The following is a 122,845-nucleotide window of genomic DNA, read 5'->3' as shown; positions in this document are numbered from 1 at the left end:
GGGGTAATTTGTTATGCAGCCACAACTAATATAGTAGCAAAGAAAATGTTGCTTTGTAGCATTTGTCTAAATAAGTTCAAATATGAGGGATTTAGTGAGCATACCAATTCCTGATAATCATGGCAAATTATTGCCAGTTAAGCCGCATGGAACGAGTTGGTGAGAGACATGGGGAGAACAAAGAGGAAGAGAAAGGAGAGGGGAAAGAAGAGAGGAAAGAAGAAAGAAGGAATAAAAGAGAAAAAGTTAGTAAGAGAGGGACATGGGGAAGGTGACTGTTGTCCTAGTTTACCAGGATAGTCCAGTTTGTGGTGCTATCCTGGTGTAATTATGCAGGAACCCTCTTTAACTTTCAAAAGTGTCCTGGTTTGGATGATAAATTATATGACCCTAGATAGAGGCCAGTACCTCAGCCCTCCCTCCGCCCAGTTTTCTGTCTAATATTCCATCTATCCCCCATGCCTAGTTGACCACAACCTCTCTCCAATCTGCTCAGAAGCCTTCATCTCTCACCAAACCATAGCCTGTCACTAATACCTCTTCTAGGAATTAGAATTCACCTCTGTCCACTTCCCAGTGTTCTTGTATCACGGTAATGAATTCATCACAGCAGTTAAGAGATTGACTCAGGAATTAGGCAAACGTGGGTCTGACTCCTGGTTTGATACTTAATGGCTATTTGATGTTAAGGGAATTACTTAACTTCTTTAAGCCTCAGCTATAAACTGGGAAATATATTAGTATCTACTACCTCATAGGATTGTTGAGGATATTAATGAGACTATGTATAAGAAATGCTTAGCCTCGTGTCCAGCATATAAAGAGAAGCTATATGTATAGAGCATATGTATATACTGTACTAAGCATTTTATATGCATAATATACATGAGGAATATATGTTAACTACTGTCAGCATTTACTATCACAGAAGGAAAATTCATTTTATTGAGGCTGAAGCACTTTAGTTGTTGGGATGTGTGTTTTACTAGGAAACTCTCAAGTATGTGAGTGATTGTATTTATTAATTTTAATATTGGAAGGCAGAGACACAGTTTAGGAAATACGTTAAGGAGTAAAGGAATAGTCAGACAAAGACTATATTTACTTTTCAGGTTTGATATGCCTTACTTTGTTTATTTATTCATTCATTCATAGATTCACCCACTTATTCTTTCAACAGACTTGTATTGACCAGATCCCAGGTACTATGCTAAGCATAGGATTGAGCAAGGCTTTTCAACAAGAATAAAGCTTTATTCCCACTTCTTAAAGGAAAATATTACATTAAAAAAATTAAAAAGAAGTTTGTGTGGGAATATGAGTGACAAGGGATCTGCAGCCAAATTTAAATACATACATACATATATACATATACATATACATATACATATACATATACATACATACATATACATGTGTGTGTGTATATATATATATATTTTTTTTTTTCGGGTTGACCGGATTTTATTCTAAATTAGCTTTGAGCAATGGAAGCTATTTTCTGCTATAAAAAGCAATGTATTTTAGTTATGACTTCTCATTGTTGTTTTTTTGAAAACTAAGAGTCGGAAAATCCAAATTATGTGAATATATAATTTGGAGTGCTGAAATATCAGCAGAAGGAGCTGACAGAGGGAGAGAATTTTTTGTTTTAGCTGTAAGCATTCCTCTTTTCTGTTTTTAGAAACAAGAAAAACTAGTAGACAGAAGTAGTCCTAGGTACATGGACTATATATTTCACATGCACAGCATAAAATATTCATTAAAGTTAAGTAGGTGCCCAGAAACCAAGAGGATTTAAGAGATGAAGATGGTGGCAACAACTAAAGTAGGAACCATGTACAGGATAGGGTTAAAGTGCTTAGCCATATTTACCAAAAGAGATTTTAAAAAGATATTTTCTTTTCACTATTTTTCGTCCACTTTAATAATAAGTACTTTATATTTTTCAATAGTCCATGAATTTTTACCTTTGTGTTAATCTTCAAGGTCAAGTTTATGAACATGATTACAAATAAGCAACTTCTAAATGAATAGGAATATTATTTTAGGAATAATAAAATTGATTGTGTGTTTGCTAAAGTCAGTACTCTACAGGCAGTTTCCCCTTTAATTCTCACAACCACCCTAAGACTCAGCTGCTCTGTTACCTCATTTTACACACGAAGAAACTGAGGTGTGGAAAGTGTAGTAAGAACCTGGCTTAACTACAAAGGTAGGGAGTGACAGAGCCAGGATCTGAACTCGGGAAGGCTGACTCAAGAGCCCTTGCTTAACCATGCTGTGCTGAATGGATGGGCTAAATGCATTTCACCTGTTTATGCATATTTTCCGATATATCCTTTTTGATATAGTTATGTCATCTTGAATTCTGCTTTTAGTGTTTGCTTATCTTCTCAATTCTATGCAAAGACCATTTAACTTTATAATTATGCAAGTCCACATCTGTCTGAATGATACACTGACTCATTCATTTTTTTGAAAGGGTGAAACCAAATCGTTTTTTAAAAATACCATAGGAACCTCATTGAAAAATTTCATGAATCACCTTAATGAGAAAATGGTACCAGGATATCAAGTACAGAGAACCTGAGACAATTGCTTTTTGAAAAGTGCTAATCAACCACATATTCATCTTGAATGAAAATGCCTCTCTAGCAAGACACTGTGTGACAACAGTAATTACTGAAGTACCTGTTGTGAGAACCATTGCTGTCTTTTAAAGAATTGTTCCTTACCCTTTTCTTCTGTGTTTGAAGATGATGATTTGTCTACTTATTATTAAGGTGACCAGTATTCTTTCCAGCATTGGGTACATTAAAGCAGCAGCAGGTGACTGTTATTCGCTAGTTCTTACTTTTTTTTCCCCAGCTGCCATTCATTTCCTTCCTTTAATTTGCCCCAAGGTTAGGTTATCTTTTGGTTAGGTTATCTATTACAGTCATTTGCCCATAGCCCACAGCGCAAACCCACAGTTAGGGTATGTTCTGTGTGTCCTTCAAACCCCTGTTTTTATCAAAATACCTTCTGCCTCATGTGAAATTTAAACATGTTATACTATCTTGCTATGATTTATTCTTTATAAATTTACATTCTGCTGGAGTTATAGCTTAACTTTGTACATTTTTTAAATAAGTGAACCTACTTGGAATTTTGTTAAGTAGAGTCCCTAAGTCATATTGTTGATACTCAGGGGGTCAGTTCAGACAGTTCATCGTAAACTGCTCTCTAGACACCAAGTTCTCCTAGGCCTTAATGCTATGCTGTTGCCATATACCTCCCATATCATAAGCAGCACACTTACCATCTTAGCCTTCTTTCCTCTTCTGTTTTTTCTAACACAAAAACCATTTTCTCCATTATAGTTTTGAGAAAATCAATATCCACTTTCAAGTAGCATAAAATGTTACTCTTTTCTTCCTGTGTGTCTTACCATCCCATATCTCACCAAACCCACAGACACCCCTGCACACTGGCCCAAATGTTCACATTCCAGGGAGGGACCAGCTACATAATTTTTGAAGCCTCGTGCAAAATGAAAAGGCAGGGCTCTTTGTTCAACAAAGCAGGAAAAAGTGCTAAGGTATTACAATAGAAAACTTTTTCTTTCTTCCATAGTCTCTCTCTCTCAACATGTCATGATGTTTTTAATTTGCTAATTAATGTCATTTTAAGTAACTAAAACTTAAAAATTTTGTTATTAGCATGACTTTTACCATTCATCTTTATATTGTACAATGTCTGTTTAAAGTGCAAATATCAGAGCATTTACCTTCTATGTGAAATCACCAAAATTACATAATTCGTATTTAATGGCACAGCTTCTGAGAATGCTTCTGAAGCATCTTGAGTCAGACTCAGGAAGGCTGGGAGGAGGAGGAGGAAGAGAAGGTCCATCCAGCATGAAGCAAGCCAAGGGCATGCTCCTTCTGGTACGGGGATGCTTCCAAGGTGAGTGTGGACCCTCACAGGTGTCCTGGGTCCCCATCCTGTGACTCAGGATGCACATACACTTGCTCACACCAGCTGCTGGACTGATGCACTGTGCTTCAGCTGGGGGAGCACCCTGGGGAAGTTCAGGCAGACATTTCTTCTTCCTAAAGGCGTGATACCCCAACCCACAGTGAATAAGCAACCCCCAGGGTATCAAAACCTCGGAGTTAGAAAGCTCTAAGTACTCGGATTAGGAATGGGAGAAAGGCTCATCTCCACCAACCTGTGGCCTTTGGCTGGCTGCCAGCTGATGCACCGTGGCTGCACTGCCAGTCCAGAGCAGGATGGTCTCCACCATACTCTGCCCCAAGACTCTGACGGTGTGGGTGCCCTTCCCCATTCCTGCACCTAGACCCCTGCCAAGGGGCTGGAGTATGGAGGCAGTTACTGGGCAGGGGTGGGGAGGGTGAAGCTGGACAAAGCAGAGGGTAGCCAAGAACCCATCCCTGGGAGTGGGAAGGAGGCCTGGGTGTGAGCAGAGGCTCCAAGCCCCTGCACAAGCTCCATCGGCCCACTGACTTCAGTTACAAAACAAAAATTCAAAGATAACATTATTAAGAATTTCAAGATGGCAACTGCAAATTATACAAATTTACTTTATGTGAATTATCTCATCTCATCTCATCCCTGTAACATGGGGCAGATACAGTTTTTAGCCCCAATTTAGAGATAAGGAACCTGATACAGGGAAGGCAACTTGTCTAAAACCAGGAAATAAAAAGAATGGTCTACTATGATCAGAGTTTATTACGATAACATGGGATAATTTAATACTAGGAAGCCTGTAAAGCAGATATATTGCATGTGGAGATCAAATTGGAAAAATGTATAATCACGTCAGTCAAAGCTGAAAAGGCATTTGAGATGATTCAACACTCGTTCCTTTTTCCAGACTCTTTCAAATTCAGGAAATAAAGGATACTTTCTTAACAAGATAAAGTATTTGTCTCAACTCAACAGGAAAATATTATGCTTAATTTGAAACATTAGATATAATCCTATTGAAACAGGAAATCAAAAGATTCCTATCGCTATTAGTATTTTACACTGTTCTAAAAGCTATAATCAACACAAAAATACAGGAAATAGAAATAAGAGCAATAATATAGGAATGGCAAAGACAGTTACCGTCATCTGCATATAGTATGACTGGCCAACAGAAAACTTAAGAGACTCAAAAGAAAATAATGTCAGAACTACTAGGGGTTCAGTTTAGTTGCTGCATAAATCAAACTGCTTTTCTATATACCAACAGTAATCAGATAGAGAATCTAATGGGAAAAAATCCTACTCTTAAAAGCAATAGTAAGTATGTAGGATCTAGAAAAGACCTTATGAGAAGTATGACCTAGATAGTGAAAGCCATAGATCTTGAGAATAAATAATTGGAATAACTGTTCCTGGATGGGATGAAAATATTATAAAGATGTTGTAATGGTTAATTTTTTTTTTGGTGTCATCTTGCCTGGGTCATGGAGTACCCAGATATTTGGTCAAACATTATTCTGGGTGTTTCTGTGAGGGTGTTTTTGGATGAGATTAACACTGAAATCAAGACTGAATAAAACAGATTAGCTCTCTAAGGTGGTGGGCCTCATCCAATCAGTTGAAGACCTGAATAAAACAAAAGGGCTAACTCTCCCCCAAGTAAGAATTCCTGCTGCCTGACTACCTTTGAACCGAAACACTGGCTCTTGAGCCTGCCAGCCTTCAGACTGGAACTAAACCAACGGCTCTCTTGGTTCTCAGGACTTCAGATGCAGGTTGGAACTATACCATTGGCTCTCTTGGATTTCCAGCTTGCTGACTCACCCTGCAGATCTTGGGACTTGTCAGGCTCCATAATCTTGTGAGCCAATTCCTTATAATAATAAATCTGTTTCTCTGTATATCTACATCCTATTGGTTCTGTTTCTGTGGAGAACCCTAATACAGGTGTCAGTTCTTTCCAAATTTATCATTTCAAAGTGATCCCAATAAAAACACTATTTGGAGGAGATATGATTCTAAACATATCTATATATGTTTATATATGTTCTAAAGTTAATCTGAAAGGATAAACAAGTAAGAATAGTTAAGAAATTTTTTGAAGAGAAGAGAAATCTGTGTGTGGCTATTGAGTGGGGGAGATAGACTAGTTTTAGGAACTATGAAAACACTGTAAATAATTAAAACAATGTGGTTACAAGGATAGCCAGGCTTTTAACACAGATTCAGGTATGTAAAAATACTTTAAAATAATTTGCATTATATTAGATGGCAAAAAGGAAGAATTATTCTGTAAATAGTGCTGGATAAATTGGCAGGGAAATCTAGAGTTAGGGCCTCACTTTTTTAAAACCATGTAACAAAATTAATGCCAAATGGATTTTTTTTTTAGTTAAATACAAAGAAAATATAAGCCATAAAAATATATGACAGAATATTTATCAAATTGGGAGCTTAGGGCTTCCCTGGTGGCGCAGTGGTTGAGAGTCCGCCTGCCGATGCAGGGGACATGGGTTCGTGCCCCGGTCTGGGAAGATCCCACATGCCACGGAGCGGCTGGGCCCGTGAGCCATGGCTGCTGGGCCTGCACGTCTGGAGTCTGTGCTCCGCAACGGGAGAGGCCACAACAATGAGAGGCCCACGTACCACCAAAAAAAAAAAAAAATTGGGAGCTTAACATTTCTAAGCTTAAAAGCAATGGAGGAAAGGGCAAATAAGATCATATTCAAATACCTAAAAATTTATATATGTATATATTATATACTAGTCAATTCTCCATTATTCTAATAATTCTTTATATTACACTTCACTGTTTAAATCATGTGTTACTTTGTCTTCTGACTGGATTCCAACTAATACAACTGGTAATTCTCGTTGCCTTGACATGTGTTCTGTCTGATATTAATATAACCACTGCAGTTTCTTATTGTTAGTGTTTGCATTGTATTATCTATCACTTTACATGTAGCCTATCCATGTCTTTATATCTAAAGTATCTAGGTAGCAAATGATCTTCATAAAATAATTGAGCTATTAATTGGAATATTTAATGAACTTACATTTAATGTAATTATTAATTGGTTGAATTTATACAATTATTTTGCTATTTTTAAATTTATCATCCTAGTTTTGTTTCCCCCTTTCCTGCCTTACTTTGGGTTAGTCAGTATCTTTTTATTACTGCATTTTAATTCATCTATGTTTCCATGGGTTAAAATATGCATTGATTGAATGAATATTATGTCATTGCACTATACTGTAAGACTCTTAGAACAGGATACTTCCATTTACCCCTTTCTGTCCTTTATGATATTATTGAACATTTTAATGATAAACTCCACACTACATTGCTCTTTTTGCTTTAACCAGTTGATTACTTTTTTATATGTTTAAGATAAAAAATTTTATATTTGCTAGAAATTTACCGTTTATGGCAAACTTCATTATTTTGAATAGATCAAAATTTCTGGCTGGTTTCATTTCCCAAGAGCCTGAAGAATTTCTTTTATCTTTTCTCATAGTATGGGTCTGCTGGTTTCAGGCTGTCTGATATTTATCTAAAGTTGTCTTTATTTTGCTGTTATTTTTAAAGGGATATTTTGCTGAATATTGTATTCTAGGTTGTATTTCCTTGTTTTCTTTCCATACTTTAAAGATGTTACACCACTATCTTTTGCTCTCCATTGTTACTGATGAGAAGCCAGCAGTTATTCTTATCACTAACCCTGTGTGTAATGTATCTTTTGTCTCTGGATCCTTTCAAGATTAAAAAAAATTTTTTTGGCTTTTCAGCAATTTGGCTAGGATATGACCAGGTGTAGGTTTCTTTATTAGGGTTTGCTGAACTTACTGAAACTATAGTTTATGTATTTCTTCAAATTTGGAAAAATTTTGGCCATTATCTCTTTGAATATTTTTGTGCTCCCCACCCCACCCTTCTCCTTCTCCTTTAGGATCTGTAATTACACTTATGGTTGACTGCTTTGTGTGGTCACTGATGCACTGTTTTTTGTTTTGTCTTTCCCCCCCTCAGTAACTTTCCCTCTTTGTGCATCAGTTTGGATAGTCTGTATTTCTCTGCCTTCAAGTTTACTGATCCTTTCTTACTGTCTCCAATCTTCTATTAAGTCCACACAATGAATTTTTATTTTAAATATTATATTTTCCAATCCTGGAATTTCCATTTGGTTATTTTTTATAATTTTAATTTTTCTGTATATAATTTCCATTTCTTCTCTCATTATGTCCATCTTTTCCTTTAAACTTCTCAACATATTTATAAGAGCTTTTAAAGTTGGTATCTACTAAGTCAAACATTTGTTTCCATGGGTTGCTTTTTCCCCTGGTTAAGGGTCACATTTTCTTGCTTAGCATATATAAAACATGTCTGCTTTATAGTGGTTGTTGTGGATATTACGTTTCAGAAATAGGATTTTTGTTGTTTTCCTTTAAAGAGTACTGAATTTTGTTTTGGCAGGTAGTCACTATACTGGTAGATCCGCTTGTTCCAACTGAGGATTAATTTTAGGTTTTATTAGGGTCTAGAGTCACCCTTACTCCAGAGTAGTCTTATTCCTAAGGCATGTCTTTAATTCTTGGGTTGTTCAGTGAGGCCTTTACGCTCTGGCTGATTTGAACTCCGATGTCTCCCAGCCCCGTGTGACCTTAAGTGGCTGTTTTCTCATCTCATTTCTTCCATCTTCTGTTTTCTGTTTGGGCTTCACTTCCCTCTGCTGAAAGTGCTTCCAGGCAGCAAGCCAGAGTGAATGTAGAGGTCACCACATGAGTGTCCTTTCAAGGACAAAAGCCTTGAAGTGTCTGTTGTGCAATGTTGTAGTTAATGATGGAACAATACCAGTTAGTCACGACTGAACTCAAAACTCTTGATTGAGGTTTTGATTTCAGCAATTAAATTTTCTTAGAAATTCTGCCTCATAAGTGTATCTGTGTAACTCCTATTGTTTAAAAAAACCTCGCAATTTCATAGTTTGTTTCATACATAGCTCTTATGCATTCTGTCTTCGGTTCCAACAACTGCATTCTTTGGGGTCTAAATTTATTAGTTGATTCTCACTAATAGTGGCAGGCCTTATCTGGATTTGGTAGTCTTTGTTTAAGAAGTCAAGCTTGATTGCAATCAGGCATCTCTCTTTTTGTACATATGTGTCTCAGGACGCTTCAGGACCTCCTTCAGGATTTTAGCTTAGAGGAAGGGGTCTCAGATTCAGGTTCTCCACCTCGTTGCTGTTTCAAGGCTGAATATACTCAGATATGGTCAGTACAGAATTCTGACCTCAGGGAAATCCTATCCCTGCACAAAGCCTGCAGGCTCCCTGTCATTCTAGTTTCAAGCTCCTGTGAACTTTGTTGCTCTGGCCTGAGGTCCTCACCTATGTTCCTGATTATTTCCAGCAAGTCCAATTCAGGCTCCAAGCTACCTTAGTCTACCTGGTTTTTTGGGGCTCGGCTCTTGGATTTTAAAAATTGCATTTTTACTTTTTTTTTTGAAGGGAGAAATCCCTGGAAACCTGAAATGCTTCAGTGTATGTGTGATTGTGCAGGGGCGGGGGGTGTCTAGCTATTGTGGAGGAGAAGTTAACCTCTAAGTTTCTAAAACCTCAAGTATCAGGGAGCAAAAACACATGTATTAACATTATAATCAGAAAAATAACGAAAAAGGACAACAGGTATCTGTATCTGAATTACTAATGTACAATTCATGTGGTAATTAATCACTATGAGAAATTGAGTTATTAGTATAATCTATTCATCATTTTTGTGTTGCTTAATTTATTTCTCAAGTTCAAATACTAGCTAAAGGATACTTTCCATAGACTGAATCTTTGTAAACTTTAGAAAAATATATTTAAGTTGACAAATGAAGGCTGACATTTGGCCATGCTTTAATAGGCTGAACACCAAGCAAATCCTATTCCTTTATTTGTTCATTTTGCAGTAAGTCTTGACATCACCTTCTCCTCTTTCTTAAATTTGCTTACTTAGCAGGGCACAATGCAGTTTTGATGTGCAATCTGATTTCAAAAGAATCTCTGAGACAGCTAATCTTCTGTACACTCACTGTAATTAAATGTTACAGCACAAATGGTACATAAGATACTCACCTTCTTGAGAACCTCTGAGCACCAAAGAGCAATGAAATAAAAAAGTATAGATTTTCAGAGTGGTTTTTGTAGATTTTTCAGCTTGAACTTTTAACTCTTATAGCACCTAGAGCTTACAAGGAATAAAGCATTATATACCATAGATTACAAATATCTTTATTAGTTGTCTTTCTTTCTGTCCTAAACTCTCATTTTATCACAGTTTAAAATCTGCTAGAAGACAAATCTGCTTACCTTCAAGCTACTTGCTTCATCCTTGAAAATACGCAATAGAAAATGCCATACTTAATTAGGCTAATAATCAAGTCCAGTTCTTGGTCTCTTTGGTAAATGTCACCAAAATATGTCTTGTAGGAGAGTATGTCTGCTATCTTTAACTTTAAAATCCAATAACTGATATTCACTGACGTTCCTTTATCAATTAATCTCTTCCTCATCTCTACCACCCAAGCTTAAACATGTGGTAGTTCCGTAAGTTCACAATCACCATTATACATTTATTTTTCTTAAAACTATCTCTATCTGCCTCAAGAAGAAGTAAGCTAACTCTGGATTTGGTGAATAATCCATCCAGCACATGACCTTCATGATTTACTCCCACTTTTCCCAGACTGAGGTCCTAAGTTTTAAAAATGTGCTTTTCTTGAAAAAGTAAACAAAGACATGGTAAAAATACTCAAACAGCTCAATAACAGCTCATTAAATATATGAACTTATGGCCCCCTTTATTAAATATACCCATGGCTCCATCTTCAAAGGGCCTCTGAACAAAACAGCAGCTAGGCTGCGGACTACCAGGCAGGAGAAATCTGACCAAAGAGAAAAAGACCTAGCAATACTGATAGTCAAAGCCCCTCATATGAAATTGCCCAGCCAGAAGGGCAATGAGTGGAAGCCATTGGCCAAAAGCTCACTCCATGCACACAGAGCTTCTAGTTTGTTTTAAAATATGAACATATAACAAAAGATTACCAGATATTTGAGAAAAACCTCTAATATGAGACACCTAAAACACAAACAGAAAAATGGGATGAGGCAATGAAGGGAGAAGAAAACTTCAAAGAAACTGAAATTAAATAATCAGAGACAGAATTAAAAGCTGCTGAATATACAAAACAAGAACAGGAGACAATAAAAAGGTAAATTCAGAGAAAAAAAATTTTCTTCCTATATATACATACCTATGATACAGGTTAATTTACAAATTAGGTACAGTAACTAATAATAAAATAGAGCACTTGTAACAACATACTGTAATAATAGTTATGTGAATGTGGTCTCTCTCTCTCAAAATATCTTCTTGTATAAATCAAATGCCTTTTCCATCTTAACGGAGCATTTACTACACTCTGTGGCTGTAACTTTTGCAGTTTGAGGTGTGACAGTATAACTAGCATGAATTTCTTTTTCTTTCTTCACAATTTCAGAAATAGAAGATTCGTTCTTACCGTAGGTATTAGCAACCTCAGCATACTGTTTTCTTTTCCTTATTAAGTTGAAAACCTTTATCTTCTCACTTAAAGGAAGCACTTTACAGCTTCTCTTTAATACATCCAAATTACCAGCATCACTACTATTGCACTTTGGGTCCATTATTAAGTAAAATAAGGGTCACTTGAATGTAAACACTGTGATACCATGACAGTCCATCTGATAACCAAGGCGGCTACTAAGTGACTACCGGATGGGATACACTGGGCAAAGGGATGATTCACAACCCAGGAAGGGCACAGTGGGATTTCATCATGTTACTCAGAATGGTGAGCAATTTAAAACTTATGGATTTTTTATTTCTGGAATTTTCCATTTAATATTTTTGGACCCAGGTTGACCACGAGTAACTGAAACCACGGAAAGTGAAGCCATGGATAAAGGGGGACTACTGAAATGTATTTTGAAAATTGGTAAATTTCTAGGAGTTTTCTTAGTAAGATGAGACCTACAAAATACCAACATTAGTGAAACGGGCTGCTGTAGTGTTGGTTTAATTATTTTAAACCATTTAAACAGTTAGTCTGTAAAGGAAAATTGATATTCCATTCACATGTAAACTTTCTGAAAGTTTTCCAGTACCAATGATAATATTTTATCAATATAATGTATGAATTCCTATTATACACTTTGAGAGGCTTTATGGCTCTATGATGTATTTACTTACAGAAGTGTTGATGAGATTAATTTCTTGGCATGTATTGCTATAGCAGAGGGCATAAAATCAATGGAGGTTTGGTAATCAACAAAGATTTTCAAAGTTTAAACGTGACATTTTTCAGAAAGACGTTAGTCCACAGATATACAGAAAAGCAAAGTACTAAATTTCTTGATTCAAGAGCAAGTATATTTATTTTATGATAACATAAGAATGTAAGACAGGTCACTTTACAGTTATATTTTATAATAAGAACAATAAACTGGAACTTAAATGAAATTCATAATAAGAAATGATTCTGAGAATTACCATAAACCTTTCATCATAAAGTTTTCTGTAAAGAGTATGATACTAAAATTTCATGTATAGCTTCATCTTTCCAAGGAGTAGTTTGTAGAAGGAAATACTGAGAATAGCATACATGTATTTAGTACATTACTATTTTCAAAGCACTTAAAAACTTTAAAATTGATGTAAACAACAGTCCACTGAGATATTTTTACCTCCCATTTTATAGATGATAAAGTTCAAGAGTGATAATATGTGGAGAATCACCATAATTTACTACTCTTTTCATTTTAATTGATCAGAATATTTTATTTATTTGCATTTTAATATTATGCTGCAGTCTTATAAGCAGATGAGCATCCATTCACTTTGATAAGCAATAAAGAATAAAGGTTGCATATGTAGTATTCCTTGGGAGAATGGCAGAATTATAAAGAATCTTAATGAGCTAATTCAGTTTTTAATATCTATTTATAGGACTGTTCTAAATAGCAATTTTTCCATATATGCAAGATAATTTAGTTTATAATCAAAGATAAAAGTAAGTTACATTTTTTCCATTATTTTAGATAGCAAATAATATTGAGAACATTCAGTGTAAGGTAAAATAGAGCTGGGGCACGTTAAATGAGAAGGTAGATATTTTCATTTAGTTAATCAACTGAATCAACCTGCAAAGCAGGTGAAATTATACTATACGAAATCCTAAAACTGATGAATCACATATTTCTATATCAATGTAATAAATAATATCAGATAAAGAATGTAAAAAGTCTAAAAATGCATTGTCAATGCTAACAACATATTCTTGGAAATAACATTACTTTTATAAATAGGCTGATACAGAACTATCAATTTCACATTTAATAACTTAACCAAAACAAAGTCAGTATTTCCTATTTTCATATGTAAAAGCAAGATAACAGTTGGAGTGTGTGCAATTTATATTTAGTACATCTTAGAAGATAAATGAACCTATCTTCCACATACAGTATAATTTAAATTCATTGTTCTATTTTTGCATAGTAACTTTTTATAAACTACATTTTTTTAATTGAACAGATTTCCATTAAATCCTATCAAGTTATTTTCTCGAGGAGAAAATCTAATTTTGCTGTTTTTCAATATAAAGTTTATCTTTTCTCTTTTAAGACATTTTGAAATAATGAATTATATTTAAAGTATTCATGATTACTGGCTGTTTGGCATTACTTTTACATGTGGTCCTTTCGCAAGAAACAAATATTAACTTCTACCTAATATATACTTCAGTCTGCTAAACCATTTTATATTAATCTTTTATAATACTCATTTTGACATTACAGACACATAATAACAATATGTGATAAGTTACAGAGCCTCAAGATATTATTTTTACTACTGTTATTAACATGTACCATCTGCTATCAGGAGCTGCACCATGTTTAAAACAATAATGACAATAACAGTGACTACTGCTACAAAAACTACCATTGTTTCTACCATTAATGTATGACTTTTTTTGAGAAAAAAAATCTACATTATAAATTACTGTGCACATAAAATAATATCAGACATTCTGTTGACTTTGGTAAATTAACAAAAACTTTAAAAAAAACTTTATATGATTCAAACAATATATGTTAATTAAACAATTTTAAAAGTTAAAAGTACAGTGTAAACCATCATATTGTATAGTAGCTTAATTTCTATTTGTGTTTCAAAATTGTTTCAATGTAATTAAAAGCCTGGAGATCTATCAACAATTCTAAGGGCCCTAAGATAAATCTCAAGGAATATTCATTTTTTGATAATAAGTTCAGTCTAAAACCAAAAATATGTTGCTGTTCGTTTTTAAGTGATCTAGATTCCAGGAGTCATACATTATTTTGAAATGAGACAAATTTCTAATAAAATTTTTTAAAAATTAAAATACATTCTTACATAGTCACTGGAAGAATCCGAAGGGAATGAAAAAGTGCAGAGAGTTCAGTAAATCAAGGCAAAAGCTCAACATGATAACACGTAACATTAGTAATTAGTAAGAAGATGCATGATAACACGTAACATTAGTAATTAGTAAGAAGATGCATCTTATATTCAAAAATTCAGTTAAAGAAAAAATTATAATTAGCATTTCACCTTTTCCTTCATTTACACAAGTTCTGATCTCAGACCTGCTTCCTCCCTCTGAAGTTTTTGCTTCTTGCACTTTCAAGTAGATAATAATCCTTTAAACTTTGCTTTAGAAGTACCTAATTAAAAAAATATATGTAATACATAAAAGTAACATTTTTTAGGATGAAATTCGGAGGTAACAGCATTAATTATTATAATAATGACAGGAAACAGTAAGGCACATGATAAAAACACGCAACAGAAAGTATAAGAATCAAAGACTTAATCATTAACTGTTTCCTTTAATTTAAAAGTTCAGTGTTTTGTTTAGTAACTTGTCTAATCCTCAGTCTTACAAAGTTCTAGAATCTAAGTAGTCATTTTTATCTATGGTTCTATATACTACTACACAGAATCAATAATGTCAATGTGACACTATTACAGGCTGGTTGGAAACACTATCTATAGGAACATATAAATGGTATAGTCCTACTATTTTTTTAAATGTTTAGTTTAACTTCTTATAATAAAGGCAATATAAAGTTCCTCAAAATAGAGATTAGGAAGACCTGACTTTTTCTGTTAGCTCAATCACAACAGTTACCACCTTAGATAAGTAAATAAGCCTACTTACCACTAAACATTTTAGACCAGCAATTCCCTAAATGGGTTCCATAAAATATTAGGCTTCAAAGCTACTTTGCAAAATACCAAATACTGCTGTTTTCTTTTAGAGAGACAAATCAATAGTGGCATATTAAGATCTGTAAGTCCTAAGGAACCTATTTAACCATATCTATTATGATATTTCTCATACTTATTTCTAAACAGCTTTTGGTCTTTTAACTAATATACATTGACATCCTATGCATATGTACCACTTTGGTAATGCCACTATAGACAAATATAAATGTTTTAATCTTGAGAAAAATATCAAAAAAATAGGTATTTGCAAGCATGTAAATGAATGAAAGCTTCACTGCAGAGACCTAATCAGAACCCACAACCAACCAAAATTTTATAGCTATAGTTGACTTTTAAAAGAAAGAAGAAAAACAAAAGAAGAAAAAAGGAAAAACAAATCTCTCATTTTGGAGGTCAGCAACAAGTCTGAGATACTTCTTTGGGTTGATACAAACTGAACAAATCTCCCGTATCTTCCTCAACTATTTCATTCCATGGTGATGGTGCAGTAAATAATAACTAAGATGGTTTTGTCATCACACAGAATGAGGCTCAAATTGCTCAAATCCTGGTTTGCAACTTACTAGCAAGTTATCTTGGGTAAATGACTCACCAAGTCTCTATTTTCTCTGCTGTTAAATGGCATATCTATCTGTAAGGATTAAATGAGATACTACGTGTAGAAGAACACCTAGTATAGTGCCAGGCACCCAAAATAACTCTAAAAAAATTTAGTTGCTATTATTGTAGCAGATGTTTGGAATCATGATCCTAAAAAATAGTTACAAATATCCCTTAGATGCTAGTGATCCTAGATTATAAAAATGCAATCTGGATTCATTATATTGTATCTGCTCAGATACAAAACTACAGGTTAACCAGAAAATTTTTCAATCACAACATTCATGAGAATTTCAGTCAGATGAGTATTTATTCCAGTTCATTTTTAGATCACAACTTAATAGTGGCAAACTAATGCTTTGTTATAATAACTATTCTTAAACTGAATTATATGGTCTAAAATGAAATCATTAAAAGACTAATTCTTAACTTGAATTAGTGACCTAAACATTAAAAATAAATTATAATTCTATTTCTTTCAGCTATTACCTAAATGTTGTAAGAGAAAAATAAATTATGACCCTTCTTTTACTGTTACTGAACAAATTTAGACAAACCAAGGTGCTAACGTACTTATCTGCTATGAAGTTCCTTCTTCAGACAGGATTTGAAAGTGGGATACTTCTGAACTGTCTTATAACCCTGTGGAACAGAGGATTAAAAGTGTGCAAATGTAAATAAAATGTTATGGGGTCATAGATATTCAATAAATAAGGCAAAAATAAAAATACATAAAATCTAAGAGAGAAATACAGTGTCAGGGGTTTATAGCATAGTTTTATATTGGGGTGGCCAAAAAGTTTGTTTGTATTTTTCGTAACATCTTACAAGAAAAACATGAACGAACTTTTAGGCCAACCCAATATTTTAGTTTGATCTTGCTATTCTAAAATATTTGAGGAAAAAAATGATTTTCAGCGCATGCCCTTTTAGGCATTTGTGCCATCACCGCAAATGTTAATAACTAACCACTAGGTGGCAGTTAAGTACATGGTATCTTTACCAAGACAGTTGGGATTTTAAGAATCCATTAAAAATCTTTAAAAACATTGTCTCAGATGAATCTTGATTTTTTTGTACATATATATATTTTTTCTTTTTAAATGTATAATGCTCAGGGGTACTGTTACCAAAGAGGGAAGATTGAATATTCTAGCTGTTAATCATAATTTTTTTTTCTTTTTCCATTTGTGGCACATCCAAATACATTAAATGTGTAAACATTTATTGATTTATGCTACATTTCATTTTTTAGAACATATTTCTGAGAAAAATCACTGAATTTCTTGTAATTATTTTACAGTATAAGATGTTAAAAAGAAAGAACAGTTCAACAGACAAAAAAACATTTTTTACCTCATTTTCCATATAAAAAGTACTGAATATGCAGTGACTTAAGAACCTCACGTTGCCTAGTGGAAATCTGCATCATATAAAATGAGAAATAGTGATATTTCTTTGTATACTAGCAAGTCTTAAACAGCCAGTGTGCAGACTGAATCAAAATATTTGGCAACATTTCCCCCCCACAAACTGGGATGAAGACATTAAACTAATTGCATATGAAAATAAGTTATTAAAATTCACACTGATTTTATATTTTAAAAAGCATCACCTTTTATCCCTTCAAATTGTTTTTGAAAATAAGTAGGGCCTTATGTTTTTTCTTTTCAAATATAACATTTCCTGTTTATATCCTTAAAAACTTATATAAATTATTTCTGAAACTTAGATGGATTTTTTTCTTTCAGTTTTTAAAAAGGATAGCAATAGGCTTGAAATTTATAGGTTTACCCGGAATCCTCTATGGAGTCTGTCTTTCATAATTCCAATGAATTCTTTATAGCTTAACTGATCATCTTTGTCAACATCAAAAATCTTAAAGACTGTGTTCACTAAATGTGGTGAAAATCTGAGGCCAGTGGCTACATAGACGGCACGTTTAAATTCATCTAGATAAATGACACAGAAAAGGAGTAAACCATTAACATTATTTTTATAATATGTGTTAATTACTAGCAAGGTTATAAAAGAAGATTTTTTTTTCTAAACATGGGTCATGGTCTTATGTAACATATCACTTCTCATTAATCATGCCATCTTTTAGGGAACATAAAATTTTTTGCGGTTTTAATTAAAAGGGCCTACTATCAACCACAGATACTTTAGAGGTTATTAAGGCGAATAAGTTCTCAAGAAACTTACAGTTCAGATGGGAGATGACACACCTGCCCAAATAATCATTACACAGGACCACACAAAAAGCAGCAACAAAGTGCTATGAGAATTTGGAAATGAGTGGTTACTTGTGGGGTAGCGTGGAGTAGGGAAAGGAGAGAGAAGACAGCGATTAGGGAAGGCTGCTGCTTTGTATCTAAGTTCAGCCCTGAAGGATAAAGGATTTCACCTTGTAGAGATGAGAGGAAATGGCAGATGATGACATGAAAGAACAAGGGTGGGGCGGGGCACAGGAGCACAAGGCATGTTCAGAAAATGAGCAGCCTGGACACCCAGGAGCTGGGGAAGCTCTGCACGGGGACTTTGAGGTGAGGAACCTGTACGATCTTCAACAGGCAATTGGGGAACTGAAGAGTTTTCCATAGCAGGTGTGTCAGGGTTAATCTGTTTTAGGAAGATTATTCTGTGAGTTGTCCAGGAAACATCAGAGAGGAGAGTGGATAATGGCAGGAATACCACTGCGGTGGCTACAGCAATAGCTCTTTTTAAGAGGTGATAACCTGAATTAAGGTACTAGAAGTGGCAACAGAAAAATAAAAAAAGAGACAGATCTATTCCTAGCACCTGCAAGAGTGATTTTTTTCATTTCGTTTCATTCAGTTCCACAAAGTAAGAGCAACTTTCCATTCTGAACCAGCTTTTCTTTTTAAGGTTGATTAGTAGGTTTACCATGGCAATAAAACATTGGCCTGCTAAGACATTGGCCTGCTAAGGCAGGACTCCCAAAGGTTTTGGTTTTAAAACACTAAAATGTGTTAAGAAGATGCCTTATTTGAATATCTAGACCAGTCAAAGGGTGAAATATGAAAAATTTTCAGTTTTTAGGTTTCTTTTCCTCAACGAGTAAGTGAATGAAGCTATGCGAGGGATTCACTATCTGTGTTTTGGGGAAAGAGAATTATTAGCACTTAGAGGCTCCGGTTTGCCTTATCCCTAGAATTTGGTAATAAAATAACAAGACTGTCCTCTGAGATTGAACTGGGGGATTAGCACTTATTAGATTATGGCAGACACGGGTAAAATCACCATAAAGAGATAACCAGAAAGTCCTCATATGGCAAGAATATTTAAAAACAATATGGCCACGAGGTAAGAGAAGGTGGGCATAGCCACAGAGTCCTGGGAAAAGGACTTGACTTGTTAGTCTACCTACAGGGAAAGAATGAGCTGGTCCTGAGGACAACAGCATTCAGAATTCTATGGCAGTTGTATTTTTTGGTAAATCAAGCAAAATTGACTGTCATTTTCATATATCATTCTTAAAACTTGGCTAATGTAAGTCCATAGCTAAGAGGTGGCTCTGTTGACAAAATTCAGGTTTCTGAGCCAGCAGAGAGTGTGGGTAAAATCAGTAATACAAACAAGTAATATGAATATCACCCTGTGATGATGTTTGCGGCATGGCCAGCTAGCTCTTCTATAGGGAGACACATATCCCTCAAGGTTACCAAGCAGCCATGAGGTTTCTTCCTCTTTAAACCTTTACAAACGTCATTAGCTTTTCCCATAATATGCAGTGAAGGGCAATCATAAATTTAATACAAAAATGTAGCATGTTTTCCTAAACTTAGCTTAGGGAAAACAAATTTCCTGTTGAAGTACACACCAAACTTTCAGGCAAATTGATGACTAATACGATATATCTAGTTAATTTGTTGTCAAAGTCACTAGAAACAATGTAGGAATATGGTTTGCTTTTAGTTTTTGAAAGTTTGTTACTTACCTTGCCCTATAGAGCGACTTGCAAAATTATACATATTCAAGGCTATTGCAAAGTCTTCTAGGTTGTTCAAAAACTGGAAAAATGACCTGAATTCATCAAATGTAATGCCCTATATTGGGAAAGTATAGGTAAATATATTTAGCATTGTCAAATTGATTTAAATAAATATCTATACTTACTAGAAATAAGTAGATTGAGCATCAGCAATATATCTTGTAAGTATATATTTCCAGGGTACCTTCTGAAACCTTCTTTCTCCAAATGAAATGTAAAATTCACTCAAATTTTTTCCACTGGGTAATGTTGCTATTATTAGCAATGACAGGTGAAAATATTTTTAAAACACTGTCATATCAGCACGAAGTTAAAGAAAAATGCTACAATAAACATAAATCTAAAAGTTTCCATTTTGAAAATTCTTACTTCAGGCCTGAATTTTTTAAACTTTAAAAGTAAGTATGATCATTAAGAAAAAAGAAGAAAAAAAAAACCCTCTAAAAACAGTTTCTCCTGTACATGTATTTCTCCTTAAATATATTTCAGCATTAGGTCATTCATGTCTTTATAATGACAATGCAAAATAAATATGTCTAATAAGCCAACAGTCATGTATTTTTACTTGTTCCTGCCACGGTAAGGCTGCCAGAACAACAGGAGGAAGTACAATGACTGTAGCCGAGCTCTGGGAGGCCCAACACAGGGCTTGGGGTAGGATCCTGGAAAGGACTCTGGAATTTCATTTACGTAATTTGAAATTATTGCCACTGCTATAACTTCAATTAAACAGGAAAGTTACTTGAAATAAGCACAATGTATCTCTGATAATACGAATTTGGATACAAAGGGCTGCATTTACTTGACGTGTTCTCCTCAGCAAGATGAACAAAATTGAGAGACAAAGTAAACAGAGAACAAGCAGAGGGCTGAGAGCTTAGGCTTCACAAATTCTGACCTTACTACTGGGGGTAGCAGGGGAAGGGAAGCTAACGAGGTGGCACTGGAAAGCTGGGCAAAGAACCAGAGAGTATTTTCAGTTAAGCCAACTACTGATTAAGTGATTTATTATCAAAATAATATTATCAATTTGTTATTGAAATAATAATACCAAATTTCAATACACATTAGTTCTACTTCAATTATAACCCCTCTTTACTTTCAAGGAGAATCATCACTGTCATTTCTCTTCACTTTTTCTTTTTCTCTTTCCTTACATTCATTTATGGCCATTCCAACTCTGGATTCTGCTTTGTGATCTGATCCCCCCTGCCATGTTTTCCTGACAGGACTGTTTGACTCAATTAGGGAGACTGAGCCAGCAGGGGTTTGTCTTGATGTGAAGAGCTTGTTGCCAGGGAAACTGGCCACTGCTCTGGTTCTGTATCAGTTTGTGCTGGATCAGCTGTCCCAGCAACAATCTCTGTGTCAGGGTGACAGGTTAATGCTGGTAAAAGTGAAAAACAAGAGGATGGGATATTTTAAAACAAAGTGTAAATAAAAATGTCAATACTTTTAGGGAGCTTAAAATTAAAAGCAAATCAAAGAATGACAGAATACAGTGTTCTCCATCTGAACCTTTGGATTTTTCAAAATGGGGATCTCATGTTTGGAAAGACAGGGCAAATTCAAAACCATACAGTAATTGTTTTGTACAGATTAAACTCTTTGTGTTTGTAAATACAGAATTGTAAATTGAAAAACAGGGCATTCATTTTGATAGCAATTATTTAAAGCAATCCATTCTTAACAGAAGTGAGGGACAGACAGTCTGGGGAAGTGGCAGAGAGACAGGGGTATGGCCATTTCTTCTCCCTCCCCATTCTTATTCCCAGAATCACTTCTGTAATGAACCACTGGGACTTGAATGGAGTGTGTCCTAATCGTTAGAAGTGGAGTAAAAAGAAGTAGCTTACATTTTAACAAAAATAAAGTGATGATAATATCTGAAGCCTTTAAAGTATCAAAACTACATATATACTGAGAGTCCAGAAATAACCCCAAATATCTGTGGTCAACTGATTTTCAGTAAGGGTGCCTTGTTCTCAAATTGTCATGATATGTGATTTGACCTGTCTGGTGATTCCCTGAAGGACCAGCACAGAGGCTGACTTTTGTTTCACCCTTTTCCCCTTGCACTAGAATGGCTTTACTGGTGACAGTGACATCTATTAAAACATTTAAAGACATACACACTCTATGCCAGCCTGGAGCAAGGGACGACAGAGGAGACTGGCAGACAGAATCCAAAAGCCTGGGAAGGAGAAGGCTGAAGAGAATGGTTACTGGGAGAATAGGGGCTCACAGGGCTGTTGCATATACTTGGGAAATTGGATATGCCCAGGAACTGACACATGCTTTAACAGACCTGAGAGGACCCTAGGTTACCACCTCTGGCAGATATGTGAGCTCTGTGAAAGCAGGAGGTGAAGGTAAATAAAGGGGCTTAGGTAGCCTGGCTTAGTGTTGAAGGAGTGCTCCAGCTCACAGCTTAACTGCAAAGACTGGGACAGTACTATATTTTTTTCTTCTTGGCTTCAGGCATTTAAGGAAATCTCTGTCAGTTCTCTGGCTAACCCCTAAGATAAAGGAACAGAGTCTTAAGTGACTGCACACGACAAGGAATACAGTCTTTTCTGTTTGTTTAGTGACTTATCCAAGCTATTTTGCAAATGGACAACTGTAGGGGAGAATGTGATTTCCAGAGTTACCATATAATATTCAAAATGACTAGTTTCTAGCAAAAAATTACAGTGCATACAAAGAATCAGGAAAATATGGCCCATTCACAGGAAGAAAAAAGAAAAAGAAACAACAGAAGCCATCCCTAAAGAAGCCAAGACATTGGACCAAAGAAAAAATGATTTTAAATTAATTGTTGTAAATATGCTTAAAGAGCTAAAGGAAACCATGGACAAAGAACTAAAGGGAATCGGGAAAACCATGTATGAACAAAATGAGAATATCAATAAAGAGACAGAAAGTGTAAAAGGAACCAAATAAAAACTCTGGAGCTTAAAAGTACAATAGCTGAAATGAAAGCTGACTAGAGAAGTTCAACAATAGATTTGGGCAGACAGAGGAAAGAATCTACAAAATTAAAGAGAGGACAATTGAAATTATTCAGTCTGAGGCACAGAAAGAAACAAGAATGAAGAAAAGTGAACAGAGCCTAAGGGACCTGGGGACACTATCAAGTTCATATATACATTATGGGACTTCCAGAAGGAAAAGAGAGAAAGGAGTTGAAAGAATATTTAAAGAAATAATGGTTGAAAACACCAAATTTGAGGAAAGATGGGAGTCTACACATCTGAAAAGCTCAATGAAGTCCAAGTACAACAAACTCAAAAACGCCCACACCAAGACACATATTCAAAGTGTCAAAAGCCAAAGCCAAAGATACTTGAAAGCAGCAGAGGAGAAACAGCTCTTCACATAGAAGGGATCCCCAATAAGATTAGCAGCTGATTTCTCATCAGAACTCACAGAGGCAAGAAGTAAGTGGGATACTTCAAGTGCTGAAAGAAAAAACCTGTCAACCAAGAATTCTGTATGTGGCAAAAGTATCCTTCAAAAATGAAGAAATTAAGACATTCTCAGATAAAGAAAAGCTAAGGGAATTCATTACTAGCAGACCTGTCCTACAAGAAATGCTAAAGGGAGCCCCTCAGGCTGAAAAGACAAGAAACTAGATAGCAACTCAAAGCTATATAAAGAAATAAAGAATTCTGGTTAAGGTAAAGGTAAAGGTGATTACATAGATAACACTTCATACTCACTAGGATGGCTATAATTTATATATATAGCAATTCCACTCTAGGTATATACCCAAAAGAACTGAAAACTGGTATTCAAACAAAAAAATACATGTACACACATATTCATAGCAGCATTATTCACAATACCCAAAGGGTGGGAAAAGCTCACATGGCTATGGGCAGATGACTGGATAAACAAATAGTGGTATATACTTACAATGGAACATTATTCAGCCATAACAAGGAATGAAGTACTGACAGATGCTACAATGTGGATGAACCTCAAAAACATTATGAAAGAAGGCAAACATGAAAAGTCACATATTGCCTGATTCTTTTTATATGAAATAGCCAGAATGGTTAAATCCACTGAGAGAAAAAGCAGACTGATGGTTACCAGAGGCTGGGGGGAAACACTTAATAGGTACAGGGTTTACTTCTGGTATAATGAAAATGTTTTGGAAATAGACAGAGATAGTGGTTGTACAACATGTGTATATACTAAATGACACTGAATTGTTCAGCTTAAAATGGTTAATTTTATGTTACATGATTTTTACCTCAATAAAATTTGAAAAAATCAAAAGACTAGAATGAGGAAAAGATAAACTTGAAAAAGCCAAAAAAATCATCAAGACAAATTATCATCCAAATTAAAACAACCATTTAGAAAACATGCGCTTAAGAGGACCTCAGGAATATAAACTATGTTTATTCTCAACACAAAATTCATACTCATATCATAAATTAATTGTGCTATTTAGATCAGTAACTGATCTAAATAGCAAATACATAATAACTTTTAGAAATATATAAACAACTTTGAAAGATTGAGGGAAGTGTACCATTGTTAAAAAAGCAGAAAATTCAAACTCTGAAATTTACTGGCTGAATGACCTAATAAGGTAAGTCTCTTAAATCTTTCTGAACATCAGTGTTCTCAAAGCTTAATAACGATAATTTTATTACTTTCTTGTTAATATTTACATTACGTGGTTATGATGAGAAGCCCTCTTCCCTTCCCTTCTACAGTCTCTATCTACATTCTCTCCTAGATAAGTTCACCTGGTCCCATGGTATTTAACATTTTTTAAGTCATTTATCTTATATGGCAATATATTCACCTGTTCAAAATTCAAAAGGCACAAAAGAATATACAACACAAAATCTCCCTTTCTCCCACCCTTGTCACCTAGCCATGTAGTTCCTTTCCTTGGAGGAACCAATGTTTTTAGTTCTGTGGGTCCTTCTAGAATTAGCATAGGCTATCTTTTTAAACAAATGGTAGTATACTATATACAATGTTCTAAGTTGTGTTCTTTTTCATTTACTGCATCTTGGAGATCATTCTATATTAGTACATAAAGAACTTTCTTAGTCTTTTTCCATCTGCACCTTTTCCCATTCTATAGTTACATCATAATTTATTTAACCAGTAACTTACTGCAAGAGGTAGTTTCTGGTACTTAACCAGTATGTTACTGAAAGAGGCAGGTAGTTTCCAATCTTTTGCTACAATGCTATATATCTACCATTTCATATGAGTGAATATATATGTAGATAAAAGTCACAAAAACAGAAAAGCTTTAAGTTCCACATCTTTAAATATTATCTATCAATTCATTTGACAGGGGTTCTAGGTGCTGTGGATATATGAGTGAATAAAAAAGATAAAGACACCAGCCTTCCTGGAGTTTATGTTCTAGTTAGGGGAAACAGACAACAAATAATAAAAATAAGTAAATATCAATACGATTATTTATCCAGATAAACAATGAAAAATAAAAAGTAAATTATATGGTATGTTAGAAGACGATAAAGCTATGGAAATAAAAACAGATTAAGGGAAGAAGGAATAGGGAATGCCAAGGGAAAGGGTTATAATTTATCCACTAGATTATTACTTACATAGTAAGTTACATATTATTTATATAATAGGTGAGTCTTTATATATTAGGTTGGAAGGGTAGGCCTCACTGAGAAATAACATAGTGAGCGACATACACAGCATATCTAAGAGAAGAGCATTCTGGGCAGAGAAAAGAACACACACAAAACCCCTGAGACAGCAGACTGCCTGGTATTTGAGAAACAGTAAAGTAGCCAGTGTGGCTGGAGCAGAGCGAGGGAGAACGGCAGGAAGTGAGGTCCGAGGTAATGAGGGAGCAGCCTGTGCAGGCCTTGGAGGCCACTGTAAGGAGAAAAATGGGGAGTTACTATGATGAGATCTGAATCATGGTATAAAGCACTTCCTTAAATGCTGAACGGGGAGCAGATGGCAGGGAGGCAAAGCTGGAGGCAGAGAGGTGACTTAGGAGGCAACTGACCTGGGTGGTAGCACTGCAGGTGGCAAGGAGTGATCAAATGCTGACAGAAGCAGTGTCAGGAGGATCTGTGATGGATTGTACGTACAATGAGAGGGAGAAGTCCAAAAATTTTGGCTAGAACGACTAGGAAGAATGGAGTTTCCATTAATTCAAGCAGGGAAGATGGCGCGTGGAGCAAGATTTTGGGGGGATGCTCAGGAGTTTAGTTTTGCAACTATTAAGCCTGAGATGTCTATTGGATACTATTGGAGATGCTGAGTAGGCAGTATGAAGTAAAAGACTGAAATTCAGGGGAGAAGTTTAAACTGGAGACACAATTTGGAAGTCTATATACCAAAAGTAGTCCTGATTGCACCCCTGAATGCTAGAGTCACACATCCAACTGCCTGCAGAATTTCTTCAAGTGGATACCTCATAGGAATCTCAAATTTAACTTGTCCAAAATAAAACCATTAATTCTTTCCTAATCCCAAGCTTATAGTCCTGCTTAGCTCAGTAAACGGCAGCACTGTTTCACCATGTGGTTCAGGCCAAAACCTAGGAGTTCTTCATGATTCTTGTTCCATCATATTGCAGTCTAATCCAGCAACATGTTCTATCAGCTCTACTTTTCAAATGATCCAATATCTGACCACTCTTCCCTAGTTTCACCCTGGTCCAAACCATGCTCATCTCTTACCTATACTCCTATTATAATAATATCCTAACTTGCCTTCTTCTTTCAAACCTGGGCCAACTGAAGTCTATTCTGTACACACCAGCCACGATGATCTTTTGAGACGTGAATCAGGTCATATCTGGCTCATGAGTTAGATCAGATTTGAGTGTCACAGTAGACAGCAAATACTCACTGAATAAATACTTGTTGAATGAACAAACAAGACACCTATGTTCTAAAACAAGATTGGCAAACTTTTTCTATAAAGGGTCAGAGAATAAATATTTTTATTTTTGCAGGTTATATGGTGCGTGTTGTAACTACTCAACTCTACTGTTATAGCACAAAAGGAGCCAGAGACAATCCATTACAAGAATGAGCGTGGCTATGTTCCAATAAAACTTTATTTACAAAAATAGGAAGTAGGTAGTTTACTTACCACTACTTTAAAGTTTAAATACTACAGTAGCTTACCATCACTCTTAGAATCACTATTAGAATAAAATCTAAACTCCTTATTTTGGCCTACACGGTGCTCTGAGACCTGTCCCCTATCTATCTCTCCTCCATCTCCTACTATTTCCCCTTCACTGACTTTACCCTTTTGGCAATTTCTCAGATAAAGGAAGCTTTTTCTGTCCCCAGGCCCTTAGTATTTGCTGTTTCCTCTGCCTGGAATGTTTTTCATCCAGATCTTGGCACAGGTCATTCCTCACAGCCTTTCCTCAAAAGCCACCTTGATTGTCTATCTTCTTTTCTAGTCCTCTTCATAATATTTATCATTATCTGAAAAGATATCATTTACTATTTTTCCTTTACTTGTTTATTGTATCTCTCCACTAAGATGTGTTTCCATGAGAGAAGGATTTTGCTTATCTTGTCACTTTATCCACGGTGGCTACAATAAGGCCTAGTAAACAGCAGATGTTTAGTATCTGTTAGATAAATGAATGGAAATGAAAGTATTTTAGAAATGTAAAGTGCTATTCAAGTACTACTACTTGTTATTCTTTTGAGAGAAGAGGATGGCAGATGAAAAGATGGTAAATACAGAAGTAGGGTGTGTTAGGCATATCACTGGCTTAGAGTCTTGGGTTTGAATCCTTGGGCAACTATCTTAAGTAACTGAGAGCCTTAGCTTCCTCTTTTCTAAAAGAAATTTATCAGTATCTGGAAGGTTGTTCTAATGATTGATGAGATAATGCAAAAAAAAAAATCAGTGAGAATCAATGCTGGTTCACTTGCCATATTTTCCTTACTGTAATGATTTGTTACATTTAAGATACCTCTATCAATTAGAAGTTTCAGAAGCTGAATTTAACTTAAAAGAAATTTTTTTATTTTTTGGCTGTGCCACACGGCTTGCATGACCTTAGTTCCCTGACCAGGGATCGAACTCGGGCCACGGCTTTCATGATCTTAGTTCCCTGACCAGGGATCGAACTCGGGCCGTGGCAGTGAAAGCACATAGTCCTAACCACTGGCCTGGCAGGGAATTCCCCTCCCCCAAACTTTTTATTTTGAAATAATTTTAAATGTAAAAAATCGGTGCAAAAACAGTACAAAGAGTTCCCTAAACACTTCACCCTGGAATTGATTTTTTTGAATTTCAGATTTTTATAAGTTTCCAGTGGATAAAAGAAAAAAAAAGCATATTCTTCAAGGCCCTAAATAATACACTCGTAGCTTGACAAAATAGTACAATTTCTGATATTTATTTTTAGGGAAGTGTCTATGAATTGGAAAAAATTTACTTCAACATGTAAAACAGATAAAAGACCCCTAAGTGATTACATAAACTAAGTCAAATGCATCAAGTCCTTTTCTCCTCATTCCGTAGGGGACCTGCAGAATTGTTAGCACCGTCACAGTGTATCCACTTTAAACGAAGTCAAACTGTTTGCAAGTTTTTCTTGGATAGATTAACTTGATCCTTCTACAAACACAAATAGAAGGCAATATATCCAAAACATCCCATGCTTGAAGGGGTACTTGTAACACCGGTTCTATTTGGTTGCAGTGATGCACTCAAATACCACTAGATAATGCAACTGCTCAGAATTGCTGACAAAACATTTGCTACTAAACAAATAGACAATCAGTTGTCCCAGGTTCTTAACCATTCATGCCATCCAAACTCTTTGAAAAACCTCACTTCAACTACCGATAAGATCACTCACTTGTCAATAGCCGTCTTCTAATGACCTTTTATTAAGGGTATTATAGAAATGAATAAAATGTGACTGAAATGATGTCACTATAAACTGTTTTATATGAGGTGATGTTTACATAGTAGTCAAAGCTTATAGCTCAGCAGAATTCTCTTGAAAAGTGATATCCATAATGTGAATAAAACAACTGCTAATAACCTTAAAGGTTTTCAGCATGTCTAAGAAAAATATGGCTATCTAGCCAGAATTTTATTATTTTTTTATTTTAAAAAAAATTATTATTTATTTATTTTTGGCTGTGTTGGGTCTTTGTTGCTGTGCATGGGCTTTCTCTAATTGTGGAGAGTGGGGGCTACTCTTCATTGCGGTGCGCGGGGTCTTCTCACCGCGGTGGTTTCTCTTGTTGCGGAGCACGGGCTCTAGGCACGCAGGCTTCAGTAGTTGTGGCTCATGGGCTCTAGAGCACAGGCTCAGTAGTTGTGGCGCATGGGCTCAGTTGCTACGCAGCATGTGGAATCTTCCCAGACCAGGGCTTGAACCCGTGTCCCCTGCATTGGCAGGCGGATTCTTAACCACTGTGCCACCAGGGAAGTCCCAACCCAGAATTTTAAATTAATCCATTTTAAAGTTTAGCCAGAGTGCTTAAGACACAGAAGAAAGAAGGATGGAATATATCCAAAGAATCTATTAATCCACAGAGGAGCAAAAGAACTAACAGAAGCACAATATATTTTACAGACCTATATAATTACAAGATAATAATATATGTAACAAAATAAAAATGGGGGTTAGATACCTTTTCTTCAGGTATACTATAACGCACATTTTCCAAAAATACTGATGTATTTTCCACATTTGTGTATCGTAAAAGAATATGAGCAAAATCTTCTTCACTGATAGTATTCATCCCATTAGAGTAGGAAAGGAATTCTATTTCTAGAACTTCTGTTTGGAGGTTATCCATGAATCTATGACAAAAATACATAAACAATAAGATAAATGAAGAGTGATGGTAACAGATGGTACTTAGCCTCTCAGGACTTTGGCTTCTTCATCTGTAAAATGGGCATAACAAGAATATCTTGCAGGGTAGTGATGAGACTTAAAGGAGTTAATGTGCCCTGCCTTGTGTTTACTGCAGCAAACACTATATACATGCTTATTATTATTATTACTGCAGCTTACTGAGACTGAGGAATTGGTAATATTCCTTCTTCTGAATATAGGAAATAATCAATCCAGATAGCTGGATATTTTTCATCATTCAGTGACTTCCTGTTACATTTATCAATAGAACTACCGGAACACAAGCACTGACGGGAGTGGATATTTGTTACAGAGTATCTTTAGTTAAGATGAAAGCAGCAAAGAGGTGAGTGTCACTGCACTAAATGATTCCTAAAGACCTTCCTGACTTTAGCATGTTAACATTTTTCAATACAAATATAAAAATTAAGCTCACCTATAAAAATCTTCAAAGTTGAGCTCAGCTTTTCCTTTCTTTCCAAAAAAGTGTACAAGAAGGGTAGTATCTGTTACTAAGTTTGTAATGTCATCAGCACGCTTTAAAAAAAATCACAATTTAAAGGTTAGCTGCAATAAAACAAAACAGAATAGAGATATCCAATATCCCCCAAATAACACAAATACATTAACATTAGAATGAAAAGCAGAAGGATGTATTAATACATGCCATTATAGTTAAAAAGAAGTTCAAAATTTGAAAATAGAAATACATATGAAATTGATGTTTATCTTCAAAAAACTTAAAGTTATGATTATATTAAGAAGTCTTCAACCTCAAATTGTGCATATAGGGTATCTATAGTTTAAATGGTCTAAAATAGTTAAAATCCTTTAGTGATCATCAAATATTTTATTTTTATTTACTTTGGATTTTCCTAATCAACTTGAAAAATTCATGCATTTAGGATGTCCAAAAGAGGTAAATTCCTCAGATTATTGAACATATAGGGCTGACAAAAGAATGGCTTCAAGCTTCACAAGATAGTTTCCTTGAACCATGATTCTTCCCTATTGTATTCTTATCCATGATACTTTAAATAGAAGATACTGTATTTTGAAATAGAAACTACAGTAATATTACCTTGGAATTTATATCATCTATAATTTTTTCCAAAGAAAAGTCTTACATTATTCTTTGAATGGATAAGAAATTAATTCCAGAGGATTTTCCCTTCCCCATTCAACTTGATAAACAAGTTCCAACAAATGTATTCTTAAAATAGCTTAATTATAGTCCTTATAAAATTTAATGGCCTGAGAAAATCTTCCCTCTTTAATGTAGCTTTATAGGTTTCCTTTTGCTTCCCTCCTTCCCATCCCATTCCCTTTCCTTCCTTCTTTCTCTTTCCTTCCTTCTTCACTTGGCCATTAACTCATACCTATCTTATAAACTCAGTTACAAAAACAATAAAATTCAAGTGATTATAACCTCTCCCCATGTATTATCCTGGGAAATGTAAGAAAAAGCAAGAGGTTAAATAATAAGTATCATTTTCTATATTTAAAAAATAGCTGCAAATGTCCATCTAAAGGTACATATTTGAAACTATTACTTCTTGACCAGAATCATGATTCCACTCCATAGAAAACATAATAGAAAATATATACTTCTCTTCAAAGCATCAGTCGTCTTCCATGTTCCCTGATATAGTCTCATCTTACCCATGTTCCAAACACTAAATCTGGTAATCTTTTGATTCCTGATAGCCCCCTTCCCAATCTTTCATGAAGATAGCCATTTTTATCCTCCATAACATTTGTTGGGCCTTTATTTCCCTTCTCCCTAGACCAAATATTATTCTTCTCTTGTAACGACTAGAATGGAGTTATAGAAGACTACATCTTCTGATAGGCTTTTTCCCCTCCAACATGCCCTATTTTAATCCATGAAACTATTTTTCTAAAGTGATCTTTCTGCTACATGGATTACTCATGTCTCTGTTAAAGACTCTTTAAATCATGTAGGGTATCTTCTACTTTAAATTATCTAAAATTGTTGAGATTCTTTAGTAATCACCTATGTAGTCTATATTTGTAATTTAGTTTGGATTTTTCTAAATAATCTCTAGAATGTAACCTCCTAATAATTGATTTGGACGATCTGTACTACTTCTTATTTGAGTTTGCTGACAAGTTCCAAGTATTCTCAGGAGCTGGAATAACCGAGAAGTTCCCTGTAATATAACCAACACCTTTGACCTGATAGTGGTTTGATCTGATCACTTGGGGAAAAACGACACAGCCAGGAAGCCAGGTGTCACATACTGTCTTTTAAATATACCTTCTTGAACAAGCTTATTATGAGTGTTGAGGAATATTAGTGGTGCCAGTCTTTCAAGGCCCCCTATGTGACAAATTAGTGTAATTTTTGAGTAGTGCTCAAAAGGCACTACTATTATACTTTCACCAGTAGCTTTAAATTGAGAAGGTAGACTGATGTAATGGAAGGAGGACAGGATTTAAAATCAGAAGACCTGAGTTCACTGACTTCTTTGATCGTCAGCTCCCTTATCTGTAAAATGGGAAAAACCCTATCTACAATAACCATTTTCAGGATAAGGTTAGAATATGAATGTAAATGAAAATATATACATGTTCTTATTGGTAGTCATAAGATGCTTTGGACAAAAGCATTAAGACCTTTGTGGGGGGAGAAGGTAGCTTGTTAATTATAGACATTCTTTTGTGATCGTGTATAATCAAACCTAATCAGTTTATTATCCAAGGAACAGCTTAATTTAGTAGGGGGAGGAAATATTTGAGAAGGCATGCCTAAATGGACCATGATAGTGGAGGCTCGAGCCAATCAGAGGTCAGCATGAAGAACTGGGGTGTCCATCTGGAAGCTACAGCGATGGAATGTGGAAGAGGGGCAAAGGGACTAAGAAGAGGAGCAGGGATAAGGTTTGAGAACAAGTTGCTACTTCACAAATGAGCAGTAGCGAGGTGAGCAAATAGGATGATGAACTCAAGAGTGAGATTTCTGGTTTGAATTGTGACTTTTTTCCTCATTAGTTAGGTGACCTTGGGGAAGTTAATCTCACTGAGGATACAGTTATCCTCAGGAACAACCACAGCACTTACCCTAAAGGGCTGTCGTGAGGATTAGATAACTCATGTTAGTCAGCACTATGACTGGCATGTTGTAAATGTTCAATAAGTGTTAGCTATTATTATCTATTTCTGACAAATCAGTATATTCCAAGGAGTTGAAAAGGGACAAGACAGAAAATAATGTTGGAGCTTAATGCAAAAAAGTATTTTTACATGGTATACTCTTACTTCTTTTGTGTTATTGAAACTATACATATATGTTATATAGATCTAAAAAAAAAGCCTTAAAATGAGAGGATACAGGAACACCAAAAGTTAGAGAACCTTGATAACATAACTATGGAGTGTTTTCCTCCAGTGTTGTCATGTTCCTTACCTCGACACATAATACACTGAAATGAGGTGGCTTTGTTTTACTCAGGTTTTAAATAATGACCTCATTCGGCCAGTTTTTCTCATGCCCATTGAGCAGAGCAAATCTTCATTTACAGTCTTTCATCATCGAAATCTTATTAGACTTAGGTTGCTTTTATCCAGATAATCCAGACACACAGAGGCATAAATAACAGTTTGACATTAGAGAGAAAAATTAGAAAATGGAAAAATGGTGAAAACCTTTTCCCCCCATTCAGTGAAACAGAGTACTGCTGGGAGTCATTGAAAACTATACCAGTGTCCTTGGTACCCTAACAGTGTTATATAACTTAAATCGCAGGAGAGTTGAGACAAAAATAGAGACTTTATCCCTTTGATTCTTGTGCTCATTGTTAAAATAAAATGAATTCAGGTGTTTTCATTAACAAAGCGAGAAAAAGCCACAGAAGAACCCCATGAGAGGCCATTGTCTAACTTTGTTTTGATTAAAAATTATTTTAAATGATTTAATAAAAAATGGAATAAACAATTTAAAAAACGTGCATAAAATAAAAATATATCAAGCTATTAAAGAGTTTTAAGAAATTCTTTCAATATATTTTTATTGATTACTATATGATAATAATCTTATCAAGCTCTACTCATGGGCTGGAGGAAATCGTCAAACTCTTGATTTGTTAGGACGGTTTTAAATAACCTACTGAAACTTATTAAGGGTTAGTAAAGTTTAAAGCAGATAAGAAAAAAATTTAAATTGCATCTGTAAAGCTCAAAACAGTTTTTGTAATTCTGGTACTCACAGACTGTATTCAATAGCTGCATGATAGACATATTGTACTATGAATTTATTATCTATTATTTTGGTTAGAAAGTGGTATCAGCTGTGGTATTCAAATGTTCATTATAACATGGTTTTACTACCACTGAAAAAAAATTTATGGTTAGAAATAGCTCTGGAATAAGAATATGAGAGGCTAATGTCAAATTTACCTACATTATGTAAAGAGAACTGCTTTATCTCGATATTTACATTTTAAATATAAGAGAAACAAAGAAATACAAATAGATTTCTAAGCTTTCTTTCTGAACTAATTCGAATCCTGAAGTACTGACAGTATAAACAATTCAATGTTTCACTGGCATCAGTAGTAACCTATAAGGAATTATAATGAGTTGTAATTTAACTACAGCTAATTCTCAATTATCTTCTCCAATGTGGGAGGGCAGTAACAGAGATGATCCCCCAATAATTATTTTACTTGGAAACACAATATAAGTTTTGTTTTCTTTTCTTCTTTTTCTTCGTACTTCTCTCCATCAAATTTATTTTCACGATGTTTGAGTCAATTCATTAATTGATTTAGCAGTTTATGATTATAGTGTGGATTGATTACAGGTAATGGTGTGCTAGTGAACTGGCTCTCTGGGAAAATAAAAAAGCCTGATTTGTAGGATTTGCCAATGTCTACGGTAGTAACACGCCTATCATGGTCAGTCTGAAGGTACCAACGGAATGGCATGGAATGCTGAGTTGGGAAGAGATGTGCAGAACTAGCTCGGGGAAGCTGTAAAAGCCAGCTCCAGCACACATCAGACGGAGCAATAAACATCTTCAGAAGAACTTACGCAAATCTTATATAAGATCTTTGAGTATATGTAAGAGCTGACTGGTCTTCTGATATTACCAAGATTTAAATTAAATTTCACGTATAATAAGCAGGTTGTGCCTAACTGTGAGAACTTCTAGCAGAGTTCAATGGGACTGAAGATCAGGTGGAGGCTGAGAGGTGGACAGCCTATGGTGGGAAGAGACAGCCGGACACGACTGCTCATTTGAAGCCGGACACAGCAGGCTTGCAGGGACTCCAAGGACTAGTGGCCCCCATTGCGCTTACTTTTAGGCACTGACTACTATATGCCTACATAAATGACCACAGGATTAAGCACTTCTAAAATATGTGTAAATGGACTATCTACTAGCACTTTATGCCTAAAAATAGCTAAAATTTAAAAGGTAATTTTTAAAGATTAATAATTGCTGGTCATAATTACATCATATTTATATATCACAGACAGACTATATATAGGGCAGAATGCTTTGTTTATTTGTTTTAGGACTTTAAAGTTGTGCACAAGTGACAAAATTAACGTTTACAAGTGTTTGCCCTGCTCTGGAGGTGTCCACTGAATAACACTGTATATGTGGGTAACAGAATTCATTCCAGTTTACTTCTCTAGATATTTTTAAGTATAACTTTTAAAAGTCAAACTTTAGAAAAAGAAACGAGAAGCCAACTTTCAAGAGAAAAAGATAATGAAAAAATACATCTCTTGGTATTTACTGAAAAGTCCTTTGTGGTAAGCCAGACAGCCATCTCTAATAAAGTTCTTAAAAATTCTTAATAGGAAACATAGAAAAGTATTTAATCTACAAGACACAGCCCATCTTTTAAAATGACAAATCCCTATTAACAGTGCCATAATGAGAGTGGGGTGCTGGGAACAGTCCACCTGAGTGCAGCAAAAAGGTATGTGTCTCTATGGAATTCGAAAACAATAATGAATGATATAATGATCAGTCTACTTTTAATTTTCCACACACTGGCAATCCTAACCAACGTCAAGGTAAAATGTCCTCCCTTCCCTGACTGACTGCTGTTAGCACACCTCCCCCATGCCCACCCTTGGTAAGCCACTCGCTATTAATGTTAGGAAATTTGATTGTAAATCTACCATAACTCTAAAGCATTAGCTATCTTTTAACAAGTTAGAAGTTTCAGCATTTCATGTAACATTGCAAATTATAAGGTTAAAAGATTCAGTGAAACTATAAAATAGTATTTTCAAATTTCCTGAAAGTGACCTTTAAGTGAAAAAGAACAGTTATTTCCTTTTAATTAAGTTGGAAAGTCATGTTTTCTACAAGAAGTGAGTGGATTTACCATGGACTATTACAGGTGACCTTGCCGCCCCTGCCAGCACAGTTGACATATTCAAATATACCAATTTATATATAGGAATTATTGCTTTATTGGAGAAAAAGAGAAAATATAAAATATATTTTTGGTTTCATCGCTGTGACTCGAAAATGAAATGAGGACTAGATTAACAAAATGGCAAATAGTACAAGGACCTGGTTGAGGTTTAATTATACCTCTGCGAGGTCTGAAAAGAGTGCTTGGCTTGTATTACGTCTCAGTGTATCCCAATAGCTTCTGGAGACAAGTTCCTCAGCATCTGTTTTAAGTACCTGTAGAAGTTTTAAGAAGCACAACTGAAATCTAAAGAATAGGCAGAAACAATGATAATTTATACAGTTTAAATCTCTTCTAGCCAACCTTGAAAAGAAAACACATTAGCTTACCTTTTTTGTTTCCTGCTGCACACAGCAGTATCATATTACATCACTGGTAAACCCAGGGCATTTTCAAAGGTGTAATGGTATATAACCACTATTTCTAAGTACAATGTGGCTTTGTCAATAAGAATCACATTCTTCACCCCTGCCCCATGCCCTTCTAATGAAACATACATAACTTCTAAGAAAGTGTGAGATAAAAATTTTATTCACACCTTGTGTGAAGTAAATTCATTTGGAGAAGATTTTGGTAATTTTATAGCAACCTATAAAAATTAAGCTTAATTTAAAAATGAATCATTGTTGGTTAGCATATATTATGTTAGTGCATCAAAGAATCAAAATGACCATATCCATACTTTAGAGAAACTAAATTTAAATTAATCGAAAACTTGTCAAAAAAAATATGCAAGTTTAAGGCAAACCACTCAAAGCTGATCAGGGATTTGGTGTCTATTGTAAATAGATCAGGAACTTTCTGATCTATTCCAAGGATAGAGCACTAGCTTCTATCTCGGTACAGGCCAGGCTAAAGCAGGCGATATCAGAATTAAGAAGTGTCGTCTAATCTTTACATGAAATGTAGAACTACAAGCTTAACTTGGGTCTCTACAAACAAAAATAATTAAATGTGGTTTCTCTCAGGATTTACCAGGGAAGATTTCACAGATTCTCAGGCTTGGTCTTCTTTGGGTTATTGTGAGAAGAAAACGCTGCATGATGAATTTAGGAGTGAGTGGCTGGTGATGAGAGAATTCTTATTTGTGTGTGTGTGTTAGTTTTCAAAAGTCCAGTGCCACTAATAAAATGATAAGCATCTGGGAATTATTTCAAAGATCTGTGTTTTAATTCATTATTATGAACTAGAAAACACTGCCTACTGCCCATATTTTAATAAACTCTTAATAAAATGTTAATAATAAAGTAGTATTAAGCAGGAATCACTTATATAACATAGATGTATTTATTACCATAAGTGTAAATGTGGCAATGTGGCAGAGAATCTACTCGTCACCCCCTTTCGTAACTAAATAAGCTGTAACCAAGTAAAATTAACTGAGTGTAGCACTAACACAGTTCATTTTCTTTTACACAGATATAGCGGAACCTCAATAAATGGTAACTAGATTAAATACTCTGCGAAGTTATCTAAATATTTTGAATGTGGATATATTTTTAAACTGTAATGTAGAAAGGCAGTATATAGTTAAGAAAAGGACTGTTAAACCAATCTAACTAGAAAATAAGGCTCACTACACTATTTTTAGGAGGGTAAGAGGAATGACTCGCTTGGTGAAGCCAGGCCTCTCCCCTACTTCCAACCCCCGGTCACCCTCACCCCTACCCCGCCCACACAGACTCTTATGACATTATTCATACTTACAACATATGAAGGGATAAAACTGGTTTGACAAACTATATTGACACAGATCTCTATAGGAAAAAATGTATGTTCTGAGCATAGAAAAGGGAGGGAGGGAGGGAGGAAGGAAAAGAGCAAGGGAGGGAGGAAGGAAAATAGCAAGAGAGGGAGGAAGGAGGGAGCCATAGTGTGAAAAGTTCAAGTACTGGAATCCTAACCCCCGAGGTGATGGTATTAGGAGGTGGGGCCTTTGGGAGGTGATTAGGTCATGAGGGCAGAGCCTTCAGGGATGGGATTAGTGCTCTTAGAAAAGGAGTCTGAGAGAGCTCCCTTGCCCCCTTCCACCATGTGAGGACACAGTGGGAAGGTGCCACCTATGAACCAGGAAGCAGGCCCTCATCAGCTGCCACAGTGAATCTGCTGGTTTGGTGATCTTGGACTTCCCAGCTCTCAGAACTATGAAAAATGATTATTCGTTATAAGCCACCCATTTTAAGGTATTTTTGTTATAGCAGCTCAAACAAAGACAGAAGGAAAGAAGGAAGGAAGTAAAATAAGGGAGAAAGGGAAGATAGAAGGAAGGAAGAAAAAGGAAGTTAGGGGAAAAAAGACCGATTTAGAGATGGGGCTCTATCACTGTGGTAAGCAGAACAGAGGCTCCCTGAAGTGGTCCATGTCCAGACAGGTAAGTACCCTATATAAAGTAAGGGTCTGAGAAAGGTTACACTCAGAGGTTAGGCAAACTAGGAAAAAAATCCCAAAATAGTAGCCCATAGAATCAGGCGGTAAACTGTCTTTGCTGTTAGTGATATTTAAAAACACAGAAAAATATAAACAAAAGAAAACTATATCTTTATAATCTGTCCCACTATGACAAGTGTGGACTGAGAAACCATAACCCGAAAATTGTAATTTAAAGTTACATGGGACTGCAGGTACCTGCAATGTATCACAGAAACAAACACACATACACAAGTCTTCCCAGGAAAAACACACCCTTAACCCAGCCCTTACAGAATCCACACAGATGCATTCTAACAAATACATGCTCATAATAGGAAATTACTAAATGCAAAAGAACGTAAGCCACCATAAGTAGGAACCAGCAGAAACAACAAACAATAGAACCAGAGCTGCAGCCTCCAGATATTGAAATTATTAGATATGGAATACAAAATAAGTTTAATAAGTTTAATATATGAAGTTGTATTTGACAGTACTTTTTAGGAAAAAGGGACTAGCAAAAATTATTAGGCTGATTAGAAAAAAGAACCAAATAAAACTTCTAGAAATGAAAAATGAACTTCTGAAATTTAATATATTATATATAGTTAGAGAGAAAATCAGTGAACTTGAAGATAATATGAATAAACTATACAGAATGCAGTGTGAAAAGATTAAAAATATGGCAAATTAAAGAGGAGTTAAGAGACATTACAACATGAATATCTATCAAAGCTCTAGAAAGTAATATTAGAGAAAATGGGAAAGAGGCAATATTCAGAGACATATTGGCAGTGGGTATTCAAGAAATAATGAAAGCAAACAATCCTCATATTTAAGAAGCCCAATAAATTTCATGATAGATAAAAGCAAAAAGAGAGATAGACTGTAATAAAACTGTAGAATACCAAAGGCAAACAGAATCTTAAAAGCACCCAGAAAGAAAACAGATTGCCTACAAAAGAATAATAATTAGACCCAGAGTTCACTTTTCATTTTCAGCAATAGAAGCCGGAAGACTGGGATAATACCACAATTTGCTGAGAATAAGTGTCAACCCATAATAATATATATAGTAAAATTCTTTCAAAATAACAGCATGTATACATATATCGAATCATTATATTATACACCTAAAACTAATATAATGTTATATGCCAATTCTATCTCAATTAAAACAAACAAATGAATCCACAGAAACAGAAGAGGCTGGTAGTTGCCAGAGGCAGGTGGGAATGGTGGTGGTAGGGAAAGGGGTGAAGGCGGTAAAAAGGTGCGAACTACCAGTTATAAGATAGGTAAGTCTTGGAGATGTAATGTAAAGCATGGTGACTACAGTTAATAATACTGTGCTGTATGCTAGGAGTTGCTAAGAAAATAGGTCTTAAAGTTTTCATCACAAGAAAAAAAAATTGTAACTATGTGAGGGGATGGGTATCAACTCAACTTATTGTGGTATTTTGTGGTAAGTACATATATCAAATTATGTTGTACACCATAAGCTGATACCATGTTATATGTCAATTATATCTCAATAAACTGGAAAAAAATAAAGGGAAAAAAAGAGATTTCCAGAGAGAGGGTTTTTAAAAAAATTTATTAGAAGATCATCACTTGAGGATATACTTTGTGAGTATAAGATTATGAGATTTAGGAAGGGGTGAGATTAAAGAGGGAAATACTGAGTAAAGAATAGCAAATATGTAAGTAATTCAAAACAAACATGAATGATACATATTTTAGAAGTCTAACTTGTGGGATTAAACAAAGACAAGGGCAAACATTGTTCAATTTTAAGTACCCATGCCAGGAGAGGAAAGAACGGTATTAAAGAACTTATAAACTCAATTTTTGAGAAAAAGAAAAAAGATATGGCCTAATCTAAGACTTTATTATTTTAAGTATTCTTATTAAAATTTCAAAAATAACTACACAAAGAAAAGAAATATAGTGAACGTCTTCTAAACTCAAAATAAACCCAGGTAATGCCAGGGTTACCTCTTTTATCAGTAACCCAGGTAAAAGAAAGAAAAGAGGAAAAAAAACAGTATATAGAATGGCTAAAATAAATCCAAATAAGTTAGTAATCACAGTAATGTAAATTGACTGAATTTTCCAATTAAAAAGCATATATTATCAATCCAGATAAAAAGGAACCGATAAAATACACAAAATATACTTTTAAAAAAGACACATCCAAACTATAAGGAAAATGAGAGGTTGTAAATGATAAACCAGGCTTCTAGTAATGACAGACTAGAAAAAACACTGCCAATCTTCTCATTGAGAATAACTGAAAAATACTGGACAAAATATAATATAGATGTATCTTAAAGCATATTAAAGACATTATTTGCCTTTTGTACTGTGTTGACTGGTACCAAAGCAATGGTGGGTAAAATTGCTGAAGCCTTAGTACAATGACAACACCAAAGACCAAAGTCATTACATTCTTCAGAAGTTGTCACATTCTTCAGTCATATACTCATATTTAAAAAAAAAGTTTCACTTAAGAACGTACTTGCTGAAGAATAAAACTCCTAATTGTTTTAATTTAATCTTTGAGCACACATCTTTTTAACATTCGGTGTGAAGGGAATCATGCATAAAGCACTTCTGTCTAATGAAGTACTGTGGTTGCCTTGAGAAAAAACATCTCTGCGGTGGTTTGTGCTGCAAGGTAGACTAGCCACTTTTTTCATGAACCATCATTTTTACTTGAAAGAACAACGGATACACAAACTATGGTTATTTAGACTTTGGTATGTGGCAGGCATCTTTTTGGAAGATGAACCAAGTGAGCCTGTTGCTTCAAGGGAAACAATTGATAGTATTTGTTGCCAAAACAATATACTGCAACAGATTGAAGACAGAAGCATCTGTGAGAAACCAGCGGTCTTCTACGAAGTCAGACATGAAAGAGATTTGCAAAGAATGTAAAATACCACTTTCCTCACAATATTTTTGACATTATTTTTCATAAAAAATGTTTATGGTAACGAGAGTTTTAAAAATTATTTTCAAATGTATTAATATTTGTAAGTTTCTCAGTTTTAGTTTTTATATGGCAAAAATAGATGAATATAACAACATAAACAAAAGCTCTTTTGGATTCTCAATGATCTTCAACAATGTAAAGGGGTCCTGAGACCAAAACATTTGAGCATCGCTGCTTATAGCAATAAAAGTGAATGAACTAGGACCAGATACAATAACGCAGATGAAGCTGCCAATCATGATGTTGAGTCAAAGAAGCAACACATAGAAAAACTCATTTAATATGATCCCATTTATATGAAGATCAAAAACGAGCAAAACTAAACTATATTGTTTAGGATACATAAGTAGGTCATAAAACCTCAAAGCAAAGCAAAGAAATAATTGACATAAAAAGTCTTGATTGTGGTTATCTTTTGAAGGAGAAGAAGGGATTATGACTGGAGACATATGAAGGGGCTTCTTGGGGTACGGCAAAGGCAATGTTTTATTTCTTGATCTATATTATATAGTAAACTTTTATTGTTTTTGTTTTGTTTTATATTTACGTTCTATCAGCAGTATATTTCTGAACTAAAATACATATTTAAAAAATCAGCAAGGGGCTTCCCTGGTGGCGCAGTGGTTGGGAGTCCACCTGCCAGTGCAGGGGACACAGGTTCGAGCCCTGGTCCGGGAGGATCCCACATGCTGCGGAGCAACTAAGCCTGTGTGCCACAACTACTGAGCCTGTGCTCTGGAGCCCATGAGCCACAGCTGCTGAACCCACGTGCCACAACTACTGAAGGCTGCGCACCAAGGGCCTGTGCTCTGCAACAGGAGAAGCCACCGCAATGGGAAGCCCATGTACTGCAATGAGGAGCGGTCCCCACTCGCTGCAACTAGAGAAAGCCCGGGCACAGCAACGAAGACCCAACGCAGACAAAAACAAAAACAAAACAAAACAAAACAAATCAGGGAAAGCTTCATTATCACTAGAGGTAAAAATAGACAATAAAAAATACAAAGTGGAAAATAACATGTTAATAAAAATAAACGTAGTATATTTATTTTGACAATAAAATAGATTTTTAACACAAACACATTTCTAGAGATCTAGGGATAGTATATAATCAAAGATTTAACTTGCTAAAATGATTTAAGTAATCTATATTCTTATACAGGCAATAAGAAGGCTCTGAAATATATAAAATAAACAAAACCAGAATTATAAGTAGAAATTAACAAGTCTATCATTGTAATGTGTAATTTAACACACTATTTGACAGAACAGCAGAAGAAAACATTAGTAATGATAGAGATTTAAAACACATAATTAATATGTTTGGTTATATATATATTACAACCCTGTACCCGAAATCGAAGAATACACATTCTTTTCAAACACAGATCATTTATGAACATTGACATTGTTTTAGTCCATAAAACAAGTTCAACCCATGTCAAAAAATTATATAAAAATTGCCACATTTTTTGATTATAAAGAAATTTGGTTAATAAAGATAATATTTAAAAAATTTGTAAAATATAAGGTATGTCAAAGTCAAATATACTTGACTTTTGCATTATTTATTCTTTTGAATGTTTTATATTTCTTTTCATTACTGTAGCAAGATAATCAAGAGCTGACTATATGAGAAATATGAAAAGAATCAGGGTTGTTTGGAAGAGAAAAGGCTGTAAGGTAACTATCTTCCAGGATACAAAAAAGTATGTTCAATCTTACACTGTAGCAAGGAATAATTTGACAGAATACAGGCAGAACCTATGGTAAGGATGATTAACTTTTGGAACAGGTTACTACAGAGGCCACAGAATCTCTGTCTCTATAGTAAAATCCAGAGGCCCTGCCTTTCCTGAAGGAACTTCTTCCTAAAGATAGAATCTTAGGTTATATTCAGCTCCACGAACTACACTCAGATTAGATCCTTTATCGCTCCAGTTGATCTACAATTCTGGAAACTAGCAGAAAATTGCCAGTTAATTCATAACGTTATACTAATATATTTGTGAAAACATACATCAACGATATTTCATATAAATGTTCAGGCTGTCTGAATTTTTTTTAATTTTAAATAAATCTTCCTTGTTTGCTTGCATTTTTTTGAAAATAATCATTCCTTTCTGAGCAAAAATTTTCCTATTATATGAAAAAAAGTCAGTTTATATAGCCAACTAAACTAAGGGAGTTGAAACATCATGTAATACATTTAAGACTGGGGATAAAAAAATGACATCGAGTTATATCACTTTAAAATATGTATTTTATATTCTTAGATGAAAAACAAAGATGCCTTCAGTAAAATAAAAATATATATATATATTATCACAACAAAACGTAAATTACCTTCCTATTACATAAGCAAGCATAATATAAATGAAATATGTAATTTAAATCTGGTTCTCAGTATTATTCTCTTAATGTCTAAGTGACTACAATTTGCATATGTAGCTTAAACTAGAACTATATTAGTACCTATTTCCTTTTAACAATATTACTCTGAAATGTATTTTTTTAAAAACCATTTGTCACCTGTATGAAATTTATGAGTTTAAAAGAAAAATATAAATTGCCACAGTTGGAAAAATGGTTCATGCAATGACATATTAGATTAGAAAAATAAATTAAAAAGTCACAATTATTATTAACATTTATTAAGTTTCACAAGGCATATGGCATTAGAATCTATGAGATTTTCATCTTACACAGTCTTATATATTTTTGAAATAATTAACAGAGGAAACTTTAAAAATTTTTAAGAAAATGGTAGACTTTATTTCATGGAAAACAGTAGTGAATTTTGCAGAAAAAATTTAAAGTATCTCGTAAGGGATCAAAACAATTAGTCAGTCATAAGGTTCCCATGGACTTGGCTTGTTTTCCAACCCATTCTAGGTCCATTTCTTATGACTTAGACAAGATATCTTAGGTTTACCTTATGCTGAATCAGCCTTCGGTGTATACTTAAATCTACAACAGATTAGTTTTTATAGTTTGGAGTTTTTATTAAATATACAATACAGGAGGCAACACACCTAGAGTTTACACTATAACTGGAACACTTTCAGCAGGACAATTCTGAGTCAGTCACCCTGAATTCAAGAGCTTCTCTCAGGTGGAATTTGTATAATTTGAGGGATCCTTCTAAGTGACTTAAGGATCCTTGGGGAAATCAAATGGACTGTGCATGTTTACATTCAAAAGGGGCTATGGCCTACTCTTAGTTGTGTAGTAGCTGGGCTAACCAACAAGCTCTGACTTTCCAGGAGAAAGGAAAGAAGGAAAGCGTAGTGTAAGAAGAGTACAGTTGGAAGATCACTTGCAGGAACTCCCAACTTTTTCAGGAAAAGATGAGTCTGAAGATCATAATTCTTTTTGAGATGTAACATGTGATAGAGTGATATATCAAACATATCAAGTGTCGTCTTATACCAGACTTTTGTATAGACCATAGGCAGAAGGCAGGCGTCAAAGGTTTTAGAAAAAAATTTGGGAGAAATACGGAAAACTAAGAAAAGTTTATCCATTAATATCTTCTGTATTAGAATTAAGAAAAGACTGTATATCAGATGGACAGATCCAGTTCTTAAAATACCTGTGTCCTGCAAGAGCATAGCCTGAGAATCTGCTCCATAAATTGTATTTAACTCTTCAAATACCACTGAAAAATATAAAATTTCAATTATTCTACCAGAGTTTTTGGTTGTTTCACTCACCTTTCCCTTATTTTAATCTAAAGCTAAAGATATATAATTGCTCTGTTTTAGTCTTCTCATAAATCTAGGAAGGAAATAAAAATTTTTGGCCTGGTTGCACATTATTACATTCGATAAATTCCTAAACATGCTCAATAATAGATCTGGCTTTATACAGAAAAATAGCATTGTCAAGTAAAACAGGTGAGGACTATTTACATAAAGAACATTTAAAGTATTGTACATACACTATTAGTAGGAGAATGGTATCCATAAAGTTGAAGACGCTGACATAGAGCACAAAGGGCCAAATGAAGTGTCACATTTCAGAATGAACCCAAGTACAGCAAAAGAAAAAAAGAAAAAGATGACAAAATAATCAATTAGGAAGGGCAAATCATTATGCTACATTCTATATAGAGCATAAACACAGTACAAGTGGGATAAATGTTAAAGATGAGTAGCAAAGTTTTTTAAATCTCATATAATTAAACATTAAATGAACTTGTGCTCATTTCAACCACTTTCATTTTAACTTTTTGATAGAACTACTGCTTTGAGTAAAACATGTTCCTCCAAAGTATGCAGTTTTATTGAGACATGCTTCAGTGATTCCATGTGGGATAAGGGGGAAATCTAGATGCAGCAGCATGGTGGTGGGAATGGTATGAGACCTACAGTGGCATCTTGTTCTCCTCCTGTTTAGTGCCATGACCTCAGGCAAGTTAACAAACCTCTCTAAGATGTTTTTCTCATCTGTAAAAAGGTATGATACTTACCTCAGAGAAGTATAATGAGGACTAAATGAGAGTAACGTTTATAATGGATGCAGTACAGAGCTTAGCACGTGATAAGTGTCCCAAGAAATTTTATGCTCATTTCCCTCTTTCTTTCTGAAGCATAGTTAATTTTGGTTTGTAAATATTTTACAATTTAGTCTTGCTCAAGTTTTGATTTGGGTATGTAATATTCAGTTTAAAGTAGTTGTATCATTCTACTTATTAAAAGAGAATTTCGTGTTTCACAATTAGATAATCTTTTTGAGTATTTATTATATTTCATACGCTGTTAAGTGGCTACATGTTTTAGCTCATTTAACCCCCATAACAATCACATGTGCTTATTACTCCTATTCTCGTACAAATGAAGAAACTGTGGCACAGAGAAATTTAAGGACCTGGTTCAAGGTCCCCCAGGTAATGAATGGCAGAGCTAACAGTCAAACCCTGAAAACCAGGCTCCTGAGCCTGTGCCACACTGTCTCCCTAATGTAATCTATGTATTTTCACTATAAGCTACATTTCAATTGCTTCAAAACTCAAAAATCTCATCAGTTCAGTTATGCATTATTTAAAATGTGACAACTATTAACAATAAGTTACCACTAATGATTGTTATTGTTAAACACAGTAACAAATATTTGGAGAGAGCTATATTGTCCTAGAGTGTCGTTTAGTTCAGAGGTTGTACTAAAGATTATTTCTGAATTGTTTTAAGAAATAGTTCTGAGAGAAAAATTCTGTAAATGAGATTTCAGGAGCCACTAATTGTAAGTTATGTAAGATAAACACCTCTGAGGTACCCATGTAGATCAGTGCCTTTAGCAAGCATTCCTTTACACATAAATAAGTTATATACTACTTATGTTATTTTTATCTGTTCTTTAAATGAAGTCACCTTCCCCATATATTTGCTACAGAATGCTTCATTGATCTACGTATATTCATGTAAACTAATACAATTTAGGGTATGCTGATATAAGTTAGATTTCATAATTCAGATAGACTTTCCCTAAGTAATCCAACTTAATGAAGTTTTACTATATCACTATTATTTGCATTAAATCATCAGCATTAAATTTACTTTACCTGGGCTGCAATGACGCTTTTGTGCTGACACTGTAGCTTTTCCCAATGTGGGTTGTCTGCTATTATTATTCCCTTTCCTCTCTCCCTTTGTTACTCGACTTAGGTATTTTAGTAAATGTTAATGATTAGAATAGGATTGTAACTTTACTGGAAGATCCATTAAGTCCTTTCTGGAATTAGTATAAATAAACAGTTAAATTTGTATCCATTGAAGTACTATCTACTTTATCACTGAGGTTTACCAAAAGATTCATTAACATAATTCAACCTCCTTAATGATATTTTATTAACAACTTGCCTATCCAGTCAATTGGGGGTAATCCATCAAAATTAAAATAACTGTTTACTCTTTTAGTATATTCTCTATAGACAGTGTCTTCTATTGATATAAGTGTCTTCCATAATTAAGTCTACTGGGGGTGATTCAACAAATACTGATAAATATATCATAGTCAAATATTCTAAGAAATAATATGTATTCATAATCCTGATCATCTGCTTTTATTAGTATAAATACATACTTCATAAATCTACTGGGACTGAATGTGACACCCATCTGCTACAGATAACCCATGTTTTAAAAAAACCTAATACATATCCTTATAACAATGAGAATAATAAAAAATGTTGCAGTTCTTTGAACTTAATTATTTGAATTCCAGATAGCCCAATTAAACTATTTCACAGGGCCATGAATTTGCAAATTAAGCAATTATCATTTACATGCCAACAAAATTCACCATGTTTCTGCTATCTAAGTGCCAGAGGAAGAAATACGCTACGGTGGGTAAAAAGGCAGGTTTTGGAGCTGGCCAGCCATGGGTTCAAATCTTGGTTTTGCCATTTAATAGCTATGGAATTTTGGACAAGATACTTAACCTTTCCAACTGTCAGTTTTCTCATCTATAATTACAGATAATAAGGGAACTGCTGGGTAGAGTAAATGAGAAAACGCATGCAAAGCACCTAGTATAGTGTCTGATACTAAGGTCTCAGTATCTGCGTGTTATTTTTGTTATGTGAACCTGGGTTGTTGTCAGGCTGAAATACTTGGGACAAGCAAAAAAGAAAACTAGTAGGAAAATGGAGGGAAATGTTGCTTAACTATACCTTCAGAATAAGATGAAAATATTACTCTTACCAGAAGAAGAATCTATAATATATATTTCTATGAATGCAAAAACACATATTATTTCCTTGTTTTTGCTTCAACATTCATATTGTTATAGCACCACTAAATTTACTCACAGGTATAATTAAATCTTTGCAATTCACCTTTAAATTTTTACATGCATAATGATCTGTATTAATCTATTATATGAGATACCCTTCAAATCTCATGGATAACAACAAACAGATGAAAATGATTTAATGAATGTGATTATGGATACAGATGTTTAATATCAATACTTGATATAAATATTGATATCAAAGCATATAAATACTGAAGCAATTTTTCTACATAAGAACTTTAGAAAGTTTTCAAGAAAGGGACAGGTCCAAAGTTACAGGCTTTAATTATTGTTTCTCAACATGAATAAAATAATTCTTGCCTAGAAAACCCCCCTGAAACTACTATAAATTATTCTTACCAGCATTGCACGCTTTTCTTCATCTCCTTTAGTTTCTCTCTTTTCATTTTTTTTCCTGAATATTTCTTGAAGCTGAAAAAAAGACAATCAAAAATCAAATATCCAACAAGAGTTTCTGGGTACCTACCTAACATCCTCTGCTAGGTATATTCTAAAAAGAAAGAAAATAGTTAGCTTCATATACCAAGATCATTAAAACTAGTATAAATATATTTTCTGATATCAATGTTTTTCCTGAGAAAATGGCAACCCAGTACCAAGGGATCTATTAAATAGTTTTACTTTATCTCTAAGACAAAGATGTGGAGCCTGTGGCATATACATAAAAAGAGATGAAGCCTACTGAGGGATAAAGGACATTGAACCAGAACTCAGGGGTCTGGGCTTGAGGCCATCTTCTGTCATACACTAATTTTATAATGGGGGACAGGTCATTCAACTCTCGCTGGGCTCCAATTTGCTCATATATGAAATGCAGATGGGCTAGACGACCTCTAAGGTCTCTTTCAGGTAACTGAGCATTGTGGTAGGAACATGGGCTCTCCATGTATAAGCCCTTGAGCAAGTTAGTCTAATTATTTAAGGCTTGTTTTCCATATCAGGAACATGAAGATAATCTCTTACAGAATCTCCTAGGGCAGCATTTTTTCCCAGCTTTACTGAGGTATAATCGATAGGTCTTATAAAACTAATGTTGTACAGAGTAAATATTATAAGTAATTACTTAGCACATTGCCTGTCACACAGTAACTTCTCAATAAATGTTAGCTACCATTATACAAGGCATTATTTCCTCTTTAAAATCCTATTTTACAAATGGAAGCCTAATCCTATCTCTATGTCAGTTTTCTGACAAGGTCATTCATTGCTCTTGTCTGTGTAATTTGAACAGCTGTCTCAACTCTTTACTTCATTTTGTATGGCTATGGTTAAAGTCAAAATGTGTTACCTCCCAAGATATGAAATAACAATTAAAATATACAGTACAAAATGTAAATGATTTTATTAACACATAAATTTATTTCCACACTTTTTCTTAGTGAAAAGAGTTTTTTATTTTTTGCAAGGTATTAATAATCACTTCATAAACAGGCAGGAGGACTGCAGATTTTAGACCTCTACATAGAACTCTGCCCAACTCCACCTCTACTTCCAAACTCTTTGCTGTTTACAAACAAACAACAAACAAAAAACTATTAGCACACAGCCACTGCAGAGTAGACCACCACTTTAAAGCAAGGGCGACTTTTGTCAGAGTGTACAGTGGAAATAAATAGAAACTCTGCATGAATGTTTTTACCTCCCATCTCCACAAACAGACAAGATTCCGAAAGACAGGCAACTTCCAATGAACCGAGTTCCAAAAGTTAATCTTTAAGACAGTGGGGTGGAACCTGGCACTGCTGTCATAGAAAGTTTGTTGAAAATTATTTAGATTACTAGGCCCATTGTGAAAGTCCTAAAATACAGTTGTACACGATCATGACAGAACTATCGTAAACTAAGCCTGTCCGTTTTAGGGTGTTACGTGCATCTCCCGATCTACTGCAATGAAACTGAAACCTCTCGCCTCCCCAGTATCCTGAAAAGCCCTGCAGTGAGGGACCCTTTGTGGTTCCAGCTCCAGTGACTTGCTCAGGCACTGTACTCAGGCAAGGGCCACATGGGTATTAGATTAAGCCTTTTGATAGATCGCAATAATTAGTTAGCTTGCTTCCTTTTTAATGGCTAATTAGCTTTTGATGAGGATTTCTCTCTCTTCTCTTTCCTACCATGGAAAAGAATGACTGCATAGTTTCTCTTCTATGTGCCAGCCTCTGAAGAAAATACTAAGCTATTTAAGAGGTTTTCCAAGGGATTTTTATTGGCTCGTTACAGAGGAAAAATAGAAAATTAAATGGCTATTTATGTTATTTTTCCCTTCTCTTTTCACCAGGAGAGTAGAGGTAAATATTGAGTTAAACACAAATGCTAAGGGTAGAGGTTGTTACTGGAAGGAGTAAACTAATGTTAATCTCTGTTTTGGAGAAAAACAGAACAGGCATTTGGTCACAGAAGCAGATAAAGGGCACAGGGGTAAAGAGCAATGGAAAAATTCTGGAAGGAGGGGGTGGTAAGATGAGAGAGCAGCTGATGATGCTGCCAGACCAGCACCAACACGGGACCAGTCGGCTGAGAAAGGCTGAAGGACAAATACCAAGAACACTCTTACCCTCCACTGGAGATCAGCCCCTGGTCAAAGACAGGAGAAGGGAGTAGGAAATTGGGCTAAGACTGGAATACAAGGCAGCAATGAGTGGAAGAGAAAAGGAAAAAGAAAAATCATAAATCCTTTAATGAGAAGGAAGGGAAGTTCCTGTGGCAAAGAGCTGTCTGTGATTGGGTGGCTGATATGATAGAGACTGAGCATGCATAACACCTCAGGATTGCTTGTCACCCACCCAGTGGAAAACATTTGACACATTTCAAACTTCCAGAAGATGTGTAAACAACTATAAGCATCTTTATACACTGAATATAATTTATCTTTTTATAGTGTAAAAATCATTCAAAATAGGGACTTCCCTGGTGGTCCAGTGGTAAAGAATCCTCCTTGCAAGGCAGGCGATGTGGGTTCGATCCCTGGTGGAGGAACTAAGATCCCACATGCCGCAGGGCAACTAAGCCCACGCACCACAACTACTGAGCTCGGAGGCCTCAACTAGAGAGCCCGCGTGCCACAAACTACAGAGCCCACACGCTCTGGAGCCCGTGACACAATTAGCGAAGAGAAAACCCACACGCTACAACTAGAGAGAAGCCCGTGCGCCACAACGAAATATGCTGCGTGAAGTAACAAAGACCCAATACAGCCAAAAAAAAAAAATCATTCAAAATAAAGTACATGAGTATATACTTTATTAAATTAAAGTGAAAGCATAAAATTTTCACTCTTTTTTCTACAACAGTATTCTAAATAATGCAAAACATAAAAATATAAGTAAGCAATATTTAATTATTGATAAAATGTAGCTTGTAATATACATACCACCAAAAACTCCTTTTTATCCACCATCTCATTGCCATCAGTGTCAAACATGTTGAAAGCTATTCTAAAACCTGCATGTGGCTCTGCCAGAAAAGAACAGGAAAAGTATTTGTGAAATGAAAAAATGTTTTTAAAGTAAAAAAATCCACATTAGTTGTAAACAATTATTCACATTCTATACAGAAACACTTTCTTTAACCAAGAAATTAAAAGCAACATGTTATTATTTAGTTAAATATAATAAAAGCTACATGTAAGTATATGTATTTCTGCTTCATAAATTAGCACACTTAGTAACACAATTGATAATACACTTTAAGTCTACTTGTGTGATACCTGTTGCATAGCACTGACAGTAAAATTTGGCTACCTTCCTTCCAAAGATAAATATCTCTTTCTTACCCAAAGTCTGTCAGTATATCAGCTCATCACATTTGAAGTATTTTTAATATGTCAGCTACTTAGAGCAGAAGGAAAAATAAGAATATGACACAATGGATCAGTTTAAAATCTTGGGAAAATTATAATGGAAATAACCTGTGAAAAAATGTCAAGCATGAGAGATTACATATTTGGGTTTGAACTTCTAGAGGCTTCAAATACAGAAATATAAAATAAAGAGAGCTTGAATAATTAATTCTCCCCAAAATACAAGGAACAACTCCTCTTCTGAGAAAATCAGACTTTCACACATTACGAACTGCCTTAATTGTGTGAACCCTATAATGAGATTCAATCCTTCTTCTCTTTTCACTTCTAAAGCATAAAGAAGAAAACTTGGACAGAAGAAAACTTGAACGTATCCTTCAAAGAGGAGCTCAGTGTACATGCCTTTTTCAAAACATTTGACCTCTTTTAAGATGAATGGCAAAAAGTTTAAAAAGGACCTCTCACAGATACACTTGCCACCACCTGTTGTGAAACCGTGAACCCGGCAAAAGCAAAGCACACAGTCCTACTTTCTTAACCGGTAATAGCTGTCTCTGAAAATAATGGAAATGAAAGCCAGTCTTTTATGGAAGTTCACTTTTTTGCATGTATTTTAGGAATCTAGACTTATTTTCATTATCATTCCTTTGAGAAAGAAATAAAAAGTTACACCACCTCTGATAACCAAGATTTAAGCTTTAAAAATATCTGAAGACACATAGAAAGAAGTCCTCACCAGCATTACTTGGAAGGGAATATTAAGTTAAAGTAATAAAAAGTAAAGGGGAGAAAACTATGGACAGGTAACACAGATTATCTAGCCCACTTCCTGCCAGCCCTCTTTTCACATTTTTCTTGGTTCTAATCTAAACGACACCCATAACTTTTCAATTCAAACTCTTAGTAGTTTCTAAGATGGGTCCTGAACTCCAAATGAAGATTCACAGCGTCCAAAGATCCTACCCTTTCTGTAGTAAGCAAAAACCACTATCTGTATTTTTTTCCAACATGCTTAAACCAACCCTGTTCCAGCTCAACAAGTGGCTTTCCTCACCAGTTTTGTTTTACTCGGACCCATCACTCTGCTGGTCCAGGTACTTATAACTTCTAATTTTGCATCTAAAGTTGTTCTGCTAACAAGATAACTTTAAAACAAGTCTCTGAGACACTCCTTGGCACCCACTCCTCTAATTTCCACAGTGGCATTCATCACTGACTGGACTGGAATCATCAGAATGGCTTTCCACTCTGGGACAACCTCAGGCTGTCCTATAACTAACTGCACAATACTTGCTTTTCTTCAGCACCAACATTTTAAATGACTTTGAGCCAGGAGGAAAAAAGCAAGAAAAAAATACACAATTTTTGAAATACATATGTGTGCGAGCACACACACACACACACACACACACACACCAAATTTCCTGCAACAGAACTCCAACATAACAGCATCCATTACTAAATTCAGAAATAACACAGTGGCTGTGAGTTTTCTAATTACAGAAGTATAGGAATTTTAAGATTGGTTTCTAATGACACAATTTTATTGATGTTCTTGTTTCCACACATCTCCATAAATCCCCACAATTGGAAATTCCACTAGCCACATTCTTTTATTCACTCCTTTTTTCATTCATTTGCCAATTACTTTCTGAGAGGCTACCATGTGAAAAGATAAAATCTTTGCCATCTTGGACCTTGCATTCAACTGTGGGGAGAGACAAAAACATGTAAACCAGTAAACAAACACTTTCAAATAGTTTAAGTACTATGAAGAAAATAAAACAATGTAAAGGGGTAAAAGGGGAGAGATGGAAGAGGGAGCTATTTTAGGGAGGATGGTCAAGTAAGGCTTCTCTAAGTCTTCATATTTCAAAGGAAACCTGAATGATTTTTACTATCCTGAGGATCTTTAGTAAAAGCACTGATGGTAGAGGGAGCAGAAAGTACGAATTCCTGAGGTGAGAATTCAGGGAATAAAAAGGTCAGGTGGCTGGAGCACTGTGAACTATAGCATATAAGTTCCTCCATTAAATGCAACGAAATTTAACTGAACACCTTAGTAAACCCTTCATATACTTCATAAGAATTGCTGTGTATGAGAGGAAGATAATAATAAAGCTGTTGTAAGATGTATGATGGGTCTTCTTATAGACTTACTAGTTAAAGGACCCATTCTTTCACACTAGTCTTGCAGAAAATGTGATTTGAATGAATGAGTGTAGCAGGAAATTTACAAATCACTACACATCCTGACCTTTAGGCTCCCATGTAGATCCAACCACAGGGATTGATATAGGATATTAAATGTATAATTTATGAGCATTTTATTACTACACCGTAAGCCATAATAATATTTATGGTTTTGACACTTGATAGTGCTATACTTAGCATTTTCCACTGGCATTTAGACATGAATTTTGCAAAACAGCATGGATAGACCTAAACTGATTTTCAATAGTAAGAGAATATAAGAAGGATTTATTGGGACTTCCCTGGTGGTGCAGTGGTTAAGAATCTGCCTGCCAATGCAGGGGTCACAGGTTCGAGCCCTGGTCCGCGATGATCCCACATGCCACGGAGCAACTAAGACTGTGCACCACAACTACTGAGCCTGCGCTCTAGAGCTCGTGAGCCACAACTACTGAAGCCCATGTGCCTAGAGCCCGTGCTCCACAACGAGAGAAGCCACCGCAATAAGCCCGCACACCGCAACAAAGAGTAGCCCCTGCTCGCCACAACTAGAGAAAGCCCACGTGCAGCAACGAAGACCCAATGCAGCAAAAAATAAATTAATTAATTTTAAAAAAAGATTTATTTCCCAAGATTATGCTTGAGAAAGAAAACTGTACCCAGAAACAGATTTAATGAGTATACTTACTTGTTAAAATACATAAAAGAAAAAGATATTCTGTGTAAGAAATCACACCTGGAAGAAAAATAGTATTAGTTATGCTATATATAAAATATTACTTTCTCTTCATATTTATCAAGTAAAATATTATTCTTATAATAGCAGTAATATTTATAAAGAACTTAGAGTTTTAAAGAAGATGCTAAATATTGTTTTAAACGAGACTAAACTATTACTACAAAATCAGGGTGAAAGAAACAATAAATAAATTTTACATTGTTTCATATGCCTCTGTAGAAACCCATACAAAAATCACATTAATGCTTCCAGATATACTGGCATAAAAGCAAAATTATCAATAATGTTTACATATAGCTATAAATTTTAAATGTGTCGCTAGCTTTCAAGGTATGAATCTAACATAAAATAAAAACGTTGGAAATGGTTAACACTGTAAAGTGCTTAATAATTTCTTAGTAACCCTTGAATAAAACATTTATTCTTGCTTAGAGATTTGACTTCTTATTGCATTCAAAAAACACAACTCTATAGTTATTACTTTCTGCTTTCAAGTTATCACTCATTATTCTTGATAAGCTTCACGCTTCTATTAAATGTAATCTAAGAAGTTTCCATGTTTACAGAAAGCTTACACTTTCTGTATATTGCATCCTGAGTTCTCTGTAATCTCATAAACTTTAAAAGGAGTTTGTTTGGACTACATAAAAACATACATTCTGTTACTCGAATTCTTGCTTTTGGATTATAACACCCAAAACTAGAATTAATGGCTTAATTGTTTTTCCAAGTGTATCCTGAGAAAATGAAAATCAGAAATAAGACAATAACACTTATCCAGATACCAGACAATCCTCACACTTGGTAAAAGGGTATAAAAATCCTTAAGATAATCAGATCGTGAACTTTAAAACTCCACTTTACCTGATGTTCTTTGAGGCTACCCCCTTTGTTACAGAACAAAGGAAGAGGAGTCACTGTCAGGCAGTTTGTCAGAAGATGTGAAGGGACCGAGCTAGGAGGCCCTGAAAGCATTCCCGTCTTTTGTTTATACTAGAATATTGTGACCTATAGACATAGTTCTGGTTGATTGCCATGAATGTTATGGGAGAAAGATTCTGGAATGGTCAACGTATATAAAGATACAATACCTAGATTCCATAGGGATCCCTCAAAAAAAAAAAAAAAAAGATCTGGAAATGGGCTCTGTATCTCCATAACCCCGTCTCACTGACTGTTGTTCTGACTTGGTGGAATGCACAAGAGGTGCTGGTTAGTATAAAGAAGTTTAATATCTGCTCTACATCTTTTACCTGATAATCAACTCAAGATTCCCCTCACTGAAGGATTACAAAACAGTGAGAGTCCTGATGATGATTATCACGGTAGGCACTTGTCTGAAGTACTAAGTGGTTTTTGAGGTGGTATAATCCACAGGGAAGAAAAACAAAGTGAGAAACTCATGATATAATTTAATAAAAATGGTCATGGACATATACACACGACCAAATGTAAAATAGATAGCTAGTGGGAAGCAGCCGCATAGCACAGGGAGATCAGCTCGGTGCTGTGACCACCTAGAGGGGTGGGGTAGGGAGGCTGGGAGGGAGGAAGACACAAGAGGGAGGGGATATGGGGATATATGTATATGTATAGCTGATTCACTTTGTTATACAGCAGAAACTAACACACCATTGTAAAGCAATTATACTCCAGTAAAGATGTAAAAAAAAAAAAAAAAGGTCAGGGAGAAGGGAAAATATTACTAAACATGAACTGTAGATTCATAATGTTTTTAATTACAAAAATGGAAAACCATTAGATTAACCTTTCAATTTATTTTAAGGCCACCCAGGGTCAAAAATAAAATAATAATAAATGCTAAGCATATAGTAATGTTTCGATCCTTAGAAAAAGAGGCTAAGAAAGATGACAACTAGGTTTCTCTTGAAAATTCAATTTTAAAAAATTCTAAGGGAAGTTCCTTAAAAGCATTACACTGTTTAGTTCCTATATCATGATACATTACAGTTAGCTATTATAACTAAGTCTATGTAATTCATGTTTTCATAAATGCTGTATACCAATTAAATTTTTGTAAAACTGCCTAACATTTTCTTGCTGGGTTATATTTTAAGCAGACAAAATTCATTTGTAAATTAGTTTTCAATAGTTCTAAAAACTTCGCTTTACAGTTCCTCTTCCACCTAATCTCTTTATAAAAAAGCAAGATTCTCTGTAACTCTCTACTTTACCTAACCCTATGGTTCTAAAACTTCTTGGGTACACGGATTACCTTGATAATCCCATCACTATGACATAGATCTGCACTGTTCTACAGTGTAGCCATTGGCCACATGGGGCTATTTAAATTTAAAATAATTAAAAGTAGATGAAATTAAAAATTCAGTTCCTCAGATACAGTGGCCCCATTTCAGGTAATTAATAGCCACATTTGGCTTGTGGATACCATATGGACATCCCCATCACTGCAGATAGTTCTACTGGGTAGCACTGAATAGATCATCTCCCCCCGAAAAAAATATGCAAATATGCATACAATTTATGTAGGATTAGGACCTGCCTAAACCTATGGCTTCCAAATTTAACCCTCCTCCTAACTAAAAAGAATTTCCTTCTTCCATGCATTTATCTTTCTTGGATTATATTTGATCCAACTGCATTTTCCCATGAGAGGTATTAAAGAAATATTTTTTACATTCACCAACTTCCCTCATTATTCCGAGCTTTGAATTTTCGAATTTTCCTGATCCTATCATTCCACCCTAAGATTTGAATGGCAATCTTTAAGACAACTTCCAGAAAAACATTTCTAAGAACTTTAAAGACACCATGGCCCAGATTTCACAAAGATTTAAAAACCCTAGTTATGAAAAGCCTACAGTTAAAGACAAGGTGTCTCCCCCTTCCAGAGTGCATGAGAACCAGGTGGAAGCAATCTGAATTTCTAATTCTACTTAGGCAAAAATATATGGATTATAGCTAATCTTTTAAAGTATTTATCTTCACATGAAAGTAAATATATTATTTTCAAACCAATATTGGTTGAAATTGATGAAAAAAGGTAAGTTTAGATATTGCTTTATATTGTTATTTTGTATACTCGTATTTGAATATGAAAAAATATATTTCTAAGAAACATTCCTTTTTAAGATTAAAGAGAGTTTATTAATTAGTTTCTGCTATAAACATTTATAAAAAGTACAATGTAAAAGAAAATTGCAATAAAAGCTATATAATTTGATTGCAAGGATATGTATGAATTAACGAGTTAACGTATATATAGATATGGGTAATATGGTAAGTTGAAATAGGTGGATTTTGCAGTGAGTGTCGTTTTTATTTTTTTATTTATTTTTTTTTTTTTGCGGTATGCGGGCCTCTCACTGTTGTGGCCTCTCCCGTTGCGGAGCACAGGCTCCGGATGCGCAGGCCCAGCGGCCATGGCTCACGGGCCCAGCCGCTCCGCGGCATATGGGATCCTCCCAGACCGGGGCACGAACCCGTATCCCCTGCATCGGCAGGCGGACTCTCAACCACTGCGCCACCAGGGAGGCCCAGTGAGTGTCGTTTTTAAAAGAAACATGTTCAAATCGTGCAACCAAAAGATATATCCAATACGCTTTTCATATTGATTAAATTTAAGAAAATCTGCAATTCCCTGGAAGTAAAAGGAAAGAAGAAAAATAGACATTTGGAAATCAGTATTTTTGAAAAATGCTTTCTGTGGGTAAATATAACATATACTTCTCAATATGGTTAAAAAGGTTTTTTTTTTTAACTATAAAAGTTCACTTTGTTGTGAAAAGTATGGAAGATATGAATAGTGTATACAAAAAGTAACAAAAAAACCACCCTTAACCCCACTGCCAAGAAACAACCATTATTAATATTTTGGTGTTTTTCTTTTCCGTTTTTTTTCCATGTATATAGACACATATGTAATTATAAAGTTATTTAAGCATGAGGAAAATATGTATAAAGAGTATAAACAATATAGTATCAATAGTAAAGTACATAAATACTATAGTTAACTTACCTCTTTCTTTAAGATTTCGAAATAGCTTTGATGATCCTTTCCAAACTGGTGGTGTTTCTGATAGCATTTGATTTAATTCCTATGACATAAGGTATCATAATGCTGATTAACTGGTAAACCACTTACTTATAAAACAGACCAAAATATTTAAATGCCTACGCAAAAAAATTCTCTGCTTAGAAGACGTGAGACACGACTGTATTTATACTATTTTATCTGTGGTTCATTCAACCATAAAACCCAATATTTGCCCACAGTCCAAATGTAAAAATAAGTGATAAAGATGCTACATTAAATTCAATTAGAGCTACCAAAAATTTGCAATAAACTTAATAACTGGAGAAATACATATATATATGATAATCAATTTTAAGATAAAACAGTGAATTTAAGTTCTGGAGCCAGTTAGAAAAGGATGGTTCCGTGGAAGCCACAGGAAAAGGTGGACTTCCTAATACAGGTCACATATGATCACTGGGCTTCACATACTGTTTTCTGTAGCCCTCTTGGATTTAGGGGATTTTGTGGTAGATGAAGTAACTGGGCAACAGATTATGCTGGGAAAGAATGAAGAGTATTTTAATAGTGACTCAAAGAACGATGACATCAGATGAAGTGGGGTGACAGGGTGTTGAGTTATTGTGTCCACTGCTGCAATTTTTTTTTCTAATTTTAACTTAAATATTCAGTAAAGAATACACACTTCAATTGCTGGTTAGCCAGCTTTTTTTTTTTTTTTTAATCAAGCTGAGGGGGGACTATTTTGGAAAATTTAAACATTTGATTCATTGCTCAGATACTAGAACAATTTTGTATTTATTACACACACTGTGTTAAAAATAAGTGAAAATTATAATTAGGTTAACTGTGAAAAAATTATTAAAGGATTTGGTGAGATAACTTGAAATAATTTGAAATTAAAAAATTAGTCTGCTAAGTAACATACTGAAAAAACAATGGAAATGACTTCTTTTCCAGATCTGACTCTTGCTGCTCAAAATCTGGTTCCCCAATGGCCCAGGTATCATCACCGGGGAGCTTGTGAGAAATGCAGAATCTCAGACCCCATCCCCGGCCTCCTGAACCAGAATCAGTTTTTAACAGGATCTCCAGGTGATTTTTATGCACATTCAAGTTTGAGAAGCACTTTAGACAAATCCTTCCTGATGCAGTTGTACCTAAAAAAGTTCTGTGACATTTATAAACCATCTTTTTCATTACAGAGCTGGGTTAGCAGGCAAATAAGGAATCTCTGGGATGCCAAAGGCAGGAGAGGTATTTTTAGGGGATTTATAGACACCCTGAAGCCTATCTGTGAATCCTTGCTCTCATTTCCTTCATAGTGTTATTTCTGCACTGCAGGTAATAGATGCCACCTGGTGCTCAGTAGTGTCTGACTAGGGTAGCAATTCACATATGACTAATAATGAGAAGCTAGGATATTTAATGTTTAAACAACAGTAAACTCATAAACATTTTTGTTAGAGCAGGAGATTAAAAAATATTAATATTTTGAGTACATTTTATATACTTTCATTTATACTGTCTCTAGTTTAACTGTTCCCATGTATTCAACTCATTTCTTCTACTTAAACTCAGCTAAAATTTAAGACCAAAAAAATCATAGCTACCTTTTACTGAGTGTCCCCTACATGCTTGGCAATGGGCTAATACATATCTCATTTAATTCTAAAAAAATAATCCTCATTATGCATATTTTGCTGTGTCTTAAAGAAGGTAAGTAACTCACCCGGGATTACACAACTAGTAAATGACTGTCCAGATCCTTACTGACTCTAAGCAGTTTATTTTTGTAATAATTTAGTTCCTTGTCTGGTCTAGATCATCCAGTTGACACACTAATCTTGTTTTGTGTCAACTTCAGGGACTTTTTTTCCTTAATTTAATTTTTATTTTATATTGACATATAGTTGATTTACAATATTATGTTAGTTGCAGGTGTACAGCAAAGTGAGTCAGTTATACATATACATATATCCATTCTTTTTCAGATTCTTTTCCCATATAGGTTATAACAGAGTATTGAGTAGAGTTCACTGCAGTGGAGGCTAGGGACTTTTAAGTTTTATTAAAAACTGTATTTCCACTCAGGCGGGAATCTCACTCCACTCTCCCAGTGCCTACCTTAGTCTCTTATAGGTAGTAGTGTTGTATGATAAAGAATTTGATTGGCCTTTGTCCCTGGTTCCTGGGAGGAAGACTATATCCTTGCATCACACCAAAGTTTATGCTGAGGAGATGACTCAGGATGGGGGGCTGACCTTCCAAAACAACCCCGTGATTCAAGGGCTGGGGCTTTGAGCTAGCTCGACCTCTGGGGAGGGGAGAGGAAAGGGACTGGAGATTGAATTCAACCATGTGGCCAATGATTCGATCAATCACACCTATGCAATGAAACCCCCAATAAAAACTCTGGACACCAAACTCAGTGGAGTTTTCAGGTTGGTGAACACATGGGTGTGCCAGGAGGGTGACATACCCTGCTCCCTCAGGGAGAGGGCACAGAAGCTGTGTTTGGAACCCTCCTATACCTTACTGTATGTGTCTCTCCATTTGGCTGGCCTTGATTTGTTCCCTTATAATGATAAACTATAATTCTACGTGTAGAACGTTCCTGAGTTCTATGAGTCAGTCTAACAAATTATCAAACTTGAGGGGAGTTGTGGGAACTCTCTGAATTTGTAGCCAGTTGGTCAGCAGTGTGGGTGGTCCGGGACCCCTTGAGTTTCAGCTGGCATCTGAAATGAGGGCCATCTTTTTGGGAAATGGGTCCTTAAATCTGTGGTCTGATGCTAACTCTGGGTGATGAGTGTCAGAACTGTACTGCAGTATTGCAAGTAGGGACTGAATAAATATTTGCTGGATTGAATTCATTTACCTAGAATTATAGATGCCTTTTAAAGGCTTTATACAATTTTTCTGAGGACAATTTTTATAATTATATACGTAATATATACGTTATAGGAAAATTAGTAAGTGCAGAAAATAAAACCGGATTGTAATCCAGGGACGAACCACAATTAAAAATTTTATTTAATCTCCTTTTAATCTAATTCTCTATCTAGGCATATTTATACAGTATTTTTGTCATTCTTGTTGCAAATATTAAATCATTTTCTGCATACTGTTTTGTAAATTACTCTTTGCATTAATGTCATGAGCATATTTTCCTGCCAAATATTCTTCATTTTCATTTTAGTGGCTACACAGCAGTTGTCTATATCAGCAGTTCTGAAATGTAACTCTTTATACTCTTAAAAATTGTTTACCCGAAAGAGATATTGCTTATGTAGGTTATATCTATCAATATGTAATGCATGTGGAAATCGAAATGATACATTTTTAGAACACAAAAACACACAAGCACATATTCTATTAGTTCTCGGAGTGATGATGTCATCACTCATCATGCAGCCTCTGGAAAACTCCATTGTATATTTGTGAGAGAATGAGAGTAACAGAACAAGTATCTTCTCGGTATTATTATAAAAATAGTCTTGACTTCATGGACCCTCAAAAAGGTCTTTGCACGTTAAGAAAGACCAGTTTATATTATTTTGCAATTTGCTGTTTTACTCAAACTCATGTTTTTTAGGTCTATTCATGTTGATACACATATCTCTTGTGTACTTATTCATCTTAGCTCTATATTACTGTATTGTCCTTCATATGCCTATTTCATTCCTTTATTAATTCCTCTACTGATTGACATTTATATTGTTTCTAATTTTTTTAGGACTCCTGGTATAAGCATACGAGTGTTTCTCTTGTAAATATATCTAGAAGTAGAATTTTTGATATGCATTAGATAGTGCCAAATTTCTCTCAAAAGAGACTATACCAATTTACATTCTCACCTGATTCCTCCTCCTTCTTGTCCTTGCTAATTACTGGTATTGTTAGATTTCTAGAACCTGACAATCTGATGGGTGTGAACTAGCATCAGATCATTGGTTTAATTTGCATATCCCTGATTACTAGTGAGGTTGAGCTCCTTTACATATATTTATTGGCCCTTCTGGCTATGTCCACCCATTATTTTCTTATTATCTTTTTTATATTGATTTACAGGAGTTCTATATGACTACAAGACACTTAGCCTTTTCTGTTAATAATGGGTTGGCCAAAAAGTTCGTTCTGGTTTTTCATATCTTAAGAAAACCTGAACGAACTTTTTAGCCAACCCAATATGTTGCAAGCATGTTCTCCCATCTGTCATACATCTTTTAACATTGTTGACACTGTCTTTTGGTGCGCCACAATTTTTAATATTTAATTTAGAAAAATTTGCCAATAATCTCCTTTGAGTTCAGCTTTATATAGCTTATATATATGTACATATCACATTTATATATGTATACATCACATAAATATATATATATATAAAATAGTGTGCGGGACTTCCCTGGTGGTCCAGTGGCTAAGGCTCCATGCTCCCAATGCAGGGGCCCCGGGTTTGATCCCTGGTCAGGGAACTTGATCCCACATGCCACAACTAAGACCCGGTGCAGCCAAATAAATAAATAAATATTTTAAAAATAAATAAATAAAATAAAATAGTGTGCATGCATACATATACCAAGAGCTTTAACCTACCTGCTTGGAAAGTGACTTCCATGTTTTAGCAACTATAATAAACATAAAAAATTAGATAATACTTCATGTAATGTATATCAAAATTCAGTAACCATCTACAATCATAACTCATAACACTGACTTTTATATCTAAAAGGCAAAGTTTTTTTAATCTCAAGATTTAGACCTATGTATGTCATGCATTATGTATTTGTTTCATGTACTATAAACTACTTAAATAATATCAGTGGAATAGAAAACACATTTTCCATAATCATTATCTTACTTTGGGGATTTCTGGATTTATAAAGTAAGTTAACTTACTCCATGTTAAACATCCTATGGGCTTAAAACACAAACAATGATATTCATTAAACACTGATGTTAGAATATAAAATATTAACAGAGAAATTATAATTTTAAGGTGTCACCCATGATCTCTGCTGTATTAGTATCTCTGATTTACTTCAAAGGTCAGGTCTCTCTAGAGTGAAGGGTAAGGATGGGGCAAAGAGAAAAAAAGATCAAGGAGAGAACAGGTAATGTGATAGAGAGACTCTTGGCCTGTTTTCCATTCTTCTCCCCTAAGAATATCATAGTTGAATAAAATACCTGAGATCACTTTCTTTTTCTGATTTCTCCTCACATCCCTGAAGATCTCAAACACTATAAATCTCATAATATTAAAATAAATACATAGTCAACATTGCTGTTTCCTTGCTCAGATTTGAGCACTGTGAATATTTAATGCTTGTCCAAGAATTATCTCCAGGTTTGTATGTGATTAAGTCCTATAATACAGCTGCATTAGGAACTAGTAAATATCAACTATTTCAGCTACATTACAATAATGACAACCAATAATTTTTCTACATGGCAATGTGGCCATTTCTATATAGTTAACCATAGCTAACGTAAACAATGTATCAAACTCAAGATTATAAGATAGGCATGTTTTACTTAACTTTCTCTTCTTTAAGCAATGTAATAAGTCATTTTAAGATCAAAAGGGAAGAACTATGTTCTAAAATTTGGCAAACTGATTTTTATGAAGAGAGTTTTCTTCTCTATGTAGCAACAACATCCTTTCTTTACCCAAGACAGTTTATATGCAAACACGTAATCAAGATTAAAATCACAGGTCTATATGGTAGAATTCAGCATTTAACCTTAATTACAATACTTTACACATTCATTTCATAGACATCCTCCTTTACACAATGAATACAACAATGTAAATAATATTTAGTATTCTGTTGCTTTTGAAATATAGCAGTAAGAAAAGAAGAAAAATAAATGGTACAAAAGTAAATGCACATGCTCTTATGCAATGTTCAGAAGCTATTTATCAAAAGAGGAAGTTAGACACTCTTGAGTTTTGTAGGGTTTATGAGATTTCCAGGGTAAATTATTCACAAAAGACATATTCATTCTGCCGGATATGTCACCATGTTCAGTATTATTGGCTTTTTTTTTTAATAAACTAAAGAGCCATTAAGATTTTTCTTCAAAGGATTTTCTGATTTTCTAAATTCCTTATTTCACATGAAGTTAATGCATGTATAAATATAAGGTGAAGAGGGACTTCATTCTTTTGGATATATTTTATTTCTTAAGCTATAGGTTGATGTTTTCATTATATTTTTAATATTTTTATGTATGTCTGAAATTTTTTAACTTAAAATTAAATTAAAATTAAATAATACTTGAAGCTATATGAAAATAATTACTTATTTTAGTTCTAGATGAATAGTTTACCTCTTAGGTTCTGTTTAAGTGGGTAAAACAATAAATTTTCTTGATTTCAAACACAAAGTTACAATCAATAATCAGATATATATCTCAATTGACATTTATTTGAACTATAATTATTAAGCAAATGTTTACATAGCATACCATTTTCCTGTTGATGTTGCCATAAAATTATATTAAAGATTTTAAAAAATAATGGTTATGAATTCAAGTGATAATGATTATGATGACAATGACAGCTAGCAATGTTTATTAAGCGCTTATTGCATGTCAGGTATTACACTAAACATAACTGATATCATTCAATATCCTTAAAAAACCTCATAAGGCTGCTATTTTTACTTTTATAAATGAAGAAACAAAAGATTAAATAACTTACTCAGGTTCTCAAAGCTCATAAATGAATGCCAAGGTCTAAACACAAGTCAAATTTCAATATGCTATTTTGATATGTATATGATTTAATATTCAGTCTATGAAGCATATTTTCTTTTTTGAGGTAAATATTTCTTTTTAAAACCCTACAGTTTTAAAAAAGTTTTTACAAATATCTTGATCTTTAGTTGCCATTCTTAATTATGTCTTAAAAGTGTTGGTTAGAAATTAACTGATACTAATTTGTGGTTGTTAAATATCCTGTGTTTATACTGGAAACCAGTTTTTTCCCTGCAAGTGATAGTTTTGGAATATCTATCAAAAGAATCACAGCTAAAATTATTTCCAAAAAGCAAAAATCCAACAGTAGGCTTCCACTGAATACATTATGAAGATAAAAATAAAGAAAATAATGAATTAAAAAATTTCAAACTATGAAATTTTAAATCAGTAAGCATTACTTAAAGGATAACTTCTCAAATATGTTTGACAACAGTTACAGAATTTGATGCAAAAGTACCATTTGATATTGTAAAAGATATATTAATAGTTTTATCAAATCTATACTAAAAATAAATATAAAAATCCACACTGTACAAAAACAATTAAACAAAATGTATGGAACACGTATATACCTATTTATGTATAAGGGTCTTTTCTATGTACAAAGTCCCTACACTCAGGAAACGTACAATATTATAGGAGGACAAAAAGTACAGAAACAACCAATTCCAAGGCAGAATATGGTTATCTGGCACACGGTAAGTACTCAATAAATATGTCTTGAAGGAAGGGGGAGGGAGGGGGGGAGGGAACGGGAACCAAAAAAGCATAGAGAGATACAATTCTTACCACAGACTTCAAATTCTCCAAAAAAAGAGCCCTACTTAAACTCTAGCCTTTTGAATCGCTACTGTCACCTTTATTCTCATACTATGCCAGCTCCCTAGGCAATCTCATCCATACACATTGCATTAATTACCAATCATGTACAGATGAATCCCAAACACATACCTCTTCCCAGTCCTCCCCCAGATCTCCAATGGAAATAATCCAAGGCATCAAAAATTAATTCATTAAAAGCTAATGTGTGAAGTAGCCAATTTGTCAAATTACCGAAGACTGAATTTTTTGAACTTTTATACATTTTTCTTTCACCTCACAGTTACCTTTTTTGTTGTTGAGAATGCTTAAGATCTGTTCTCTTAGCAAGTTTCAATTATACAATGCTGTACAATATTATCAACTACAGTCACCATGCTATCCATTAGACCTTGAGGATTTATTTTAAGTTTGGTTTTGCCATAACGCTATCTCTGAAGAAGAGATGGCTATAATTGTTCTAACCTAACTTAAGGCATTCATTTGACAGTGTCAAGCAGATTATCAAACAACTAATTATTTGGTACGTTGATTTTCAGTGAGTTGAAATCAATGATCCTGAGCTAAATCCTACTGCCTCCTTGATATCTCCTCTTTTACAAATCTGAGGCATTTAACTACATCATGTCCAAAACTGAAGTTGTGATTTTTCCCTTTAACGCCAGTCCCTACTGCCATCCATCCAGTTAAGCCAACCAGAAATCCTTAGTACTCACTACCCCATCATTACCACTGCCACCACTGTTAGAAGCTTCTGATGCTTGGACAAGAGCCTCCTCTCTGATCTGCTCATGGCCACTCTGGACCTCTGTAATCTGTCTCCACCCTGAGATCTTTCAAAACACAATATAATCATGGCAGGCATCTGCTGAAAACAAGACAACAGGCCCAAAATGGAGTTGCCTATGCTAAGCCCCATGTCACCCAACTGAGACTTAATTACAGTGTCAGTTCTCTCCCACATGGAATCTTAAACCAGTCATCAGGAATCACCTGATCATCAGCAGCAGTTAGGTCATCTGTCTGACAGACCCCTACCATCTCCTGAAGGCAAGTGACCTCACAATAACCAACCTGCTTTTTTTTTTTGCCTAATATAACTTACTTGTTCCTGCTTCCTTCTGCCTATAAAAGGCCTTTCATTTTGTACAGCTCCTCAGAGCTCCTTTCTATCTGCTAGATTGGATGCTGCTCAATTCATGAATCATTGAATAAAGCCAATAAGATCTTTAAAATTTACTTAGTTGAATTTGGTTTTTTAATACACCAAATTCTCCTGCAGCTTAAACCACTACCACAGTTTTCCATTACTTTTAGGATAAAAACAAAAATGTTTAATATCAGCTTACAGACTCTGAATGATTTGGCCCTACCCATATTCCACATACCATATTCCTCCTTGCTCTTTGCACTTACAGCCACCCAGATCTTTTTTCCACTCCTCAAATGTATCATACTCCTTCTTGTCATGGCACCTCAGCACACTCTGTTTCTTCTGCTGAAATTCTCCACTCCTGATTTCCCATTTACCTAGCTAGCTCTTATGATTTCATATTTCATGGTGATATTTATTTCCCCAAGGAAGATTTCTCTGAGCTACCTGACTAGGTCACTTCTCGAAAATACACTCTCATAGAATCAAGAAACTTTCTTTCATGGCACTGAGTTATAATTTGTTGTTTATATGTAAATTTTGTTGATCAGTGTTGGCTTCCTCCACCAGACTGCAAGCACCATGAGGGTGGAGAACATTTACCTTTCGTTCCCCGCACACTGTATCTCCAGTGCCTAGTGCAGTGCCTGGCGTTTGATAGTTGTCCTTGACTACATGTCATTTAATATGCTGTGAGATGAAATGGAAGGGTGCATAAAAGCACTTCTGCTGCCTTCCAAAGTACTATGGTTGTCTGGAGAAAAAGTACTCTGTAATTATTTATTTGAGTTGTGAACCGAACTAGTTCCTTTTTTTCATGGAACCCAATTTTTACTTGAAAGAATAACTGACAGACAAATTATGGTTATTGAGACCTGGGTATTTGGCAGACATTTTTGTACAAATGAACAAAGTTGCTTCTTGCTTAAAGAAAACTGACAGTATTTGTTGTTAATGAAAACATTTGAGATTTCAAGTAAAAATCAGAATATTGGAAAACTTGTATACACCACGAATTTGACAGCTTTCCAATAAGTAAAAAGTTTTCTGATGAGATTATGACAATATTAGTGAATGTGATTTTTAAAAAATATTATATAATGAGATACGCCAACATTTGGAAGATCTGCATAATTTAATAAACCAACATTTTCCAGTTGATGTTGCAAGATTATATAAGGGAAAAAGATCCGTTCAAAGTGCAATGTAGGCCAATGTATTTTAATAAAACAGATAACAAAAAAGTTTCAAAGTTCACATTGCAACTAAACTTTAAGAAACTACCATTAGCCAAGTATTGATACAGTACCAAAGAAGAATATCTACAATTATGTAAAAGGCTACTGAAATACTCTTCCCTTTTCCTACTTCTATATTTGTGAGGCAGATTTTGTTCAGATATTTCCTGAAAAACAATACATTGCAACAAATTGAACACAAAAGCAGATATGAGACTCCAGATGGCTTCTATTAAGTCAGCCATTAAAGTAACTTCGCAAGAAGGTACATAATGCCCCAAAATTTGAGAACCACTGCTCTAACACATGGAAAGGTGAAAAACAATTAACTTATATTTACACTGCAGGAGCCATGACATATTCAGAAGAGATATGGGAAGAATTTTTGTCCAGGTCGAACTGGAGCCAGCCCTCTGAGTTATTCTGTTTAGACTGGCTATAAGAACTGACTTGGCAGAGTAAGAACCTATTATAAAGAGTAAGGTAGTGTTTAGTTGGATGTACTGAGAAAGAGGAAACAATAGAAATTTCTGAAAACAGAAAAGATACCAGTAGGAGTTGATAAGAAATATTAGTCTGGTAACATTGTAGAGCATAGTATCTTTTGAAACACCACATTGCTTGCTTAGTTGTTCTGAAAACTTATACTGCTCCACATTTTTACAAACTAGAGACAAGAGAAAAATCTTATGAAATTATTGAGATAACTGAAGGAATATACTTACATTTGGGCTCGTCTGTTGTAACAGCCAAAATGAAATCATATGGAGTCATGAATAACTGTCCTTCACATTCTACAGAAGCAAACAAACGAAATCGCCTTTCCCGAGACGTTGCATAGAGGTCTAGGTCTTCAATGTCTGTTCTGCCAGCAGCAACCTAAAGTAAAGAAAGCAAGTAAGTCTGGACTGTGTGAAGTAACACCTCCTTTTAGAAGATAAATGTTTTCAATTATGTTGATAGTGAATTAACAGAATAAATGAAAAAGTGTGAAAATACTGTCTTCTGGAGGACTTAATCATATTATAAATAATTACCCACATGAATAAAATGAACTAATGTTCAAAAGATCCTACAATGAATATCATTAAGGTTCTGAAGACTTTACACTGGCACTTTGAAGGACCTGTGATTTATTTCTTCAGTTTCAGTCTCAGAGAACATTAAATTTCTGGCCTAGTCGTTTCTTCAGAAGGAACACCAACACTTGCTGAATGCCTACTATGTACTCTCTATATAGGCTTATTTATTTAATCTGAACTCTTTTCATTGTAGTCTATTAATTTTCTAAAAGAAGAAAGGGAAAGCGTGATAGGCTGTTCATGGTGACCACTAAGGAAACCACTTAGTGGTAGAGCTTAGATTTGAACTGAAGTTGCTAAGTCTAGATCACTACAGTAGAGTTACCACCAATGTCCACTCTGAATTCTACCTAAGGTTAAGAGGAACAGAATCAAGAGTGTGTGTATATGGGGGGAAGGGGATCTCCTTTTGCCTTACTTAAAGATCTTTCCTTGTAGATAAATAATTTCTCACTATTATTTATTTTCTCTCTGAACTATAACAAATTTTTTAATAAAATGTTTTTTTCCTGATTCCAAAAGCGATGCAAAGTTACTATATATAATTTAGAAGATAGAATTTAAATTTTTATAGACATAACTGTTTTTGTTTACTTTTTTGGCAAAAAATGGGGGTTATACTATGCTGTTCAGTAATCTGATCCTTTTTACTTATTAACACATTTTTGACCAGAGACATATTATGGCTACAAAATCCTCCAGTCAATAATGTGTTAATATATCATGTGTCATTTTTCCATGTCACTAAATAGTCTAGTAGACCATTTTTATTAACTATATAATATTTAATAGTAAATGTTTGTAGCCTAACACAATTAATGAATTCTAACTGGTTGACTATTTAGGTAATTCATAGTACTTTACTATTTTTTTTTTTTTTTTTTTTTTGCGGTACGCGGGCCTCTCACTGTTATGGCCTCTCCCATTGCGGAGCACAGGCTCTGGACGCGCAGGCTCAGCGGCCATGGCTCACGGGCCCAGCCACTCTGCGGCATGTGGGATCTTCCCAGACCGGGGCACGAACCCATGTCCCCTGCATCAGCAGGCGGACTCTCAACCACTGCACCACCAGGGAAGCCCCATAGTACTTTACTATTATAAAACAATGTTATAACGACCAGCCTTGAAAATATTTAAATATATCTACAAATAGTTCCTTGGGGTAAACTCCTAGGAGTAAACTTGATTGGTCAAACAAAATCATTTCATACATATTATCAAACTGCCTCCAGGGAGTTTATAGCAATCTACATGACTAGCAACAATATAAAAATTATATTTTCACCCATTTCATAAAAAATTATTTTATATCAGAAAAAAATTCTTATTTAGGATAACAAGCTTAATCTCTATATTGTCTCTTCTATGTCTACTAAGTCACTATGCAAATTACATACAAACTGTCAAAATTATTTAAACATCTAATATTTTGAGAAGTTGTATCAAACAAACCATAAGAACTTTCAGTAAGGAAACTACATTTTGTATTTCTAAGTTACACCTTACTAAATGAAAAGCCAGGCAAATGAGTAATCTTTTTCCACTGTTCTGAAGACTAAGACTTTTCAAAACATTACAGAAGTAGTCAAATAAAAAATTAAAAAGAAAAAATTTAATGCCATTTTTTAGTGGCATGTATAAATAGGGAGAATCTACAATCTCAGCCTTTAAGGAATATACAGTCTATATGGAGGGACAAAATACTATTTGGAGAGACAAAAGGTACAAACATGGAAAAGAGAATAAGTCAAGTTAGAGTAAATAGAAGAAAAGCACAATAGATTCAGGTTAATATGAAGCTTCAGGAAGAAGAAAATATGAATTTTAATGTCAGGAAGAGATATGAGCATTCTAGGTTTACATGGCATATTTGAAGTCTTCCTGGAACAGAACATTTGCATTCATGTAAAAGGGTAGGTTAATTGATAACAATTTCTGAAGGCAAGACTAAAGCACCAGGATTTAATCTGACAGAAAGCAAATGGCTTTAGGAGATTCTTAAGTGGAACAATGACGCAAAGAAAATGGTGCTTTAGAAAGATAAAGCAACCTGGTACCAGACATAAGCTAGCTCAGCAGTATATTAATAGCAATACTCAGGTAATCCATTTGTACTGGGAAGTTATTTTGGCTCTACCATGGGTAAGGAGACACTCAATCACTCAGTGTCAATAATAAGCGATAATCTCCCCGAATACTCCTCCCTGAATATTCCTCAGGGATCAATCTACCGTCTTAAGTCCCCTTCTGCATATATATCCCAGCAGTTTCTTCTTCCTCTTTGGGCAGGGAAACCAATACTGTCTGTGACCACAGTTTACTCTCCTGCTTTCTTCTTGCTAAGCCATTTCCTTGGACCTAGGTGGCCCCAATCAACCATGACTCATCTCCACTGAATTTCCTGGAGGACCACTGAGTGGGGAGCACTCACTGTTTCTGCACCACAATCTGAAGTCATGCTTCAATCTAACATCCGGAACCACGATTTTTGCCTATTTCCTATGACCTAATATGGACTTGATCTGTGACTTCTGCCCTTACCTGGTGCTGCCATTACTGCTCATGAGGTGCCTGTGTTTTCTCATCAAACTTTCTTTCCTTAAGCCCAGTCCTAGCACGCCAAAGCTGCCTGACCGCTGCAGCTGGGAATCTGATCCACCTGTGAGCTGATGCCAACAACTCCTCTTTCTCCTTAATGTCTACTAACAATCAATTAATGAAGCCTGTTGTTCTCCCTCTAATTTCTCACATCCACCCACTATTACCACCTTTGTTTAAGCACTCACTACTTCCCTAAAATTTTACAGTAATGGACTATGGTTTTTGCCTCTAATCCATCCTATATTAAGAGAAAGAAAGAAAAAAAAAGGCAGAACTGTGGAACAATTTGTATTCTTTAAACACCCAAGGAACGGTATCAGAAGAAATCTGAGTTCAAGGTTGTCATTAAAACTCCACTGTATGTATGAGTTCTACCTCTTGTTGCCTTAGCAAAAGTACCCATCATTTTTGATAATGGCACTAGGTGCCTACTGGTCTATTTATCACCTTAAAAGAAGGTGTGGGGAGGAGTTTGGGAATGGTTTGTGCCCCAGACAAAAAAATATATATCCTAAAAGGGAAGAATATGATTTACATATAAAAGTGATAACCAAAGCCTTGGTGCTTAAATGGGCTTCCCGCTACTGCAGTTGTGTTGCTTCCTCCATTGCCTCTGATCAATTTAGTGTAATAAATCACATAGTGTAATAATACAACCGGGCACTGCTCAAATGAACAATGGACTTGCAGAAAGTAAAAAACAATTTTCTCATGAGATCACAGTAAACCGGCCTGATCGTAGAACAGTCTAGTTATCATCAGCTGGGAGGGCTGAGCTCATCTGGCTGAAGGATGGGATGGGATAGCGAGCAGAACAGGAAATCAACACTTGGGTTGTTTTTTTTTTTTAATTAATTAATTTTAATTTTTGTCTGCATTGGGTCTTCGTTGCTGAGCTCAGGCTTTCTCTAGTTGAGGTGAGCACACAGGCTTAGTTGCTCCGCAGCATGTGGGATCCTCCTGGACCAGGAATTGAACCTGTGTTCCCTGCATTAGTAGGTGGACTCCCAATCACTGTGCCACCATGGAAGTCCCTGGGTTGGTTTTTACACTTTCTGTTCTCTTACACTGACTGATTTGCCTGTTCATACTCAAATGCCATACTGCTTTAATTGCTATAGCTTTTGATTATGTTTCTGACATCATGTAAAGCAAGACTCCATCTTACTGTCAATCTTTTAAAAATATTTGTACTGATTGATATGCAATTTTTTCTTCTAAGTGAACTGTGAAATTAAGATCTCAAATTCTGTTTTAAAAACCCACTGAGGGACTTCCCTGCAGTCCAGTGGTTAAGACTCCACAATTCCAATGCAGGGAGCATGGTCAGGGAACTAAGATTCCACATGCCATGCAGCGTGGCTCCCCCAAAAAAAACAACAAAAAAAACCCCACTGATATTTTGTTTGGGAGGACATTGAATTTTGGTGTAATTTAGGATGACTTGATTTTTCCCAACTAGGAACATGGATGTCTATTTATTCAGGTCTTCAACTACATCTTTCAGTAAAGTTTTACAGTTTTTAAAAATTTTTGGTAGATTTACTCATACATTTCATAGTTTCTCTGTAATTGTGAATGGAACCTTTTATTGCTATTACATTTTCAATTGGTTATTTCTGATGAATTGGAAAGCTACTGACTAGTTTGCTTTGTATCCAACTAACCTTACTAAATTCCTTCATTAATCTTAATAACTTTTTTCTTGGATTTTCTAGGTATATAATCATAAGTTCTTTCAAAATAGTAACAGTTGTAACTTTTACTTTTTAATATTTAAACCTCATCTTCATTGTCTTAATTACTAAATGTTTAAGTTTCTAAAAATGATGTTTCTAAAAATGATGTTTAAGTTTCTAAAAATGATGTTTCTAAAAATGATGGAACAAGACAAGCATTCTTGTCTTGTTCCATAGTTTGCAGAGAATGCTTTTAATGAACTGCCATTAAATGCAATGTTTACTATTGGTTTTTATAATTATCTTCCACCTTAAATCAGGAATGGGTGTTTACCTTGTCTCCTTTCATCACTGAAAATAAATGAGTTTAGAATTAGACTGGTCTTTAGAGATCATTTGGTCCTCTTGTTTTTTTACCTTTCTACCAGAATAAAAACATAAATGTGGTCCCCTACCAAAAATTAAAATGTGTTGGGCAAGTAGAAGCATAAACAGAAATCCCCAAACAAAAACTCAAAAGGAATTGGACAAAACTCTATACTATTTACATTATCTTTTAACTATTTTTGGTTTCCAAGATGAATATTTAATATCAACTACTGAGCTAATGTGAATTCAGCAGACACTTTGTGTGTGCCTACTACATACAAATGAATTAATTATAAAATAATTAGTCAATTGGAAGATAACTTTATCTAAAACTATTTTATTATGTCTAACTACTTTTAAACCTTTCAGGTGTCTACATGCCTCTTTCTCTGCAGTTTATGAACAGACTATTTTCTTAATGAATGCTCTAATGGCACAGATGAAGAATTGTTATTTTTGTTTTTTTTTTACTGTGGTAGAGTTCTAACCAAGTTAAACTTTACAGTGTTTCGGACGTTGACAAGGAGCAGCAGTCCATGAAGGTCAGCTGAGGACACCTGACCTGACCTACTAGAATCTCTGAGAAAACGGACAGCTTTAGGCCAGTAGACCACCAAAGGTCAGAAGGAACTCAGACCTTTAAAAGATTCAGCTTTGCTTTTGAACTTTCCAAAGTTTAAAAAATCTAAACCTTCTGAAGTTATTTTAACATCACTACTATGAACACTCAGAAACAAGAACCAATAAATGTAGAAAATGATACTCAAACTGGTTTTCTAATCCTCTTGGCAATGACAACGATCTTGTATCATGTTAATGTTCTGAGCCTTTCAAAAAACAAATACAACCATTTCCCTCGAGCATACTGGCCTCAATCTATGGGTATAATCCTTATATTACAAGGAGCAGGTTAATTACACCTGTATTCACTGGCCGATCTACTTTAATACCTTTTTTGCTCATCTAACTCCAGTATATCTTGGGAATTCCCTTAGAACTCCGCCCTTCCACTGCAGGGGGCCTGGGGGCCCGGGTTCAATCCCTGGTCAGGGAACTAAGATCCCGCATGCTGTGCAGCAAGGCATGCATGCATGCATGCATAAATAAATAAATAAATAAATATAATCTCCAGTATATCTTTTAAAAGTTAACTTCTAAAACCTAAAATTAACCTAAACATCTTTTATAATATGTACTGTTTCAGTAAATTATACTTTTTACATCATAAATTGCCAGTACAGTTAAAAGTCATCAATAAGTATAATGTACCTAAGGCGAGTGGGAAAATTAACCAGAAAGCAAAAAACCTGAATTATATCCATTTAGTTGTTAAGACATTAATTGCTAAAATGTAAATCTTTATTATAAATCCAATATTATGTACCTAAAAAATAAGCCTTTCAAAAGTGGTAAAGTATAACCAGACCATTTGTGAACCATGGGAAAGAGACTGACAGGTGTTATACAAGTCATGTTCATTTAAGAAAAATTCTTAAGATCTATAGGTTGACAGTCAAATTAAAAAACAAATATTTGGGAAGCTGAGGAAGTGACAACCTTTAAATCGTTAAGAAATAGTAAAGAGAAAACCTGTAGGCTTATAACAGCTAGAAGAAATAGCCTCTAAGAAGCTGGAGGGCAGTAGAAGTATAGATGGAGCTGAAGACCAGCTAGTTTAGCTTCTAAGAAGTAATCTCTCCAAAGTAAACACAACACAGTTTCCACGTTCCATTTTTTTCCTGAAGATGCCTCTTTAAAATGGCCTACTTTATAAGGTGAAATCCTTTTTCTGCATGTACTCTTGCCTTCTTCATTTTTTGTTTAGTTTTTGTTATTATCAGCAGACCCACTGAGAAACCTCTTAAATGCCGGAAGACTGAAACGTAATTTTTGTCAGGCAATAAGTAGAACATCAAACGATGGAGTTTATTAATTATCAATTTAAAAATTTTGCTCTAATTAAAACTTCTTAAGAGATTGAATTCGGGACTTCCCTGGTGGCGCAGTAGTTAAGAATCCACCTGCCAATGCAGGGGACACGGGTTCGAGCCCTGGTCTGGGAAGATCCCACATGCCACAGAGCAACTAAGCCCGTGGGCCACAAGTACTGAGCCTGCGCTCTAGAGCCCGCGAGCCACAAGTACTGAAGCCCACATGCCACAACTACTGAAGCCCATGTGCCTAGAGCCCATGCTCCACAACAAGAGAAGCCACCGCAATGAGAAGCCCGTGCACTGCAATGAAGAGCAGCCCCCGCTCACCACAACTAGAGAAAGCCCATGCACAGCAACGAAGACCCAACGCAGCCAAAAAAAAAAACAAAAAAGACATTGTTAAAAAAAAGAGATTGAATTCAATTAATATTATTTGTACCTTGAATTCAAGTTTTCCCTGTTTTTTGTAAGAACCAGAGTCTTTATTGTGAGAACTCTACTGAAATAGTGTCCTTGACTCCCTCTTCCTCTCACCATCTGAGGTTGAAGATACTTAAGGACTATTTGTGGTTGCTTCACATCAGTCTCTGGAACCAATCCTGTCTCAAGTTGGAGGTGTCCAAAGATTTTAAGGCCAGAGATTTGGGTGGTGGTGTCTGTCTTGTTCTGGGACCAGGAACTGAGCTCCTGATTTGATTCCTATCATCAGAATCCATCCTTTATTTCCCAGTTCCAGTACCTGATTTCCTACCTGTGCCTGAGACCTTCTCCCGATCCTTTAGTAGCTCCCCTGGAACTACAGCGCGTGCTAAGCTCCCCACTCCAGTGCTTGGTATTAAGCTGCTACTTACTAGGTCTCCCTGATACCTCATTCTAGACTCTCTAGGCTATAGAGATCCACTAGTTATCGACAAATTCAGTGGTTGCCTACTGCTAGAACTTCATGAAACCAACTAAGCTAATCCTAACCAGAGTCTAGTCATAGCCTGTTGATAAAAACAAGAATGAGTCAAACTTCACGCTATGCCTGGAATGAGTTCCGGGAACTGTACTGGTCTCTGAGCAATGGCCAGCTCCAGGAATATTTTAGATCAACTTCCGTTTCCTGCTCAGCTTTTCAGTTTCTCTGGAGGTGAGCCCTGATACCTTTGCAGCTATTGCCAAGGAGATGAATCTTTGCTCCATATCAAATGGTCAGTGTGATTCTTTTAGTCAGACTCTTAGGAAAGCGACCTGCAAGAAAACTTGTGCTGCCACACCCTCTCTACTATATAAGATGCTGCTCCAAATCAATCCTACTTAATCACATCCCTTGTATTAATGTGTCTTAGACTTTGACAATACACCTTCCCTGAGAGTTAACCCTGTACCTTGGATAAATCCTAGCTATTTCCTTTATATATCCTACTATTGTATCGCTTGTACTCTTTCCTCCCCATTCATACTGTGTTGCAATTACCTGTCTACATATGATTAACGTAGTGCCTGGCATAGCTAAGAGGCTTGGTAAATGTTTATTACGTGAATGAATGAATGCTTATGGATGAAAAGATAATTGGGAACCGGATAATAAATAGCCAAAGGGATACTGAGTGTGGGTCAGGTGGCAGTGAAGGACAACCAGAAGAGAGGCTTCTGATTCCAAGCTGGGAATCTAGACTGAGATAATAAAAGAGAACCTAAAGCTTTAGTGAGAAAGGAACCACATTATAACTTATGTGTATCCATCTTTTCAAAGTTGTTCAAACATACCATCTTCATAACTAATGTTGGTAATTGTTTAAGTTATCTATTGTAATAAGAAGCCTTATGGAATTTATTTTTAATTTTGACTGTTTTTTATTTTAATAGAGTAAAAATTCCAGTAAAATGAATCTCTTCTTAAGTGCAGATTCAGGCAAAAGTATTAATAACTTCTGGCTTAAGTCTTGAAACTTGGAGCACTCAATTCTCAGACACTCCTGTCAAGTGACTGCAACATATAAAAACTAGGTAATTCAATTTTTTCTTTTTTTTCATACTTAGATTTTAAAACAGGGTTCCACGTACTCAACTTTTTAAAGTAATTACTGATACTAGGTATATATTACTTCTGTTGCCTTCTTTCAGTTATACATTACCAATTTTCTCCTACAATAAAGAATAATTTTTGCTTCTATGATATCTTTCCAAAAAGGACAGTAAAATTCACAAATTCTAGTTTCTGACTACAGGAATAACAACATCAAAAATGGACAGTATAGGGCTTCCCTGGTGGCACAGTGGTTGAAAGTCCGCCTGCCGACGCAGGGGACACGGGTTCGTGCCCTGGTCCGGGAGGATCCCACATGCCACTGAGTGGCTAGGCCCGTGAGCCATGGCCGCTGAGCCTGCATGTCCAGAGCCTGTGCTCCGCAATGGGAGAGGCCACAACAGTGTGAGGCCCGCGTATCGCAAAAAAAAAAAAAAAAAAAAATCTCCAGAAAGTGGGCATAGAGGGAACATACCTCACATAATAAGGCCTATATATGACAAACCCACAGCTAACATTATACTCAATGGTGAAAAGCTGAAAGCATTTCCTCTAAGATCAGGAACAACACAAGGATGCCCACTCTTGCAACTTTTATTCAACATGGTTTTGGAAGTCCTAGCCACAGCAATCAATGAAGAAAAAGAAATAAAAGGAATCCAGATTAGAAAGGAAGAAGTAAAACTGTCACTGTTTGCAGATGACATGATACTATACATAGAAAATCCTAAAGACACCAGCAGAAAACTACCAGAGCTCATCAATGAATTTGGAAAAGTTGCAGGATACAAAATTAATATACAGAAATCTGTTGCATTTCTATACACTAATAATGAAGTATCAGAAACAGAAATTAAGGAAACAATCCCATTTACCATCACATCAAAAAGAATAAAACACCTAGCAATAAACATACCTAAGGAGGCAAAAGACCTCTACTCTGAAAACTATAAGACTCTGATGAAAGAAACTGAAGACAACACAAACAGATGGAAAGATGTACCATGTTCTTGGACTGGAAGAATCAATATTGTTAAAATGACTATACTACCCAAGGCAATCTACACATTCAATGCAATCCCTATCAAAATACCAATGGCATTTTTCAAAGAATTAGAACAAATAATATTAAAATTTGTATGGAAACACAAAAGAACCTGAACAGCCAAAACAATCTTGAGAAAAAAGAACAGAGCTGGAGAATTCATGCTTCCTGACATCAGACTATACTATAAAGCTACAGTACTCAAAACAGTATGGTACTGGCACAAAAACAGACACACAGATCAATGGAACAGGATGGAGAGCCCAGAAATAAACCCACACACTTATGGTCAGTTAATCTGCAACAAAGGAGGCAAGAATATACAATGGAGAAAAGACAGTCTCTTTAATAATTGGTACTGGGGAAACTGGACAGCTACCATTAAAGAATCAAATTAAAATATTCTCTAACACCATATACAAAAATAAACTCAAAATGGATTAAAGACCTAAATGTAAGAGTGGATACTATAAAACTCCTAGAGGAAAACATAGGCAGAACACTCTGACATAAATTGCAGCAATATTTTTTTGGGTCCCTCTCCTAAAGTAAAGGAAGTAAAAGCAAAAATAAACAAATGGGACCTAATTAAACTTAAAGGCTTTTGCACAGCAAAGGAAACCACTGACAAAATGAAAAGACCACCTACTGAATGGGAGAAAATATTTGCAAATGGTATGACCAAAGGGATCAATATCCAACATATATAAATAGCTCATACAACTCAACATCAAAAGATCAAACAACCCAAATAAAAAATGGGCAGAAGAACTGAACAGACAGTTTTCCAAAGAGGAAATGCAGATGGTCACAGGCACATGAAAAAATGCTCAACATTGCTAAGCATCAGGGAAATGCAAATCAAAACCACAATGAGATATCACCTCACACCTGTCACAATGGCTATCATCAAAAAGAAAACATATAATAAATGTTGGCAAGAATGTAGAAAAAAGGGAATCCTCATACACTGTTGGTAGGAATGTAAATTGGTGCAGCCATGGTGGAAAAGAGTATGAAAGTTTCTTAAAAAAACAAAAAATAGAATTACCATATGACCCAGCAATTCCACTCTCGGGTATATACAAAAAAACCCAAAAAAACCCCAAAACCAAAAATATTAATTTGAAAGGATACATGCACCCCAATGCTCATAGCAGCATTATTTACAATTGCCAAGATATGGAAGCAACCTAAGTGTCCATCGACAGAGGAATGGATAACGAAGATGTGGTATACACACACACACACACACACACAATGGAATACTAGTCAACCATAAAAAAGTATGAAGTTTTGCCATTTGCAGCAACATGGATGGACTTGGAGGGCATTATACTAAGTGAAATAAGTCAGACAAAGATAAATACTGTAAGATATCACTTACATGTGGAATCCAAAAAATACAACAAACTGGTGAATATAACAAAAAAGAAGCAGTCTCACAGATGTAGACAACAAACTAGTGGTTACCAGTAGGGAGAGGGAGGGGAGGGGCAACATAGAGGTCGGGGAGTGGGAGGTACAAACTATTGGGTGTAAGACAGGCTATGAGGATGTATTATACAGCACGGGGAATAGAGCCAGTATTTTGCAATAACTGTAAATGGAGTGTAACCATTAAAAATTGTATAAAAAAATTTTTTTTTCAAAATTGACTTCATTTTACAGCTTCTAGGAAATTGCATTTTACACTTTTTAGGAAATTATTTTATGGGAATTGCTTAACATTCTTTTCAAGTTTGCTAAAAATGTTTAGGGAATCTTCCTTCTAGTTCTAGAAAATGCAATCTTCTGTTTTACTGAGAAATTGCAAAACATTCTACATTCTAGATCTTTAATCTCAGTTTTGTTACTTACAAAAATGGAACATATACATGTGTATATACATGGAAATAAAATTTTCAAACACACCTGTAAAATAACATTCATAATTTAGTCATAAAAGTAAGTAATGATCATTTTCAGGTAATTGTGGATCCTCTAAGTCATGCTGCCATAAGATAAGCGGCTTAAGAAATGGTGGAAATGATAAAACTTACATTTTTTAATTACCACATCTTCTGCCCCAAAATAAAAAATATTGTCTCAATGCAATTATTTTCTCAGGAATTTCCAAACTCAGACCTTTGCAAGTAGTACTTAGATGTTATTTCTTAAGGTAGTGAAACTAGGGCCTTCAGGCAACAGTCTATATCATTATCCTTCCCATGAATAACAGAAAGCAAAGGTTCACTGCCAAGGCACGGTCTCATGTTACTTCAGGTTAGCAATTCGAAAATTTACTTTGTGGTAAGGTCTGGTTTTCCCAGGGAGGCAAGATTAAATGCCAGATAAAGGATTCACTACTTGACAATTAGAGAAACTGATGCCTACAAGCTGATAATACCCTAAAGAGGTAACTTGAAACAATTTTATCAATTATCTAAACACCATATAATGCATTACCTTTGAGCAGCTGAGAAACAGAGACAGGAGAATAAAGAATGGAAGAAGGAAAAATAAAACCATTTGTATTAAGCAAAATTATTTTGATAATTAGTAGTTTGATCCTTAGTAGTTTATTAAAAAATTTTTTTTATTAAATCAATACTAATTTTTTAAAGTAAAGAATGATTAAAACATGTATTTAATTTCATGTAGGAGGTTGAATATTTGGTATTAGGCCCTACTTGATACTGGCAACTGTACCAACATTTTTATAAAACATTAAAGAGCAAATGACATTTGAATTTAGATCTTTATATTTTCTGGGCAAGAGTCATATGAGATGTGCATGAAATTCTATTCACATCTGTTTTTATTCTAGCTAAAAAGATGTTCATGGAAGTATTACACTTGGCTTTCTCATATGGCTTCAGGCTTATTTAAAAGCTTCTAAGAAGATAAAAGGGGTAACATTTTCTTTGCTTTTTGGGTGGTCAAAAGGTTAAACGTCAAATTCTCAGTGTGGGAAAATCCCAAAGTCCTCTAGGTGAAATGTTTTGATGCTTAGTAAATGTGTCTATGTGGAAATATACACAGCTGAAGACCAGTCTATAAGCACTCCCCTGGCTGCAATCAAATTGGAAAATAAAAAAAGTAACTGACCACTTGTCTCCACTTGTATTGTTATGTTGGCTTACATTATAGGGTTCTTTACAAGTTTACAAAGTACTTTCACATATATCATCTCATTATTTGATAGGATGGTAAGTGAAAGTATCTCTAAGGAGGCAGTACTCACAGTGGTTTAATGTGTATATCTCACCTCTTCTGCCTAGTCAAGGGCTCTGCTCCTGCAGTAACCTCCCTTGCCCTTCCTACCTCACTGCTTTCCCCTCTTCCGCTGAGTCCTTCCCTTCAGCGCATGCACATTTCTCTCGTCCTGGAAAGCTTCCGCTCCCACTTCTCCACTGAGCCACCATCCCCCTCCCCACCACTTCTCTCCAGCTCTTCACAGCAGGGCTACTGAAAAGCTGCCAGCATTTCCTGTCTCTGGTTTCCTCTGCTTCAGCAGGTCTCCCCTCTGCCACTCCACTAACGCTGCTTGTCAAGGTCACTGATGACCTCCGTGTTGCTAAATCCAGAGGTCAATTCTCAGTTTTCATCTTACAAAGTCTGACCCAGTTGATAACTCTCTTTTCCTTGAAATAATTTTTCGTAATGTCCAAGTCCACCCGGTCCTCATTTTCCTCCTATTCCCCTGGGAGTTCCTTCCTGGTACTTCTGTTGGTACTGCCCTAGGGCCAGTCCTAGGGCCAGTCCTTGGACGTCCTCTCTTTTTGAATCTATAATTACTCCCTTTATCATCTCATCTAGCCTTTACATACTATAAATATACTGACAAATCCAAAATTTCTATCTCCAGCCTTCTGCAATAATATAAATTCCATGAAGGCAGGAATTTTTGTTTAAGTGGTACACTTCTGTTTCCCCAGTGCCTAGAAGAGTTTCTGGCTTGTAGTAAGCTCTCAAATATTTGCTAAATAAATTAATGAGTGAATGTGGATGTAAAACTTATTGTAACTGTTAATGATTCCCTTAAAAATTAAAGCATAATACTAAAAAAATCAATAATTATCTGGTACTAACAGTGTAGCTGACCTCAGAAACTGTGGGGTGGGGAAGGCGATACAGTAAAACATGTTCAAGGATGCATCTTTTTTGGAATGGTAAATTTCCTGATACTGATTTATGCCCTCAAGTTTCAGATGTATATATTAAAAAATATATATTTTGTTAAAGTTACATGTAACCACTTGAAGATCAGAAATAGGATGTATAACTTTCAAACCACTAGAGGAAGAGAAATGATAAGGAAAAAAGGACCAATCTAATGTCAGGTGATAAAGGGAAAGAGATAACTCACACACATAATATAGCAAAAATGAATGCATACAAGTCCATAATTACAATAAATATGATTGGGTTAGACTCCATTAAAAATGAGCAAGTCTCATATTGTGTTTTTTAAAAAGCTATGAGTGTTCCTTATAAGAGTCAAACATTACCCAGAATGTTTGAAAATACATGGAATTAAGAACCAAAAGCATAAATGGGACAAAGAAAAATTCACCAAGAAGATATTACACACACAAACAAAATAGCTTAAAATAACAGAATGAAAAAACTGTTAAAAGAATGCAATTTAACTCACAATCATGGCTGAGATATCAACACTTCTCTACTAGAAATGGATAGGTCAAGTGAAAAAACTAAGTAAGAAAAAGTATCTGAGTAGCAAAACAAAAAAGGTGCTTATTAACCTTGATTTTAATAAACAGAGAATATAAAAACTGACCATTTATTTGTCATCACTAAAACATAAATAAGATTAAAATGTTAGGGCCTCCCTGGTGGCGCAGTGGTTGAGAGTCCGCCTGCCGATGCAGGGGATACGGGTTCGTGCCCCGGTCTGGGAGGATCCCATATGCCGCGGAGCGGCTGGGCCCGTGAGCCATGGCTGCTGGGCCTGCGTGTCCGGAGCCTGTGCTCCGCAACGGGAGGGGCCACAACAGTGAGAGGCCCGCATACAGCAAAAAAAAGAAAAAAAAAAAAAAAAAAAAAAAAAGATTAAAATGTTAAAGTTATAATACAGGTATAATGAAATATTCATATAGTAGAGTATTATTCAGGAGTGAACATAAATTAACTAGAAGTCATGTGTCAAAATGGATACATTTCCTTTTTTTTTTATTTAAAAAAATATGGAATGCTTCACGAATTTGCGTGTCATCCTTGTGTAGGGACTATGCTAATCTTCTCTGTATCGTTCCAATTTTAGTATATGTGCTGCCGAAGCGAGCACCAAAATGGATAAATTTCTTAAACATTATCTTAAAAATACAAATTATAAAAAGATAGGTACTGTTTATGTAAAGTTTTTTTAATTTCAAAATAAGTGTATATTATTCAGAGATACATCCATTTGTAATAAAATTATGAAAACTTACATGGGAATGATAAAAATCAAACTTGGAACAGTGGTTACCTCTTTGAGGAAGAGAGGATTATGATGGGGGAAGGTATATATGTTGATAGTTTATTTTTTAAGCTGGTAGTACATACATAGCTATGCATTATAGTATTACTGTCTATTGTCTTTTTAAAAGTTGGGTATGTTCCATTTTAAGAAACAAACTCATTCAAGGCTTATTCCCTGCTGCATATGGAAAAATGCTAAAATTTAATAGCAAAAGACTGACAGAAAAAAGGCCACTTTGGAAAATTTAAGATACACCATTAAGTAAACAATTATTGGATTAAAAAAGAAATAAAAACTGGGATTACAAGCCTTTTGAAAATAAATGACACTTAGGAACTTACAAATAGCCACCTGTATAATTTGGTCAAAGCCATTACTGACACAGGAAAATTCATATCCTTACATGTATTTACTAAAGAACAATTAAGAATTTAAAATAAATGAACTATGTATTCAACTCAAGAAGCGAAAAAAGTGGATAAGATAAATTTGACGGAAACAGGAGGGAACAGACAATAAAGATAAAAGCAGAAATAAATAACAACCCCCCCCAATAAAACAGTAAACACAAAAAAGTGGCATTTGAAAAGACAATAACATAGACAAACCTCTATCAAGTCTGATTTTAAAAAAGAACTGAAAATGAAAGAGGCAACATTAAACATAAATTATGGCATATCCATAGTTTCGAAGAGCATCCAAATATAAGACCAGAATAAAGAGACCTATAATAAATATATTAATATCTCAGATAAATATCAGTTTAAAAGGCAAGAACAGTATGTACAGTATGGTCACATTTGTGTTAAAAAGGAAATGATATATGTGTTTAAGTTTACAGGCCTGTAAAATATATTTTAAAAAGGACTGAGGTGAGAAAAACATTTGTGACCTATAAAGTAGGAACAGGATTTAATATTTTGACATATCCTAGAAATCAGTCAATAAAAAAATAAAAGTTGGCAAAGGATATTATTAATGGGCAATTCCTAGGAAACTATAAACAAACAAAAAATTCTCTACTTCACTAGTAACCATAAAAATGGAACTTATAATAATCATGATAAATCATTTTTCACACTCAAATTGGGAAAACAATTAAACTTAACAATATTAAGTGAAGGGGAACATTGGAAGCCCATTTCTTATTGCTGGTAAAAGTATATCTTAGTGTAACCATTTTGAAGAACAATTTGACAGTGCCTATTAAAATATAATAGCTATGGACCCAGCAATTTAACATTTGCATCTACAAAGAACCCTGGATATTCACTGCAGCACTGCTTCTAACAGTGAAAAAAACAGAAACAATCAAAATTCCCATCAGCAGGACAATGGTTAAATAAATTATGGCACATCAGTGGAGTAGTCTGTGGCCATTAAAACGTTCATTCTTCAAAGAAACATACACACATATATATATACACATATATACACATATATGCATAGACAGAAAAAGTTGTGGAATGGTGTATTATTTTTTTAAAAAGCAAACAGAACATACATTAACTCAATTTTACAAAAGAGTTAGCTTAGTCTAGAGGCTAGAGAGGACTTTGTCAAGACCACACAGACAGCAAATGAGTCTGGGACCAGAACTCAGGTGTTAGGACACCCAACCCAGTGTTCTTCCACGTTACACAACTTGGTACACTGAAATGAAAGTGTGTGGATTTTACAATCCTTCAGGCCTAGGTTCAAATGCCAGCTTCAACACTTCCTAATTAGGGAAACTTGGGAAAAAGAGATTTCTGAACTTTAGCATTTTCACTGTAAAATGGACAAATAAATACTAACTCCATGAACTGTAAACATTAAATGAAAACTAAATGAGCACACTTCCTTCTCCCCTGGTCAATAGAATCAGTTTATGAAGAGTATCCTCTCTATTAATCAGCAGGGTCCAGAAATAGTCGTTGGCACCTCAGCTCCACACACAGAATGTGGCAGCTCAGTACCTCTGTGTCACTATAAGTTGGGAGTTCTCTAAATATGTCCATGGTGACAAAACTATTCCAGTTGCCTGGCCTTTCCTTGTGGCTCTCATCTGCCTCACACACTACTCCCTTTCTCTCAATCTTCCTGGCTTAGCTCCAAACACCTAGATTATACAATAGGTGGTATTCTATTTATTTCTTGAGAGTGATGGCTGACCCGTAATGACAAAACCTCTAGCTATGCACTGAGCCACTGTCTCCTAGGCCTGGTTACATAATCACTCCAAAATAGTTTTTCTAGATTACAACTGAAAGAAACAAACACAACATACCATTAATAGTTTGGACTGTTTTTCCCTAAATGAATCACCGTGAACTTACCTGCTGCTAAAACAAAGTATCATAGACTGGATGGCTTAAGTGACAGAATTTATGTTGTCACTGTTCTGGAAACTAGATGTTCAAGATCAAGGTGCCAGCACGGTCATGGTGCGAGCTGTCTTTCTGGTTTGTAGATTGCCATGTTCTTTCTATGTCCCCACATGGCCTTTCCTCAGTGTGTGGGCACAGAAAGAAAGAGAGGGCAAGCTGTCTGGCGTCTCTTCTTGTAAGGACACTAATCCTATCAGATCAGGATCCCACTCTTATGACCTCATTTAACCTTAATTACTTCCTTGGAGGCCCAATTTCCTAATACAGCCACTCTGGGGGTTAGGGCTCCAGCATATGAGTTTTGGGGAGACACAAAACATTCATTCCAGAACACCAGCCACAGAGCAACCCATCTGCCCTTTTTCTCTACTCACTTATATAGGCCTTAAAAATGTTCTTGTAGGTCATCCCCGTCAAGTTGGCAATTTACTCTCTGGAAGAACTTGAATATTTGGAGATTTAACTATGTCCCCTCTCTTTTGGATCATTTATAAACAACCAAACAAAAAACATTAAATAAGATCAGTGTCAGTCTCCTTGACCTACTTATGCCCCAGTGGGGGGGTTTACTGCTTGCTAGTCCCAACTTGAGATTCCCCACCCGCCAACTAGCCTTGGCCTGCTGCATCCCAGCTTGGGGGCGGGCTGGGGGCAGTGTCTCCTGCAGGCCAGCTCCGGTCCATGGTTCCCTGTCTGCCAGCATTGGTCCAACTGCACCCCAGCAGGAGGCTTCCAGGTTGCCAGTCCCAGCTTCTGGTTCTCTATCCGCCAGCCTCAGCCCAGCAACTTGGAAGAGCTCTAGTGGTGAACACACCTCTTCCAACGAGGCCTGAATCCCAACCTAGGGAGGCCGCTGCCTTCCAACTTTGTTCCTTCCTTGGATACTCTCTCTCAGCCCTAGGGTATTCCTTTTAATTCTGATTCCTTCTTAGTAGCTAATCCCCTGTAAATAGTTAATAATTCTTTATATTAAACCTTAACTGCTTCTGTTTCTGACTGGCCCCTGACTGATACAGGAGAGCCTGAAGATGAGTGTCATGGGGCGTCCCAGTGCTGCCTCGGGAACAAGCAGAAGAGAGGCACGCCAGAGCCAGTGACAGAAGCCTCCTCTGCCTGCAGTGTCCCTGTCACAATCTCCTGGCAAAGAAGAAGTGTTTGCAATTTCCAGCAGCAGCATCACAAGCAGGGCAAGGAAAGGTAGATCTGGAGCTGAGGCAATAATCTGACAAGTGTAACTCTGCTGCTATGCATACACAAAGTCCCTATTTAGCCACAAATTAAAAAAAAAAAAGCTAACACCTACAAGAACTTCCTACGTGCCTGGCCATTTTAAGCCCTCTTAATAATCCTATAATGTAGGTTCTATTACTATCCCTACTTTACAAATGAGGAAAATGAAGCATGTAAAATTATTTGGCTTTGGCAAGGTTCCTCAGTGAAAGAGCGGAGATTCCAATCTAGGTATTCTGATTCTGCAGGCCACATTCTTAACCATAACTCTGCTAACAACTGTTTCTATTGCTAAGATTGCTAAGCTTGAAAAAATGAAGAGAAACTCTATGGAAAGCCAATGTTCTTCAATACTGCTATTAAAAAAGACAGCATACTTAGTAAGTTTTAAATCTCTGAAAAAGACTAGAAACAAATATTTCCAAATGGTAACAATGATTAATTCTGAGTAGTATATATGATTCTCTGTATCTTTTAATTTTGGCAAAAATAACTCTAAAAAGAGAGTACAATAGAAGCACTAACAAAAGGTATAAAATGTTTAAAGTAATGAATCAATTTTTCACTTGTAGAAATTAATATTGAAAAGGATAAACAAGTTTTAAAAATCACGGAATATTACTGAGTTTTGGCACTTTATTCCCATCACACTGGCATTAAATTTTCTGGAACAACTTACATGTCACTTGAACTTAACAGAAATGAAAGCCGAAAAGGCATTATCTGGGACAAAGTTTATAAAACTAATGTCTTAATTTATAAAATAGATTTAAAAACTAAGTTTGGAGAGGATTAAGGGATGTGAACAAAATTAAAGCAACTACTAATAATAACTCAATAAAGTATTAGAAAGAGTAAAGTGATTTTGAGATTAAAAAACTATATAGCTGAAATAGACCTTACAGATTCAAATCAGTCATCCCTACTTATGACATTTCATAGAAGAATGATGTCCCTGCAAGGAGAAATGACTTAGTGATCATTATAGAAACAGACAGTGGCAGAGTCCTAAAACTCAACCCCTGTACACACCATATCTCATTTGAGAAATATTTTTAAAGGCATAATTAATATGTAGTCTTTAAATTAGCTGTAAAGGTTCTTTTTTTTTTTTTTTTTTTTTTTGCGGTACACAGGCCTCTCACTGTTGTGGCCTCTCCCATTGCGGAGCACAGGCTCCGGACGCGCAGGCTCGGCGGCCATGGCTCACGGGCCCAGCCGCTCCGTGGCATGTGGGATCTTCCCGGACCAGGCCATGAACCCGTGTCCCCTGCATCGGCAGGCGGACTCCCAACCACTGCGCCACCAGGGAAGCCCAAGGTTCTTTTTTTTAAATTTATTTTTAACTTATTTTATTTCTGGCTGAGTTGGTTCTTCATTGCTGCATGTGAGCTTTTTCTCTAGTTGCAGCGAGCAGGGGCTACTCTTTGTTGTGGTGTGCAGACTTCTCATTGTGATGGCGATGGCTTCTCTTGTTGCGGAGCACAGGCTCTAGGCACGTGGGTTCAGTAGTTCTGGCTCGTGGGCTCTAGAGCTCAGGCTCAGTAGTTGCAGTGCACGGGCTTAGTTGCTCCGCGACATGTGGGATCTTCCCGGACCAGGGCTCAAACCTGTGTCCCCTGCATTGGCAGGCAGATTCTTAACCACTGCGCCACCAGGGAAGCCCCAGCTGTAAAGTTTTTATACTTGGAAAGTACTGTTTGGAGATTCAGTTTCATCATCTAAGAGAAAGTCTGAAATAGTCCCATCCAGAAAGTTACCCAAGAAAGAAGAGAAAAATGCTCATGTCGAGGAAATAGAGTAACTTCTTCACTGGCCCTAAATACAGAACTGTGCAGTGTTTATTTGCAGGAACCATAGCAGGCTCATAAATGTCCAGCAGATTACAAAGTACACACCTGGAAAATGGCTCTAGATCAGGTCCAAAGAGGCAGTGACTGTTGAGATTAAGGCCAGTGAATTTCCCCTACCAAAAGGGAACTGTAAGGCTTGAGGTAGGAAGCAGATTCACCTTCAGGTTCATCAAGGCAGTTAAGATTTATTTTTGCAGACAGATTACTGAGGACTACACAAGGACAGTATAAAATCTATGCATATAATGTTGTTATGTGTGATATACATACTTTTGATTAAAATTATTGTTTAAACTTGGGAATTATCAGTTCTTATAATGAAAATTGAAAAGCTAAGGGTATGCTGATTGAAGTAGTTGGTGGCAGAGAAATATATTATATTAATGCAGTAATTAATCTTCCTAGGCATGCAGGAAGTCTAAATGTCTACATGAAAGAGAACCACATGGAGGAGTCTTCCGAACAACCAATCACCCACCCAGAATTATTACATAAATATAAGATTTTATCGGGTTGATCCACTGAAATGTGAAGGTTCATTTGTCAATACAAACTAGTCTACTCTAATAACATCATATTTGAATATGATTCTGTATATTAAGTTGATCGTGAGTCTTGGAGACAATGTGAATGCCTTGACAAGAAGTAAGCAGGAAATGAAAGTATGTAATTAGATAACTTCATCTGATATTTCTTTCTGGAGAAGAGTACATTGCAGGGAAAAAATAATGCTCCAGGACTGTGATATATCCAAAAAATTAAGGAGAAGTTATTCAAGGATTTTTCCTGGCCAAGGGTAGAATGTTTCCTTTTTAAATAATCTTCCTTCATCTGTAGAACTTGGTCCTAAACATAATCCCAAGAGTTCAACATACTTGTGGAACTGAATGAATCTGATCTCTTGTCTTTTATCAGTCACTATTTTTGTCACTGGTAATGATGAAGACTCTGTGCTTTTCTCTGCCACCAACTTCACTTTGACACTAATATTTGGCAAATATTTAAATTCTGAATCACTGATACTGATGGAGGCAGATATGCTCTGGTTATATCACATACTACCTTGCCAGTGGCAACTTGTAGGCATTCCTACTCACTTATTAAAGAGGACTTTGAAACATAACTCATGGTTTTCCTCGTCACCCCAAATCACGTCAGAGAGAACTTAGACATTCAAGCAAATGGCCCATCTAGTTAACTTAGCCTCAAAGCTCTCTGACTTCCCAATTTCAAAATTCAAGGACAAAATTCTATAAACACCCTACATCATCACCCAGAACTGCTCCATCTCTGGGACTACTGGGTACTGCTAGAGAAAAAAAATCACAGATCCAATACCCATTTATGATCTCCAAACTCTTTTCTCTAGTCTCACAGCAGGATTCATTTTTCCTATGGAACTAGAAGTGAGGGTGAGATGAAAGCAAATTTAGTTGTGAGGAAGTAATAAATTGAGCAAATTTACTTCTGATAGATCATTTCCTCTGTAAAGAATGGAAGGCACTTGCCTGAGCCTGGGCAAAAGTGGGACGTGCTGCAGGTCGAGATAGACGCACCGTTTCTGAATAGCTGTTGTGGGATGGGAAATGGAGTATCAGGAACATGTAAAAGAACTGTTATCTATGTCTCCTTGTACACCTTTCAGTTTGTCAAGGGTTTACACCTAGATAGAATTTCTGAGTTACAGGCATGTGAATCTTCAACTTAACACATAATGGCAATCTATTTTCCAAAGATCTGTACCCCTACTAGCAGAGCATGAGAATTTTTATTGCTCCACATCAATGTCCACAGTTATTGTCACTATTTTTAATCTTATCAATCTAATTAAGAAACAATGTTTCACTGTAGTTATATTTCCCTATTGTTAGTGATGCTGAGCATCTTTTCATGTGTTTACTGGTCTTTTGAATATCTTTTTCTTGAACTGCCTGTTCAAACCCTTTGTCCATTTTTCTATTGTGTTGTTGTTTTTCTTACTAATTTGTAGATCGTCACTATATATTCTGGATGCTTATTCCTTGTGAGTGCTATGTATTCTAAGTATCTTCTTCCATTCCAAGACTTCTTTGTATTTTAGTAGATATTTTTGTTTTAATGAAGTGAAAGGTAGCAGTATTTTCCATTGTGCTTTTTGCCTTGTTTTGAAAATCCTCCTCCTCCTAGGATCAAAATTTTATTTTCACATATATTCTTCTAAATATCATAAGTTTTACTTATCACATTTAGGACTCTATTCCACCTGGATTATTATGGCACGGGGTAGGCATCTAATTTTATTTTTGTTTCCCACATAGAACACTTAAACTCCAATCAAGCCCTATTTTCTTGCAGAACACTGTTGTCCACTATTTGAGACCCACCTTGGTTTAACTCCTTTCAAAATGATAATAATTATCGTCATAATAGGTAGTCAATGTTTAAGACTTACCCCATTTTTACCAATTTCTTTATTCACCATTACTTCTTGAATTTCACCTTTTTTTCATGTTCATTTCTTCCTAATATTCACTCTTTAATAGGTCCTTCAATGATGATCAGAGACTGGTAAACTCTCTCAGTTTTAAGAAATGATTTTATCCTCATTCCTAAACAATAATGTACCTAGGTAAAAAAATCTAAGTTGGCAATTATTTTCTCTTAGCTCTTTGAAGACATTGTCTACTATCTTCTAGCTTCCATCCGTTGTCACAGATAAGTCTTCAACAGTCCAACTGCCATTCCTTTGTAGGAAACTGGCCCTGTTTCCCCTTTATCTTTGATTTTACAGTTTCACTATAATGTGACTAATATAGATTTATTTTTATTTATCCTGCTCAGGACTGTTTATGCTTCCTGAACCTTAGGATTAATGTTTTTGTTCCTTTCTGAGAACTGCTCAGGTATATTCTCTTAGAATACTGCCTCTCATTCTCTCTTTTCTCCTAGTCTGTAACCCCTAATTGATGAATTTTAGACCCTTTCAGTCAATTATGCACGTCTCTTAGACACTCCTTAGTATTTGCCATTTCTTTAAAATTGTGTTACATTCTGTGTAGTTCCATATCTTCCAGATTACTAACTGCCTCTTTCAGTTACATTTTATATGCTGCCTAATCTATCCAACCTCAAAGACTATACTTTACATTTCTAGAAGTTCTATTTGATTCTTTATTATAATCTACCTACTCTTTTTCATACTGATTTTTCATTAAGTCTTTAATCATTTTGAAAATACTTAATTTATAGACTCAACCAAATTATCCTATTATTAAATTGTCAGGAGTCTAATCACTCAGTTTGCTGACTCTCTTTCATAGAACTTAATATACTTTGTACTTTGGATTATGAGCTTATCCTCTTGGAGACCTTCTCTGTAGGAATTACATGTGGCCAGTGTTCAGGGCATTTCCCTCCAAAGAAGTTTTGCGTTTCTTTCTGCCAGCTGCAACAGCTTTTTCTCTGCATGGGTAATAGAAGTTCTAACTCTAAACCCATTTGAGGGAGTGTGGGACCATTTTTATACATTCTCAGGAGAGTCCTTTTTTTTTTTTTGCGGTATGCAGGCCTCTCACTGTTGTGGCCTCTCCCGTTGCGGAGCACAGGCTCCGGACGCGCAGGCTCAGCGGCCATGGCTCACGGGCCCAGCCGCTCCGCGGCATGTGGGATCCTCCCGGACCGGGGCACGAACCCGTGTCCCCTGCATCGGCAGGCCGACTCTCAACCACTGTGCCACCAGGGAAGCCCAGGAGAGTCCTTTTTTCCACTTAGAGCCCATGCAGACATCGTCAGGCCTCCCTGTCATCAACTTGTACTGGTGGACCAGGGATGGTTTTCTTCTAGTCCATTCTGTTGATAAGGGCTCTGGCTTTAGGGAGCTGGTGCCTCAGTTCCAACTTCCCAAGGTCTTGTCCCCACATAGGCATTAAAATCCACATCCCTAGAATTCCATGAATAATGACTCATTGCTTCCCACTTAAGCCACAGGTCACACTGTTCTAGTTATTAGTTTCCTCTTTATTCCTGCAGCAGGCAATTTCCTTTAATTTCTTAAAAGCATGGTATGGCATGTAAAAAGATGTTTCAAATATTTTTAGGACAGATTATGCAGCATGCTGTATGGATAAAACCAGAAGTCTAAACCATTTATTTTATTAAATGAGCATCCCATAATTTATTTACGAGCATTTTCATTTCACTTAAAAGCCATTCTCCCAACATAATATACTTCACAACTAACAAAGACCGACAGATACCTATTGCTCATTCTCTAGTTTTTCCTTAGAAAGAGAACTCTAATGTTTAGCTAGGCCCAACAGCACACAGAATAAGGTCACATTCTTCAAGCTTTGTTGCAGTTAGATAGGGCCGATTGACTAAGTTTGGGCCAGTAAATGTAAATAAAAGTGTTTTTTGAGACTTCCTGAAAAGCCAGCTTAAAGGTTGCTGACTCAGCTATATAGGGCACAGGTGAGTAAAGGCAAAGTCATCATTTTGACTTATTTCTCCTGACCCCAAGCCAACTGCTCCTCATTGCACTTTGCTTTTACTTATTTCAGCCTGTGTTATTTCCATAATCACTTTCATCCCTGAGTTTAAAGCTGCTGTAGAGGGCAATCATAAGCAGCAATGGGCAGAGATCACTGTAGAGGGAGGACATGAGGGAAAGGCAAGGGAGGAAGATCTGTATTTTCCCACGCAGAAGCTAAACACTATGTGAAGATCAGATTGCTTTGGACTAGGATGTGGTGCTGTGAGTGAATCAGTAGTTACACCACAGCGTCTCCACCAATTTTTCTAAGTTAGGTAACTGACCCATCTGTTCCCCAGTACCTTGTTTTTCCAAAGGAATTAAACTTCCCAGGGAGCCACTGTACTCGCCTACAATTAAGAAAGCACAGCGGCAGACACTGGAATTATATAGTACATTTAAGAATGCCACTTTCGAATCGGAGTAAAGTCCTGAATAAAACATATCACCAAAATATGGAGAAGACATGTTTCTAGAACTTCTCTATCAGCCTTTAATCAAACAATGCACGCCTACAACCTAACTTCTGCCTTTATAAATCTGACACTTTGATAATCCCACTCTGGTTCACTTTTCCGTATCCTCCCAGTTTTCACTATTCTACTGAAGATCAATGTTCAGCCTGATCTATGGCTTTAGCCATGTTCCAAATTCTGTTAGATGAGGGGTGTCGGTAGAAGACCAAAGACACCAAGTGCTATTCTCCTAGAATTTGCCAGCAAATGGCAGGAACCTTGAGAAGTTTGCCTCCTTGCCTACAGTTGTATAAAAAATTTTAAATAACTACTATAATGATTCAGGATAAGTTTTAGATTTAATTATTTGGTGATGTATAGGTGTAATATTTTTGATAACTAAATATTTAGTTCACAGTAGCACTTTTGTACTTTTGAGTAACAAAATTTAGAATATTAGATCAAAGTATGAAATACAGACTTTTAACGTTGCTCCCCAAATAGGATGGCTTGACTTTGATTAAGTCTGTGTTATAAAAGACTTGAATCAACACTCCTACCTGATCTTTTACGGTGATCAGGTAATCACCAGGGCTAGCAGATCAGAGGAGAGCATGACAGGCATATGTGATAGCACAGCTGCACAGTACTAGACCAAAGGGTTACAAAGACTGTATTATTTACTAGGAGGACATAAAATCCTGATGTGACACATTTATTTGGATAGCAAGCAGTCTGGAGGAAGCCACATGACAACAAAGATCGAATGCAGAAAGGAGGTAAAGTCTGAGTCACACTGATCTCCTATCACCATAAACCCTAGTCCAAAAGCTTTCTATTACTGTCCTTAGGACTCCATCATTGAACATGATGACAGTAATGTCTCAAAACCTTTCTTAATCTCCTGGGGACAAGAGTGAATGTGCTTGTATGTATATGGAGAATTACAAACCACATTCCACCTTAGATCAGTAAGAATAAAGTTAAAGTGGTTGGAAGAAGTTTAGATGATCCTATCTGAATAGAACCAATTTCAACAGGTTGGAGCTAGCTTAAATTGGACCTAACCTATAACAGCCTTTCTGACCCGATGTGAGGCTGGTTAGGAAGTGTTCACTCTGAATTGCTGCAAGCAATTTGAACAATCCATTATATTCCTTCCAGGGAAATGGAAAATCCAAATCTCTCACCTAGTCGATACTTAGAGTGTCAACTGAATAGATATCATCCTTATCAGAAAGCAGGAGAAAAAATGGAATTATTTGAAATTCCTTTATATACACTTTCTGTATTCTAAATTCCAGAGATGGAGTATTAAAATTGTTAAAAGGCAAACTAGTGAATGGGAAAAAAAAAAAAAAACCAGATGGAGTCTACTTTTCCAATTTGGAAAAATAATTCTGTAATGAGCAAACACTATGCCAGTCAATTAAATGATACGGCACTAAAGTTCCATATTTTGCTTAGCTTATATAATCTAGTAATACATCAAAGGATAAAGGAGTAAAGGGTTACTTAAAGAGGAAGATGAAGAAAACAATATGTCTAGAAAATCCTACTTAGTATACAAATGACTAGGTGTTCTCTCTCTTTTTTTTTTTTTTTTTGCGGAACGCAGGTCTCTCACCGCTGTGGCCTCTTCCGTTGCGGAGCACAGGCTCCGGACGCACAGGCTCAGCGGCCATGGCTCACGGGCCCGGGCGCTCCATGGCATGTGGGATCTTCCCGGACCGGGGCACGAACCCGTGTCCCCTGCATTGGCAGGAGGGCTCTCAACCACTGCGCCACCAGGGAAGCCCTAGGTGTTTTCTTTAATGCTACATAATGCCATAAATAAAACTTGTTCAATTTTTTAAAACACATTTTTCTCCAACATGGGTGTGTTTACACTACACAGAATAAAGTTACTCAAATTCTCAGTGTTTGGCACATACTTACAGGAAATCAGAATTAGTACTAGTGAGAATTAATACTGTCCAGTTTAAACTTGCCCATCAAGTTTAAACAGAAAGAATAAAATTTGGAGTGTACTATAAGTTAGGTGCATTTCCTATGTAAGTTACATCATGGGTAAAATAGTACTAGTTAAATCATATTACTAACAGTTATACATCTCAAAAAAAGAGATAACATAAACAAGAATTAGAACAGCAAAAGTTGTGACCAGGTAAAAATATTCATCGAAAAACTTCTACATTTCATGAGCAAGTTAAAATCTCATTTTATCATTTAAAGACTCACATTTAAACTTGCAAATACTAAACGTGAGCAAGTTAAAAGTTTTCATGGTTTTCTAGTTTTTTTTAGTGTCTATGTCAATCCTCCACTCTCGCCCAAATCTCTGTCATGGTGACTCCACAAATTTCTACTATCTTGCTCCCAGAAGATGACATCATCTTCTGTTTCACAGAGAAAATAAAAGCCATCAGGCATGAACTCCTTCGACTGCTTCCCACTAAACATGTATGCTCTCTGCTTCCTCCCAGCCCTTCCTCCTGTCACACCGGAAATGGCATCTCCTATTATCCAAGATTAAACTCTTCCCTGTGCTTTAACTTTCAGCTCCCATCTCCACCTTGGTCCTTGGCAAATCAATTATCCTCTATTTCCTTTGGGTTTAGTGTTCCTCTTCTTTCCACCAGCAATTAGATTATATTCAAGGGTCTTTCATTAAGAAGAAAATCAATTCTACAATAGTAGTCCTTTGAGCTACTGCCCTCTTTTTCTCTTCATGGCCAAATTCTTGAAAGGGTTGTCAACACTTGCTTCACCTTGTCCACCTCAGCTTTTCTTTACCTTTACTCTCAACTTAGCCAACTATAATGTGATTTTCACCTTCAAGATCTCACCAAGATCACCCATGACCTCCCTGTTGCTAAAACCGTTGAACACTTCCCATTTCTCATCTTAGCTGACCTCCTCTCGTAGCGTTCACTCTAACTGAATACCTCTTATTTGAAGTGCAGTCTTTTGTTGGCTTCCACAACTCTCCTGGCTTTCTTTATTCTGTCTGGATCTCAGCTTTTTGCAGAGTTCCATTTCTCTGTCAGTCTTTTAAAACGCTGAAGCTCACCACGGCTCTCTCCTTAAGTGCTTTTCTCTTGTTCTACATATTCTGAACAATATCATCCATTCTTATAACTTTTAACACTTGATGATTCCCAAATCTGTATGTATAATACAGATTTCTCTCCTGAGCTTCTGACCTATGTATCCAGCTGGAAGCTTCCCTTCAGCTGTCCAAAGATACCTTGACCCACTGTGCAAGTTAAAAACTCATCATCCATGTCCACTACCCCTAACCTGTTTGTTTGTTTGTTTGTTTCCTGAAGACCTGGTCTCAGAGAATTACTGCACAACCCACCCAAGTCACCCAAGACAAAAACCTGAATATCATCCTAGACTCTTCCACCTCTCTCATCCCTAAAATCCAATCAACTACCAATCCCGTTGATCCTACCTCCAGAAGCTCTCTCCAATCCAGCAACTTCCAAGTGCTTCACTGCCATTTTCCTAGTAAAGCCATAACTATCTCTTGTCTAAAGAAATATTATTGTTAAAAACTGCTTGATGTGGGAATTCCCTGGTGGTTCAGTGGTTAGGACTCCGTGCTCTCACTGCCGAGGGCCTGGGTTCAATCCCTGGTCGGGGAACTAAGATCCCACAAGCCGCATGGCGTGGCAAAAACAAACAAACAAGCAAACTGCTTGACATGTATTTTTTTAATTAAAGAATATGGAGAACCATACTCTCTAACATTCTCACCTAAGAGGCAACAACATCTTACCTGGCTACACTGTGACAAATAAATCTACCAGATTCTACCAGGAAACCAAAAGAGGGGATCACCTAATTTAGCTTCCTAAACAACAAGGTTATTCTACACAGAATTAACCTGTCTCCAATTTCACAACTGTGTGACTCCCCTCATAAGACTCTTCTACATTTACACATCTGGCAAATTCTTCAATATTCTGGGAAAGAATGAGCATTACCTCAAGTCTCAAAACGTGCTGCCTTAAAAAGAGGTTAGAAAAGGTATACAGTGAAAGAAACAATGCATAATTATTAGCAATTATTATAGAAATATACAAAAGAGATAAAAAGTATTGCTCTCTTTTCCACTTGAGAGTAAGACTAAACTGATTAAAGCTTCTTAAGATGATCAAACCATAAAACAGATCATGCGTTACATACAATAGGTAAAATACTGGATTAAAGTATGTTAATCAATCTAGTAGATTTTTAAATTTTTGAACCTGAACCAGAAAGGCAGTTCTAGAACCCAAATTTTTTCTCTAATAAAAATAATGCTTTAAGGTTAAAACTGTAGGGTTCTTAACAGAATCTTGTCAACATCTCTCTATCACATTAATAAAGTTCAAGGCCACATTTACTGAAAATATTTTGGCAAGCCAAACTTGCACAATTAAAATAAATACAATGTCACGTGATATGGTCTCCCGAAGCATGGAATTTTGACCTTGACTGATGTCTTCCCATTTCTAATGCTATAAATAACTACTTTAGCCGAACAAAATATGAAACTGTTAACTCTCACAGAATGTGGTTGTATCTTTTCAATGTGTATATCCCATGTAAATATGTAGCACGGGCTTATTCATCTGACAAGTATTTATTGTGTGCCTACCAGGGCTAGGCTCCATAGCAGGCAATGAAGACATAAAGGTGATCAAGACAAACACAATGCCACTCCCTAAAAGACTAAGAAGAGAAGACAATTAACAAATAATTGCACAAAGTCATCATCTGGGGCTACAGGATAAGCAGGGGTATTTTAACAAACCTATAGAGTCAGGGAAGGCCTTCTGGAGGAAGTTCAGAGGCAATGTCTTTAAAACAAAAATCTTCAAGGCTGTGGTAACAGAACTGCATGTCTGTAGGTTCCTGCTGTTCATTCCCACCAGTTATACTATTCTCACAACACGTACAGGTTAATTTATATGCTAGGTTTATGTTCAGTATAAAATGCAGCTTAAAAGAGGCTTTATAAATCAAAGGTTCTTAGCTATAGTTTGAAACATCAAAAGGAATCACTTCTACCACTTCAGGGAAATCAAATAAGCATAATAAATGAGGAGGCAACACAGGTTTAAAATATTTCTGACAAATGGCAGATTGACCTCATGAGTTTCTTTGAACCCCTTCCTCCCCTAACCACATTAAAATCCCAGTAAATGAATCTTTCAAAAGGTGTAAACATACGAGAACTAAAAAAGAAAAAAGGAGAGGAGACTAAAACACTCAAGAGAATTCATCAAATTTTTATAAAATTGAAGAGCTGGAGGAGTGATAATTGACCTAGGGGAGCAGACACACTACCTGGGTACTGTGGAGGAGGAGACCAAGTGGAAGTTAGCTGATTTTCAGTACAGACCTCAAAAAAGGTAAGACCCAGGGAACACAAGTTACTGTGGAGGGAGAGTAAGTGGTGGGGATGAAAAGAGAGGATTAGAGAACAATATGTAAGTCCATCACTGGACACTCCCCCAGCGTACATGCTCTCACACATATGTGCACTTGTGCCTGAACCCAGAAGATTACTGTTCCTCCCATCTCACCTATTCTTTGAAGAAGTGCAATGACACCAGAGAAAAAGACTTATACAATACTGACATTTGGATGCCACTCTAATGAAAGCCCAGGTTAGCAAATGAAAAATCATGCCCGTGTACGAAGAGCTTCTGAGTGGCTCTCAAATACAGATAGATAACAACCACAGATAAGTGAGGAAAACCTCCAAAATGAAAGTGAGAGCTTAGAAAATCAAACAGGAATTAAAAAAAAAAAAAAAAAACCTGGAAGAAACCACACAATACATGGGGTAGAAGACAATTTTTAAAAACCCTATAATTAACACCCTTATAATAAAAAGAGAAATTTAGCAGCCATAAAACAAAATACAATGAACACATGAACATCAGAGAACACAAAAATAGTTCTTTGAATTAAAAAATTAGAATAGCTGAAATAAAATACTTAATAGGAAGGGTGGAAGATAAAGTCAAGGATATCTCTGATAAAAACAAACAAAAAGATTAAAAAGTTAGAATTTAAGAAAGATTAAAAATTGAATTAAATTAGGATCTGTCAGGAGGTGTAACTTCAGACTAATAGAGATTCCAAAAAAAGAAAATAGAGAAGAAACTGTCCAAGAAATAATACAAGAAAAGTATAGAGAACTTTCAGACGTGAATTTCCATATTGAAAGGACCCTCGAGTATAAGGCACAATAAATGAAAAACTGCCCACACCAAAGCTCCTTATTGTGAAGTTTTCAAACACCAGGGATAAAAAGAAGATTATAAAAGTTTTCAGTGGGGGGAAAGGTAAAATACAAAAAGGAATAATGATCAGGATATACTACTAGAGACTTGGCAAGGGTAAGAGATGATTTCAGTATTATTTGACTTTTAAAACAATGTACAGCAATTCTTATAAACACCACGCAATAATAATGTAATTAAATAAATAGACAATAAATAGGTAAACAAATGAATAAAATAAAAATAAAACCAATTTACTGAATGCTCACTACCTGCTAGGGGTGCCATTCAAACTCCTTTAAATATAGTAACTCACTTAACTCTCATAACTCTATGAGGAAGACACTATTAACCTCATTTACAGATGAGGAAACAGGCATTGAGAGATTAAGTAATGATACATCTAGGAAATGGTAGAGCCAGAGTCCTAGCTTTCTGAGCGTGGTCTTTCAAAAACTGCATGATACTGTCTCTCAACTTCAAAAGTAAAATGAATTTTAAAAAAGAAGGAAAGAAAATACCATGTGAACGTTCACTACCATCCTAATCTGTTCCCAGATAACTATGGTTGATTAAAAGTTCTGACTTGGTCAATCAGGACATAAGCTTAATGTGTGTGTGTGTGTGTGTGTGTGTGTGTGTGTGTGTGTGTGTGTGTGTGTGTGTGTGTGTGTGTGTGTGTGTGTGTGTGTTTGGGGGATGAAGGTTGAGGGTATTTGCTAGTATTTTAAGTATTCATTGTATAAAAATACTTTATGCTATGTACGTGCTGCTAGAAGGTCGATAAAATAGATTCCCTGCCCTAAATACAACAACAATCTCCAAAAGAACTGATGCACTTACATCAGATCACCATTGCGTATTTGGTCAAAGAATAAAGGGTATATAAATCTTATTAAAGTTAGAAACAGAATAGCTGCCTCTTTTCCAAAGTACTGTCATCTAAGCCCCTCACACTCTTCTTGTCTTGCAAGAAAAATTTCCCTAGATGATTTCCTAGTCATACATGACTATTAAATATACTGATAAGACAAAAACTTCAGGCCCCTTCACTCACTCTTGCCTTACACTCACCTTTACCTTATATTATCAACTACATAATGAGACTTGAACATTGTCATCTGAAGTTCTTCTGCAGGAGTTAGCTTCATTCAGTTCCCTACTTTCCATCGTCTCACTGTCCCTAGGTGGCTTTAGTGGGGGGAAAAATTAGAGAAATATACTTTTTGAATAATTTTTTTTCTTTTCCAATCTGGTGACATCTTCATTCATTCTTTCTGACCTATGATAGGCAGGCTACACAGTTTGGGCACTTCCTTTCTTGGGACTAATAAACTTCCATACAATAATGTCGAGGCTTCTGGGACCTCAGACCCTCCTTCGGTGCCCTCCTACTGCACTGGACCTCCTCCATCATTTGTTGTTGCATGGCCCTGCCTGGGAGTCCTTTCTCTCACATATGCGGCCCTCCACTTTCTCCCTGTCATGCCTTTGACTTCTTCTGCGTCGCTTTTTGGTTTTATTTTGTCGTGGGTTTGGGTTTTGGTAGATAGGTGATGACTGCAGCAACCTTTAAGATCCTGATGTGATGCATCAAGACGTGATGCATCATGTACGTCTTCCCAACACCTGGGTGAACAGACCCGGGGCTGCCTGGCCTATTAGATTTCTGTCTCGCTCACAGGACGTCCCGATCTGTAGCCGCAGAGTCACACTGCGACAACCCCCAACGTCCGGTCTCACGCGCGCCCTGCACGGCTGTCACACCGTCCCTCCCAGCGCTCAGGTGTAACACCTGGCGGTCCTAACCCCGAGAGTCACCTGCGGGCCGGCCGGGCGCGCGCAGGTGCTCACGCACATACCGTCTCCTTGGCAGCGGCGACCGGGATGGGAAGCAGCCCCCGGCCGCGGGGCGGTTCCTCCGGCTCTGCGGCCGCGCTCTTGGAGGGGAGCCAGGGGGCGGGCGCCCGCGCGGAGTCGGCCCTGGGGTCCCCATACAGCTGGTAGCACACCAGGCCGACCAGACCCCCGCCGGCCGCGGCCGCGATGCTCAGCTCCCCCCAGCGCCGCCGCCGCCTCCAAGCCGCCTCAGCCACAGCCCCCTCCTCCTCCTCCCGGCAGAAGGGCCGGCCGGGAGGGCCCGGGGCTATGCCCGCAGGCCGCCCGCACGGCCCAGGGAAGGGATGGGAAGGCGAGGGCGGAGGCGGGAGCCGAGGCGGCGGCCGCAGAAGCCTCCGCAGCGCAGCCATAGCGGGAGCTGCCCGCACAGGAGATAGGAGGGGGCGGACGAAGCGGTGGAGCGGGGCCCGAAACCTCGCGAGAAGTTGGTGCGCTGAGGTTCGCTGCTGTCCGAGAGCGACCCCTACGATTGCGCGGCCTGGGGTCCCCTCCGGGTGGCCTTCAGCTGCGGAACCGGGGGTCTCTGGCTGGGGAGAGCCTGGGGAGGAGGGGGCGCAACCAGCTGCCCCTCGGCCCCGCGTTCCCAGCCCAACTCCGCGGTCATAAATAACTGCGCCTCCCCCGGGCGACACCTGACTGCGCGAGAACACAACACCGCAGGCGACAGCCAGGTCGGCGGAGCTGAGCCGAGCCCTCGGGGGCGGGGGTGTCGGGCGCCCCTCCGCTAACGTGACCCTTCGCCTCTGCTTTGCTGGGTGGGTCTCGAATCATCGGTAATGCCCCTCTAAGAAAGTCACATCCCCTAACGGTATCCTGATCTTCTGATACGAGGTCGGGAATAATTTGGAACGGTATCTTCAGGTGTACAACAAAAATGAGATATAAAAATTTGGCTCGAGTCATAAATATAGAAAATTAAGTAAAAGGATTTTTTTTGACTACATGACAGCTTCTGGTCTTTTGATGGGGGAAGGCTAATGCTGTTTTTTAGTTACCGTTAATATGTTTAAAAAACTTTACCATACCAGCGGCGTGACTTAATTCAATAAAACAGAACTGTCTTACTTTTGGGGGAAGTTGTTGATATAAATAATCGGTACGTGTATTGTGCCATTTTTTATTTTTGTTATTCCTATACTTGTTTGTTTGCTACACTTTATGAGAAAGTGTTTATGCTATTCTTATCAGTTTCCTGACCCTGAACCCAGTTTTGGTAACTTAGTTACCTAGCTTTGGTCTTTATATTCTGGAATGTTTCCAGGAGCCCTTAAAATATTCTGGGTCTAGGGATGTGCACAACTAAATTTATTAGTCTCAAATGGGCTGCGGTCACAAGGGGATTAGATCCTGGCAAGTCTTATGAAAACTGAGGGCTTTCAGAGGCAAACAAAATGAGATTTTCTGGCCCAGGTCCTGCTATTGCCACTCCTCACTAACCCCTTGCCTATAAGTAATCTATCAGATACACCTCAGTTACATCTTGTTTTAATATAGGCTAATGGAATTTTCCTTTCTTAAAGCCACTAAAAGTGATAAACAGAAAAAGCCTCTATAACATGAACAAAATGTGTCTATTTTAGGATGCCACCTCTGTATTTCTTTTACTTTCAGCCTGTTGGTTTCATATAACCAGTGCCTCAAGGAAGACTCAGTGGTGGCTCCTTGTTTCATCACCAAGATTCCTTCAATTTCTGTCTTCTCTGAATTCTGGAAAATTCCCACAGAAGCATTTATTCTCTGGATCTACAACACAGTTCTTCTTCTGGCACTGTTTACTTCGAGCTGAATACAATTTCCGGATTTTCTCATAAATTTCTGACATGGCCTAATAGCAGAATTCTTGGACAGACTGATGAATTTTTATTAGCTGCATATTAAAAGCTGAGTAGCTTAAAAAGAATTAGGGAGGTAATACAATAAGGTATTACAATTAAAGAAAATGATAGAAATTATCCATCTAAGATGATTTCACATATCTATCTATATAATTTCTCTCCAGTTTAAAAAAAAATTTAATGTAGCTCCTGCAAGCCATTTCTTTGGCTAGAAACCAAGTTCTGCCATGAGAGGTGCTGGGTTTAGGTTCGCCAAGTACTCAGAAAGCTTGGGATAAAAGGTCTCTCAACATGCAGAAGTTATTCTAACTTTCCTCAGTACCTCTCTTCTAAAAGCTAAATTTCCTTAAGAATGGTTATTATTTTCTTCTCACTTCTGATGCTCTGTAACTATAGCTACATGAAAATAACTCTATTCCTTTATTACCTGTATATTTTGAGTTTAATTTTCAGAGGGAAAAATTATTTTTTTTTAAAAAACGTGATATTAGGAATTTGGAAAATTTTTTGAAATTACAGGTAATAATGTTAGATCGATATAGATTTAGCCTAATTTCTTTCATCTTTTATTTCAATTCTACTATTAATAATATCCAAAAAATGTCCCTAATATACAGGGAGAGCCTGCACCTTCAAAAAAATTTGACTTATGTTCACTATGGTCTAAGTAAAAAGAAGTGCTCTAAAGCATTTAAAAATATTTACAACAGCAGGAATTAAGCCAGACAGTTTTTCAGGAAAGCATCAGTGGAGTGATCAAGTAGAAGGCAAATCTGGACTCTTGATTTTGCTACATCTTAACTGCATAACCTATAATGCTTTGGAGGCCACAGTTTCCTACAAAATAATGGAATTGAATAGATGATCACCCCCTGAACCCATGATCCTAATTAACCAAAATGCTCCAAGCATATTAGTAAAGCGAATATAGATACTTCCTTCATAGCATTTTTCACGTCATTTCCCTTCTCAAAACACATAATTGCCCTACAATTGCTTTATTCTTTCCAATTAAAATCCCACCCCATGACCTAATTATTTTAACCTTTTAATACTTTTAAAATAGCAAATAAATGAGTGACTTTTAAATTTTGAAAATGTGAAATTTAAGTGTAATATGTGTCATGCCTAGGCACAAATTTCCTGTTTAACAAATCTTCTATTAAAAAAAGTCCTGCTTATCTAGTTGTACTCACTCTGAGCACCAGAATCTTGATTAGTTGGAAAAGGAGAAATTATCTCTGAGGCCCTACATCAGGGCACATGAGCCTCCCCACCCACAGGTCTACTCAATTCTAACAGAGGGAGGCTACCAGCCAAAGAGTAAGGCTGAAGCAAGCCACTTCTCTCTTGGGAAAGTTGTCCCCATCTTCAGTGCTGTTTTCCTTGGGGGACAATTGGCAAAATCTAAAGAGAAAATGATGGGAAAGGTGTGTTCTGGGGGGTTGCAGCCTTTTCTTGGACTTTTGTCTTCAGAGTGCCAGCCACTAGGAGTCTGGAACTTTATTCCCCAGCATCCAGAGCCATGGAAACCAATTTATCGTAGGAGCTGAGAAAACAGATCGTCTTCTATTTTGACTAGCTCCCACTCCCAACGACAAGTTGACAATGGTTTGCACTCTGCCCTCTTCCCTTAGTCAAAGCAAATTCTTCTAAGCTTCATGAAGTCAGATCATCTATTTGGCTCAAATGATGGCACATAGTAGGACTTCAACAAATGCTTATTAAATGAAGAAAGGAATTTATTATTGTAATGAGGGGGAGGGGGAGAGGCAAGATGGGAATGTGAATCAGGAGACAAGGAAATAAAGTAACTCATCTGATGCTAAAGAAGTTGATAAAATAAGCAACACATCCTAAAAGGCAATTAATGCAAATGGACGGGCAAAATGAGCAAGCAAGATGTTGGCAAGAAAAAGTTGCGGTCACGGACAAGGGCTGATTCAGAAACAAATTTTGTGATTTTGTGATTTGAAGCCATCCTCTTACATAGTAATAAGAGGCATAATCCTGCTACATTTAGAGCCTTAAAACAATACACTTCCATCTGGTTCTTTTTGTGCTCTGACAAATTCCAGCATGCTCCATGGACAAAGTTCAGTGATTTGACCTTGATACCTTCCATTCATTCTTACATATCTCACTGGTGACACCACCAAGCTGCCAGTTCATTCTTACATATCTCACTGGTGACACCACCAAGCTGCCATACACATTTAACTATCTAACTTCAAGACCAGTGATAATCTTGCTCTGACCATTATATCTGTCCAATCTGATTTCTATAATTTCTGATTTTATATAATTTCCAGGGTCTTTGCTGACAGTGTCTCACTGTTTAATTCTTGTTATTGCCCTTACCCTCCATTTGGTAGCCAGGACCTCTTTTCCTATGTATTTGGGAAACAAGGAACAGCAAAGCCACCTGCCTGAAACATGTGAGCCCTTTCTCAATTGTCATATTCTGTTTCCATGCCTGATAGCGATTAAAGTTTCCATGCCCATCAGAAGCTGTCTTCTGGGAAGAATAGCCTCAGAGTAATAATATATTGATCATCTATTATGCAAGCATGATATTTGGGTGACAAAACAATGTCATCTTTATAAAACTGTTTGCAGTCACTACTAGAGTTTAGCATATGCATGCCCTATGACCCATCAATTTCAATCCTAGGTGAAATACTCAACAGAAATGAATACTTATGTACACCAAAAGACATATAGAGAAATATTTTTAACTGGCCAGAAACTATTCATAAGTTCATCAATAGTGCCCTGGATTTTTTTTAAATTGTGTTATATTCACACAATTGAATGCTATATAGCAATGAAAATTACTGAAATGCAACTACATGCAATCATGTGGATCAAAGAAGGCAGACACAAAAGAATTGTATTATTCTATTTATAATGTTCAAAAACTATATATATATATGTATATATATACATACATGTGATGTCAAAAATCATAATAGTGGTTTCTTTGGGTAGAGGGTAGTGACTAGAAGTGGGAAAAGAGGGGTCTAGAGTTCTGTTCATGTTCTGTTTCTTGATATGGGTGCTGGTTAAACAAGTGTATTCACTCTGGAAATTCCTGGAGCTATCCATTTACAATTTGTATATTTTTTAATGCATGTCATACTTCAATTAAAAGTTTATATAAAATAAAAAATAGATTTTCTTCCTAATGTTCTTATATGATGTGTTATTTACTGTAGTGTTATAACTTGCTCAGTTCTGAACTATGTGACTTAAAAGGAATGTATAGAGCTTGTAAAGAGTTAAGAGCAAAAATTAATTGAAGAGTTGGAAACTAACAGAAAAGGTAGATAATGTTGATATAGCCTAAAGAGATTTAATGAGGGAGCATCTTAAAAAGTCTTCTAGTACCTGAAAATCCTTAAGAAGCTGCTCATTAGCTATTTTCCTTATTTAGTAAGGAAAGACCAAAAGGAACTTGGTATTTTAAGCAGCAACCTAGTGTTTCATCTTCTTTGACTTGTAGCACTTTCTCCTGTGAAATGTCCATATGGACAGACCCAGTAGGTATCTGGTGGTAAGACCTAGTGCAACCAGTATATACCCTTGTCTCTGGCTCTAACCCCAGACTGTCAGGTGTTGGATGGGAAATTGCTTTAAGGGCAGGTAATCAAACAGAAGGGCAGCCTTCAGAACAGATGGAAAGCTCAGCACCAAGAGGGAACCATTAGAGAAATCAAGCATAGCATAAGGTAAGTCCATGTACATATGTGCAGAAATTTAGTGGGATGGCAAACCAGTCTCATTTCTTGCCAACTCCAACTGATTGGCGTGTGTTACCCAGAACACTGCGCTGAGCAAAATTTTCAGACAAGGTCCAGAATTCCCAGTAAACAACAGCAGAGTGTCTCTAGTTGAAAACAGGAGGGGATCCAGATCCTGTCCACTTAAAGCCACTCTTTAAACACCCAGAGCCAGGCCTGAAGCATCTCTGTAGAATCTTAGGGCTTAAAAATCACGAAAATGTACACATCTTTAATTTTTTCTGATGAGGAAAAGAATTTAAAAATTTCATCTGGGTCACACAATCTGGGCTTCAGCCTCGATATTCTGCCCTGTATCTACGTAGTTTCTATATTGCAATCAGACACTAAGAATTTAAAAGTTTTTCTTGAAACGCATTAATATGCAAGGAGTAGAATAGAATTGCATTAGCTCAAATAAAAGAGTTATTTTATGGATAAAAGCCATATCAAATCCAGGAACAGTGGTACTATGAGATCTAAGAAACTATGGTAACCAGGTTAGATCTAGAGACCCACATAGTAAGAGTTCAAGGACATTCATTCTAACATACTGGTGTGAACATGACTTGGCTGCTAATCCCACCAGTCTCTATGAGTCTTAGTTCAGAACCTAAAGATAGAGTGTTGGCTTGGTCTACCCTACAGATGTTTTCTATCTTTGTTAGTTTCTTACTCTAAGGCCAATCAGCTGTGCCTGGGATGAAAGGGGTGGAGTCATATGGAGGAACAGTTTCTGGGAAATACGAAGAATAGCTTCTCTTAGAAGGCTCGGTGGGCAGGCACCAGTGGTGTGCTGGTAAATGTTTAACAGCTGGTTCTGGGGTAGGAGACAGGGGAGTCCTTATTTGTAGTGTTTACAGATTTCCATGGTGTATATACTCCCACCACAGCTGATGTCAAGCTACCAACATGACATTACTGACTGCAGAGTTGTGAAAAGATTCACAGTAGCACATCATTATATAAAATTTGCATGATACACATACAAAAGAGGTAACAGGAATAGTAAAAAAATTGGGGGAGTGATAAGTTTTTAGTACTTATTACCTTTGATTTTAATATAATTTATCTAATTGTAAATTTATGTAACTTAATTTTTAAAATGTCTCTTACAACTTGGCTCACTAAATGCCTGAAAATTTAACAATCAGCTCTACTGAGCTTGAGCAAGCAGGCTGCACCACATGACTACTTAAAGATTACCATATTCATTAGAGAGTTTGGGAGCTCTTGAAGACCACTGTTTGATTCCAGAAGGAAACAGAATAAGAAGGACATAAAACTAAGCCAAAAAAGATCAGGACCTGCCTTTAGCCACAAATGGCAAAATGAATTTACCCATCCTTTAGTCAAGAAGAGGGTTAACAACCTTCCCTCTCTTCTTGGGGTCGTTAATTATTTTCAGTCAACCTGCATACAGATGATACTATGGAAATTTTTTATTCTTTTTTTTCTAACTTTCTATTTTATATTGGAGTGTAGTTGATTGAAAATGTTGTGATAGTTTCAGGTGTACAGCAAAGTGATTCAGTTATACATATACATGTATCTATTCTTTTTCAAATTCTTTTCCCATTTAGGTTGTTATATATTATTGAGCAGAGTTTCCCTGTGCTATACAGTTGGTCCTTGTTGATTATCCATTTTTTTTTTTTTTTTTTTTTTGCATTACGCGGGCCTCTCACTGTTGTGGCCTCTCCCGTTGCGGAGCACAGGCTCCGGACGCGCAGGCTCAAAGGCCATGGCTCACGGGCCCAGCCGCTCTGCGGCATGTGGGATCTTCCCAGCCCGGGGCACGAACCCGCGTCCCCTGCATCGCCAGGCGGACTCTCAACCACTGCGCCACCAGGGAAGCCCTTGATTATCCATTTTAAATACAGCAGTGTATACATGTGAATCCCAAACTCCCTAACTATCCCTTCCCCCCTACCCTTCTCCCTTTATTTTTATTCTTTCCAATTAATTATATTTGTTTTTCCAAAGACTTGGAATTAAGGAATCATCTCAGGTCTAGATGGGTGCAACTGACTAACCAGGACCAGGTGGGGACTATTCTAGAGCTGAGCCTGCAGCTACCTAGTTAAAAAGTGTTGCATTAAAAACTGACACCCAATAGGGACCAACTTCATTTGATATTGCCAGGTGATTAGGTCTTGCTTTATGCTAATATTAATTTTTAGGTTTGATTAAAATGTTATTTAAAACATAGCAATATAATACATCTAAACAATACTTGAATTTATTACATTTAAAATTCAGGGGTTTTGTTCACAGGAAGATGTTCATTTTAAGCCAAAGTAATAATCAAGTGGTTTTGGTTACTATGCAATATCTTTTTATGTTAGAATAAATCAGTTTGCCTCAAACACTAGAGACTGATCTAAAAGCAAAAAGTCTGAAAATAGGGGTGTTCATAAGTTTCTTGGCAACTGAAGCATATCAAAACTCTTGTGCTTTGAAAATGTTTGCCATTTTTTCAGGATCATGTCAAATCTTATGTTCAGGAACCTGTAAACCTCAGACCACCACATCAAGGGAAGTAAAGTGAACCTTTCACTTGATGACAAGACTTTATAGAATACCACTAAACGAGTTTCTCTAACATCGTCATGCAGGTGCCGGGGGCTCCTTGAACAAATTATTCAAGAATAAGGAGGTCTGTTCCTTCATCCTTCCAGTGTTATACAAGGAAACCATGTTTGATTAGAATTTTATTGCATGTAGCATTTGTTTCGGGGCATATGCTTTGATCAAAATCTATGTAATGGAGGCTTGTGTTCTATGATATCCAGAATTAATCATTGTACTCTTGGCTATGGTTAAATATAATAATTACACTGACTTACTTATTAAACACCTATGTGCCTGTGAAGAGTTCATCCCTAAAATGAATTTTAAATAAAGAGGAACATCAAACAGTGATGAAACCCATATATGAAACTCAAGGTCATTATCCAAACTATGTGCTTTCTCAGACTGATAATGAATCAAATAAAGGAGGAAGAGCTAAAAGTTGAACTAACAGAGTAATTCATCATCTTAAGTCTCTTAAAACTGGAAACAAATGAGAAATGGATTTCAGGACATGGGATAAATATTCCTTTTTTAAAAATTTCCATTCTGTAGATTAAAATTAAATTTCCTTCTAATCTTTCTCTGATAATTATGTATGACTGCTATAACATCCAACTGGAAGAGGCCACCAGGCAGTTAGAGATGTGAAACCAGAGAGAGGTCTTAAAGTTGGTAATACCACTCTGCAGCTTTGTACTGAAATTTAGTTGAATTTTAAATGTGATATTAGTAAAAAATAAGATACTTTGAAAGACAGTTTATGTATACTATAAATGGATTATGTTAGTCAAAAATTATAAATTATGTAGCATTTATATAACAATGGGAGCTTGCAGATACATCTAGAGAAATACTGTGCTGTGTTTGAGAACTTCAGAAGTTGGAACCTCATGTACATAAAATATCTTTATCTACATATTTGTTTTGCTAAAATATCAGTATTTGAGCTTCATAATTAGAACTGTCCTTATCTTCTTTAAATCTCTAGCTTTAAGGGATGAAGAATTTAAGTAATTTGAAGAAATAGGTTTGTGAAAATCAGTCTATAAAGCAAAGTTACTGAATTCTATTTTCCAATTAAATTTTGCCTTGATATTTGAATAGAGAATCATAAAAATGTCAGGTTGAATGGAGCCATGGAGATAATCTAATCCAAGACGTGTATTTTAGGGGAGGAAACCTACCAGGAGGAATGTCCTAGTCTGAATTCTGTCTGCTTCCCCTCCCTAACAGGACTCTGCTTAGATACAAATTTTCCTAAATGTTTCTTCTGTTCCAAGGATGATTTAATCTACCCTGCTACCTGCTTTCTACAAAATACCTTGAACTTCCCCATCTTAGCACCACCATTATCATGTTCTCCTCTACTTGTTTGTATCAGCCAATTAGACAGTAAGTGGCAGAAAGATGGAGATGGTGTTTTGCCATTTAACAAACACAGACTGTACTTGTTATATAGTAAGAACTGATGCATTTTTTGAATGAAAGGCAAATATTTGTTTTTCTAAAATTACCTAGAATTCATGCAAATTTAACATGAATAGAAATTCTTTGGGATACTAAAGATATGAATTAAATTGTTCAAAATTCAGAAACCCAAGTCAAGAAACTACTAGTTTAAAATGATTGCCCTGAAAAATACATTTCAATTGTAACAGCTCATTAGAGATACGTACAATTTATTATATTGATAACTTTGAGGAACTCATAGTGGGTCTGTGTTTACTGAAGTCAATCATAAAAGACTGCTGTCTGAACCTTTCACCTCTTATTTTAAAAAATCTACATAAAGTTTATTTACTGTTGCAATTGTGTCTTTTTGGTTGTATATTCTGGAACATGCAGTTTTTTGTTTTGTTTTGTTTTGTTTTGCTGTACGCAGGCCTACTCACTGTTGTGGCCTCTCCCGTTGCGGAGCACAAGCGCAGGCTCAGCGGCCATGGCTCACGGGCCCAGCCGCTCTGCGGCATGAGGGATCTTCCCGGACCGGGGCACGAACCCGTGTCCCCTGCATCGCCAGGCGGACCCTCAACCACTGCGCCACCAGGGAAGCACTGGTACATGCAGTTTTATGGGTGATGCAATTCTCAGAGAAGAACTGTTCTTTTTATTGGCTTTTTGTGTCAGCAAACTACTCCGAATCCAGTTCCTTTCTGTTTCATTCACTTGACTCAGCTCCTTGTCCTTGAACTCATGTCACAATTTCATTGCCAGCTAGAAACTTATAGCCTTGTTTGCAGGAAGAGCTTCAGTCAAATATATTCAGCGTCAGTACTTTCGTGGTGTCCTGACAGCCCCGCAGTATCTACTGAGCTGCATTTTATTCCCCATCAAGATCACTCACATTTTCTGTCATACAGAGTGAAGTAAGTCAGAAAGAGAAAGACAAATACCGTATGCTAACACATATATATGGAATTTAAGGAAAAAAATGTCATGAAGAACCTAGAGGTAAAACAGGAATAAAGACACAGATCTACTTGAGAATGGACTTGTGGATATGGGGAGGGGGAAGGGTAAGCTGTGACAAAGCGAGAGAGAGGCATGGACATATATACAGTACCAAACGTAAGGTAGATAGATAGTGGGAAGCAGCTGCATAGCACAGGGAGATCAGCTCGGTGCTTTGTGACCGCCTGGAGGGGTGGGATAGGGAGGGTGGGAGGGAGGGAGACGCAAGAGGGAAGGGATATGGGAACAGATGTATATGTATGACTGATTCACTTTGTTATAAAGCAGAAACTAAAAAAAAAAAAAATCATCTAAAAAAAAAGATTACTCACATTTTCACAACTTTCCCTGGATTTCTTTTCTTTGCCAAGGACCTCTTCATAATGGTGCTGTTTTTCTGTTTTCATTTTTGGAGGTGAGACTCACATGAGGAATTTACCAACAGCATGACTAGAAGTTGGAGAAGTGAAATCTGGCACAATTCCTTCCTCTCTATCAAGGTCCCTTTTGGCCTTATCAAGTGTCTGGCAGCAAATGTGCCTACATTGTCCCCTAGTGGCTGACCCCATGAGAGACCCACAGCCCCTGTACCCCTGTGGCCAACTGCCCTTTCTCTCAGAGCTTGGCTTTTATGCCCAGGGGTGATTTTTCAAGATGAAAGATATTTGTACTAGTGTGCATGTGTTTACTAATAGTTAAATTAGGGAATTCCCTGGCGGTCCAGTGGTTAGGACTCTGCTTCCACTGCAGGGGGCACTGGTTCGATCCCTGGTGGGGGAAATAAGATCCTGCATGCTGCACAGAGAGGCCAAAAAAACAAACAAACAGGTCAAATTAAATTTTACATATTTGAATAAACATTCTATGACTTAGAACCATTCTTAGGGGAAACAAAAAGATGAATTGAAACATCAAAGCAAGTACTTCAGGTTTCTGAAAAAGTTTTACCATGTCTATCAATCAACCAACAGATATTTATCAAGTATAAAAAGTATGCCAGGGCTTCCCTGGTGGCACAGTGGTTGAGAGTCCACCTGCCGATGCAGGGGACACGGGTTCGTGCCCCGGTCTGGGAGGATCCCACATGCCACGGAGCGGCTGGGCCCGTGAGCCATGGCCGCTGAGCCTGCGTGTCCAGAGCCTGTGCTCCGCAACGGGAGAGGCCACAACAGTGAGAGGCCCGTGTAACGCAAAAAAAAAAAAAAAAAAAAAAAAAAAAAGTATGCCAGGCACTGTTGTAGGCACTTGTCATACACTCATGAACAAAACAGACAAAGATCCCTGCCGGCATGGAGCATAATGTTCTAGTATGAGGACAGCACTAATGATCGTATTTCCCCTCAGGATAACATTCAAGCCAGGCTATTTGTAAACTTGATGTGTTTCAATAACGGTACTATTATGAACGGTGTTCTTAACATCCAATCACGTGGCTGGTGTCTGTCTTATCTCTCTAACCTGCCTTCAGGGCAAGCTGCAGGCGACCGCAACGTGTCACTCACACAGCTGGTACCAGTTCCCGTCACACCTCGCCATACAAATGCGTTAGTCTGCTCCTACTCCAGGGTGACTGTTGTGGAGAGATAGGTATGTCTTCCTAAACTGTGTGCCAAAGTGTAAGCAGTGCCTTACCAGTCTTTCCTCTGGTCCGGGGGTGAAGACGCATCCCTCTCCCTTCAGCACCACTTGGCGAAAGGCCTCCTGAGCAGGTGTTGCCTGGGGCCAAGCTCCGGTTTGCATCAACAGGCCTAGTTATCTCAGGCCTCTAATTATGGGAGAAAAATGGGTAAAGAAGGCTTTAGTTACTCTTATCACATTACGGCGCTTAAAAGACACAAAATTTCAAGGTAATTTAATAAATTACTTTTTCATTGTCTAACTTTTAAAGGAAATATAATTCATCCTTATTATTGATGTTGTGAAAGATTAAACACTTGTATCACCATTCTTGTAATGGTGTCTTTTACTTCTAACTAATTCTAAGGATAGACAATGAACAAATTCATTAAGTGTTTAAATCTATTGACTCCCTAAATTTTATAAATAGATTTTTTTATATTTGGAAGAGTGTCATTAAAAATATCAGATGGCAATTCTATGCCCTCCAAAAATGCAATTTATTTTAATATTGATGATTTAATTTTTAGTTATTGTAATAAAATATGCTTTTAGTGTTTCTGTGGCATTATGTTTCAGTAGGATGAAGCATGTTTAACTTAAATACTCTTCCTTTACTTTGAAAATGGAGAAATGAAAAACAAAGAGGTTTAGTGGCATCTGTGGATACATTCATAGTAAGGAGGCAATAAAGCAATGAAAAAATACCAACCGTAACTTTTTGCAAATCCACTATTCAGTTGCTGATTCTGGGAGTAACCAAATAAAATATTGTGTGTGAGCAATGACATCAGTTTGAACCACAGTTTTTTAAAAGGTATATACTTCAGTTTCTCTAGAGAATCAGCTTTTATTACTATTTGGGTATTGGCAGCATTATTTGGTGAGAACAGCATTGGAAATGGATGTGAAATATTTTATTTAAAATTATGATTTTTCTATCAACTAGGTGACATTTCTCTGAGAGCCATCTTCCTCATTTGTAAAATGAAGATGTTTGGTTGAGGTAACTTGGCAAATTTCTTCCAAGTGATGAAAAATATAAAGTATTCTCACATTATAATTTTATGATACATTCAGATGATGGTAGAAGACCTTATGAAAGACAAATAAATGATGTATAGTCAGCCAGATGCTGTGGCTACTTCCAAAAGAACTTGTTTTAGAAGTATATTTCTTTCAGACCCATCTCAAAGTACTGTTAGTTAAAACTTTCATTGCAGGAAGCATTTTTCTGTGCTCCAAATAAGGCCACTATTAGATTCAATGATGTGTAAATCCCATAAGCCATCTTTCTTTTCTTGCAACTTAGAGCAGAGCATGGAATTTTAAGTTGCCCCAAACACAGGGTAAATAGATACTGATTATCGTCATTCAAATAATCACTTAGATGTTGTAGAACTAACGGATTTTCATATGCATTTATCCATATAATTCCTATAACATCAATAGTCCTGCAAGTTACATACAACATTCTTTTTTTGTTGTTGTTGTTGCGCTACACGGGCCCCTCGCTGTTGTGGCCTCTCCCGCTGCAGAGCACATGCTCCGGACACGCAGGCTCAGCGGCCATGGCTCACGGGCCCAGCCGCTCCGCGGCATGTGGGATCTTCCCAGACCGGGGCACGAACCCGTGTTCCCTGCATCGGCAGGCAGACTCTCAACCACTGCACCACCAGGGAAGCCCACATACAACATTCTTTAACCTAATTTTATAGAGGGAAAAACTGAGTTCCAGGGAGGTAATGTAATTTTCCCAGGGTCTCATAACTATCGAGTGGAAATATCTTGCCTGTATCTAGTGAGGTGGATAGGAAAGAAAAAAAGTACGAGGCAAAAATTAAACTATGGGGCTTCCCTGGTGGCGCAGTGGTTGAGAGTCCGCCTGCCGATGCAGGGGACGCGGGTTCGTGCCCCGGTCTGGGAAGATCCCACATGCCGCGGAGCGGCTGGGCCCGTGAGCCATGGCCGCTGAGCCTGCGCGTCCGGAGCCTATGCTCAGCAATGGGAGAGGCCACAACAGTGAGAGGCCCGCGTACCGAAAAAAAAAAAAAAAAAAAAAAAAAAAATTAAACTACGTTGTTTATTACTCCTGTTGCTCTCTGTGGGTAAGGTGAGAAGTGGGGCTGGATTACAGTAGCTGACATTCCTGGAACTAAGGAGAAAATAACAAAGATGTTCCATTTGTGTTAACTTTTCATTCTGCCTGAATTTGGTCCCCCAAATTATGTGACTTCATGGTCAATTAATATTCCTTTTTTCACGTGTGTTTAATACTATCCACAGAAAACATCCAACCTGTGCTGGTCAAGGTTTGAGATTTTGTGCAGACTGAGGCTATTCTATGCAAATAGTTCAAATTCAGGAATTCTGATTTACCTCGATTACTTTACATAATAGCTGTTGAATTTAGATATTCTCTCCTATAACTGAAGTGCTTCTAATATTTAAGTTGTGAATTTTCAAAATTTACCCTAAAAACTTAAATTTTGATGTAATTTCATTCTTACAGAAAACTTACAAGAATACTACAAAGAACTCCACATACCCTATACTCACTTTCTTCAGTTAACATTTCACTCCCCTGTTTTATCATCTATTCCTTCTTTTTCTGTATATAGTCTTATATACATTTTTCCTGAACCATTTGAGAATAATTTTGCAGATATCATGTCTCTTTATCCATAAAGTTTTATTTTGTATTTCCTAATACTTTTCTTTATATATTCACAGTAAAATTGTCAAAATTAGGAAAGTTAACATAGATACAATACTATTAATTAATTCACAATCCATATTAAAATTTCCCCATTGTTTCAATAAAGTCTCTGTTTGTTTGTTTTTCTGGTTCAGGCTCCATATCAGGATCATCATCACATTTAGGTTTCATGTCTCTTTAGTTTCCTTTAATCTGGAACAGTTCCTCAACCTTTCTTTGTCTTTCCTGATTTTGACATTTCAGAGGCGTATAGGCCAGTTGTTTTGTAGACCGTCTCTTATTTGGGGTTTAGCTGGTGTCTCTTCATGACCAGATTCAGGATGCATTTTTGACAGTGACATCAAATAAGTGACATCATATCCTTCCTAGAGTGTCAAGAGGTATATGGTGTTGGTTTGTCCCATTATTGTTGTTTACTTTCATTATGTGGTTAAGATAGTATTTACTAGATTAATCCACTATGAAGTTATTATTTTCTTTTTGTGATCAAGAAACAATTTGGGAGGGGATATTTGAGACTATGTAAATAGCCTCTTCATCAAACTTATAATACACTAGTCTAACCCCACACACTGAGAAAAATAATCTTTGTAACTTAAATTCAGTATCTATGTATATTTTTATCTTTAGACCTTGATTATACAGTAAAAGAACTGTATTTGAAAGTTATTTAGTTTTAAAAAAAATATTATCATTCCCTTCTGTGTGGTTATGTTATTCACTTGAATTTAGTTAGGTTCATTTGTTCCTGGTTTTATTCCACCCCCTCCCCCCATTCTTATTTATTTGACTTAAAAATATCTAGAACGTTAACATTTCTCTAAAAGTCCAAACTCTATAAAAAGTTCTCAAAGACATGTCATTTCCCATCTCTTCTACTCCATTCACATCCAACTCAGGTAAACAATTAACAGCATAACCAATTTCATGTGTTTCTGATTTATCCATTCCGTGTTTATTTTTGGGGAAAAAGCATATATAAAAGTTTCTTATTTTCTTTCCTTCTTACAGAAAAGATAGCATCCTATGTATAAAGCATGCTAAAACTTTGCTCTTTTCAACTAATAGTATTTTCTGGAAATACTCCATACTAATTTATAGAGATCTAACTCATTCTTTTTTTCCAGCTATGTAATGCTCCATTGTGTGAGTATACATAATTTATTCATTCAGTTTCCCATGTGTGGAAATTTATGTTGCTGCCAATAATTTGTAATTACAAATAATAGATAATGTTGGGCAAATGTACTTTTATTTTATTGAATGTATAAGTCATGACTTTTAAATCAGCTTTTTTTCTTTTTCTCACGTTATACACATGTAGAAGTAACCAAAGGCATTAACTCCTTTTTCATGTGCAAAAACAAAGATTCATAACACTATGCTTGCTGAAAATCTATATAGGAATTATATAGCCTGGAAAACTGTAGCTACATTTTGTGGAAGTAGAAATTGTACCACATATTTGTATAACAGCAAGGCAAGTGTGGTCTCTAGGAAGTATAGGTAAAGTTGATTAGATTGCAATGTATACTTAAAAGCTGAATAATGCACTCTTGTAAAACACTCTTCAAAATTATTTAACTTCCCATGATATCATCACAGCATGTGCAAAAAAAATCTTTAGTGTTATCTTTTCCTGTCACATGACTAGTGCAAACAAAAGAAATCCTTATCTTTTTGTTTCTATTCTGGCCCTTTATAAAATGGCATTAAGCACCATTCAAAACTTACATAGTAAAGGTTTGTTTTGAGGAAAAAAGATTTATTTTGTATTTCAAACAAATTATACTTGCTAAATTATAAAGTAAAATTTTTCCCACCAACTGAAGGTTTCTAGCATTTTACATGTATAGAAAGCTTTAAAGTTTTAAAACCACTTTCCTAGATATTTTTACATTGAAGTCTCATAGCAACCCTTGGCATATAGAACTAGGCAAGAGTTATATTGTACTTAATTTACAAAAGAGGAAACAGAGGCATTTAGAGAGTTTGAGAAAATTTCCCTGGGATGTAAGACTCTGGACTAAACGTTGAACTAGAATCCAGGACATTTTTTTTTTTCTTTATAAAGTGGATTGTGCCTATTTCATAACATTATTGTGGTGATCAAGTAAGGCAATGGACTTGAAAATGTTAAAGTTGTACAGAGATAGTAGTTTTATTATTAAAATTTTGGAGCTTTGGTGACTTTAGGTAAAATTTCTCTGTATTTTACTATTTTGTATATATATGTATAAACACACACACACACATATATATACATATATATGTAACTCAAGAGACTTAGACTGAGAGATATGAATCACACAGCAGGACTTAAACTGTTCCTGTGGGGAAATATTTTATAGACTGAACTAGTGCTTCTAGGAGCAAGTGACGATGCTATGTAACCATTGCGGAATAATGAACAGCATTATATATTGTACAGAAGTTAGACCTTGAAACAAAGCTCATTAAAAGGTACTTGATCTTAGTTTTAAACCTTTAAGCATCTTCTGTAAAAGTAATCAGTGTATGTACTGGCTACTTTAGTTTTCCCGCTATGAGATTCACACAACTTTGATCTAACTTTCTTTGATTTAACACTGCAATTAAGAAGATTTGGTTCAAAGTAAAAGCTCATTGGTTGATGTTTTCACTGATGTGATAATGTTTATACAGATGTGCTTTGAAATCTTGATTATGGTGGATTTGGGGGTCCTACCACAAGACAGATTGCTGTTATTTGAAAGGTGAAATAATATGACACTTACCTGGTACAACCTTTAAAACAGACTTAGATGAGTACATTTCTAAAGTGATTTATCTGTTTATTATTTTTAGCCAGTGTTTTTGTTTTATTTCATATCTATCAACGGTAAATCACTTGCTTTAAGGACTCTTTTATAACTTGGTTGCACAAGGGTCAGTACTTAGGACCGTAGTGATGAAAAGGTGTAACTTTACCTACTTTAAAGCACCTGCCAATTAATTAGCAAAAATCCCTTCAGAGCAAATAAAATAAAGCAGTCCCATCCATCTGCACTCCCAAGTTTAGGCCTTTGCTAAACAGACCATGAAACAGGACTGAAAAAGTAATCTTTAGTGATTCCCTAAAACTTTTTGCCCAGGGGAAGCACAAAAATCTGCCAAATGATTCTCAACTCTTCTGCCACTGAAAAATTTAACTAGTGGTATAAAACCAAAGTTTTAAGTTTTAAATGGTTGTGTATGCAGCTCCTTCACCTCAATGACATTTGATTTCACAAATATGCACGGGCAGTCCCACGTTTTACTAGCGACTTTTTGTGTCTCAAAAACACATCAAGAATCAACACTGTTCTCCATTTAGTTGGTTTTATAATTCAAATATGAACAATCCCCAAAATCTAATCTTAAAGAAAACGCAACTAAGAACAGGGAAGTGCTCTTAGACTGGATAATGGTCCCAGAGCCCACTCATCATTTATGACACTATTACAGATATTCATTTTCTATTCGTGGCAAATATAAGAATGTAACCCATCTCTTTTCAGCCTACTTGGATTTACTCTTAATCCCTAGATTCATAATTATATTACGTTACTATATTAAGTTGATTAGGCATGGACATATATACACTACCAAACGTAAAATAGCTAGCTAGTGGGAAGCAGCTGCATAGCACATGGAGATCAGCTCAGTGCTTTGTGACCACCTAGAGGGGTGGGATAGGGAGGGTGGGAGGGAGGGAGATGCAAGAGGGAAGAGATATGGGAACATAAGTATATGTATAACTGATTCACTTTGTTATAAAGCAGAAACTAACATACCATTATAAAAGAATTATATTCCAATAAA

At 36.1% G+C, this 122,845-nt stretch overlaps 1 protein-coding gene across 3 annotated transcripts; it reads right to left on the bottom strand.

The window, feature by feature from the left end:
• Positions 1–12,447: 12,447 nt before the first annotated feature.
• MICU3 (mitochondrial calcium uptake family member 3) lies at positions 12,448–104,407 on the bottom strand. Of its 3 annotated transcripts, none has more exons than XM_082608654.1 (15): positions 104,006–104,407; positions 69,977–70,130; positions 63,873–63,904; positions 59,256–59,334; positions 55,205–55,252; positions 51,895–51,977; positions 48,867–48,938; positions 45,655–45,693; positions 36,424–36,519; positions 30,277–30,377; positions 29,611–29,782; positions 19,904–20,012; positions 17,737–17,894; positions 16,516–16,584; positions 12,448–14,774 (listed from the first exon to the last, which is right to left on the bottom strand). In XM_082608654.1, the coding sequence occupies exons 1-14, from the start codon at positions 104,390–104,392 to the stop codon at positions 16,516–16,518; spliced, it is 1,599 nt and encodes a 532-aa protein (XP_082464780.1). In that variant the 5' UTR covers positions 104,393–104,407; the 3' UTR covers positions 12,448–14,774. The 3 variants fall into 3 exon arrangements, with proteins under 3 accessions (XP_082464780.1, XP_082464781.1, XP_082464779.1); XM_082608653.1 differs by lacking the exon at positions 12,448–14,774 and adding an exon at positions 17,299–17,365 and having other exon boundaries at positions 16,524–16,584; positions 104,006–104,395; XM_082608655.1 differs by lacking the exons at positions 63,873–63,904; positions 104,006–104,407 and having other exon boundaries at positions 69,977–70,108.
• Positions 104,408–122,845: the final 18,438 nt, after the last annotated feature.

The sequence above is a fragment of the Mesoplodon mirus genome, assembly GCF_964341445.2.
Source record: "Mesoplodon mirus genome assembly, chromosome: 20".
In the NCBI taxonomy this organism is placed as follows: domain Eukaryota; kingdom Metazoa; phylum Chordata; class Mammalia; order Artiodactyla; family Ziphiidae; genus Mesoplodon; species Mesoplodon mirus.
Note: the sequence above shows the minus strand (reverse complement) of the source record. Positions and strands in the feature narration are given on the sequence as shown.

Excerpts from the sequence above, each read along its gene's own strand:
- MICU3 (XM_082608654.1), bottom strand. The coding sequence starts at position 104,392 with ATGGCTGCGCTGCGGAGGCTTCTGCGGCCGCCGCCTCGGCTCCCGCCT. Across the intron at positions 63,905-69,976 it reads TACAACAGACGAGCCCAAAT|TTGCTAAAACATGGAAGTCA; the intron begins GTAAGTATATTC and ends TGTTTATTATAG. Across the intron at positions 20,013-29,610 it reads ATAGTATACCTGAAGAAAAG|GGCATTACATTTGATGAATT; the intron begins GTATCTAACCCC and ends TTCCCAATATAG.